Source organism: Vanessa atalanta, chromosome Z, assembly GCF_905147765.1.
Source record: "Vanessa atalanta chromosome Z, ilVanAtal1.2, whole genome shotgun sequence".
Classification (NCBI taxonomy): Eukaryota; Metazoa; Arthropoda; class Insecta; order Lepidoptera; family Nymphalidae; genus Vanessa; species Vanessa atalanta.
In genome coordinates this window covers 11,558,009-11,702,187 of record NC_061902.1, presented here as the reverse complement: position 1 = coordinate 11,702,187, position 144,179 = coordinate 11,558,009, and the positions used below count along the sequence as shown (strand labels likewise).

The window sequence follows — 144,179 nt, the reverse complement described above, 5'->3', positions numbered from 1 at the left end:
ATGTTTTCCGTTTATTTAAATCGAAATAAATTTTATGGATTGAAAATGTCTTACTATCTTTGAGTATAACTATCAATGCTTCCGGTGCCGGACCAGAACAAAATAGAACAGCCCAGGTAATAGAAGTGGAATCGAAATATTGTCCACCTCGCTTTTTTATACAAAAAATGTTCGTAATTAATTTACTTAGCTTTGTGCCCGTCTGGATAAGTACCACCCACTCATCATATATTCTACAGCCAAACAGCAATACGAAGTATTGTTGTGTTTCGATGTTGAAGGGCACAAAGGACTATACATCTTAGTGGCCGAGGTTTGTGGGACAGTGGTGACAGATCAAACGGTGGCCCATTTGCCAGTACCTACCTAAATGTAACAAAACCAAACCTATGTCATTCATCATAGTTATAGATCATAGTAATTCATATTAATATAACTCCTAGACGCGAGATTATATTAAACGCTGGTTAAGGATGTCATTTAAAAAATAAAAACGTAGGAGACAAAGAATTGATAAAATAACTTAAATTATAATCTAAACTAATATTATAAATGTGAAAGCAACTCTGTCTGTCTGTTGCTCTTTCACGATCAAACCAATAAACCGATTTTGATGATTTTTTTATAAAACAAGCTTGTATTCCTAAAACGTGAGTAATGCCACGGACGTCGACACGTTTTATATGTTGAAAAAAAATCTTCAGTACTTTTAATAAGTAATTGTAACGTATATTTCCATCAAATATTTAATAGGAGAATAAAAATTATAATCCAATACTCAGACATTCGCTAGCGATAAGAACGGGTTAGTGCTCAGCGGCTCGAGTTAGCTCAGATTCAGTATTGACCTTCAGAGGAAAGCGAAACCAGTGGAGGTCAACGAGGCAGTCGGACGCGTTCGCTTTCGTACCAACGCAACGCACGCTGTATGATAATCACTAAACTTCACTATTCAACTAACTCCAATTACTTTACGAAATGTAACTACGTAATATTACCTATATAAACATTTTAGGTATATTATATGATTAATTAATTTTAAATCATTAATTAGTATGTTTCGTATATTTTATATATAAGTGGATATTTATATGTCTGATTTATATTAATCGTTTTCGACTCTGTTTAATGTTTATGACCCGCCATGAAAGTTTTGCAAATGGAAAGTCTTTATACTATACAGTTTGTTGTAACTCGCCGCGAGATGGCGCTGTAGCACACCAACTTCTGTCCCGATCAACGCAAGACACTGCTCAGATTTGCTGGTACAAGTATAATTGTTATTACTAATTCGTTTTGTTACATAATTTCTACTGCGACTAGTTCGTTTCTTAGCCTATTTATTTCATAATGACCGGTTTTTTTTTATAATTACTTTAAAAAAATATATCAAACCGTAATCGATATCGATACTTAAATTAATTCAATAAATGGTTATATTATTAAATATTTAGAATATTGCCTTTTATTATAAGTCATAATTTTATTTTATGTTTGCATTTTCAAATAAAACAAGTCCGTGACAGTTAATAGCCCGTAATAGGCATACTCTTATCTGCAATAGGATTGGAGTTTCTTCCACCAGGATGCTTTAAAGCGATTTATAATCTAACAAAGATATCAAGTATGTGGTGTAAATTGAAATTATTTCAGACTCGTTACATATAGTCTTAAAAAGTTATAAAACAGATATGTAATTTAAAATCAATAAAGATTAATATCGTCTTATAAATCTTAATCAACACTCACTTTGATTAATATAAATTAGGAGATCATTTTTGCTTGGTAACACATCTGTTAAATACCCCCAATTTAGGAGGACTTTACTCCTTTCGAAAGGTTTTGGAAGTAGTTCCACCATACTACTTCAACATGGTTGTTTGGCTGATTTAATCTAAAATCTGTAGATTTCCTCAGTATATGTAATGTACTTCCATCATCGTTGAGCACGAAATTAATTATTAACATTAATTGCTTATGAAAACACATTTGAACTAATAATATACGCTTTTATAATAATGAGTAATATGTTATATGAGTTTTAATAAAAAACGATTAATATTTACGGGCATTGTATATTATGTTACTGTAAAAGCTCGAACTAAGGTAAATTTTAAGATTTTCCAGTAAAACCTAAGGTTTACCGACATGAGCTGGTAAATGTAAGTATTTATTATAATGGGGTGATTTTTCGGACTTTTACCATTCCAACCTAACCTAATCTAACATGTAAATCCTAAGATTTACCAAGTGAATAATGGCAATTCAATCCCTAAGTTTTATGGACATTTACCATTCGTAATAGGTAAATTTTAGGTTTTCCTGGAATGTCTTAAGATTTACCGTAGTTCGGGCTTTTACAGTAACAATTATATTAGACCTTATACTAGCTGTCAATACATCTTACGGGTGAAATTAAGGTATCTTGTTACGTTTAAACTATATTATATAATTTAAAAAAAAATATAATATGCTTTGTAAAATCTTACGGATAAGGACACACGATCAGACAAAAAATAAATATTTAAATCTTGAATTGTTACAAAGAGTCATATATCTTTTATTAACCGCGTGCGTTTCGAAATTATACGTTTTGCACGATTGCTAAAAAAACGAAATAACAAAATTGACGTATTTATTGAGTTAGTGTGCATTTTCTCGATTTAATAGATGTTCACGTTATCTGGGTCAATTATAGACATTATATTTATTATTTAGTCATTGTGTCCAGTGATTGTTCCTGGAAGTGTTTGAGTGTATGTGAAAAAACAGCTGAAAATTGCAGAGTATGCAAATATTTATTATCAACTCTCAATAATTATTAAAACTACTAAAATCTCCCTTGTGTTCTTATCCACACACCTAGCACAATATTTTTATATCGTCGACGGAAAATAATAATATTATTGTATAATAAAAATATATAAATAATGTTGTATGTTAATTGTGGAATGAGGAACATATTGTGAGGAAGGTCTTGAGCATGATCGTGGATGGATATAGAGGAAGGGGACGACGAATGAAAAGATGGATGGATTGTGTGTAAGATGATATGGCTGGAAATAATGTTAGTTTTGAGATGACGTCAGATAGAGAAGTATGGAAGAAGACATGCTGCGCCTAGTAAATTGGGATAAGGGCAGGAGGATGATCGTGAATTGTGTTATAATAAAATGTAAAATTACAGATTTCTAATAAAAATTATTTCTAAAGTAAATATTACGTATTATTTATACATAATTATATTTTCTTATAATGATAATATGTCCTAAGTGTAAATACTCTTTTAATAATAGCGTATATTATATTATGTAAGTTAAAAGTACTTACTACTTGTACTTGATTACTTAGTAGTACTTGATTTATATATACGAGTATACCTACAGGATAAATGTGCTTTAAATACTTGGAAAGTATTTCAAGCACATTTATCTTAGTCTTATTTTTTATATTATCTGTAAATTAGGGAATTAACACATTTTGTACTCGAAATTCACATTTATCTCACAAGCTGTATTCTCGCATTTAAGTCTACTCACATTGGTTATATATTTTGATTTTATCTTTTATGAAAATGGTGAAGGAATCTGTACTTTAGTTTATTTATTAGTATCGTAAAGATTAATACTTACGTCTGTACCTTATTTCTATTTCTAATAATTCCTGGTTCATCGCAAATCTTCTAAATCACCAACACGCCTCAGTGGATAACTTGTTTAAAATTTCAGGTCAGTATATAATAATGAAACCTATTTTTGTATTTTAGAATTACGTTTATTACGATTTAAAATATTATTCACTAGCAATCCACCCCTACTTCGCACGGGTGCAATTTATGCGGTACGGGTTTCACTCGCAAGTAACATACACAACAGGTTACAAACAGTTTAAAATTAGATATGGTTCATTTGTTCTGGAGGTTATTCCTTACAAACAACCAAACTATACTTCTTCATAGTATTATTATATGTATAAGAAAAAGGTATTAATCGTCTCCCTCGCTATAAATATGTTTATATGTAATGTTTACTAAATAAGAATTGAAGTAGTTATCTGTGACCGGGAGTTATGTCATCGAATTGTAAGTAGATCACACAAAATATATTCTAAGAAACTGATTAAGAATCTGTTTAATTAACTTTGTTAATTTTAAATCATAATGTTTAGAATTTGGCTTAGCTGTCTAATAAATTGCGAAAGAACGTTTTTGAATTGGTCAAAATGCTATCAGTTTCAGATAATAATCGTTACAAATAATAATAAAAAATGTTTTTAATATAGTGTTTGTAAATGTTAAATTATGCTTATTGTAGTAATTGATGTATTTAAAATACATAAAATGTTAAATGTAATATAAATCTAAATTGTTCATAAAATTGTGATATGCCGTTGATGTCTTTTGTTGGCACTGATGTTATTGATCGAACAAGTTGATGTATCAAACTTAGTTGTTATACCTGAACGAAATAAGTATTTGCCTTTAACTTTGAAATAAGTATTAAATGAGTTAATGCCAGTAATTACAATATTAGGTAAACAATTTCCTGACACTCTTTAAGAGTTCGCCAATTCGAAATTTGAATTTTATGTAAAAAAAAGGAATTATTTACTATGTAATTTAATAAATATGTTTTGGGGCATTTGTAAATTGCAATTTGCTTTGTTAATAATCAATTTCTAATGAATATTCTCACCTAAAAATTATTTTATTTCTATTTCAGAATTTTCTAAACAACCAAATACCTTACCATGTACATACGTGTATAAACACTTGTAATACTTACACTAGTTTCCGAAGCAACTGATATAATCAATCAACCTCGCTTGCAATTATGACCAATTGAGGAGTAAAAATTTGATTACTTAAAAGTTTTAATTATATGTTTACCTCTCTATGATTTTGACAATCTATTACTTTTTTATACATATTTGTTATTATGAGCTTTCTCGTTCTGACTCTAGTCTTACTTATAAATTATTGAATGTAGGTGTAGGTCCAGTCCAATGCAGTCCGTCGTGTCGGCTAATTTAACACAAAAGGTAGGGCATAGCAAGAAATTCGCAATCAGCAGCTGAGGATTGAAGTTGAAATAAAACAACATTTTTTTTTACATTAAATTTATATTTACTGACAGACCTGTCACAGGTGACGTGCTACAGCAATAGAGCAATGAAAATATTAGTACAATATTTGTAAAAGGAATTCATAACTTGGCCCAATCGTACATACTAATATATTTATTTAGGACAATTGAGCTGAAATTTTGCCAAGTAATATATAATAAAAATTAGTTATAAATATTTTCATCTATAATCATATTAAACATTATTTATTTGGCAAAACCTGAGAATAAATAAAACATCGCATAGCTGTTATTTAGTTTAGGTATACGACATTTCCATACGTTAAAATGTCACGTCGCCGATGATGCGAAACGCAAACGAATCTTACACATTCTCGCATATGGAAATATCAACGCATAGCATAAAACATCAACCGTTCGCTGTGGCGGTGTGACAGATCTGCCACCTATCACTAGAATAAACTATCGAGACTTAACTCTACTATGATTCTAGACAAAGACCAAGTAATCTCAAGTACAATTCGTCGTAGCTTGCTTTGCTACAAAATCTAAACTTATATTCAATAAATATTCAGAGGAATCACGTTAAATGCATCAACTTTCACCGGTGACGTCACTTGGCCTTCATCTAGCAACAGTTAAATTTCGCACTACGCTTATAGTAAACAAATATAAGTAAAACCAATGAAAACGCACGCTGTCAACGTTTCTGCTACAAATGCGTTCAACTTACAAGGGAATAATATTTAAATGAAAACAACATCTTATAGTATTTATCCTCTCAATTTTACTCAATCGAATGTAACAGAAATCATCTGGTAACTGATAATTAAATTAAAACATTATACACAAACATAATCACTGAATCTTACAATTTATCGTCCTTATGTACTATTTTTATAAACTTGAAATCACTACGAACTTATGTCAAAATAAACGTATCGATGGATACAATAATAGAATATGATAAATAACAAATTTACCGTTTAGTATTTACATTAGTTACATCTAACCGACACTACTAGTGCGTGTTTTAAACAGTACAAGAAAGACAAATATGTCTGCTAAAATATATCTGAATCGAGCGTCGGGCCGCCAAGCAACGGGGCCGCCTGCGGTAAATAAAGAAGTTTTTGCTACTTATACATGAAGGCAAGATGAGGTATTCGTTTAGTCGGCGAGGCCCGTCGACCGCGGCCCGCGCCCTCACAACACTCTAAACACTATTACTCGTTATCTGAGGTAGTTAAGTTCCTTATCATGTCATCGTTACAATTATTGCTATGATGAAAATATTTCTGTTATACAAAAATCTTCCCAACAGTCTAGTAAAATTTCAACATATTTTATCTATTATGATATAACGGTTAAATGTTATTCATTTACTTTTATATAATTATATATAATTTATTATTTGTTTTTCGGTACGCAGGCATTCCTAGCCAATAACCTCATGTTTTAATATGTTCCTGTTACTTATGCTTTATTATGAAAATTTGTGTATAAAATCGTAAATAGTTCGTTATCTCCCGCCATCAAATTGTAAAACTGTTAATGAAGTAATTGGCTATTGAGTGCGTACGTTTTGCGACAAGAAGTCTAATATTGTACATAGAAAAAATCCACATTATTAGTAAACTATACTTATTACATTTGTAAATATTATAATAAAGGATGAATCACGTATTCTATTAAAGATATATTCAATTATATTTTGTTCTGAATTTAACGAGACAATTTAATTTATTTCATTTATTTATTTGTATATATAGTCACTGATGAGGTAGATGAGCATTGTTAGTGTAATTTTATTTGTATAAAAATATTTCTGCAATATAATCAACAGTCAAATACAAACATTATCAAAATTAAGTCGATACAATGTTCATATTGCACTTTATTTTCAATGATTATTCGGTACTAATGAGTATACTACAGAATATAGCTTCGAGATGAGCTTTCCAAAATATTCAACTTGTTATTCGGAATGACTTACAGTTCATGTACCAAGTGTAACTGAGAACTACTCGTTTTAATTATTACGTTTTCGTCACACATGTCACTGCACGGAACAACAATTACTTGACCGAACAGATTAATAAATAACAAGAAAAATGTTTTGAATAGCCGGTGCATTAGGACCGTCTTTTCGATCTAGTAAATCCATCGACCTTTTTTATATATTATGTACAAAGTATTCAATGATGTATCCCTTATTTTTCATTCAGTACCTAAGTCAATTAATAATAATAAACATGATATTTTATTTATTATTATACAAAAACATTTACATTAGTATTAAAATTATTGCTAGAGAATTTAATTATTAGGCTAAAAATCATTAAAGTTAAATTGTTTCGCAACAGACAGTTGGCGGAGTTAATTTGGCAACGTTCAGGAAGACTACTTACCTAACACTAACGAAACAGGAATGTTTAAACTAAATTCGTTCAAATAATATATTGGTAACTTAAATTGGACATAAATTATGATTAATTTTTAAGAAAAATTCCGAATTTCGTCAACTACCTAACAGTTAAAACAAATGTCAACAGACAAAATAATAAAAATAGGAAGCACCGGGAAAACGTTAATATAAGTAATAACCAATAGGATAATTTATACCTAAAACAAAAACGACAATAATAACACCTAATCAAGCTGTGTTGTGGGAACTACCGCGCGTCGAAACAACCGCAGTCGAAGACGACTAACGAAATGCAAACGAAATGGCACATTATAAGACCTTTTACAACAACTTCACTTTTTAAAAACAATTATATAGTTGCTATGAACTCCCTTCGAGATCCTATGTCATTAACATTTATCTACATGTTAATTAAGTACATGTCATCATTTGATCAAGATACGTCAAAATATTTTTGTGTCAATTAAAAAACTAATTCGATTTCTTGTAATTAGACTAAAACATATGCAACAAGATATTGTTTGAAATTAAACAAATTAATAAAAATAATTTCCACGGTACTTAGGTAAATAAAGGTCTGGCATTGAGTCCCAAATTAAATTATTTACAATAAAACATATTCTAATTAATTCTCCACGACGATGCGCATTCATCAAAAACATTAACAATTATTATTAAAACGTAGTATTTTTCAACTAAAACCGTCTATGGTCCATAATTTACAATTAAAAGATATGTACTGATTAAATGTCGAAAATGACAACCATTCAAATCACCTAATGTAAGAATCACCTGATATTTTTTATCTAACTAACACTACTATATAATAGTAATTCATATGTTAAATGATATGGATCGGTCTATAAATTATTGCGGAATATCATTCCGACGTCGTGTAATTACATGTTTAGCGCCCAGACACCCAGACATGTAAAGTCACCTTGCACCGAATACAAGGTTAGATTGAATGAACAACAAAAAAAAACAGCTGGCGAACAAAATGCATGCGTCGGAGTCGATCCGCGGCTATGTTGAAAGGACAAACAGATCTATAACATAGTATTATGTTTAAATGTTATTAACTATATAAATATAATTTAATTGTCATTACAAGACTTTTTTCTTTTGAAAATGATATGTGTGAAAAAATTGTAACTAACGTATTGACCAAAATGACCTAATATATATATTTTGGAAGTCGTTTATGTAGAAGGTGACGTCGAAGAGATCGACGATGATGACGATCGCAAGTTCTTTTTCATATGTGTATCAAAATGTTTAACCATATGATCTTTTCTTATAAATCCTTTACCGCAATGATCGCAGGCAAAGGGTTTGCAACCAGAATGCAAGCACATATGTCGACGTAGATCTGTCTTGTGGTTAAAAGATTTTGGACATTCATTACATTTAAAGGGCTTATTGTCTGCGTGTTTTAAGTAGTGGCCTTCATACGAAACGTCATCCGAAAATCGTTTGCCACACCGGTCACATTTAAAAGGCTTAGCACCTGAATGGAACGTTTTATTATGCTGCGTAAGATAACACGCTTTATTGAATAATTTGTCACATTCAAAACATTTATGAACTGTCGCAGGTGCGGCCTTTTTTAACTGATTCCTTTCAGTGAGCGGTGTACTTGGCACCGTGGAAGTAATTGAAGGCGAGCCATGGCTTTCGTTCTCGGCCTTAGCACTTTCTGGGCTTGCTGGAGACTTCATTTGAGCTCCATAATTTTCTTTATTAGCATAATCCATAATATCTTCTATTTTTAAAATCTGAAGCTCGCTAGAGTCTGTCCTTAAGACGTCATCCTCTCGTTTGATAGTTTTACCTCCTACCGCATAGCCATATGGATATGCTTTTATATTATCTGTATTATAACTAAGAACATTTTCCTTATTAGTTTTTGGTGAAAAACTATAATCATAATCTAAAGTTTGACCGCCCATATCAATACCATTGTACTGTATCGGCGAATGGACTGGATCGACAATAATGTAACCGGCGGTAGATTCGTCGGTAACAACTTGACCCCCCACGTTAGGTGATGTAATATAGTTAGAAACATAAACGCTAAAGCTCTGCGTTTGGAGCTGCGAAAAACTCGGCAAGCGTCCGCTAGCAGGCTGATTCGACGTTTCTTGTTCCATAACCTCGACTTCTTCTGGTGCGGATTCACCAAAAGTAGCCGGATTGGCTATAGGCAGATTGTTGATAGCCATATCCATAACGTGGGGGGCCATCCCGTTTGGGTAACTCGGTGCTATAGTCTGCTGAAAATTCTGACCCAAATATAATGGGGTGTGCGTGGGGTCCGGAACCGAAGGCCCCAAAGGATCCGTAGACCTCGGGCTGTATGGATTGACACCCAAATGGCTGAACGGTGGTAGCGTGTGTGCCGTAAGTGCTGGCGTACTCTGAGTTAGAACTGGCGTTGAAATATTGCTGGTTGACACTGATAGCAGGCCCCTCATATGGTGATTTTGTGAAACAGAGGGACCTGCTTCCCCGTTTGGGGGATTCACGCCAGTAGACATTGTAGGCCCTTTTGAGGCTTGAGGATTATCATTTGGATTCCCTATACCCGGCGGTTGACTGCCTATGTTTATGGGATGTGAACCGACTTGATGCTGTAAAGGGTGATTAGCTAAAGGATTATTACTGAAATTATTATCTAAATTACCCTGTTGAAGATGTGTATATGGTGACTTGGACTGCATGGCGAGTACACGATGCGAACGCTCGAAGTTCTGCGATGTGTAAGGCGATTGTAAAGCGCCTTCATCTACACTTCGACTGTCATCAGATGGGATAGGACTTTGAGTGTTCGAATCAACACTCTGTTGTTGAGCGCGATTTTGTAATGAGTCACGACTTGGATGATGGTGGCTTGAAATTGGCATTGTTGCAGGATCTGGTTGCCCCGATGATCTTACCGCATTTTTATGAAGTGTAGTATTATAATGCCTTTTTAAATGACCCGAACTAGTAAACCATTTGTTACAGGCTGTACAGTTATATGTTTTCGGCCTTCTTGCTTCATTTGATTTCCAATTTGCACCTTTTCCCCCAATAGATGGAAGAGATGATGAAGTAGGATTAGCAGGTTGTGTACTAGTTATTTGAGGCGCTGAAGGTGAATCATATGGTCGATAAGGCGGTTTCATGTCAGAATTAGTTGAAGCAACATTTCCTGAATAATCAGATAACGGTGGCATCTGCACACCTGGATAAATTTTTTGTTCCACATGCATAAAAGGTTTTTGTTCATGATGTACTAAAAATTTTTCTTGTGCGTAACCAAACTTTTGATCAGGGTGAAACATTTTTCCTTCTGCAGTATAAACCTTTTGTTGTTCCGCAAACATTTTCTGGTCTTTAAACAAAGATACATCTCCATTGAGCTGCGGGTTATTATACAGCTTTTGAGTTTCCCATGGCATCATTGGTACAGTTCTTGTATTAACCTCACGAACTTGTGAATGTGTCTCTTCATAGGGCGTATTCTGTTGATCTCCTTCATTTCCTTGATATACAACTTTCTGTGAGTCTAAGTCAAGTATATCTGACGACTCTTCATGTTCTTCTTTAACTTTCACAGTATCATTTTGATAACCAGAATTATTATATGACTTTCCAGAAAATTGTTGAAAAGGCATGGGTGCTGAAACAGGAGCAGCACTCGTACCTGCGTGCGCCGAATTGCAATGTTCATTAAGCTGGACAGCAGAATCACAAACAAAGCCGCACTTGTCACATTGGTTGGGTGACGGTGACGGTGTTGGTTGATTTAGTGGTTGACCATATAGTGGACTCGACGATGACACTTGTGACACGCGGTCTTGCATATTATAAGGATGGAAACGATTTGGCTTATGATAATCTTGGTTATATTGAGATTGCTCCCAGTTAATTTGTTCTGTGTGTTGATTTTGTGAAAAATTAGCATGAGAAAAGTTATTACCGAATTGTGCTCCCGGGGAAAAGTTCGTTTGATCCGGGTTTTGATATGGTGATGGAGCACTGTGATAGCTTTGTGGTGTAGCCGGATGCGGAAATTGAACTGTTGTTTCTGGTGTTGCCCGGTGTTGAAACTCCGGGCTTGGTTTAGTGATCATGCTGTCGCTGGAGTCGGCTGGAGCCGACACTGTCGTTTCGTTCTTTATTTTTGTACCGTTATTATTCTCCGAATCATTTTGTGTGTTCTGCGTGCCCCACTTTACGTACAAATTCTCTTTATGATATTGTAAATGCACTTCTAGAGAGTCCACGGTATCCAAATATAGGTCGCAGACCTTACAATGATAATCTCTCGACGGTAAAGTCGACGAAACGGCGTTGTTGTTAGCCATCTAAACCATTAATCTAAGGGAGAGCTCCGTCTCCTCCAACGAAAAAAAAATAAAAATACGACACTCCCCTTCTCGACGAACATGTAGTCGAGGCTGCATGAATCAGGCGCTACAGGTTAAAGTCATGGTCGCGATCGCGTTATCTCCCAGGCGAGTTAACTTATACTAGGGCAGTGTTCTCAAAGAAAGTTTTACGCGGCATTGCAGCGCGCGGGCGGGCGGCGCGGCCACGTGCGCGGTGTAAACACTCCAACGATGAGAAATATTGCCAAAACAAACTTCGAGTTAACGTCCGAAACCACAATATGCTTGAATTATACGTCGCACAGATTGTCTATTTATAATAATAAATATTTTACGTTTCAAGTCCGTAATAACTTATCACAAAACCATCAAGTCTTAGAAACAAAGTTTATTCAACTATAATCACAGCAAGAATTATTTAATTTGTAGTTTGGCACTTGTTTATAACGCGGAAAAGTGATGTGTTGTTATAGTTTATAATGAGGCGGCACGGACGCGACGCGGGTCAGCCGCCGGGTACGGACGCTGTGAACGTATACTAGCAACTGACAGCCTTCCCGAAGTCGCCTTCGGGGGCATGACTTCAATAACAATTCGCAACGTCGTCCCCCACCGAGGCGTAAGTGCGAGCGAGAGCGTCGTGCGGTGATGAAGTTATCGCTTCTTCGTCCTTTTGTGTATCCTGAGTAGAAGCGAGACGGTGTATAAAGAGGGGAGGCGGGTGCGCGCGGGAAGGGCCCGGTCCTACGCTTTCTCAAAATTGAAATGCCCGGTCGAAATGTCCGGTGATGCTGCGTCCTGCGTCCGAGTAGGATAGCGATAGCACCCACCCTTACAATGCGGGACGCTTTAGCTCTGCGACTAAATTTTCTAAATTTCAAATCTTATTTTATAATATAATTGTAAGAAAGTATCAATTTAAAATTGTTAAGTTAAATAAAATAATAAAATGTATTGTGTTGTAATCAGAACAACATTTAATTCTTCTAAAATAAAACATAAAATGCAATAAAGGCTTGTCATATATTTAAGTCGAACACGATATGCGACTTGCGAGTAATTTTAAAATGTTATTTCCTTGTAGATATAAAGTCAATGACCGAAATAGAATAAAAGTTATTAACACAACAACAAATAAAAGATAAACGAGTTTCAAGGTTTTAAATTTAAAACTAATATATTTTACATTAATTTATTGTAAAATATACGTTAGTCCTTTTACCAGATAGATCCGGTCTCAATAGTAACCTATTTTATACTGTAATTGAAATAATAGTATTTACTGTTTGAATTTCAAAATACGCAGGGCTACGGATATTTTGCATCGACGAGTAAGCGGACGGGGAAGACGAACGGAAGCGTCCATTTCTTCATTATTCGAATGTATTTTTTGCATAAAATAGAATTATAACGTTACCAAATATTTTCGCATTTGAAATTCATTTTAGTAAAATTCTAAAACGTTTTAAACATAGAAACCATTGGTCAGGACCATGCAAACTATGAGGGGTGTCGACATCGATTTTCTCGGACTATGCCGATCGTTTCACATCCTCCCCTACCATTCTACACTCGGACTCTTCCTACCCTCTATACACATTATAGATGACGGACCTCCGCTTCATTTAAATAGTTCAATTTATAAAGCGCTTTTTAAAAGGAAACATCGTCATCATTATTATATTAGACGGCAGGAAGTAATTTATTTTAACACAGAATATATACTTTATAATATATATTTTGTTTGTTAAATCATATAATCATCTATGTATTCATATTATAATAAATGTTTTAGGTTATATTAAGGTTCGGATATCATAAAAATATCATAAACTGAAAATATACCTTATGTCTTACGAAATAAAAGTTACTATTTACAAATAAATCAGTCAACCTAACCGGGCCAAACGAATCTTTCATAGCCTTTTATTATGAGTCGAGGCAGTATACGAACTGACAAAACAAAGTTGTATCCCGAGAAGTTCTCCGACGAACCCTCACTTTAGACTTGCATATGCCTTTCTTAACTCTTTTAATTAAAACTTGTTTGTTAGACAAATTTTTAAATTAAATATAACAAAATTTTACTAACAAAATTATGAATTTAATACATTTGACACTTGTTTTTATTTTCGTACTATATAAATATTAGTATAAAAAACAATAAATTCAAAATATCGAATAGTATTAAAGAATATATTTAAAATCTGTATTAAATTTAAATCTTTGTAATCTTCAAATCCAAAAATACATTCCATTAGTGAGTAGAGGCGCTTATGAACAGTTGGTGAAAAAGATTATAAAAATACATTTTATTATATGTACGTCTAATCTTTTAATCTATAATAATTTTCATCTGAAACAATCAGCTTATTCGGTTCTACACTAATTATTGAAGATAAGACTCGATTTTATGATTCTTTTAAAATAATATGAACATATTTTTTTAAATAGTAACACAATGGAAAACAAAGCATTAGCGAAGCTTATCTGTCCGAGGAAGAAAGCAATAAAATTTACACCGATAATACTAACATACAATGTTTCTTATCTATCTCATTGTCAACTCCATCAGTTTATGGCGTTAGACTATAGATAGTTCGTTCATTATAGTTTCAGCGCAATGAACAAATAGATATACAATACTGTTAAGCAGAAGTTGTAAAGTATCGATAGAAGTTACCACGATAATCCTTTTCGTTTAAATGAGTCGTATTTTCTGAGCCGATATGGCCTAGTGGTTTGAACGCGTACATCTTAACCCATGATTGCAGCTTCAAACCCCGACAAGCACCACTGAATTGTCATGTGCTTAATTTTTGTATATAATTCATCTCGTACTCGGAGGTGAAGGAAAACATCTTGAAGAAACCTACATGTGTCTACTTTCAACGAAATGCGGCCACTTGTGAATTCACCAGTCCGCATTGGAACAGCGTGGTGGGATATGCTCCTAACCTTCTGGTTAAAGGGAGAGGAGGCCTTAGCCCATCTGTGGGAAATTTACAGGCTGTTCGTCAAACTTATATAATTTTAAATATTTTGCTTGTTTTTATTTTGTAATCGCTTATGGATCGATTTATAAATTAAATAAATATGTATTTATTTTCCGTATATCAATTATATCCGATATATCATTAAAATAATAAAATCAAACTCGGAAGATCCTTTATCATGTCAAGATGTCCTTCCATAAAACGACGCATTACAACAATGTTATTACTGTTTAAGAGATACTAAAAAACATAACATTGAGATAGTATGGTTCAATTATATATTACGGCTTAAATTATAATTTTTGATTAGTGAAACTGTTTTTGCAAGATATAAAGTTATTTTTGTTTTATTTAGAGAGGAAACTATGTATATATATTTTTTTTAATAATATGCTAAGAAATATTAATACGTATATGGAATATGCAGATCGAGATACAAAGAGAGAGAGAGAGAAACGTCTTCGAATTGAAGTCTCAGGATCTCAAAACTTTTATAAAAAAACGACTTTCATCTATACCATAACAATAATAATTGTCCAAATATTGCTAAGATTAAAAATCTATAAAACGATAAATGATGTTATTTAATATAAGCTTGTTACTGTCCCGCTGCTTGACTACGACCGCCTCTCCTTCCTCACGATATTTTCATGTTCCGCCGACCATAAGATAATTAATGTTCCACAATTAAGCACATTAAATTTCAGTAATAGACTTAGGATCTAACCCGCAAGCATCGATTGCAATTCATATATTCTTACTTCTGGGTTATAGAAGATCCCAGATCATTTATAAAGTACCCACAACTTCACAATACACATACTTTTTTCATTTCAAATATGACATTACAAATACAAATAATTTTGTTAATCGTAATTCAATTATAATACAGCCTCCTTGGTCAAATTCGAGCAATGTTCTTGTTGTTTGAAAACACGCGTTAAATTTCTCGAATAATGTAACTCTAAATTTATCTAAAACGCCGACTTAGATATTATTATTAAGACTATTAAGCAATTTTGAAAGCAGACATCTCATTATAAATTAACATAGACACATTGCTCATTGCTTATGAACTTTCCGGAACGATAAACCTCATATATTGAAAGTAAAACAAGTTTAAAAAGATGTGGTCGTAATTAATAGCAACATGTATGTATGTGTGTAAGATATGTTGCATGCACTAACATATGACGCGGTATTGCAACAAATAGCCGACAGTTTTGAACACTAATTAGATTCAGTCTCCGATTTGACTTTAGTGTTGAGGTCACATTGATGGAACAAATTCTAAGAACGCTCCCGTTCAGTATAACACGAATTGACCAGACGTGTTATTATTTAGTGATTACTAATCGCTATTTATATTAAGACCTTAAAAGCGTTGACCGCTAAAAATATTTATTGAACTCCACCGAGATCTTTGATTTTTTTTTCTCTTTTTTGTTCAATGTAGGAAGGCAGTCTAGCAAATGGGCCACCTGGTGGTAAGTGCTATATTGACTATTCCTTACAGTCAATGTGCTTGCAGCCTTGGGAACTAAGATGTTGTGGATAGGAAGACAACAGTACTAAGTACTGCTGTTTGACGCTAGACTGTATGATGAGTGCATGGTATCTACCAGGCGGTATTGCACAAAACCCTACTGCAAAGTGCTTAACGTCTTAAAATCGTTGATTGCTATAATATTTTATGAACACCATCAAGAAGTTAAAATCAGGTACTAGAAAAATTAAATTAAGTAAACATATGTGCCATTTTCATTTTTAAGTTCTTAAAGACGTCGCCGAATTTAATGATGTCTATTGTCTATAAATCTTCTTCATTGGTTGGTGTCTAATAAAAAATATTAAAAAATATTTTGAAATCTTTAACTTCTTTGAAATCTTTTTAGTTTAATTTTATTTTCGAAATTTAAAATTATGTGCCGTGCCAATTTTATGTCGAATGCTTTTTTATATTGCTATAGAAGTTTATAGAAGTTGATGACGAAACGACATCTAGTGACGGATTACAACAATACAACATATATTTGCCAATTTTCATGAATAACGGTCGCGTAGGTTGGAATCCAATAATTTCAAACAGAAAAACTAACATCTATAGAAGGAATGAATATATTTTTCGAATTAAAATGGGGTTGTAAAAATCAACTCCGTATCATGAGAAACGAAACGCTCTTAGAAATATAAAATTGCGACGTTGTCAAATTTACTAGAGTGCACCAAAAAAATGCAGCTAGCAACATCGCACTGCCTCCTACACCACTCACACAAGTGCACTAGCAGGTGTGATATTATAAAGAAACTCACACAGACACAATTCTTGCACCCCTAGAGATCTTTTCCTAGAAATGCTTTCCCACACAGACACATCTGTGTCAGTGTGCAATTATCTTTTAAAAAAATACTAGCTCGGCCACCCGGCCACCGAAAATATCGTCTACGATCGACATTTGCGTGCAATTTATTAAGTTTAAAATTATCAAGTTTTACTTAGTTATGAAAAAAATGTATTTTGATACAACTTCCAAATTTAATAACAGATTTTATATATAATATTTGTATAATATAACAAAGGAAATTAGTATTTAAATAATAACAAAATGATTAATCATATTATACCTATATTGATATCATCAATCATAGCGTTGCATTCACAAAAATATTGATTTAGCCTTGAGCGGTTTCTGTTAAAATCAAATTTATTTATAAAATTAAATTTGTAATCAAAAATAATTGCTCATATATGTACACAAAAACCGAATGTTAAAAATGTTATTATTAATTTAAATTGATTATTTATAATGATAGGTTAATTTAAATATTGACAATAATATTTTCTTGAGAAAACATATATAGAAAGAAACGATAATAAAGTTTGAAATAAAAACCATTTATAAATCGTCCTCGAAAAATTCGACGTAATATTAGTTGAAAGATTCACACAAGTATCAAGGGATGGGGTGCAAAGGAATGCAGCGTAGGTAAAAAACGATTTACAGTTAGCCGCGGGGGTGGCTGTTTACAACCGGTTTCTGAACCTCGAAGCACTGACATTTTAACCAATATTGTTATTTCCAACATTTTAAAAGGTGTATATAACCATTTGATTATTATTAGATTATGTTTTTTTATTGAGATTCAGAGACGGTGTTTAGAAAGGTTAACAAATTTTGACAGTATATTTTGTAAGATTATCAGTAAAAAAAATTAATAAAAAATTTAAAAGATGTATTTTATTCTATTTTAATCTGCATATAACTTTAACAGTTTCAAATATATAAGGAAAAATCGAACACAGAAATAGTATAATTTACAGTTAACTTTAGTGGAAAGGTAAATTATGTCAAACAAATCCATTTGTGGCATTGCTAATCACAGTAAATTACATAATGTACATACTTATTTGCTGAAGTTTTTTAAGTTTTTCTAAGTTGATCGACTTCAATTATCTTAGGAAAAGAAAATTGCAAAACTCATTTTTAAGCGTCGTTACAAGACGTTAGAAGAATTCTCAGTATAATATTGTGAAATACTCTCGAAGTATTAATATTTAAAAATCGTTTTTAGAATAAAATAATAAAAATGTTCATCTTATTTGTTGATAAGTTTTTGAAATGTATTCAAAAATATAAACAGTAATAATTTTGCTTATTAGTATTTAGTAGTACTGCGCTTTTATAGTTTTAGTAACGAAGGCCAAAACAGATTCTGTTCTTCAATCTAAAAAAAACCTATGGAAGACGAAATTTTTAGGCCACATTTCTAACGCTGACGCATTAGATGCTGCCATCTTTCTCAGTAGGTTATATATGTATGACGATGTGCAAGCGGAGTGTTGAGAGATGTTTCTTAGGAATACGATAAAGTTATACGAGCATGTCGCGACTCTACTAGCGTAGGTAAGTAAAAATACCTTACAGCGGCAAATATACATAAAAAAATGATTACACGAGCGTCAAGTTAGCATCTTAACCGTTAGGATGTCAGAAATATACTTCAGTTCTTTTGGCACCCAGCATAGTTGCGTACAGTTCCTAATAAGTTATAAAAATAGTTTCGTCGATTAACATATGAAAATCGCATCTTGATAAATCATATACTTACTTCGCAAATATATTTTATCTCATCGGATTTCGAGTCAAGATAATTTCGATTCGAGTCATCCACTTTGACTATAAAATAATCAAAATCTATTGACTTCTATGTTCTTAATAAGTTTTAAAGCATTTTCCAAAAAGCTTTGGTGACTAGCATTTATTATTGTATTTTTTTTTTTAATTTAGTATTTTGTGTGATAGTATCGGAAATTGAAAGATGCTTGCCTATCATTATGTGTTTTGCCTCAGCTAATGGTTTCAAATTATAACTAGCATCTCTCCCTGCAAAGATTCGAACAGTTCTGGTCTCTAGCACCTTTTGGTTTTTATTCAATCAATTTATTAATGTGAAAAAAATCTTGTGTAAAAATTATATCTAATATTTTTGTACGTGACCTACATGACTGCATTTTTTGTCAAACTAATTTTTAACATAAATTTCAATCTGATACTTTGACCTTGGATATATATCTTTAGCAGACGTTTGATCGGTGTGTATTATTTATATTACATTTGAAATAAAAATGTTTATGTGAATTATTGCAAGCTTATCATTATCAAACTGTCTGTTTTTACTCGACTTATAATAGATAGATAAAAACTTTGTACTTAAGATATATGTAATTTATATTTAAAAAAAAAAAGTTAATTTAAGTATTACATATGGATATTTTAAATGTAATATTATTGTTTCATAAATTAATATACTTAAACGATAACATCAGTTAAATATTAAAATAACTTTTCGGGTTATTTTAAAAGATACTTTAAACAGATATTTAGTCGTATAGAAATATAAATAATACAAAAAGTATCGCGCTAAGCTACCCCCCTCCTGCTGTATCCGGTCCGACTGTTACCTACTCATTACTAACATATTTTACCTCCCGTTTTATCGTTTTTTCTTCTTATTTCAAACACCTTTTAATATCTTCGCTGCTTTTGAACCCAATTATAATCTTAAACGTTAAGTTAGAAATATCGATGATACTAAAATAACAACAATATATTTATAATGATATGTATTAATAGAATATTACGTGATTTTTTTCTCTACCCAATTACGTACTTACTTATATAATAATATTTAGGTACTTAATTTATAACTGTTCTTTTTTTAAATTAAATGTACTATTTAAAGCGATCCATTCGAAGACCTTAATTGGATTAGTGTTTCCAGTGCGAATTTCCGGGATATAATATTACAAGCTGAATTTTGTATTTATACTATCAATAGAGATAGGCCCAGTGGTTAGAACGCGTGCATCTTAACCGAAGATTGCGAGTTTAAGCCCAGGCATTCACCATTAAATTTTAATGGCATTTTTTTATTCTCGTGCTCGGCGGTTAAGGAGAAATTCTGGAGGGAACCTGCATGTGTCTAATTTCAATGAAAAAATGTCATTTGTATCCACCAATCCTCATTGGAGGAGCGTTGTTGAATAAGCTCCGTTCCTCCTCCTCACAGGGAGAAGAGGCCTTAGCCAAGCAGTGGTGTATTTACAGGATGTTACCTTGTTTATTTTATTTTTTTTACTATCACTAAAATTAAGTGTATTCCCTCTCACTACATACAAAATACCAGTAAAGGTTATAATCGCTTATGACAAAAAGAGTACTCATTAATGATCCTTTTAAAGATACACCTAGAAAATAATAGTTTGTAGAATAGAAATGTAGATGTACAAAACCATGATTAAAATATATTTCCATCGCGTCAACACATTGATTTATTTTAAAATTAAAAATAGAACTCCACGTCACATGATTTGTATGAATTATTGAAAAAAAATCTTTCTCAACATTCAAATCGTATCGCTTGCAATTTGTTTACGCGTCGTTATTTATTAACCTATTAACATAGTTTGTATGTGATACATTTTGTGTCTTGCTTTTGAAGTAAATCATTAATTTTAAGAAGCACAATGATTGGTCATTTCGATTTCTATTTGAAATATTTGGATATGATTTGTGATATTTGACTTTAAATTCCTTCAGTTATAGGTTTACATCCATAGTACGTTTACTATAAATAAGAAAACGAAGTATTTTTAAAATGATATGTTAGTATTGAGCGTTACTTTTAACAAAAAATATTCTTATATAATGGAACTGAAGAGTTTTTTTTTGTTTTGAAAGCAACTATCTCTGGAACTACCGGTCTCGCTGGATTTGAAAAAAATATTTTTGTGATAGACACCCTAATTCTTGAGGAATTATAAGCTATTTAAAAACACGCTTTAGCAAAAGAGTGAAGCACGAACGCTTAGCGCGGATCAACCAAGCGGATCAGATTTTTGTCTTTTTATTTAAAGTTACGCATGTTTAATTTCTGTTTATATTTTAAATATTTTCGTTGCATATTATTTATACAACAAATTATGCTCATATGGAAATAAAAAATCAGTAGAAGAACAATTTACAAGATTATATTAATGAGACAGAATAAGGTTTGGAAACATTTTACTTTTAAATACGATATGTGTTAAATTTGAACCGATCTCCCTGCGGGCGGACGGTCATCAATTTGGCGAAGGGGGAGCAAGCCGGGCGAGCTCAGCCTCGACTAACCCCTTATTTTACATTTCACACTCCGGGAAAATCGTTAGAGAAATCTGCGTAACGTGCATGTCCGAGACATACGCACACAAACTCACGCACTGTAGGCGCGCGTCCGAGCCACCCCTGCCCATCCTCGACTATATCGACCAAACTTCAAGAAATCCTCTTACCTATACGCACATGTGTACATGTAAATCGAAATTAGATACGGACGCGTCCACGTGAAATTTAAATTTTGTGATGCCAGAAATGTTAACTTTGTATTTGTATTATAAATTTGAATATGGCCATTCCTTAATCGCATTGGTGACTTGGTCACTCCGACGACGTCTTGTACGTACATAAATTCGCCGATATTTTGTTTTCAAGAATCTTTCAAATAATATAAATATTGTTTTGTTGAAATATTACTGTTTACTTATTAAACTAACATTTCACTCACGGGTAGCAATGATAACATTTATCTATGTGATTGCATTACAGCAAAACGTGAACTAAGGCGATCAGTTGAAATATATTGCCTTGGGACGGCGTTCCGAATGGTCACATACAATATTACCGTACAATGTCACTATGCAAATGTATGTAGGAAGGCTTTGTGCGTACACACTTACGAACGCGGGGCGACGGGAGTCTTCTCCACATAATCCGAGCTTCCCCCGTAGGCCTCGCGCCTGCCGGCTCTTGCCAAAGATGGTCTACGCATGTGAGTGTACACACGCGGCATTTTCTCTTGAAGCTCGCCACTGGCTTTTAAAGAGGGTGGCAGGCGGCTGAGGAAGGTGGGAGCGGGCGAGCCGTTACGAACGGGTGACCACGGTGGGTGGCGTGCGGACGGCCAAGCGGACCTACGTGCGTCTCCTTGCTCCGGCGGAGCACCGTGCTACCTTCGACGAGCACATCGCAAGTCTACAGCACACCAGTCATGTCATCGCTGTGGCGTGCAACAGGTACTTGGCATCTTACTTAGTTAACAAGCGGATCATCTTTGATCCTTTGATCTTCCAACGATTAGGCAATATGTAACATTCACTGTGCAGAAGTAATCAATTAAATAGAGGCTCAGTAATTATATACATTTTTTATTATTTACATTCTATATTTGTAGAGAAAGGCACTGAACAGTAGGCATCTGCGAAGAGTCAGACGGGTTCCATTTAAATGAGTGTACTCAACGCCCTCGCCAAATGGTAATCCTCTGTTCCCGAAATACCTGTAATAGATGTTAATTAGAGCTCTGCCCCGTACGATGCTGAGAAAAAATAATTTAAACAGGTCGTAATTAGAGATGTTTACATAACTGTAAAACAAATATTTTCTCAATTCTTAATATTTTTTTCCGGCAGAGGGTCGGGTTTAAGCATATTTATTTTTCTCAAAGCTAGAGGAAAAATCTAAAATTACATCTAAAAGGCGAGTACTGTGCCTTGCAAAGAGAGAGAGAGAGAGAGAGAGAAAATACCGGATATTATATAGATAGGGCAGTGATGTGTTAGGTAGGAGTGAATTTTTCAGAGTTTATATTTAGTTGCACATGTAACCACTACCTTCACTTTAAGAGTTACTGGGTCAAGATAATGAAATTATAATTAGCGTTCATATAGTAACTACATATGTATATGGATTGCTATGTTAAAATTGAACAGGGCCATGACGATGGGAGGCTACGGCTCGTTTGAATCGAACGCACGTCCGGGCTCTCCACCCTTAGGGTGTGTAGTGGACTTTTCGCTCAGCTTGATATATATTTTCCATTTCTCCCGATGTAGGCAACTGCGGCTGTCGGTTCCGGAAAGCGGTGGAGTTGCGTCCGAATTTACATGCGTCGTCCGGACGCCCCCTTGATTGTCAACGCTTCGCAAGAATCCCATCTACGATCTGCGTATCAGCAACGCAATCAAAATTAATTAAATTTGTGGTAATGCTATTCAGCTCAAAGATACATGGTTATTTATTATAAATTATAACAGTTCATTTATTTCCTTATTATAATTAATAATATCACCCATAAAATAAAAGGTGATTGGGTCAAATTTTAAACAAATAGGAATGTAAATTCTATTCTACATTAATTCAATCCAAAAATGTGTTATTTGAATATATATTACAAACAACAATTAATAATATATAAAAATATGTATATATTATAAATTGTTTTCAATAACAGTAAGCAAAGGACTTTAATGTTTCGTTCAATACTCCATTCTAAAACTCAAACTCTCAAATACTCCTAAAGACTAGAAGGATTCCTACTTATTTACGAATAAAGCTAATTTCATAATTGCAATGAAATAAGACGAAGCTGGCTGTTTTCTGTTCTGTAATCAATACCTACTTTTATATTATATATACATATATATTATTATTTATTAATTAATATTCGTACGATTTAATTAAAAGTATTACCCTTTTTTGTTTAATTATTACCTTCATTCAATTACATGGTAAGATCCGTATTATCAATGAAATATATTTGCCATAAATATGACATGAAATACAATAATATTCGCCAAATCAGAAATCGATCAACAAATGTTTTACGACGCTGCTGCTGTCTAGCACACTATAAATGCGTCACCTACTTGTTCCAAGAACAAAATACGACCTTCCCTTACATTCATAGAACTCTTAGACCACATTTTATTGTACAGATATTATAGCTTAAGCAAAAATATTTAATTTTCTAGTACTAACGTGCTCTGTAATAATATAATTTGTAATATTTTAAAATTAGAAATAATTATAATCATTTAATTTTAATATTATTTCAATAATATAAAATGTCGTTTTTCGTGTAGTTTATGTCGAATTGTAATGCGATTTTTATCGTTATTTACGTATCTTCTTCAAAAAGTTACTTTAATTAGATATATTTTAATATATAATGTTCAAAAATTCTGAATAAAAAGCAAACTATAAATAGAAACAATGAGCACTTAAAATGATTAGATTATATTAAGACACACAAAATGTATGTATTATATGGATAGTGATTAATTTATTCGACCGTAACGGGTTATAACAGATACTTCTACTATAAGAACCTATGTTGCGAACTGAATCCAGTGCTCGAGGGTTCACGTTAATGCGGTAAACAAAACATTAATATTTGAAAATCATATATTCCTTTCAGATAATAATGACCGTACATGGACTTTGATTTAATTTGAAATTTATAATAAATAAAATCTTGAAATAAAACTAGTTTTTAACGGATTTAATCGCGTATATTAATTATTTTGTTCGTGGTCACGAACACTGCAAAGTGCTCGAAACGTCGGGATGTTAAAATAAAATAATTAATATACGCGATTAAATCCGTTAAAAACTAGTTTTATTTCAATGTGTAATAATCGCGAAAATCTAAGACAACATTAAATAAAATCTTACCTTTGCTTGCGAAATATTACATTTATTAAAAAAATACTTACTAATACAATGCATACATACTTTATAGCATTAGGCGAAAACATAGCCTTCATTGAAGAAGCGCAACAGAATTTAAATGCAAAATATTAGCTATGGCGTAAAATATATCATTTAGAATTTAAAATATAAGATAAATTAACTAAAAATAAATAAGATCAGCAAATTATTTTAACATTCATTGGTTTTAAACGATAGAAATAACGAAATGATTAAATAGATTACTATATTTTTACAAGTGACAGAAAACGTAGGAAGTTAATTTAAATAAATATCGGTAACTAAAACATTTCGACGTCCAATGTATGAGTAAATTTCGAAGCGTTCCTTTCTCAACCTGTTCCATTTCCTATGTCTGCATAATAGATAAGTTTATATACGCACATATGTAAATAAGTACTCTATAGCACATAGTATAGGGACCGATATATAGTTTAAAGCTATACTTATACATTCACTTGACAATACTAGCCTCCCCCATACCAGGATATTTTACTTTCTCTGGACGAGGCCCCTTAGGCGCGTTGAACACCACCCGGTAAGGAGAGCCACCCACCTCCCTATCGCTTCCTCGGACCCACCTCACGCATAGTACACACCATACAGAGAGAACTAATTCTGCCAACCTCCATAAACTCATACGTGTATATATAGACTTATTTAAATACGCAATTTGGAACGAACCTCTACTTAAACAAGGAGGCCCGTACAAAGCTCAAATCAATTTAGCATGGATTTTAGTCCGGGTGATTAAAGCCAGATTAATTTACAATTATATAAATTAAGATTGATATTTCAGTTAAAACGGCATGGCTATGTTTCATGTAAATAGTTTTTACTACTTTTTTATTTGTCTTCAAAAACGTATCTTGATTTTCATAATTAATTCTTCAAATGATATTTACTATGAAATCGCGTTAAATGTTTAGAAATAACAAAGTGGGTATTTTAAAACGTTAAGACTCTGCCTTTCTATAACAGAGAGTTTGAAAAAATATATTTGGTAAGTTGATAGTCTTGGATAACTAAAAATGTAGCAATACTGTATGCAACCGAAAGGTTGTCTCTAATATATTGGGCAATTACTATTTTTATGTACACAAACTATCCACAAGTAAAACCGTATCGTGGTCACGAACGATTCTATTAGTAAATGTATTCAGAACAGATCAAAAATTAATTTAAAAAATTAAAATGACTAAAAGATGGACGGATACTCTTTTTGCGTTGGTTATCTGATATATTCAACAGATATGCATACATACTATAACTTGCTTAAAATGTCAAATATTTTGCCGAATAAACTTCCATTGAATTGGTTGATTTTATCGATTTAGCTTGTCTGGTATTTTATAATAATAATCTTATTATATCAGGCAAGCATATTTTCTTATTCCTCCGAATTTGTATGATGGAAATATATTGCTGTAAACTTATTTGTTGTTGTATTTGGGACCTAATATGAGAATTGCCTAAGATGATCTGATTGATTATTTGATAACATTACAAATTGAGAGTACCTATCGTAGAATATAGGAAACGCGTTTCCTTACAGGAAGCTGACTCCGTTCAAAATTTTTAAATCACAATGCAAGCATATTAGAAGAAGCAAGCAGACCAAAGCACGGGTGCAAATGGTATTTAAGAAATATGACATGAGCTTTATGTGAACCAGAGTTAATTAGAAACGCTCCAGCCACTAATGCCTCGCGATATGATTCCTTAATAAGCTCCACTTTTTTATGTGGATAATAACGAATATTTACACGGATATTTGATTTTTTTCTTGAACTGATTGTTTTTTGGTTAAATTACGAAATTATATGAGGCGATAACAGGACAGTAGAGGTATCGAGAGACGTGTTAACACAGTTTCTAATTTAGTAATTAGTGAGTATTCCTTTAGTTAAGATGACAATATAAAAAAGGACACGTTTTTCTAGTAAATTATTTTTTTAGATTAAAATACTTTGAGTTTACTCATGACCTAAACAAATATATTATCGTAATATTATAGCTTTAAGATCTATAAAAATATATGCAGTAAACCACAATGGTTACAAGATATTTGAAGGATTAAGATAATAGCAAATATAAAAGTTACCATCACCAGGGAGTGCATGATACACCAGTCCCAAATTTGTAAGTTAACATTAAGTTTGTTCTTTTTAAATACCCTCTGTTTTAAAATGAGTAAATAGAATACCAACGAATACTTATCGCAAAATCGTGGCAGGCGATTTCTGTCAAGCTGTACCTACTGTGCCAATTATTTTATGTTTTACCGCACGCTACGCAATTTTTTTTTGTATATCTCGAAAAATAAAAGTTTAATTTGCAAGTATAACATAAATATTTATATTCTACAAATATCTGTCTATATGAATTAGCAGTTTCGTTGAATACACATTGGAGATTTTACACAATTATGTATTTAAATACAATTTAGAATAAAATATAGAGCAGTTATTGCAATGGTCGAGAAGACGGTAGCAGCCAGCAAAATTGCAGCCAATATTTATCAGTATAGTGCCTGTCAATAAATGGTAAACCGTCACAAAGTCCAGAGGACTTCGCAACCACATGAAGACCGAGCATCCTAAAACTTACTTACCGTGTAACTACAGACCAAACATACATGTCACACAAACATCGTATCTTAATACCCAAGGTTGGAGGCACATTGGCGATGTAGGGATGGTTAATGTTTCTTATTATTTTATAAGATTTTATTTTGTTTGCTAATCTATTTGTTCCTACGGCGTTCCAGTTCGCCTGTTTCCTAAAATTCTATCTTCTTCAAAATTTACTTCGTTTACTAAATCCGATTGAAATTCAGTCTTTATCATTTCAAATTTTTGATTCGTTAACGGTTAGAAACTATTTTTGTCATTTCCTTGCGTTGTCTTTATGAGCACCTTCCCTTTTTCATCTTTTTTGTTTTGCAAGTAGATCTTCCATTATTTTGATGTAATTACTTACAGTTCTTCAGCATCCAAGATAAGCTTATCTTGCGCTGCAGCTCCCTGTTTTCACTGTCTTTAAACATGTTCACTAGTTTTAGTTAATCATGGGAATACATTATTAGCTAAAATGCTATTTATTATATATATATTCATCTGTCTACTATAAATTATTCTTATTACACCGCAACACTTTGGACCAAATAAAATAATATACCTCTTCTTTCCATAACTAACTTTCTGAAACATACCTTTTCCTATCAACTCTTCATTAATATCCGCTAAAATTTGAGGAGGGGCCCACGTGTCGATATGAAAAATGTGAAAGTGTAACAAATAAACAAACTGACATTCGCATTTATAATATGAGGTAGGATATTACATCGTGCGTAGTGCGAGTATCTAAATCTATATTTTACTAGACAAGATTAAAGGCACACCGGTGTAAAAATACACACGGATTTGATAAATTTTATCCTACTGAAATCAGCGGTTATGCGTGCCATGATAATGCCAATATGATTTTAGTAGTTTGTTAGAAAATATTTAAAAAAAAATCTATTGAAACGTTGAGATTGTATATTTATGACACGGCTGTAGACAGATCGATGGTGTTAACTATAAATAAATTCAATTCAATATGATTGAATCATAATAATTCTCATCTATCGTATCATTCGCACAAATAAACATACATAAGATGCTATGACGTCAATGGTATCATTAAAACGTGAAAAGAAACACACTTTCAGTTTATTTATGTACTATGTGTATTGAATGATTGAAAATATTGATTTATTACTTCTAAAAAAATAGCAAAACTCGTAACTAAATTTTGCTTTGAATTAAAAGTAACACTCTGTTGAGTCGATTAACAACTACGCTTTATATAATTTTAGGGTTATAATAAAAGACGTCTGAGAGAAGAAAGATTTAATAAATAGATATATTAATTTTAATCTAAAACAGTATCAGAACTAGATCAATATTAAATTAAATTTAAGGAATTACAAATTGACTACACAGAATAATTATATGACATCATATCTTTGAGCCAAACATTTATAATAATTGTAATTTTTATCTGACATACGATAATTGTCTGAAACATTTAGGATTAGGGTGCTATTATTTAGTGACAATAGGTTTCACGACGGGTGGCCAAAGAGTACATTGAAATATTACTAAGCTGGCCTTAGATACCATTAATGACACCGAGAGCAAGTTTAGATATAAGCTAAATGATATGTTGCACGCAACATTGTAATAGTTCTCAAACTATTTGTGATGTAAGTTTTTTTATAATAAATATTTCATAAGTAACTCAGTAACGTCCAGTCTGAAGTTTTTTTTTCGTATTTTTTCTAAGAAAGCGAACGCTTCCTGTGCATAGGTTAAAGGGCCATCATACGACGAGTTCTTCACATAAAGTGGGGCACAAAATACAACCGTTCGACGTAGCAACACATTTGATTTTCTTCAATTATGAATTTATTTTTATAACATTAACAAAATTTACAACACCAGAATACAATATTTACAATATTTTAAATTCCAATTGCAAATTTATTGATAAATGATATACAAATCTAGGGATACAATTGATAATTGTCTACCGTCGTTTTTATCAAATGTATCGCTGCGTAAATGGCTTACTCAAATCAATAGCACCCTTTATTAAATTATAATAAGATATTATAAAGCTAACTAAATAGTTATTGATACTTACAAAAAATAATTACAGATTATTAAATTACTTAAGTATTTTTAATCTCATAGAACATTTATGCACCATAGATTTTATATGTGATTAATTATATTAAAATGTAAAATTTCAAAGAGGCGTTAGAAGCATGTGGGGAGGCGAATTCTTCTCTAACTACGTGTTAAGGGAAAATGTGTACCATATTAAGAAGTAGAAGGTATAAGGTAAAGTTAAAGTAGCACGTTTACAATATATGAGACTATAAATACCGTATAATAGATGTGACAAATGAGAACAAATAATCGAAGCCGTTGCTTTAGTCAAGTTTAAAAATAATCTAGAACTAGTGTGGTGCTATAGAACCGTTTCTTGAAACCGATTGAAGTATACGTTGTAGTAAAGAGCATTAAGTTAGTTCACTACCGCTTAATATACTGGAAGACCGTAAAGAAACCTAAAAAAATAAAAAATGTAAAATATTTATGTATTAGTTTCATTTATTTTGCTCGAAGTTTTCAAGTTTATTGTATTTCTAATTCAAGAATTTTATTGAGTATAATACATCGTTGCATAGATTTAAAGTAATTTATATTTACGGACTCAAGAAAAGATGCAAGTCGTTCGCAACAGGGGTGTGCGACGTTGCCGCTTCGACCGAGAATAGGACCTGTGCAGTGTGCGCCACAGTTGTCATGCCGGACAGTTTACACTCCCTATTATTATTTAACTCAACAATGGGAATTTTGAAAGATTATTTTTAGAATAAGCTAAAACATTTGTAAACAATTAATGAAAGTTGTAAGGAGAATTGATTAGGTACATTGTTTTTTAATTTAAAATGTTAAATACTAGTTTACTTAAATATAACATTGAGACATATTATAAATACGCAAATGATTTTTGATTTTTTTTTATTTTGAATAAGAACACTAATGTCTTTAACATCGAGAAGGAAGTACTTATCAAACACGAAAGTCGTAGTCGGAAGATTAAATTCCATAAAATTTTTCGAACATCTAACAATCGATATGCGTTTAAAATTATCTATTAAAAATATTTCTCTCTTTTACATTACAACACTGATGTGAATTTAGTAGGTTTATTGCAGAAGTTTCGAAAGTATTTAACATTCAACGCCATTTTAATTCTAACAACCAAATAATCATTGCGATTAATCTGGTAGCCGCGTACATAAAATAATGTGTTTTAATTTATATTTATCTATTCTCTTTGCAAGAGCACTTCAACTACATCCATTAACAATTACAGTCTCTGAATCCTTTTGTACTACTCGTATTTGCACAAATAAATCAATCGAATCGCACCAATAGTGATGCTACGAAGATTTATGTGATGAAGTTCTATCATCACTAAAATTACACAGATCAAAGTACTAAATCACATTATACATTGAAATAGCATTTATTGCTTTGTCTTTAGAATTTGTCATATAAATAATGAACACCTAACGTAGCGTCCACAATCACTTAGACTCATCTATATAAATCCCTATCACGTTTTCGGCTTTCTTCAGCCCGTAGGTGGGGTGCCACCAGATCAAATACGATTATATATTCGCGCCGTGTCAAGTCAACTTCAATCCGGACGAAACTACATTTTGGAGAAGGTCAAGTTTTCAGAATAGGTAGTTTCCACAAAAAATCATATTGACTTAATAGGCTGGTTGTTATTATTATTGCAAATAATGCGAATAGAGCCCTTGTGATATAATTCCAATACGTATATTATCTTAAGCACCAGGAGGTAAGTGCCCAAAGTCAATTTTAAACCTTAGGGAGACTAAGGCGACAAGTTTCTAAAACCGTGAAGTTTCTAGAACATTCTTTAAAGTATAACTAATCATTTTGTTATTCAAGAGTAATACAATCCACATCAATCAATGTTATACATACTGTTAGAATTTATAGTGATTATTCTACTTAAGAATTCTTTTCGTTATTAAGTATATTATATCGTAAATAAAACAGACAAATATAGACCTTATATTTAAATCGAAGAATGGCATTTATTTAACGATTATTACCATAAAAAGTAAATTTGTAAAATATTAATCCTAATTTCAAGATTGTTACCGTTATAAATCCTATTGTAATGCGGTATTTGCTATCTCAGCAGTCACCTGTTAAAAATTCTAATGTATCGTACGGGCAAAATATTTTTAAACATTGACAATATTCGAACTGGTAACACGGTATCATAAGTCCCATATTTAGTCAACGAATCCACGGTGGATACTTGTCGTTGGTGCGATTACATTACTCGGTTTAATACGAACAAAATAGGCATCGAGTTCTTAACATGTATAAATATTACAAAAAATTCGTAGATTTGTTGAATTTAATCGCTATATGGCCATTACTTATGTAAAAAAATAGTATCAATCAACAAATTTTTTTACAATAATATAATATGATATATTTCTAGATTTTACGCTTAAATTAACTATCATAGTTATTTACTATAAAACGTATCCTTTTAACTTTTAATCTTCAATTACTTCGGCTCATTTGAGAAGTATTTAAGTATCCCGATTACCCAAAAGTTAGCGTTGCAATTGCCACAGAACTACTAAAGTAAATGAAATTTATTTTAAATATAATTAAATGAATACAAACATTGTTATTGTGCGAGGGAAAATTGTGCTTTTAATTAAAATGTTAATAAAATGAGAAACATTAATGTTATAAACCATTAATTATACATATATAGACCTACAAATATTTGATAAAAACAATGATTGCGAAAAATACATATAAATAAACAAAAATGGTTCATTACTTTTTCAAAAACAAATAAAAGTTTTTAATAATACTGTTAAAATATGAAAATAAATATATTATTGGAATATATTCAATTAAAAATAAAATTATTAAATGAAACGTATCCGCTAAAATACGTTCCTAAAATAAAAAAAACAAAAAGATTCTCTAAAAAAAATTACATAAAATCTCAAAAAACGCATTAAATTAAGATCAGGACTAAACTTAATAGTCAAATTAAAAAAAAAAAATGAAATAATGAGTAATGTTTGAGTCGACAAGTTGCAACGTAAGCATGAATCGAATTACATATATTGTAACGGTGTCTTTTATTCTAATAATTCATATCAATAATATTCAATCTGATCATAATGTAGGTATCTACTAATTATATATAACCACGTACGTAGAAACTAATTGTATCCTGAGAATATCTACAGAAACAACACGATATCTAGGTGAACACCTAATTTTTAGAATTGATTTACCTCGGCAGAACTGCGATACTGTAGCGATATAAGTAAGTCTTATATTACATTTGACTAATTTATGTAAATGTTAATAATAACCTAATCGATTAAAATGTTGTGATACTCTATGATATTATACGTTTCATAAGTTGTAATCAACCACTTGGTTGCATAATAAGGCATGGGCTTTTGGAGTATGGACTTGTATTCTAATGAGACTATTAATAATACACAATTTAACAATTCTTTATATACTACAGATAATCACTTATAATTAATTTTATATTTCATTTAGTCTTTGTGTTTTCATACTTTACTTTTACTGCAAACCACTGTCACCTGCGTGACTCGATGAACTTGTCCATCTGTACCGACTAAGCTTCCGATCTGCATGATTGTCGACTCCTAATTATTAGCAAATATACACTAACCATAATATATTATATATAATTTCCACAAACCGTTTTAAATAAAATAAAGTAATTGAATAATACTTAGATTGACTCGACTATAATTAAGTTTAGAACATTTTTTATTAAAAACTAAACCTTAATAATATCAGGGAAATTCATAACTATGTCGCCAAAATTGGTTTTATTAAAAAATATATCTGCTTGTTGCGTATAACGTTGGCGTTGTGCAAATTAAATCGACCGACCTGACAATTTTAATACCTAAACAAGACATTCGAGGTACCCATGAACAAACTAGAGCTGCAAAATACTTACTATCAAGAATAAACAATATAATGACGAATTTAATTAACCTTTTTATCAACCTGAATTTACACCGGAATTAAAAAAGAAACAATTTAAACAGATTAATATATAATATATTTCATCTGTGAAAATAATGAATCATTTTTGGAAGCAGCGCCATCTCTTGGCGTAGTCAAGGTACGACGTCCATATTACAATATTATGTAAATGAAAATTATTTAAGTATACGGTGTATTTTAAAATATTTTTCTTGATTTAGGAAGACACATTATTCGAATAGTCGAGATGGCGTCGAATATGTAAGACTAGTGGGTACTCGGGACAAAAGGAGTCTTACTAGGAAGGCACCGAATTCTATATTGAATTCGTAAAAATGTATAAGTCATGAGTATAGTGGTCAAAAAGGGCTCAATGACACATTGTCAAGATATCCAAATGGAATTGCAGTAATATGCACATCAGGCTTACCGAAATCAGTCGCATTTGAATAATCTCTGAACAGACTGACTGTATGTTATTTTGTATACAAATCTTCGCTCTCGCCATATACCATAACGTGTATATTGATAAATTAATATTCCTGCGTCTACATAATAAACCTAGCTACACATATATGTATCTTAATTATAAAATGACGGTTTTTAGAATTAATTATTAAAGTCACTAACATATTTATTGTATATTAATATGATAATCCGTTCCAAGTAAAGGCTAAATCAGATCTTTGTTATATGTTTATACATAGATATAATCTAATATAAATATTTCATTACAAGCCACATCGAAGAAATTATGTATGATTTAGAATAATTTAATTTTGATAATTATCAGTATTTGATATACATGTAGCTGTTTAATTTTTTTTTTACATTTTTTTTAATTCTTTTTTTTCATATAAAATTACTTGATGTATATAAATAATAACATCAAAAAAAGCAACCATTCCAGTAGTTGCCGGAAATAAAAAAAAATATAAATAATAATAATAATAATAATTGTACAAACAATTATACATATATGTGATATATGAAGGATTTATTTCGATGTGTAATTTGTTTGAGATAATTGGGCTCAACTCGAATCTCTTCCTAGACATGTCATGTCACCTTAACTCTAAAATTGATGTGATGCTTCCAACGAAGTTAACTTCACAGCCCTGTCCCAAGTGCTACGTTCCATTTATATTGGGAAGAATATTGTACGAATACCATTCTGCCCTTATATGAATAAGTTATTATTAGTTATGTCCAGTACACGCGGACGCAAAAATCCGCTCAACAACTCTTAATTATAAATATTATATTCATTAATAACTTACATACGGCGATTTAGGAATAACGCAAAAGCAAGCATTTATTTTAAACTAAAGCATAAATTCATAGGATCCCATGAAATTATCAATGCAATGGACTTAATCAATTATAAGTCTAATAAGCGAATAAAACACGTTTGCTCATTCAATTATTTTCACGTCTGTGTAGACACTAAACATATTATAATCCCCAAAAAATATAGAATACAATACTGTAAGCTTATACCCTAATAAAGCCCTGGCGAAGAGCTGCTTTTGCGTAAGTCCAAATCACTGAACTCTGCGTCGTAACGTAGAGTCACAACGGCACGTTAAATAGATAAGATATGGATAGAAGGCTGTATAAAAAGAAAGTGGAAGAATTCAACAAGAGCTAAGCAACGGGACAATCTATAGATTTCTCGTGCAATAGCGCTTTGCAGCGCGCACTAGCTCTTATAAGCATTATACAAGTGTGATAATATACAAATTAGGTTTCTAAATTGGATATAGATAAGTGGTTCTTGAACGCTTGCTGTAGCCGATTAGTATCTGAGGTATCACTGAGACTGAGGGTCACACTGCAACAGCCGAACAATAGACGGGTCGCTCTTAGCACCCTCGATAAACTCTTCGAGAGACAGCTTGCCGTCTTTGTTCCGGTCCATCTGACGGAATATTTTATCCGTTCGCTTCTCGGGCGTCGATTCGTCTTCGGGCATTTTCATGACAGAGCCGACCATCTTGTAAATTGCCTAGAATTATTAAATTATTCCATTAAAAAATAGTTTTTTCGACTGGTCAACATATATCTATATCCTAATAAATAGAAGAAAATATATATAAGTGATCTTACGGTAACAATTTCCAGCATCTCTTGTCGCGAAATGTACCCGTTTCCATCGAGGTCGTACATCGAGAAGGCCCATTTCAATTTCTGTTCGAGTTTACCGCGAGATGTGACGCTGAGAGCGCAAAGAAACTCCCGGAAATCTATAGTACCATCGCCATTAGCATCAAATGTCCGAAACACGTGTTCTGCAAACTGTACAAAAAAACAAAGTCAAATACAAATTCTTTATTCCGGTACAAGTAGTATTATCATTAAATCTTTGCCTTTCAAATCGGATCTTCTTTAATTGTGTCTCTTCAGTAAATTCATAATAAAAGCGTTTAAAGTTTAGTATGTAAAATAACCTATAAGTTAATAAGGTATTATAGCTATAGATCCCTTAAAACGATGCGTTTAACTTGTGTTTAAGTTACGATAATAGGCTGTTCCGTTCGAACTTAGCTATGAGACCGGTCGGGATCGAAATAACCACTTCCGCTTAGGCGGTACTTCCTGCTACATTATAGGAACAATGTTTTTTTTTTGTTTGATTATCATACCTTACTAGCATCTCCATAGGGGAAAAAATTCCCATATATTTTTTTAAACTCCTCTACTGATAAATGTCCACTTGGACAATCCTTTAAAAATCCTTTATACCATTCTTGTATCTCGGCATCTTCAATCACATAAATAATAATATTATAATTAGTTATATTTGTATTATAATTTAATTTGTGTCAACCGTTGATTATGAATAAATGAATACCTGAAAATTCAGTGTTTTGCTTCAGATCCTCTAAGACTTCAGGTTTAAGTTTGCTGTTTTGTTTACCCATTTTTCTTTTATATTTACCACTTAGATTGAAGAAGTCTCAATAATTTACACAGCCGTTCTATCTCTTAGTTAGTCAATTGTTGTTCCCTAAAATACGAATAAATCATGTAAAAAATATATTTAAATAAACAACAAACCATTCAAGTAGACATCAAACGACAATAATAAAATCAAAAACGGTATTCTTGATCAAGTACAATTTATATTTAGTCTGACGCTACAACGTCCACCAGACTCAGATGAAATGATATATATCACTCAAGCAACTCAAAACAGTAACACAGACACCAACATTTAAGGAAATGACGTTACCTCTTCTTCGCGTATGGAAAATTAAATTAACGATGACACTAATGGGTGAATTTACAAAATAACGAGACAAATTAAGAAGTTGTTTTTTTTTTGTAATTTGTATATTATACATGAATAGGCAAAACGTGAATCATTAAAATATGTATTCTTAGAAATACAACATAGAATTCATAGGGACAGTGGTTATTTTCCATCTATATAAGTGCCTATCTATTATTCTAATGACGCTGGTACGACAAGGTTGCTTTTGTAAGATACACTGCAAAATTGATACGTTTGTAAATGAGTGCACGTGACATGCACAATAAATGTTTAAAAAATCTTACTCAGACTTGCGAGATATATCATAAATAAGAATACTGAGCGCCTAAGTTTTTGTCAAGACTATATAATATCTTTACTAAACGCATATGCAATAGTTTCATGCTTGAGTACAAAATATAAATGCGTAATAATGTACATTTGCTCATTGTTAACGTTACTTAATTTTCATAGAATTACTTATAAAAAAAACAGTCCTACTTGTTTTTTATACAATCTTAGCTGTCACCTAATAACATATTTATATTCATAATTGATTTGGTTTATTGAATACGATATGATACTAACATAGTAATATTTACAGAATATTTAAAAAAATATATTTTAAATCGATTATAGAAACGATAAAATAACAATTCGTTACATCGAGTAGAAGCTATTTCCGAATTGTTATCAATTATAAGGAAATGTTATTTTAAGGTGACAGCAAGTCTCGCGTGTAGTTTAATAAACTGCACTTTTTTTTTACAAATGTGTCGCATGAATACTATTAAATCATATTATGAGCATGCAAATTATACAATAAATTACTGAATTACATTGCGCTACGTGCCAGCGGCACAGTACTCGACAAAATTGATATTTGAATAATAGAAAATACTAAGACTATTATCGAATGCAACTACGTAAGTACATATCTTAAATGTTATATAATTAATTAATCTATTACACGAACTACGAGGATAATAGGTCAATAAAGTGAAATGCGTCCGCGAAGGAAGTGAAGAGTTGAATTGTTTTAAATTAAAGAAAGTAATAACATCTCGGGCAATTTACAACCCGATAGACAAAACAATAAGGAATGTACTTTTCTGGTACAATTTTTAGTGACATTTTAGAAATAAAAATTACAAATTGACTTACAACTGAATACACGAGGAACAGATAAATTACAATTAAACAAAAAATATATCTTACAAATATTGTTCCGTATTAAAAAAATAATAACATTTCAGCTGAATATAAATACCTACAACAAAAAAAAACATGATTCTTAACATTAACTTAATCCTAAAACAAATAAAAATATATAATTAAACCTAATGCCATTGTGTGCAAAATAACTTAAACATAACTCCAGAAAGAGCTGCTTCACGCAAAAACTAAAAATTACACAATTATTCTTAACTAATTATTCTATAATGACAAAGACCACAGAGTATATAATTGAAAATTAACAAAGGGGTTTACATAATTACAATTTATTTGGCATATAAACTTTAACAAGAGCATTTAACAAAACAAACATACGATATACATTAATTTAAGCAGCGCAATATTTGACAAAAATAAATTATGACTAAATAATATTTGCTTTGATTTAAAAAAATACAAAACAAATTAATTTGACTAAAATTTTACTTCACATGAGCGTCGTATACTGAATAAATATTGCAATCATATGTTTAATTATTTTTAAATTAATTCTTATTAATAGTTTTAGATCAAGGTTTTTCTAAATAAATAAAAACAAAAGAAATCTTAAATATCAACTCAATTACTCTGTAAAACTGAATTTATTATAATATAATTCAAGGTCAAATACAGTACTGCTAAATCCTCAGAACACAAGGGCATAGTAGAATATGTATTTGTCGTAGTCCAAAGAGCCAAAATGGTAAACTATATGAACTGCAATATCTTATATTTGAACCAATTTCGAAGTTAAAAATCATAGGCAGATCTACGAGAAATTAAGTGTAGTCATTTACTACGTCATGTTATCATTAAAAAATGGTTTAATGCCAGTTCTAATTAAGTCAAATCTGAGGAACAAATTATTACAGACATAAAACAATTAGATAACCTTATAAGCATATTAGGAATAAACATTTGAGCCAAGATTATAAGTATAGACACAAAAGTTATTTGTGTTTTAAATTGAAATAGAGTTGTGCATTAGCTTTTAATAGAGAAATCTAGTAAAACCTTTTTTTTAATTTATTAATATTATATATTTATTATAATGAAAAGAGAAATAAAACGTTATACGGGAGCTTGGGTCGCGATGCTGATTTTATAGTGTATTTATTATGATCCAAAAAGGATACATTTTTAAAGTTTTTAATTTGAAAATAGTACTAGTTTTAAATTTAATTTACTCCTAAAAATATTAATTGTCCGTTTCAATTTTTAAGTTACATTTATTTTAATATCATTTAAATACCGAATTAATGCATCGTTAATATGGTTTTCACTTACATTAACGATATTAAGATTTACAAAGATTAGTTTGTTTAAAATATGAGTTTATGAATTATAGATGAAACCGATATACAAAAAGGAAAGGATAAAAACTTACGTCAACAAAACTCATGGAATGTAATCTTAGGCAAGAAAAACATTTTCTTTTTAGTTTTCAGTGCATACATTATACATATCGGACAATATTGATCAAAATCATGTTATATTCAAATATTAAAAATGTCTACAAACTTTTTAAACATTTTATATATTTATTACAAAATTACGATTTATCTAATACTTTACTAGCACCCAAACCTGTTTAATACAATATTTCCCTATTACATGTATTTTAGTCGATATTTATTATTATGTTTTTTAATTGTGCGGAAAGATATCATAGCTATTCTTTATTATATTCCAATAATCGTGCACTGAAAACTAATAACCATTTAAATACAACAAAACCATAATTCGCGACCCCATCAAACAATATGGCATATTTAAAAAATAATTACAGCTTTTTCATAAATTTTAATTACTCTACCGTCTAATAAATATACAATCTAAAAGATATGGGGACTAGGATACACTAGAAATTTTGTTCCTTAACTACAATTTGGAAGGAGACTTGTGCATGAATTTGGCGTTATTTTTATCCGAAACAATTTAACATAGCCGATATCGCTTGGAACGAAGCAAATAGTCGAAACAAAAACAAGAGAAGAGAGTAAAAACCTATTATATCAGGAACTAGAAGGCACAGTAGAGGAATGTAATATCGAAGAATATAAAATTAAAGAGCGACTGAAACCATTACCTAGAAGTCTATATGTTTAAGCTCAAGTCGAACGATGTCAGAATTAAATAGTCAAAAACCATCGAGGACAGCTAATACTAGAATGTCAGTTTTAAACTGAGAGGATAAGATGACTTTCCCTGTCTATGTGAATAAGGAGATATAACACCAGATTTGAAATATGTGACACCAATGTTCGACATTAGATCGATAAATACTTATTAATATGCATATAATAAAACTTACATATAATTCGACTTAACTTCCACAGAAGCGATCAGATTGTGTGTATCGATGCGTGTTCGGTATGCGTTAGGTTCTGCGGTTGAATTTATCAATCTGATCTTCTCTGTTCGATCACCACTATACTAATTGTTGCCTTAATAATGTAAGATTGACATTTGTTTATACTTGTGCAGCACATTAATTAACCATTGATAAATTTAAAGTTCGATGAGAGGATAGTTTGAGAACGATTGCCTATTAAGTGTATGGTTCGGACATAATACTTTATATTAGGGGGACGTCCAACGGCGACATTAAAAGAAAAATTTAAAATAACGATTCCACAGATCATCCTCATTGTGTGAATTTAAATGTATACATCAAAGTTGGGCGTGTCTATATTGACGCAAACAATACTATCGGCTTTTGATAAACAAGATCGGATCGTGCTGGTTTTAGAATTGAGATTTAGGTTGATCGAATGCAATAGCCGCAGATCAAACGTATCGCGGGCTATAATACATTTCAGTTTAATACGACTAGCGACATTATAGACGTGCTTGTCAGCGTTTTATATTTAGATCAAATCTTTACTATGGTGCAGTTCGCACCGGAGGAGACGAAACGAATCTGGTGAATTAAATATAAGGGTATCCATCAATCATATTCAATATCAAAGTCTTAATGAGCCTTTCAACTATTAAAAATTAAAGTGGTAAAATATAAAAAAATAACGCCGTCGGTTCATATTGAGGTATACAAGGGAGAGAATGGTTATGAATTGATAAGAAGTAACGCCTTAAGGCGCAAGCATTTTGGAAAGCTCCTCGTCTTGGAGACAACCCTTGAGGAACTCCTCCTGGGTGAGTTGACCGTCGTTGTTCTCATCCATCTTCGCGAAGATATTCTTAGCGCGCTCTTCAGCCGAATCAGCTGGCCTGTTACTTGAACAAGCTCCCAACATATCGTAAATAGCCTGTAATAAGTTAAATACATAGTCAAAAAAAAAACTAAAATTATTTCGATTAATAACATTGTTATAATATCTTCTGCCTTACTTGAACGATTTTTGTCATCTCCTGAATATCAATCACCCCGTTTCCATCAACATCGTACATACGGAAAGCCCATTTCAGCTTCTCCTCGGGAGTTCCACTGGAGGTCACGTGGATCGCTTGTAGGAATTCCTAAAACAAACATTAATTCTCGATACACAGCAACATCCCAGCAACCAATAAACAAGGGCGGTCGACTGTTTTGTACATATTACATAAATCAGATAACTCATAGAAATAACAATTTTAATTAAAATGGTAATGTCGTAACATCGCAACATCAATATTTATTTATACAATTCGCAACTGCATGCACGAACAGAATTATAAACACAGCAAATAGTAAACATTCGCATAATTCGCGCGATGGATTATATTGGTTTTAGTCGCTTGTTTGTTACCTTAAAATCTATATATCCGTTCTTGTCCATGTCGAATGTCCGGAATACGTGATCACAGAATTCGACAGCGTTACCAGATGGGAAAAACATCTTATACATGTCGACAAATTTAGCCGGGGTCAGCCTTCCGTTAGGACAATCTTGCTGTGAACGCACAATATTCAAACATTAAAGCATCATTTGAATTCAAAATAAACGACCTATCAGTACGCTTGCATGAGCGTACAGCTGGCGCCGTCGCTCTTACTTACCTTGAATCCTTTATACCATTCCTTGATGGTAGTCTCGTCGTACGACGTGTGCGTCTTGAGGAAGTCCATATCCTCTTTAGTGAGTTTATCTTTGCTCACGAAGCAACCCATCTTGATTTCTAGAACAAAATATTAATACATTAAACAATATGAACAAATATCTTCTCGATTTGAATTTTTATAACAGAAATCATCAACAAAGGTGAACACTTTTATCGAGTAAATCTTATTGTTACTGACTTAAAGCAACACTTCTTATACAAAGTTAATATAAGTAGAATAAACAAAGACGTCAGTCATGAAGTTAGTCTCTATAGATCTAGGAACGTATTATGTTTTTCTCGACTGGCATAAATAGCGAGTGTGGTCTGATACGATACATCTCAATCAGGAACTTAACGAGAAAACCGTAGACAGTAACAGACAAAACAGTAGGAACAAAATATTTTTAAAACTTCTTGTTTATGATATTTCATGTATTTAATTTTAGAAATAATTCGTGTAGACGTGTTATTATACAAACGCACAGTTAATAATTAACTTTTCTATGCCTAACTAACTAACCAATCGATAGTGGCAGCATTTATTGGGTGATTATATTAACTAATTTTACTGTGGCATTCTTTTACAATTTTAGTTTATTAACAAATACCAAAAGACTATTTTCTATGTTCACGTATTATAATTTAATTGCTTTGTACTAATGAGGTAATTGTCGCCGAAAATCCTATGCAGATAGAATAAACGAAAACCGGTGACAGCACATTGTACAAGACTGTTTGGGAAGGTACCACTCACTCATCAGATACTCTTCCGCCAACCAGGCAGTTTGAAAGGTGAGTGAGTGTAATTAAAGGCAAAGGGACATAACATCTTACGCCCTAAGGTTGGTGGCGCATTAGCAATGTAAGAAATGGTTAATATTTCTAAGATAAGTGGTGACCAGGTATCACCAGGTGCCTATTTGTTCGTCTGCCTACCTATATATTTATAGACCATAAGAAAAAACCATGATGGCGGCACTCTACCGCTTTTTACTTTATTTCATAGATTTAAAATTACAGGAAAACGTATTTATATTACGCACACATAAAAACTATTTTTAATTTATTTTTAACGGTCCCGTCATGCAATCAATCTTTATTTACGAACACCACCGAATGGAATATCGTACAAAAGGCCTTTTGAAAAGCAATCAAAAATACGTAGGTATTTGAAGTATTCCGTTTATGCGACATCGTTTTTGCAAATTTTTTATGTAATGTTTGTTATTATAATATTATTTAAATTTAACGTTTGAGCAATATTGAGAATGTAACTGCGCGTGAATTGTTAATTCTATAATTTTCCAATGGTTCAAAGTTTAAATGATCTCCTGGGAATTGTTACATTTCCCGGGTGATAGACTAAACTTCGATACAATACAATATGGCGACCCGACCTACTTTATAAGTTATTAACAAGCCGAGTTCTATTATAATTTATCACGTGGTTAGCCGTTAATGCGTTTACAGATAGTACAATAAAAACCATTTAAAAATAAAGGCTAGGTGCAAACATAGTTTTTTTTTATATGATACTGGTAAAACCAGGCAACGCTGTGACGCCTGTGTATATTTACCAACACTCATGGCGATCCGTTGATCGGTATAAAAGTTGATGTATGTATTAGTTTGCAGCTCCATCTAGCAGCGAATAATAACAAAATATAAGTATAAAAATCTCCTCCATTAAATAATACATGTTTTAGTAACTTACCCGGTTCATTCTTCATTTAAACTTCTTAGAGAGATTATAAAAGTAATAAGACTTTTATTTACTCGTCGGATTTATTGGCCTATACAGCGACGATTTTAATAAAAGGCATTGATATGAATCCTACAAAAGCATAGGGCGTGGAAATGTCACGGACTTAACGACGATAAAGATAAGCGAAGCGCGCACCCTCGTGGCGCTCGTCACAGGTACCGAAGGCGTGCTTCTAATACATATTTCGATAATGATAAATCGTAAAGCTAAAATATGAAACTGAATTATAAAGGAAATTGTAGGTATCGTTGGGGCTTTTAACTAGTATTATAGAAGGCGCATGGCTTATATCAGATACCTGATACTAAACAGTGATCTATGGCGATAAATTGTCACAAGCTTTGGATATTTGATTACTCTTTCTTTTATAAGTGATAAAAGCCACAAGACAACCCATCAAAGTCTCCTATTGTGTCTCGGCAGAAGAGAGGAGTTGAACGAGTTCATATATCCAAGGACAAGTGACCAAACGGGGCAAATACATTCTTTCAGATCGTTTTCAACACAACTATTTACAATATGAGTCGAAATGGCCCAGGGGGTAAAACGCATGGAACTCAAACGATGATTGCGGGTTCATACCTCAAGCACCACTGAATATCCCTGTGCTTAATGTGTGTGTGTGTGTGTCTTATTTGTGTAATAATTTTAAATTTTCGGCGGTTAAAGAAAACATTGTTAGGAAACCTTACATGTCTATCCATTAATTCGCATTGGAGCAGGTGGAATAAGCTCCAAAACCTTCGCAGTGGTAGAGGAGGTCTTAGCCCAGTGGAACATTTGCGGCTGTTACTTTTATTTACAATATACTAAACACTACTAATAATGTATAAAGGATTTTGCTGTCAAACTGCATTTCTATTACATTATTGTAGTATTTGTACGTATAAGACAGCTCACGGACCATAAAACAATAATAGATTACCATTATTAGCGAGTTGCAGATAAGGAACCGTGATTGGGTGGAAATTTCATTTCAAACGCAGATTGTATTGTATGAAAAGTTATCATTCGATGATCCGTTGGTGACAAAAAAGATGTCTTATTAAATGGGTAAGTAGGGGTTGAATCTCAACGCGAATCAACTTAATATTTAACTTAAATATTAACGATTACGATTCAGTTATTAGACAATACAATATGTCCCTGCGTTTTAAATCTGTAATATCTTCGAAAATATTCATTTAAATTAAATGCTGTAAAGGGCCATATTGATCTATATTAAATTCACAATGTATTTAATACTTAATTGGATAAAAATAAATGCTGTATTGCTTAAAATCGCTTCAAAAATAAGCCATTATTAATCGTAAAAAGTAAAGGATAAAAAGTGGTTATTGTGGGTTATCCCTAAGAGATAGACCATATACCAATCGCGGACTTTTTTGACCTTTTTAAGATGAACACTACATATATGTAATAAGATATACATTATTTATTCTCGTAGGGTTCGGCCAGCGTTTGCAATGTAAGCGCAATAAATGTGTTTATTTACGACATCACTTGAGAAACCTCTAAAATTATCAGTGTTTCTCTACTATATTGTGCATGTATTATACACAAAAACCTTCCTCTTGAATAAATCATTAATTTAAAAAAAAACCGCATTAAAATCCGTTGTGTAATTTTAAAGATCTAAGCATACATAGGGACAGCCTTTGTACTTTGTACTATGAAATGATCAAGACTTTAAAAAATAATTTTCATTAAAATATATTGATTACCTTATAAAAAACAATACAACATATTTATATATATATTTTTTTTTATTTAAGTAATTGTATGTTCATTTTTGCGAAATATTTCAATTTCAAAGAATCCCTTATTTTTACTATTAGATATTTTTGATAATAAGATCAATCCCACCCCACAATAAATCTACATAGAATAGGAATATGCCCCCTTAATTAATTTTTATTTTAGTAGGTACCAAAGTAGTATTTAGACTAACCGCTGGTCTAAGACGTACAAGTCAAACTGTATTTGTAGGTATATAATTATGCAATATACATACTTGTATTTTCTCCATAACATTTTCATAAAATAAAATATGTAGTTGTATAGGTAGGATTAATATTTAACAATGTAAGCTTTTAGCGATCTGACACGTAACATTATTCAAGCACGGAAGGGCATGTAGATTGCATGAACGTAAAAATGTACGTATATATGTATAGTATGTGGGGACTGATATGAATTTTCGTTTCAATATCAACATTATATTTCGTTGTCAGATAAGTAGGAACAGTTTCATTTATTTCTTTATAACTCTGAATATAAAAAGTAGTAGTAGAAAGCTAAAGCGGAGGAGGGCTTTAAGAAAGTTTGGATTCACATGTGGAAATTTTCTGTGTTGTGTTGTTTCCTCGCAATTATTTTCTTCAACGCCGAGCCTGAGATGAATCATATATTACAAAAGTAAGTATATAAAAGTTCAATCACGCTTGCCCGGGCTTGAATCCACATCTTTAGCTATCTTACACATGTTATAGCTATTTATTAAGCAAAACAATTAATAATACGAACAGACAACTTCTTCCCAGGCTCCCAGAATTTGAATGGAGTGAGTGTGTATAGCCGAGATAGCCAAGTGGTTAGAACGCGTGCATCTTAACCGATGATTTCGGGTTCAAGCGCAGGCAAGCACCACTGAATTTTCATGTGCTTTATTTGTGTTTATAATTCATCTCGTGCTCGGCGGTGAAGGAAAACATCGTGAGGAAACCAGCTTGTGTCTTATTTCAACGAAATTCTGCCACATGTGTATTCCACTAACCCGCATTGGAGCAGCGTGGTGGAATATGCGCCAAATTTTCTCCTCAAAGATAAATTTACAGGCTGTTAATGTAATGTAAGCCCATATTGTTTCAATAGAAATCTGCAACGCCGGGCTTGTAGGTGCGTCGCCAGCCTTTAAGAAATGTGTCGGCTTATTTCTTGATGGTTCCCTAGTCGTATCGGTGGTTGTTTATGCAGTAAATAAATACTTAATAATAATAAGTACTTACTAATGTTAATATAAACTTTGACAATAAATTGAACTTGAGAATTGCGAGAATGAAATTCTAACGACCTTACCTATAAATGTTGTTTCGCAGGTGTTCAGTCAGATAATGATTTTCTTCCAAAGAGCCCTTGAGGTTTATGCACAAAATATTTTTACAACTTTTATATGAATTTAACATGACGTTAAGCAACATTTGACGGTATATTTCTCCTCACGGCTCCGGATACAAGCTATTGTGAATCGCTCGTCCGTTTTTGATGTCAATTAATTTCACGTCATTTAGAACGGCTTTTGCTTAACATATTAATGAACGGATAGGAATAATTTAATTTTACGTAAATAATTCCTATGTTTAATTTTACAAACAATAAATTCTAATAGGTACAAACATTACCATAAATTAGAAAAAAACACGGCCAGAAAATTTTCTCTATTCTTTACTCAGTTCTTCTTTTTATTCTATTCCATCTTCTTTATTTTATTTCCTAACAATTGTATAACGCAAAATTACAATAATATTTAAACAAAAAGCTACAGATTTTTCTGGTCGCAGATATTCCTACGCGTATCAATCATACTAGTATATACCTACATTAAAAATTTTTATTGTATACAAGTGCCAAAGGACTTAATCCGAAATAAATATCATACATAACTTGTCGCATTAAATAAATGTAAGTAGTAGTATTATTTGCATTTCGTGTCATTAGAATGTGCAGCGAGTATAGGTATATTTGATCTTGGAATGTTACTTTGTGCCAATATTTGCCACAAAGAGTAAGTAATAGGTTGTCTCTCAAAAGCAGTAAATCCAACGATTTCAAACAGTAAATGCGAAAACTAACGTACATGAAAATAAATTAAAAACGAAATATTTAATTACTTACACAATATATTCAATTTTATTTCGATGCTCCCATATTTTACATAAAAAAATATTAAGAAAAATAATGGTTTTAAATATGTAATATTTAAAACCATTTTTTAAATAATTACAACTTGAAGCAGTATGAAAGGAAATTCGATAAATTTACATCCGACTACCGGTAAAGGTGCGAAAATAGCAACATCACGACACCTTTATAACGTTGCACTTTTACCCTAAATGCCACTCACACACTCAGCGCCTCTCCACATTAAATTAAATATTATTTTAATTAAATAAACATAACGAATATAATCTATTTGTATTCTTCCGTTTTCTTTACTGTTGTCACGCACACTAAGACATCTTGTTAGCGTCTCTCACTCATACTAAAGCACGTCTATAATAATTCATCACCGTGGAGGGGCGCACCTTCGTGAGTGAATAGATCTATAATAAATATTTAAAAATCTATGTTTCGAAGTAATCAGTTCAAGCCTATATCGTTTTGTATGCATGTTCTTTGATAGCTTCGCCGATTGATATACCTGAATCTTTTTTTTTCAATTTGGAAAATATATAGTTAATGTCGATTTTAGTCAAAAGCAGACTAGACAGAAAAGTCTGCTACAACCTAAACAGTGACTACAAAAATATCTGATTGGGTATTGTTAGTATTTAAATTTTATTTGTCAGTTTATAGTTTAACTATATGCAAGAAATTATTTAGTTCGTTTTTTTTTTTTTATTAAATCCATTTTATTACTCTTTACTCCACTCTTTTTTAAGGACATTTTTCGGAACTTAATTCTTATGGTAGATATATTATTCTATTTATATTTTAGACATTCCAGGATATCAACCAAGATACTTTGATTTCCTACACAGCGTAGCACGAGATTTATATTATTAAAAAAAACACATGAAATATCTATAGTTCCTATTATAATAAAATATACTAAAAACAATTCGAAGCATTTTTTATTTATTGCACAAGTTTTTTTCAAAGACGTAGACATGGCAACACGTACGCATATTAAATACGTCACAAAACAAATGAAGCGTGAATGGTTTATTTTCAGACGTTATTTTTGACGCCATAGGATCAATAGCTAAGGTGATTTATACATATAATATTCAAACGTTGAGTTGCGATTCACCGAAATAGTTTAACGAGAAATCGGAGGGCACGACTACTATTAAAATCGAATAGGCGATACGTCAGCGAAGGAAAACGTGCCACTGCATATTAAATCAAACATTTGCATTTAATATTTTGAGGAAAGACGCTTTCCAACGTTTCCCAACACATTTCAACTTAATTTATATCTCGCATAATGTTAATCAACCACATTTCCATAACAAATAAAACATTATCAAACTGTTCATATTAAGGATGAATTAATTTCCTTCTCTATGTTCTAAAATTTTAAAATATTCGAATAAACCTTATAATAAAAAACTTGACTGGAGTAGTAAAGTAACGGCAGGCAAGCAATCTCATCAAATATCATTCCCCTTTATTTCACCTTGAATCGCTATAAAACAATAGAGCTGCAGTTAATGCTTTCACTTTTTTCAGTTTAATTTCTATTTCATATTATTATGCAATAGACCTTCTGTATTGACAGTTGATACACGTACATATGTACGTTGACGGCTACCATTTTAAGTTAGAGGTCGGTCATACTTAATAATGCTAGTCACGTCTGCTTCAGTTGGCTCTACAGCTTCATGAATATCTGTTATTATGACGCAATTAACGGGCATTTGAGCATGATGTCGCGACATTTTTAGTTTAAGCCGAGCGCCTTTCTGTTACTTTTACCTATACATAATTTGGAAGATAAAATACAAACTATTTAATGAGTAGACGAGATATTCTACAGATGTATTTTATTTCACATTAAAACACTGGATTAAATGTATTTTGTCCTAATACTGTTGTTACTTTTTGTTTGAACCTGTTCCATTCGTTTGCTCGAAGTGCCGGCGATCATTAGAGTAATTATTCAGTTCGTTAACAAAGCTCTCCAAATTCTCTTGACAGTATTATGGTAATACAATATGAAAGCTTCTACCTATAACTCTCAGAGCTTGCTTGGTTTTTATTTCTTCCATTTTTTAAATAAACTTAGTTACATGAAATAAAATTTCCTGTAAATGTTTCACGTATTTGAAAATAAAAACGAGTCGACTGGTTCAACGCTGTCGTAATTTATTCAACGCCCTCACTCAACATTACTATACGTCAATACTGCAAAACGCTTTGTATTTTAGAATTCTGTGCCAAAAAGGGTAAAAAACAGCCCTCATGAATAGACTTTGTTATATATCTGTCTGAACACATTCATTTTTCTCCAAATCTTGACGTTAAAATTTGGCACAGTTGTAAACTCGGTCGTCCGCATCTAATTCTCGGTTCAAAATTTCAACTTATTATTCATGTGCCAATATATTTTAAATCTAAAGTAGTAAAATGTTTATGCTGCATTTTCCATGCACTCCCAGTTTAAATAAAGATTTTATCTAAGTTTTAAAGCATTGGCGAAGGAAAAGATTTAACTATTAGGAATTTAATATTCTTAAACGGGAAATAAACGTCATCACAAATGTAATCTCTGCAGTAATTATATTACAAAGTCCTGTGCCATAGGTTTTGCTTTTACTTGTGATTTTTTTACATGTAGTTTGTGTAAAAAATTTATTACTATGGTTTCGATGAAACCTAACTTCTGTCAAAAGTTATATTTCAGACACTAACTAACTGTAACTTAAAAAGTACGACTTGTACAAATACTTTTGCCCGAGGACGAAGAGAAGTTACTTTAATTCAGTTAACTGATTTGAATAAACTCAAGTTAAAGATTTTTTTATATTTTTTATACAGTATAATGTAAGATATTTTAAAATGGTGAATAGCTAGTATATTATAATCATATATGTTCCCGTCACCAACACTATATTGCTAAAATGTTCACTTCGAACAGTTAATGTTTAGAAATAGGGCTTATACCAAAGGTGTTAATGTTTTAATGATAATGAAAGTCTCTACATACACTGTAGATAATAGTCACTAAGATATAATCATAATATTTTTCAAACTTCATCACATCACTAACCTTTCCTGCTCAATATTGTGCAGTAAAAGCAATATACATTCAATAGCTATTACATTTTGCAGGCAATTTCTTGGATGTCATCGAATGTAGTAAAGAATTATTATGTTAGGTATCCTTTACCTTTAAAGTAATAATTAAATCTTCGAGAAACGAATGTACAACGTTTACAGCAGATTATGAATTTAATATTTAATAAGTTATATACCAAAGAGATGTCGAAGGTATAAAATCTGTGTGCATAAAATTCCCTATAAATTGTTCCACATAATCTATAAAGTAAAATGTTTAGTAAAGTTTGTTAGCACGAGATACATGCATGTATTTGCCCTAGTTACGTGAAAAATATTCTACCGATGTCACCTATGATGGAGACACGAATGAGACTGCTTCATTGAAAATAATATAGATTTCAATGATGGATTTGTTAGCAATTGCCACTCTTATTAACCTAGCTCATCAGAACCGCTCCGTTTAACCAAATTATTGTATTATCATTTGAATTACTTGCAAGTTTAAAATAGGTTAAAATCGACTAGACTTGTTTACATACTAACTTCGTTAGCTATAAGTGAAGCTAATATAAATAAATTATGTCAGAAGTTATGTGGGTGTTAAGCGTGGTTTATCAGCCCACAACATCCAGGTTTCGCCACCCGGATTTTTCTCATCTACTTTAATGCATTTATTATAGTAAAAAAACTGCTAAGCTGAATTTAATATAAACCTAATCAAGTGTTTACGTATTACGTGTTTCGTAACCCAGATTTGTTGTATATGTGAAATGTAATTTTTTTTAAAAAATCCTTAGCTGTCAAAAGGTCTGTATCGGTACTGGTATTGTAAAAATTGCAATTTTATAATGTCTCCAATAAAATACCTGTCTGTAAAATTAACCACTGCTGGGCTATTTGAGGCGTAAATTAACGGTGATATTATCAGTTGAGCAGAAAAGAGATTGTAAGCGGAGTGAAGTAGACAGTTGCAGTGAGGTGAGGTGAGGTGAGGTGAGGAGAGGAGAGGGGTTACAACCGTTGTTAGAATATATTTTAAATGTGATCTTGTTAGCGAAGGTGACAGTTAAATAAATAAAATGACACAAATAAAATAATGAGTAATTTAATTGTTTTGAATTATTACTATTAAGGTTTTAGTATTTAACAGTTAAGTTCTGAGCCTACTTATGAATGTTGCAGAGTTTTCTAACGATGTTTTCTTCCATTTCCATCGAGCCCGCGACTGGTCATAAATGTAGCACATAAAATGTCAGTGGTGCCTACACGTATTCGAGCCCAACAATCTCCGGTTCTGATTCACGTGACCTTGAATTTGATGAACCTTCGGTTTATCTTTGCTGTATATTTCTTATGCAAAACGAAATAAAATATTTCTAAATTTTATTAGATAGGTACATATAAAAATTTATATGTTCAGGAACTAAGGTATACGATTTTGTTTGTGTACGTCATGCGGATGCCCTGTCGATAAATGGCAATAGGAGGAGAATATTCTAGGGTTGAATACAAAAGAGAAAAGAAAAGAGGTTTTTATTAAACTTTTAAACGAACGCATAAAAAAGGCGGCGAGCATGCGATAATATGTATTAGCCCTAGGTTATTTATTAGATTGGCTATGTGGGGAGATGGCCTCACACGGCATTCTATTGTTATTGAATTAGGTATACATAATAATAAAAATATGTTATGAGATAAAATTTTACCCATTATTATATACGAGCCTAAAAATACAAAATGCTGTATGCGTTGCTTAATAACTCATATTTTATCACAGATACTGTGCACGTGATCTACACTGTACTTATTACAGTGCACAATTGTGAGCGCATGCACATGCATTCTCCACTCACTTACTCTCATAATCCGATCACGATGGCAGGTCCGACACGAACGAAAACAGTTCAGGCGCAGAACCAAGTTGTTACTCTTGTCGTTAGAAAACCAAAAACTTTTCATTGACCTGACTACGAATATCGCCCTTGTCTAGTCAACATTAAAAACCACATGCTGATGTGGTTTCTTTAATACTTACAACTAGATTTTCGCGAGCAAATGACTAAAGTGGTAGGCAATTATCCTAAACGAATCTAATGTAAGAGTTAAAAAACAATTCTTGTTGCAGAATATGTTTAACGTTCCCTCTTAATGCAGTAGTTACGAGGGTAGGCGCACGTTTTCATGCTTCTAGTGCACTTAAGCACGGAGTTTTCTAGTTAATTGTCAGGGCATATAACCCAATAGCTATGCATAAATAAGTCAATTATAAGATGTTTACTCCTAGAGCAGTATTGCCATTTACGGGTATTATACATTTAAATGTACATATTTAATCGATTAAATAAAGGCCTTTTATAATTAAATTGTTATGAATCATCATACATTATATTCTAATCTGTTTTCAGCTATCTTCTTCTAAATCACTCAAAGGATTTGATTCCGTTTTCACTAATAAATAGCGGTCTACAAGGAAGGATTGTATCACAATTATAGCCACTTGAACTGTATCATATAAAGGTAATTTAAATTGATATTTGAAGCGAACTTTACGAATTGTTTTGTATCGTTGGTGGAATAAGGCCTTTAACCTTAAGCCTTTCGATGAGATATAAAGATTATTCTAGTACGCTACTTCAATCATTCCAGCAGAGTCTTCTACGACTCGCCCACTGACGCCTGGTGACGCTGCTACTATCTCCAAGAGTTATTGTCAATTAAAAAAAAATGCTTCAAATCGTGTTACGTAATACATGGAATAGATTTCTTCGAAACTGAATTATAAACATAAATTGAACTCATGAAAATTCAGTGATGCTTTTCTGATTTTAACACCCCATTTTTTAAATTTGTGTTTCAGAACCACTGGAACATTTCATTAAACATCAAAAATCGACTTGAATTATATAATAAATCAATTTCTATGAATGTAAAATTCTACTACTTATATAGGTACAACAAAGTCATACGATGCATGGCGAAGTTAACATAAAGAAACTTTTCTTTATATGTACTATTCTGCTAAATCGATAAAGTACCTAGTTTTAATTATTCATTTTTTTAATCAGAAATCATTGTAGATTCATTGCACGTATGATACATTTTTGAATTTATATGAACATTAATAAGCAAACTTTTGAATGCTACAGTTCACATTAATTTAGTTTAAAATCAAATTGATAAATATAATACGAATAGATGTAGAAAAAAATGGGTTTATATATCGCTAATATATCATAATGTGACGTGTTCTTGACCTATTCCTGCCACGGCGATATTCTCAAGAGAGACCATCCAGTTGCTCAGGACGTATTATAGTGCACAAATTTGTGCAAGTATACTCTTATAATTCGATGGGACGGAGAATTCGAATCGTCCGCAAATAAAATACGCGCAGAACTAACCCGCCTTATGAGGCATGAAAGTGTAAGCAGTACCAACTTTTAAATTTCGAGCTGCTACTGAGAATTTTTCGACGGAAAAAATTGGGAATTTTAGTCCGGAGCTCGAAATCAGCAGCATTTTATACTAGCCAGTAGATCAATGATGCCGTTGTTATCATAATACTTGAATTAACTGTATTGTTCTAGACCATCATCATAGTGATAAGACTCGAACAATAGAGTTAATTTATTAAATTATTATATTATATAGCTACTGTAAATGTTATTACCAATATGGTCAAACCACAAATGTCATCGACAAATCACTTTGTTCTCCATATAACAATGAAGCTTCGAACAGTCAAAGACGACACAGAATTGTCGATGCCAACGTGACAAAGGCTGGAAGTGTGGTAACAATGATAGCTTGAACACAAAGAGAAAATCAATCACGTTACTAAAAACTGCAAACAACAGATGAAGCAGATAGATTTTGTTAATTTCTTGAGATTTATTTAAATAAAATGTGTTTGTTCCGTGACAAAAATTCTGATTATATTAAAATTAAACGAAACATTCGTTCGGTCGGTTTAGCGCCATTTGTCATGTATTTTTATTTTACTTTGGATATTAAATTTGTTCTATGCTTTATTGCGACTGCAGAAACATTAAATATGTAATTGTTATTTCATTTTATATTTAGGTACGTCAGTCGAAGACTTTCATATCTTTTCAATAATGTGGCTCAATTAGTCTCATCGTGTTTGCCACGAAGAAATTTGATATATTTAATAACCAATTAAGTTCATCTAAAATAACTATCGTATAAAACGACTTAAAAATTTAAACAAATTGTAAGAATTTCTAGAGATGTTCTTACAATTGACATATTTTGTTCAATAAGATAACATTTGAGTATATATATATATATATATAGAATTTCAGATGAATACAATCTGAATTTCTATACATATACTTTGATTATTCATCTTCATAATAACGCGAATATTAAAAGACAATATTATTTTTTTTAAATAATTTGAGATTTATATTTTTCTATATACTAAGCAAGATTTATTAAAACAATACCAGTGCACCTTGAAAATCTATCAAATCAGAAAAAGGTGTTACTTTAAAATCATTGCACTTTTCTAGAGAGACCCGTAAAAGCGAAGTGACCCTTATTTACTTTAACGTAGTGTGGGATTAAGGACGACTGCCTCGAGTTGAGCCGCAGGTAATTACACGTACTAACACTGTGACACCGACACGACTGAGATACGTAAGCTGCACTTTAGCAATCCAATTTTAGTCGGCACACCCACACCGTGGCAGTTAAATTTCAAATACGTTAAAGATAATTACGAAATGCCATTCATGGTTTCGAAATGAATTCAATACAAGAATTTGAAGCCTCCGTATGCCAATGAATACATCTACTGTTTTATCTATCAACATATTTGATCTTAAAGCTGGGTATTCGAAAATTAAACGAAAATAACTAACGAATTTACAACTGACGTCGAATTTCGACAATTTCATTTTAGTTTTACTTTTTCGATAAAATTTCACTAGCTACCTCGCAGTTGGTCCATTTCATTAAAAGTTGTACAAAATTCACACAAATGAACGTAAAATATTTACATTTCGAAATTAATATATGTAATCTTTATGTGACGTTAATGCCTTTTTATTTTTAATGCAATATATTTAAAATAATATGTCTCTCAAAATAAAATTCACGCTTAAAACCATGATTTTATTAGCTGACATACTGTCCAACCTAATATAAAGACAACCTAATGTTAAGAAACTCTCTTAAACTCAGAAGAATTTGGCACCCACTATTCCATAGAAAGCACGTCAAACTATTCGTCCATTATATCTTCCAAGTCGTTTTAGATAGTCATTGGCTATATATTTTTTAATAAAAATTTAGGAATATTTTTATACACCAAGGCAATATTTAGCTAGGAACCCTTTTCGACAAGAGACATAAGATACACTTTTTGTATAAAAAGGTACAAAGAGTGAGATAACGTTATATGTACAAAGTTGTACTTAAGACTCAATAACGCGATCACGTGCAAAGTTAACATATCCTAATCGATGATCTGCTTTTGATTTAAAAGTGTGGATATGTAAGCATTTCACACACCATAGAAACGATACTTAATAAAAAAAATGGTTTTTCTTTTTGTCGTGATGCATTTACGTTTCATTGGCTTCCAAATTAAAACGATAATCAAGAAATTTCACTACAAAAATTACAGTGTCGTAGATACTAAATTATTTATTCTTGCAATTTATTAATTGAGCATAGATTGTATTCATTTAAAATACGCAATAGATATATAGAATAAGTAGTTTCAACGTTCAAACAATATCTTAAAATAATATATTTTAAAACGAAAGTAATTATTCTTGTTCGGTGCAATATTTCGATACTTTTAGGCGATCTGCAAGAGAATCTCATGCAATATCGGCAATTTCTGTTTCAAACATTCCCTGGCGATCGATCTCACAGACGCAAAGACGAAGTGGTTTTCGTTCTTTTTTTGTAACTGATTCAAAGGAGTTTCTGAGTACTTCCTTGTTATTTTCTATTCCCAGGAGCATTTGTGAAGAAAAGGAATTTTCTTTTAGGTAATATTTACGTAAAACACGTACTACTATTTATATACTATCTTTTAAACGCTGCAATTTCAGTTTATTGATAATGAATTACATTACCATTATACCATTTGATTACAATTACACATTATAATATCATCAATATTCTGTTTGTCTGTAAAACACGACTATAATACACGGATTTAGGACAAATTTTGACTTTTACGTATGACGAATAAACATATTTATAAGTTATTTGTTGTGTCTTTGGCATATCCAAGTATCAATCGCAAATCAGAAAACATTTACAATTATAGCATGTCAAAGTGAATTAATTCAGTAATTATTAGCTTGACTACTTAGTTATAAGTTTACGAACAATGAATTATAAAACGTTATAGTATAGAAAAACAAGCTTTTTAATTGCACTTTAATTGAGCAACTAGAACACCCACTTTCTCAATATAAAAACAAAAGATACACCTCGGAAAGTTATTTTCTATATAAATTTCCACAAACTCCTTGAAGCTTTCATATTATCTAGAAAAAAAAAGCACAAATAATTTTAAAAGAGGGTTTAATCTGATATTAAACTGCAGTGTAGAAAGCTAATTATCTCCAATAACAATATTTGTTATAAAGCTAATTATATTTTCAGAGTCAATAAATACAATAAGCTGACGATATTAATAATTTCTCCTTCCAATTACGATCAGGTACGTATAAAAATTGTTACTTAAAAATTCGATAACAATGAAATATTTGAAAATTGTATTCAATGTAGAAAATATTAAATTGTTTTGTTTCTAAAACATTAATATAGTACTAGTATTTATGCGACTACCAATAATTTAAAGATTCGGCGAGAGATATGGCGCAGTGTTTAGTAACACTGACTCGACACCTAAGATCACATGTATATTAATTTACATATCACATGTAGATCACATGTATATTTCGATTTACAAACTGTCATTTCATATCTTCAGATTTAGAACGTTTTTTTTTTTAAATTTTGTTATATAAATCAAACTCTAAATAGATGAATTAAACTCAGAACGAAGTCTTACCGACGTACTTATTTAATATAATTGAATATTATATACCTAATAAAGAGTTAATAGTACACTACTTTTATATAGGTACCGAGGTTACGACGCTACGTTAATAAATGTCGTAATTAAGGGTTCCAGTGAACACAGTTTAGCGTTGTCGTCGTGGAGAAGCATAATTTTCTATTTAAACAATAGAAAAATAAACAGTTTTTAAAATTGATTTAGTAAGTTGCGATTATTACGGGATCTTAAATACAATTAAGTAGTTTATCGTAGTAAAATGTTCTTCTTTACTTTTTTATTTATCTTTAAGTATATTGTCTTCGTTACAAGTACGGTAATTAAAGTAATATTTTATGTGTTCAATATGCTGTATAAATAAATTCGTCGTCGTCGTTGAATATTTCAATGCCCGAGCGCAGATCATGTACGAAGCAAATGTAATTTGGTCAACAAAAATTTTTCAAATATAGCAAATTCTCGGTCGAGGGAAATGTTGAAGTAATACGAATTTTATTATACAATAAACCGTAAACCACATTGGAAATTCAATAACATCATGCAGCATACATTCTAATGGTATTGGTTGAATAAATATATTTTAACGTGAAATATCTGAATATTAAAATGTTATCTGTAGGCCAAGCATGAGATACTATGGAATTCGCATAGCAAAGGTATCTAGTTCATCATATGACAACGGAGTATGACGGTACGTACCACGAAGATTACTCTGCGACTTGCATCTCGCAAGTTCGACATGATTAAGTTAGTGACGTCATCCTGATACATAGAGACGGGCCCACGTGAGTAAAATAAACGACTTATTGAATGAATGATACGTTCGGAATTAAACCGAAGATTGCAAAAAATTTTGTTCTGCTTTACGATGCCGTTCAGTTCCGCATAATGAACTGTCGAAGATTTAAAATTTTTGTAAAACCTGGGGTTTTTACCTTACCTCTAACCAATAATTTTATTTTTTCTCCTGCCTTAATTTTCTATCTTTTGATAAATTTTCACCTACGCATCTTTCCTCTTTAAAAATCAAGGTTTTTTTAAGAGTTCACTTAAAAAACAAACCCGTCTCATCAGCGTTCCATATTTGGCTATCGGTAACATCTTCAGTCAATTTTGGGAAAACTGTTTTAAGCCTGTTGTCTCAGTCACTTTGCGATATACAATCGGCTTCGAAATCGGTATATCGCGCTTTCCGAAATGCATTTTTCCAAATAGTCTGGCTAATTGAGCAACCTTTTATTGCAGCACACGATCGTTCAAAGTTTAGATCGATAAAGTACATTTTCGCTTATTTGAGCTCTGGACCACATTGGAAGGGCATTTTCGACATCTTCATGCACCGGCTTGCGGTTTTTCTTAATTTTTAAGGACTTTGATTCAAAGCATTCTAATATTTTATCACGACTTTCCACATCGTAGATATTGTTGAGTTTGAAAGTTTGTATTATTTGCACAAATCAGCAATGTTTTCAGTGTTTTTCAATTTTGATATGATTTCTGATTTTTCTTTAACAGTGAATGTGCGTCTAGCAGCAATGCTTATTCAAAAGTTTATTTTACCCTGTTGCTACTCAGAATATCATTTTGAAACTGACCCATAATTTGAAATCCGAAACGTACACGCTTACCTACCAACCTTAACTGATATCTGTTAACAAAAGGTAAAGGTCTCCACAGTTGCTGACCATCAGTGTGGACGTAAACAAAAGATTAAATGAAAGATCTGCATGGGATTTCTAGGAATTTGTTACAATTGATTCATTAAAAACAGTCGCTACACCCGAACTCGGCGTTACAAAGTCGCTATAGCCATATGAATCTGTACTAAAGTATGCATTAGATTCAAGGGACTTAGATTTAACGTCGCTGTAGCTAAATTATCGCTACAACCAAGGTCGTAATAAATGAAATTCACTGTATTTGAAAATGGTACTTTTTTATCGAGAAAATGTTTAATGTTTGACAGTTATTGGTTTAATGTCAATTAGCGACAGTGAAATTGTATCCCTTATTAGGAAATTTTATCCCTTATTTATGATTTTATTTCCTGTATTTAAGCGTGAAAACCAGCAATTTACAATGTTTTAAAATAGTTTATTTTTATGGTAGTTTTAATATTTAATTAAATTAACTTTATTCCCGTGTTCTTGACAATGTGTAATGCAATTTATAATAATTGAAAATGTTGTCTGATCATTTAATGCTCCACGAAGTCGCCATTCATCCTAATGAAATAGAAGAAATGTGAAAATACTAGATTTGTGTGCCGTGAACGAGAACAAACTACTACTAGGCCACTATCAACATAATCGCTTATCATTTTTTTTGTATCACATTTTTGTCATAAACATAAAAAATCGGCTATATTTATTATAATCATCATCATATAAATAAATGGATATCTAAAATTTCATGATCACAGATAAGTTAACAAAATGTTTATATATTTTATATGATTTCGTTGATATTCCCAAAACATTTTATACTATTTATATTAACCCTGTATGGTGGATTCAAACTGTTGAAACGTATTCCAAATCTTATAGTAGATTACAATTATAAAGAATTAATATCCAAATTTTATTTGCAATCCGAAAGGCGTTAAAATCATTAGACACCAATAGTACCTAGGTCTTTTTAATCTCACACAGATTAGTGTCGATCTCGATAAGAATACTTTTTCCCTTGTCTTTCGTGCTAGTGGCACTAAATGAACTCATCTGTGTATCACAAATGCTATAGGAAATTTTATCCTCAGCAAGTTGTGCCTATGTAGCGAACATAATCGCTGAATGGACAAGTCGAATAAGTACGTAATACGTTATTAAAAATATATCATATCATTTGTTATTTGATAATGCCAAAATTATATGTTAAATATGGGCCACAAACCGCAAAAGGTTTCGTTTCCAAGCACGATACTCTTAAATAATTTTAACTTTATTTTTTATTTTTGATTAACATCCCCTTTATTTGTCGAAAATCCATGGCCATTAGTCGGCCGTAAGATAAAGATTTCAGAATAAATTTCTTACTGTCGTAATCAAATAACAGATGAGGCTATATTTCTTATACCGTATCTTAAGACTAAATTATTTAGCATCAGAAATTAATGAGTTATGTAAAATAAAAATAATCGGTTATAGAGAAGCTGTTTATGATTATAAGTTATGAAATGTTTCTGCGACTGTTTTAATAATTTAATAGCAAGAAGGCTGCAGCTTTATTTCAAATAATTCGAACGTGTAATTTGACTATATATTATGGAGAAGCTTTTGTGAACGTAAAGTAACTAACGTGTTGACCAGGGTACAATACCATCAGCAGAGCCAGATTCAGAGGTGAGAATCCGGGATGCCTCTATAATGTAAATTTAAATTTACGAAATAACACCACAATTCCTACGAGGAAACTAATATAGTAAAATAGAAATAAATTCCTGTATTTTTCTATTTCTTGAGATCTAAGATCTGATTGTTTTTTTCCAAAATATATAATATTATTATTGTAAAACTTTTTATAAACTCTACCTGGGGTATGAAACTGAATATCTCAGAATCTGCGGCGTTAAGTAATTATTCTATCCGACTCTGTAAATATACTCGATAATATTTAATCTGTATTTGTCGAACTTGTTATTGTATGCTAGGTTGCAAACTATAAAAAGATTTTAATATAAATCCGTTAATTGATTATTGGCATATGTGTATTAAATCTTCAATCGTAAAGTACATAGATGTGGTAGATTACAATGATTTAATAATTTTATAGCGCGTAACTATCTATCCATTAAGAAAGCTATTATAGTGTTATTATTATGCGTAGATTTAGATTTTTTTTCTAGTCCGTTAGCATACTTATATTAAGAAAATTTAGCTTGTTACGTACATAAATTTACGGTTTATATTACAAACAGCACATAAAGCGTATTTGTTCAACTGATTATCTACTTAAATAAGCAATGTTGTTTAGCTTTTACTATTCCGACGAATTAACCAATAGATTTTCATCAAATTGAAGTCGGTGTTCCATCGGCCTTCCGCTTAAATTACTAATTTCAATTTCCACATGAGCCATCTTATTAGGCCATCAGTGATTATTAATTAAGTAGGTAAAATATACTATGTATCATAAAGAGTATCTTCATCATAAACATTGTTAAAAGTTTAAAAATATTAGTAAATTATTTAATTATTCCTTTTGAGTAAACAATTCACTTTTGTCTTTACTAGAACAATATAAAGGTCGAAACTTCAGATTAAATTCAAATGTATTAAGGTAAACACAAGCGTTAATCCATGTAACTTGTTAAACAAGAAACTTAAATTTATGGTCGGCAAGAGAAAATGTAAATGTTTATAATTAAAATTTACATATATAATGTTCTGAATTTAAATACAATACTTTATAACTCTCGTTATTCAGACGTAATATAAAACATATTTATTTAAGAATAAAGTTATATTAACATTAAGCCTTTTTAGGTTTATATGTATGTTTGTACTGGCGTGGCATACTTAGAATTCTATCATAGAAGGTTTTGGAAGGTATAAGCTGGATTAGAATGCATCTGCTACATCAACAGCTTACTTGACGTATACTTATACATATATACACGTAAAATTAATATCAAAGTGGTAGCTGAGTACGAAATAGATAGATATAATAAAAGAGTTTTATATAAATGATTAGTGCCGTTACTCATCAATAACGTTTAATAATGACATTTAAAACGTGAAATGAATTAAATTTACAAACAATGATAACTTTTGCAACGGCAATCGTTTAAAACTCTCGATTACAAACGCTTCTGGATTACAGTTTTTAAAAATAAACAAGTTTTAATAATTGACCTGTCAGAACCATTGGCACGCTGAATTTTCGTTGAAACAATTTGTTTATCCAGAAAGACTCGTCTACTAATAAAATTCTAACACTGACTTACTGCAAAAATCACCGGGTATGAATTAATTAAAAGTATTTAAAAAAAATCATCCCTTTAGTTTAATTTTTTATTGAGGGACCTAGAAGAAGAAAACTACATTAAATTTTGTATGGAAATACTTCAAAAGAATATAAAAAATATTTAAATACCTTTTGTTTAGATATAAATTTCAGATGCATCAGCGTTATTGAAAAGCAAACCCTGAAGAAGATGGATTCTGATATAAATTAAAAAAAAATCATCTTTATCATATAACGTTAGAAAAATGAAAAGTTTTGTTTCGGCTTCTGTTTATGAATCAATTGTATAAATGGTTTTGAGAATATTGGAACTGAGTACCCTAGAGGTACTGAGATACATGAGATACGTCAATCGACAAAATTAGTTAAAACAAACTAGCGATTCTCGTATAAATATGACAATTCAATGTCATTTTCAACTATTAGTAATCATGACAATAGGCAGAGAAAAGTTTTATCCTGATAAAGTAGGACCTATCAGAGGAATATATAATTCCGAGCGAGTCTCGGTCCGTGTACGTATCACATCACACACACACATTAAACGATAACTGGTAAAAACTTTGTAAACTGAATATTTTTATATTTTTTTAAAACTTTTATGAATGAGGGTGTGGTCGATTGAATTGAAGTTAGAAAATTTCTATTTACGTCAATCATAACGCTTATTTTAGACAAAGAGAAATATTTTTTAAAACCATAGGGAAATTTATTTTAATTTCGACTAGTAAAAGGGATAAATTAACGTGAATGATGTAAATAAGATTTGGACAAATGTGACACCATGAAAATCAGGCCTCTAATGAAAAACGACTTACACGACTCTTTCATAAACCGAAGTGATTATATCATGAATTTATCTCATAAAATGATTACTAAATCTTCGGATTCACTTTTCGTTGTGTTACTAACATCATATTAAAATATCTTGAACGCTTTGCGCAACGGAAAGTAGCAAACTTTTGCTTGTTATAACTTCGATTTTGATGTGTACGTTATATCTTTTCTGTTATACGACCACTTTATCAAGCTATAAAACTCAAATATTGATTAGTTGTCCATCTATTAAATACAGTATTCGATACACGCCGTAGAAAATCAGGATAAATTACATAGAATAACCTCAAGATATAGAATTAAATTGCTTTAACTTTTATTAAAAGAGTTTTTAATAATACAGCTTATTATAAGGATAACCTGTCTTAAAGTTACTGTTATAAGAATTAATGTAATTTTTATTATTTTACATTTACTCCATAAATATGTCAATTTTATTTTGAGACTACCTTTGTTCCTTTACTGCTCGAAAACATGGCACGGAGTTCGATTAAAATTTCATCAGGGACCTAGTTTTTACATAGAAACGTCAACTGCATGGTTTCAAAACATGCTTTAAAAAAGAATCTGGTAAAACAATTTTAATTTATATAAGATGGAATTTGATTATCTATTATACTTAACGCTTTGCTAATTCTTCTATTAACTCACTAGCTGTGAATAAAAATCAACGTTTTGCAAAAACACGAAACGATTACGAGAGATTACTATAATATAAAACATCAGTTAAAAAAGACCTATGGTTGAATAATACATGTATTTTTTAAATATATATGTAAATGGTAACAAATGTACCATATTTTGGCTAGAATAAAGAGGATGCAAGTAATTCGAACCCTAAATATAGGATGCTGGTATCCACGGTCTTATGTGACTTCTGCAACTTTAGTTACATGTATTATTGATCGATCTACCGGCAGAAGATATTGAATTTTTTTTACGTTACGACTTATATATAAATATGTAGGAATCGTACAGGTTAGTAATGAAGATATGGTCGGAAGGTACTCGTTGGGCTTGTGTTTTTCGGCCGTGGCGAACTACTTATGCGACGATATCATAAAAGATGCTTAATCTGATTACCAGATTGGACCATTCGATCGATATTATGGATCTATTTGGGAACGCGACAACTTTCTATCTGAGAAGAGTTTTACCAAAACATGAGGAGTAACGGACGGGTTTGTTGATTTGTGCAGAGCACGCCCATCACAGTGTACCGAATATACCCAGTTTTCCCGAGGGAATGGCTTATCCTTTGTAATAAAGTCTTTTTTTTAGACTTTTTACTCCGCTTGCATAAAACACAAATCTCATAGCAAATATTACATGCATTCAGTCTATTAAATAATTTATACATTTATTTAACGTACCAGTAAATACTGGCATGAATTCAAGTAATCTCTTAAGTTAAATCATTTGAATTGTTTCAATTTGAATCTATATATTCACATAAAAATAGGATTTCTTATAAATTAACTTCATAAATTTAATTTCTGACACCTCTTTATTTTTAATATAAAGACGAACTAAGGGTGCAACGAGTGTATTCAGTCAGTTTCTTAACCGAATATCGCGGGTTTATATCCGGACAATCAATATTGTGGTCTTAATTTATGTTTATATTTCTTTTAATGCTCTGCGATGAAGGAAACATCTTGAAACTAAAATATCCCGTAGGTTACAAGTGCCCTATGAAAATAGGCCTGTATTGAAGCCTGGGAAGAGATGTTCGTCCAGCCATGGGACTCACGATTTGTGACTTTGCTTTTATTGGAACTACAAATGATTAAACGAGACAAAAAACTACAAATGATTAAATAACTCTTCTATAATTAAAGTTCATAAAATATATTATTATGGTATATATTATTTTGAAAGAAGATAAATATTATTGAACGTTTTATTCCGGCAACAGAATTCGATATCGCTTGAATGTTTTGTTGTAATCGACCAAGGTTTACATATTCATGATAATCAGCATCACCAAACATAAATTATCTTTTTAATTGATATATTACATAGTAATGTTTATTTATTACTATGTACAAGTACAAAGTGTCTTGTTAAAATTTAATGAGTGTAATAATAATACACATATAACAAATCGGGAGAAAGCTTGAACGAAACAGTATTAGGGGGTAAGCGCTATAACTATATACTCCTTAATCTATTTGAAATATTTTTTAAATAAGGTACTCCGCTAAGCGTTGTAGACAGCTTGTATATTGCTCAATAATTATGATAAATCTATTATAAATTATTTAATGTTCACAATTTGTCCGTATAATATTTGTCCTTTGAAATAGTAAAGGCCGCCATTATAATTATGGAAGCTTAACTGGCAAGCCAATTCATCAATTAAATTTTCTGTAATTGATTTTGGTCACAGTGTCATTTCAATATTAATTTTCGCGGAACCACATAATTATGAGAACAGGCTTTAACGAGAACAATAACATTTTCAGAATCAATATATATTAATAGATGTGGTTATCCGCAACTACTGTTGTGACATATTATATTACGTCATAATGATTTGTTGAAATATGAAGAAGCCTGCAATTATCATGTACAAATCTAAAGTTTAATTATACATATTTGTAATGTAAAATTATTACACCTATAAATAAATGTATTTGATGTATTCTCGAATTGATTATTCAATACATTAATAAAAGAAAATTAATATATATTAAATTTCCGTGAAGACAAGAATTAACATGTTGTTGCGAACATCTTCATGAAGTTTTTTTTTTTTATGGTAGGTTGGCGTACAAGCCCATGGGCCACCTGGTGGTAAGTGGTCACCACCGCCTATAGACAATGGCGCTGTAAGAAATATTAACCATTGATTACATCGCCAATGCGCCACTAATCTTGGGAAGTAAGATGTTATGTTCCTTGTGCCTATAGTTACAGTGGCTCATTCACCCTTTAAACCAGAACACAACAATAATGAGTACTGGTGTTTGGCGATAGAATATCTGATGAGTGGGTGGTGCCTACCCAGACGGGCTTGCACAAAGCCCTACCAAGCGCTATGTATAAAACATTAAGCAAAATAGAAGCAATGTTTGATTTTTCCGCATCCAAATCAATGCTCAAAGAGAAAAGTATCAATTAATCTTTTTTAAAGTACATTTCAAATAAAAAAATATATTATTCACTACAAACTTTCGCCCACGGCTTCGCTTGCATGTAAATAAATGAGTAATCTACTTAAAGTAGAAAATGAAACAAAAGTTGACAAAACGTGAAGAGACTGACCTAAAAAGCAAGAGTATCTAAAGAAAATAATTTGTTTTTCTCTTGTAATGTAGTGTGGCTAGGAAATATTACGAAGCTAAAACGACTTTAAAATTTTACAATCTTTGACTGCAGCAAATGTTTTATTACAATAAACTTTAACTCATGTTAATTGTATTAATTTTTACTTAGCTGTAGGCAATAGTTACTATAACAAAAGTTGAATTACAAAGGCGTGGTATGACAAATTAATCTTTTGTCTTTTGTTAAACAATACCCTGACGATTTGTTATAAGTAAAACTGCTAAAATCGTGTATTTTATTTAACATGTACAATATAACGGAAAAAAAAATGTAACGGAAGTGTTTAAATATTATTTAATGTAAATTTTGTTCTTATAATTATTAAATCACATCATAAGATGGCATTAATTTCATTTAGTCATGCGCAGTAAATAAAATATCAATAGATCCATCAACCTATAAAAATACGCTTAATATTATATTTTAAAATTGACTTAGGTTAGAATATGAATGTGCCAGAAATTATTGCTATCAGTGTTTCAATTGCAAAAGCTCTTATAGAAAACCTCTAAATTCACCATCGAATAAAACCGATCCACAAATACCTAGATGATTCCTTGCGGTTTACGATATCACATTCTAACTTTAGCTTCATAAACCAGATGGCTTGCTAACACTCGATACAAGTATTTAGAAACACTTAACACATTTGAAGAAACAAATATCATGAAAACGCTCATATATAAATGAATATTAAAATAAAATAAAAACAATAATACACAAAACATCATTAAAAAAATTCGCTGGATTAGCTTTTAAACGCTGACAACTTTGAAGTACGATTAGAAAGTTGTAATTGGTAAAATTAAGCACTTACCTAAGTTTCGCTGCTTAGGATCGGTTTAAAACTTGAGTACAGCTTACAACAGCTCCCACGTAAACTTGCAAGTGCGTGTACCGCGTTATCAATTAGCTCAAGCGAACTTAGTCTCGCGAACAAAATAGGTATATATACGCCGCGTAAACAGTGCAGCAAGGCCGGCGCCGACGGCGACCGCTAGGCGAATATCCCGAGAGAACGTCGTGCTCGAGCGGCCACACGAAATGCTCAGATCGATACCGGTGCTGCCGCGCTCCCTTTTGAGTGGTTCACTAAATGGGACCGGACAAACGTCTGCTTGCTCGCTAAACGGCTATAGAGACTTATCGAAACCTATTATAATGACATACTTTTAACCGATAATGTCGCAGATATTATATAAAAAGAAGAAATTACTATATTATTCCATATTTCATTTAAAATTGCAAAGGAGTAGCATGGATCGTGTGGAGCATGCGCAGTTCGCGGTAGGCGCGGCGGTGGGAGGCGGAGGAGGAGGTGACGCTGACGGCGTGTGAGGAACAAAGCGAAGGTCCGCCGCACCACCGTCGACGACGAAGACCGCAGCCAAGCCGTACCTTACGCGAGACTTTACCACTAGCAAGAACACGCAATACCATCGATCATCAACACGCATAGGCCGCGACCCCAACAATATAACGTACTGCTAACCTGTTTCTGATTTGTAATATTACTTTAACATCGATTGAAAATTTAAACAATGTATTTTAAGTTTTCGACTTTATGAGGATAAAATAAATATAATACGGTTATTTCTAAAACCTAAATGACATACGAAAGTACATATAAAAAAATATTATGAATATTTAAATACAATTATAATAAACATTACACAATGAATAAATCAGCAGCAGTCTATATTATAACAGACGAGCTGATCTTGAAGTATAGGTTTATTAGTCGTACTCACGATCTACACAATAGGTTCATTAGCGTCAATCGGAAAAACAGAAAGCATACGGTATTTTACATAATTGATACACTTGGAAAAGGTCAATATAAGTATGTCCTGTTGATGCCACTCCGTAACGAACACGAACTAAAAATGTCTCTTCTATTATAATTTAAAACCAGATTTTTTTAATAGTTTCTTCGAATAATTGTATGTTCAAAAGAATAAAAGCCTTTAAAATCTTGACAAAAAAAATCGCCTTTATCGACGTTCTTTGCAGAAAGATATAACTTCTATTCCGTGAGCGATTCTATACAATGGAAAAAAGAATTTTTAATGGGAGAGCTGAGCGGAGTGAAAAGAGTTAATAATGTTTCATACATACACATAGTTATATATTCGTATTAATGAAATATAGTTCACAGCGAACGAAAAAAGTGATTCTAGTAACGGAACCCGAATCTGTTGAATATATTATATATTTTGAGTATGAAAACTTTTCATCTCAAACACTCATTGTATAAATCTGCTGGCAATTATATTTAAGAGTGCTTCGAATATTATAAAATACGGGGTAATTATTGATAGAGCTTGAATAAACATCGCCGCAGTGAGTTTCTACTCAATGGATTTTAATTCTGATGTGTTAGATTTTCTTCAAACTTTAATTACGTTCAACAAATATTAATTAATTTATTATAAAAACGATTCCATTTTATTACAATATTAAGTACAATATACTAAAACTTAAGGTTACATTTTTGTTTTTTTTTTTAAATAATTTATATAGAGATAGGATTTTTCGCAACTTTTTATATATAGATCGGATTTTGAAAATTGTACACAATATAATATGATAGAGACATTTCTGAAATGACTTCCGGTATTTCCCGAGCTGCCGTTTGGACGATTGCGACGATTTACCAATCACTGATATTATATTTCCAGAACTTATTTCGCCCACCTGAACTCTATATCTGGAATTTGCTATAATAACTTGCTAACGGAAATAACATATGTATTGACAACGAATCGTTTTTATTATTTTAATAATATTTTCATTATAAAATAAATAATATTTTCATTATTAAATGAATGACAATATTATTAAAATAATTAAAAAAATATAATAAACCGTAGGAGACTAGACGCAGGCTGCTAACTCTGAGATGTTAGTAAAATTTACCAATAACTAATAAATCTTCCAATAACTTTTACTAACCTGAGCCGGGCTTTTGGATATAGGATCTCAAAATCGCAATACGTTTATTCTACTAAACGAAAAAGAGTAAACTCTTACATTATAGCGTAGGGACTTAGTTTTCCGGATTATTGAATTGGACAGATTGTAAGTAACAATTTTTTGGTGTGTGTGTGTGTGTGTGTGGTGTTTCTTTCATATCAATAGAGAATCACCATACCACAACGATAACCTTTAGAAAAGGTTTATTTCATTTAATTTTTTTTTCGTTTTTTATTTATAAAACTGGTAGGTTGTACAAATGGAAAAATACACAAGAAAAATTAGCACTTTCGTTAAAATATTAATATACTTACTATATTAATATTTTAACGGGCAGCATCGGCTTATTCATAAAGCAATCCTTTCTAATATAATAAAAATACAGCAGTATTATATTGTAACAGATAAGTACAGAGCAAGTGTGGACATCTGCCCACTTGTTCTGTACTTATCTTAGTATACTACAAACGCGACGCCCAATCTACGTTTTAGAATTTTATTATAATTTATAAAAGGACTTGTTCAGGTTGCTTTTGTTTATTAGCTACCTGATGATACTTTTTCCCTTTGGTTTATTTAAAGGTTTTAGGGGCAAATAAAAAAATAACTCTGGTCAATTCTCTAACCTTAAAAAACTTAAACATTTTACTGTACTGTACTACTGTATTATTCATATTACCTATATCTGTGTGCTTCTAGTTTTTGGAATCGAAAGAAATAATATGTTTTTTTATCTTTACCTTCGACTATGCGAAGTATTAATAAATTTATTTCATACTAAAATTTCTTATAGGTTTTATCAAACATCAAGGCGAATAAGAAATTGAAATGTAGACTAAAGCCTTAAAAGCAATATACAAATTTTGATATCATTCAATTTATGACTTATTCAGCGTTAACTTCAAACGTATGTAATAAAAAAAATTGCAGCTGTATTACATTATCGGTATTGTAATGCATTTTATATTTATAAAATAAATTCCATTCATTTATAAAAAAGACAAAAAAAATACTGAAAATACGGTATCCAAAGTACCCGATACGAGTTTTTTGTCATTAGCGTCGAATACTCCCTTTAGCTTATTAAAATGTTAAAACTGAAGACAATCCGCACCAAATTTATGTAAGTACCTACTTGCTTTATTATATATATAATGAAAATTCATCTTGAAAGTTACTTTAAAGCTTTTTTAGTTTACGTTATTTAATTCCACCTATATAAAAAGATTTTTTCATTATTAACAATATTTTTTCTTAATGCATCTTTTTTTATATATAGTTATTGTATAGTTACCTATTCCTTAGACATTCTATATTCATTGTAAACTTGGATTAATCTTCTGATGTAATATTCTGTATTCAACAGAACCTTGTGTATTGAATAAATTGATTAACTACTAAGACTGTCGTTTATAGGAAGTATTCCAACTGATACTTGTATACAAACAAGGGCTAACATCGTGCGAAGCTTTGAATAGCGTATCGGGGTAAATTTCTCGAGATATCGATTTGGTCTGAATCGCAGTAAGTCTGCCTTACCGGCTTAAGTCTAAGGTCGGTCATGTATAATATCTATTCAAGATATTCGAAACGAACCATTACAGTATTTTTCAAAACTTAACACATATTAATGCGATTAAGTATGTATACGCATCATAAAACACAAAAAGAATTAAGCGTTATATATAAATCAATTCAGTTAAGTTCGTTGAATTTCGTATTCAAGCCAAACAAATATATATATATATACGTATCGGAGGATATGTATTGAAAATATTTTCTTTAATCATAAATTGTTTCTATTCTTGCTTATATTTTAATAATTAGGATATTTATTTTTATGAATACCTCTAAGAGTACTATGAAAGCAACTAATAAATAAATAGAGCAGTTAAAATCTATGCAGCCAGCCAGATGGGCAGATGAACATTATTAAATTAAACAGGATTAGTTATTGGTTATGGAATTCTAAATGTGATGTCGAGTGTAACGGCTATATACGACAGAAATATCTTCAATATTAAAAATAATGTGTATTTTAATAATTCAGCTGAACTATTTGCTTACAGTGAAAGTAGTAAATATAAGCAGTTACTATATCACATAAAAACTTGTTAGGAATCCACAAATTGATTTATGACAGTCCTTAACGAGCGCCAACTGACTTTCTGCTAAAGATATGTGACAACTTCGTTAAGGTTAAAGATGTATTTTATATTATGCATATTATAGGCTTTTCATATTCATTTCAACGTAAAATTAACCAACCTAATCAATAGTTTCCAAAGAATGAATGCCTGCATAGATTTCAAAAATGAACATCAAAAAATACATAGATAAATGTAGTTTCCAAGCTCTTCACGAAGAGCAATTTGTAACTATTTTCATATGGATATCCATGTAAAAGTTGATCGTTACTATTCGAAAAATAAGGTGAAGTTAAAGTTATAAAATTCGATACAGGTTAAGCAACGCTTCTATAACGCGTTAGGTTATTAGTTAATTGAGATAACTTTCGGAAACGGTTCGAAAACTTATTAGTAACGTAAAGTACGTACTGCTGCATTTTGCTTTATTAAATAAAAATCAAACCTATGATATAAACAATGTATGTATCTTATTTTACTCTGAACGTTTTCAGTTACAAAGGTTTTACAGAGGCATATTGAAGAGTAATTAAAAATATATGCATCAATTGCAAGGTACGTAAATTGAAACTTTATTGCTAATGAACGCCGTCAAATGAAAATTGGCACGGTACACAATATTTACAAAAATGCATAATTGTAAACGTTTCGTATATCAAATTAATTGTTTAAACACAAATAAATGGTATTTCAATAATAGCGGGACCTAGATTCATTTCACTTTGAATAATATCAAAATAAAAAGACATTTCAAACGAAAGCTTCTCGCAATCGCATTAATCAATAGTCGACCTAAAGACTCGGTGTTCGTAATAAAATATTAAACGTATGCGACATGCAAATTCTAGAATTATTTTATTCAAAGTATATATTTAATACCAAAGAGTTGTAGCATGACAAGGTGCCATAATAATGACCAAGTCACCGCGGTAAACATATTATAACGAGAATTTTTTTAACTAAACTCGTTAACTAAAACTTATTTTTGGAATATCACTATTATCAATTTTTATCGACTACAACGCAGCCTGGGATTTTTTTTTATTATATACGTAGTCATATGGGACACCTGATGATTAGTGGTCACCACACATAGTCGCTGTCAGAAATGATAACCTTTCCTGTACAAATCAAATGCGGCACCAACATTATCTTCGCAAAGTTCTACCACCGAGTATTTTCACCACCATTGTGTTTTACCATCTCGAGTCAAGTGTTTATTGTTGAAATTATGGACGATTGGTTGCAAAATATATCTATAAAGTTAAAACATTTTGAACTAATTATAGCAAGACTACAGGCTGAGATTAATAATAATAGTAGTGAGGGCTCGTCAACGCAAACTAGCTCGTTTCAAAGGAAAGAACAAAACATGATAACTTAAGCATTACATTTCAATTTGATACAGAATAAGCTGCCGTTTTTACTATTTGATTATATGTATGTTATCATCATATGAGAGTCATCTTTTCCGGGATTAAATTATCCCTGGGTATAACTTGTTATAAATGTACCTACATTTAAATGGTTCAAATTGTTTCCGTGTGATGCGTACACACATCTGCATGAGAGATGCATTTGTATGAGATATACTTTGTTTTTTTTTGTTTCTGAGTCAATGCTATGAATTAACGACGTATATTTTATTTAAACAGACCAGACAGTTTTAATTACCAATTATTATTAGTATAGTTTATATATTTCATGAAATCGGACATCGATTAAAAAGTATTTATAATTAATGAATTGATGTGGATAAAAGCTATCAATTCCATTATAAAATATCGAAACATCTATTAGCATTTAATTTTCAAATATATAATTACTTGAAGCGAGGGTACAATGACAAAATAAATATAAAATAGGAATGCGAAATAACAAATAAGCTATATTAATATTAAAAAGGAACGAAAGCCTAGACAAGATCACCACAGCGTTTTACTACTCAACAAGATGAGCACTTACAAAATTAATGCAAGTAAAATTGCAAAGGAAACTCAAGGAAATATTTATTCTATGATTTCGGTCAAACGGAATTTGAATTGTTAGTTGGATAAATAATAATAGTTCAAGGTAAGATAAATTCTTTTTTCAACAAAATTTACTTGATAAAGGATCACATATCTATACTCAAAGTTCAAATACTGCACTCATAGTAGGCCTAAATTTTATTAGAAAACTTAAGGCCAATATTTTTCTGGATTCTGTATAGTTGCCAAAAATTACAAATATAAAAGATTTATTTTAATTGGTATATAATTTAAAATTATTCAAATCAAAACTACAACGAAATATGTCCCCAAGCAAGTTGTTATCACTTCAATAATCTTGCCATTATATTCTCATACATAAAAGAGAAACGACCTGAATAGTTTCTAGCACATAGCGATCGTTTCTGGGGAACATGTCGTACTATTTATGTATATACTACATTTTGTTTGTCATTGAAGTACAATTAGAGCAAAAATATATAAGTAAATACGGTTTTATGTAGGAAACATGTAGGCATTGAAATAAAATAAACAAACGAAACCATGTATGTTAAAAAACTTGTAGATTTTTATCAAAACAAATCGCAATCGGTTTGCAGAAATGCATTTAATAAAAATAAAGTACACAAATAAAACAAAAAAGTCAAATATTGTCAATTCTCATTTGATGTAACGCTGGACAGGTGAAATGAAATGCCGAAATTTCGCATGAATAGTCAAAGCTTAAAACTTGTACAAACATCAAACTATATTTAGCAGTTAAATATTATGAACAGTTTTCCCGTGAAATTTGTCGTAAAGAGGTATTAATATTAGTTATATTTATACAAATGTGAACAAGCACCATAAGCTGTTTCAAACTGATGTAATTATGTTCTAGAACTTAATTAATATCATTTCATCTAGATTTTAGTAAACAGAACTACTTCGTATTAAATGAAATATAAATTTGGAACTATGAAGTAAAATATGTTTCATTACATAAGTTTTAATATTTTGAATATAAATCACATGTAAGATTTTACAATATATATTAAGCAGGCATAATTGTCATCAATGTATTCTACTCATATATTTTTTACTCGAATGTTTGTTTTAAATATCAAGGTATCATCAACGCAAGGAGGAAACAGATGTTTTCCAAGGTTCTATAACCCTGGGTGCACTTTCCTTCCTTAAGATCTCGTAAAATGTTTAGTATTCTCTGAACTCTAGATTATATTTATCACAAATAAGTTTAAATCATGTTAATATATTAGATACACCTAATCCAGGAAACCAAATAACTTAAAAAAAAACATGATTCGTTTTATATTATAAGATCTGTTTTTAATAAGGCTAATTTAAAAAAAATTGGTTATCGCAATTTTGTTATCTATGGAGAATTAGTACGGTTTTTAAAAAATTTAAGCAGGTTCATTTTTTTTTATATATATCATAGTGTACTTTATTCAACTAAATTCTTGCAAGCACTTTTGAAACGTCACTTTACATTAAATTTAAAGCTGGCGACGGTTCGGAATGGATTCTACCGAGAATAACCGGCAAGTCTGTAGTTACTCTTTTCCGTTAATCAGTTAAATAGATTTTAAAATACTAATTGAATTATTATTTATTCTGTATCATCACGGAATTCTACGTATACCTACTCCACACTTTTTAATCATCTATTGGCTTGATTTTGCGGAGACGGAACCCTGGTTTTACAAGTTATTCTTTAATTCTCGTAATTATAAAATAAACAAAATTATTAATGATATACATAATATTACTGTTAATATAATGTGATACATTGTAAAAAAAACATCCCGAAGAGAAGCTCGAGCTCTGAGACTATAAATAGCCATGACAGTTCTTTATTGGTGAATGAAAATAGTTTATATGTCTGCAGCATTATCCCAAAGTAATATACCAAAGGAGATGATACTATGAAAATATACTAATCGGGCAGTATCAATGTCAGGTAGCTGTCTAGCCTGTCCAATCGCGTATGTTGCCGAGCTGAGTCTACCTACAAAGGATGACTATTATGACGATGATATGATATTACTAATGTATTATCCTATTTATATTGTACAAAAATAAAAGCTCATGCTACTAAGTTCAGACACTGTTTATCATTGTTTATTTTTAGGGTTCGAAATAATAAAAATTAATTGTAAGTGTTCATATAAATTAGATCTTACGTACGTTTATTTAGAAATTAATTACTGTTTGGATTATAACGGATCCTGATCTGAGAAGAGAAAAGAAAATATTAATTTGACAAAGTTATTTTCTCGGCATTAAAACAAACTTGTTATCATTGTTGCTATTCGCAGAAAGTTTTCTTAGCGAGTGTTTGAGGTCATATTTTTATTAAATACCAGCTGCTCCACGCGATTCAATTCTACATCCTTATTATGCAGGTCCCAAGCTACTTCCTATGTTATTATTATGATTTACGTATATTTAAATTTAAACTTAACTTGGTTTTCTACAATATATTTTTACAAATAACTGTTAACAGTACAACAAAAAAAAAAGACACTTGAATTATTATTGCAAAAAATAAACTTAAATCACGAGTCGTCGTAATCAATGATTCGAGCTTATTAAAAAATTGGTTGTGTAACAAAATTGTAAATGCAGACACGTCCAAATTCACCATGTTTAAGTACGATAAAACACGTACCGACCTCGCCAAGCCGAAAATCAATATTCAATGCTAAATATTTCCAGCCATGATTTCTTTTAACTTAGCTATTTCTGTTTGAAGATGACATTTGAAACAACTTTAATCCATTTTACGTTACGTACTCACAAATAAAAAGTAGAAATTGTTTTTTAAAATCATTCTTATTATTAAATTAAACTGTGCAATTTTAGTTTTGCGTTTGGAAATAAATAAATTACATAATCTATGAAAAAGCATATAACATACGAGCTTTATTTTGATTTTATATATTTTACACTTAATTATCAGTTCTCTTAAGTGGTAGTTTATTATGATAATATTAACATTATAAAGACTTATATAGCAGCTCAAAGAGAAAAAAAATTCAGTAGATATGTTAAGTATGAGTCACGGGGAAGACCAAACTATGATCGATAATATTTAATTGCCAACGATAGCTGACCTATTACTGACCGATGACTAGATGTAGATGTCGACCCACTACAATGTTATATCCATTCAATAAAAGCACAAAAGACCGATGAGCCGGACGTATCACTTGCTAAAGATCGTAACCGTTGCTCGAGAACTAGAAGAAATTCTATTTATTCTGTTACTTTGACTAGCATAAGCTTTTATTAAATAAGCTATTTAAATAATCCCGTCCGTCAGAGAGAGAATAATTGAAAAGATTAGTATTCATTGAAACCATAATCCATTGCGACAAATCTATTTCTTTCGTTGGCAGAAGGAAGAATAGTAGGTAACATTACATCTTTTTCTATATAAGGTGCAATTGAATTAATTGTCCTGTCGTAGAATCACTTTATCTTCCACTGAAGGCATAATTACGGAGTGCGACAGAATACGGAGGCAGATTAGCAAATAAATTCAATTTGTATTACAGACTACACATTACTCTCAAATCTTATTTGCCTGACTCTGTAAAAAGGACGGTTTCGTATTCGAGTCTTTTTTAAAATCAACTTACCAGTAAACATACGTAATTAGCTGTTATAGTATAAGGTATTGTGGTTAACTAGCTGCTAACCTGGCATGCGTTGCATAGCCTTTTTTCATAAACAATTACCCCGCACGACTCTTTCACCACATATTGAGCGTCACGCAAACGTCAACTACAACTATACAAGTGTAAACTATATGAGACCAACGGTCAAAAGTTTTAAAACGTATAAGAAAGACAAACTGTGTGGTAGTGCATAAAGATGCAAGCCCGTAGGCGTCAGCTCCTCATTATATAGTCTACCGCTAAACATCAATACTAAGTACTGTTATGTTCCGGTTTGAAGGGTGAGTGAGCCATTGCAACTACAGGCACTAAGGTTGGCGGATTTAGGAATGGAATTATTTCTTATAGCGCTAATATTTATGGGCACTGTGTGACTATTTACAATTAGGTGGTCCACGTAACTCTTTTTTTTTACTTTCTTGTCGTTCTGTAATTTTGTTTGTAAACTATTATCAGATACGATTTGAAATTTAATACATTATTTGTCACAACAAATGTTTTTATATAAAAAAAAAAACAAATAAAACCATATGGGTGTGTGTATGTGTGTCAACTCTCATGGTGGTTGGCCATCGTCGAAGTCGCAAATTATAGTTCATCTTTTTATATAAGAGTACAGCGAATCAGAATATGTATCCAATTTTTTTAAAACATAAATGGGTAGAAGAATCACTTCATTAAGTCAATCGGTATGTTATGTATTTCAAAGGGCAATATCAATTATTCCGAACAAACGCTCATTTATTACAGAATATGATATTTCAAGACATCAAAAGGTTAATTAATCATTCAATTCAGCCAGCAAAATTATTAACGCTTTTTTTGTAGAAACCAAGTGTAAATCTAGATTATTTCATAAGATTAGCCATAGATTTTTTTTGCGCTTATGTCTCTGGGCAATGGTGACACTTACCATCAGGTAGCCTGTTTGTCCACCCGCCTACTTATACTATAATAAATTTCCATAAAATTTCATCAAAGCGAATGATATATGACACGATTACTTACCGCCTATCTACAGAGAGGCATAATAATTCATTATGCACCGATTTCTTAAAACGATCACATTGTGTGTTAAATGTAGAACTATCAGTGAATAATTGATATTGCCATTTGAAATCTATATTAGACCGATTGGCCTAGTGAATCGATCCAGCTATCCACTTGTATTTTACAGAAATAGGATGAATATTTTTGTTGATTGAATTTAATATTATAAATTGCGCATCAGCTCCTCAAAAATATCATATTATCTGTAAAATTTTGAATTAGTGGTAAATAAATAATGGCTTTTAAGTATTTTTCTACCGTCTGTGTAGGTTACCTCCCACTTATCGGATATTCTACCGCCAATCAGCAATACTCAGTATTGTTGTGTTCTGGTTTGAAGAGTATGTGAGCCAGTGTAACTACAGGTACAAGGGACAACATTTTAGTTCCCAAGGTTTATTTTGCTTACAGCCGAATGTTAATTGGCGGTGGTAACCACATACCATGAGTTAGCCCATTTAACCCAACCGCCTACCTATTTCATAACAATGCATAAATATGCCGCCAACAAAATGATCTAGGAGTTCGTGCCCATTCTTTAATTTTCATAGAGGACTAGCAAAACACAACGGACGTTGTCTTATCTACGTATTCCAATTTTCATGGCGATCGGCTTATCGGTAAGAAGTTAAAGTGCCACATCGCCATCTAGTGGCGTTTTACAATAAAATGAATGGTATAAAAAACTTCACCATGTAAATATTCTTATATCTACCAATCTACTTGGCGTTTTGTCAAAAAATGTGGCAGTTTATGCATATCATGGAACAAATATAGGTAATCATATTATTTTTAATAAATAATAATACAATTACATAAATGGATTAAACAAGAGTTACTACTTAGTTTCTTGGTGGTTCAGATTTTAACTTTGATTTGGAATTGAATTAAAATCTAACGTAAACTAGCGTTACGATAATTTCTACTAACTTCATGAGATTAGTAAAAAAAATCCATTATAAGATAACAACAGAATATAAAAAGTAAAATCGTTTGCAACCGATAATCATAGTATGACGTGTTACAGGGAAACCATTGACAATTCAAATTATATATTTTTTACTGTCACATTCTATAACTTATGAGAGAAAAAACTATCTATATCATCTTTTTAATATAAGTAGGCGAGAGAGAGATGGACAAACTAAAGATATCTTTTCACAGTTTTTCTAAGACATAGAGGTTCTGATTTGTAATATTTGTGATGTGTTGTTAAACATTTTAAATTATATTTTTCATGTATAAAGACTTGCACTATCGATTTCACGAGGCAAGTACATTTATTATTCAGAGAAATAATGTATTCATAGTATAAGACTACGTTATAACGATTATTTTCCTTCTAACGGTTTGTATTTATGCAAAGTAAAACATACGATAAAAAATAAATAAATTCTGTAATAAGTCTTTGTAATACTAAGACAATTATGTTACTTGAATGCAATTTCACGCGAAACACTTTGAATTCTAAATAACTGCATTAGTCTTAACACAAAACAGGAACAAGAGAAAATGGAAGGTTCACTGTGATACCTTTTATTTTCTGCTTGTTACTCGAGAATTAAAACAAACATAAAACAAAACAAGAAACAGCATTATGTTAATTATATATAACAAAAAAAATATTTTGATGAAATATCATTAATAGATAAAAGATTAAAGTTATACATAGTTAACTTACAACAATAATTATATCGAGGTACTGTGAACAATCCTAACTGTTGAAAATGCGAAACTGCATTTGATTATTACTATTTGTTTGTTACGGTTTCACTTCTTAACTTGTCTTCTTCAATCGATCACCATGAAATTTCGCATACTCATCAGAGATATAGTAAAGGAAATAGAGAAACCTAAATTCCGTATAGATATAAGATAATAAATATAAACCAAATTTCGTATATTCATTCCGATTAAATTCGGTGAGCATATTTTCCTATTTATCTAACCCTAAACAATGTTACATAAAATATAGCTATGACGCTAGTAAAAGTGTTAACTAGTGCTTTATAGATAGTATAGGGATCGATGGGCGACCGTGGCTTGCATAGCCACGGTCTAATCGGTCGTTAATATAATAAATAATATTAACGATCTGTATATTTACCACTGCTGGGCTAAGCCCTCGTCTCCCTTTACGGAGAAGGTTAGGAACATATCCCATTACGCTGCTCCAATGCGACTTAGTAGATTCACATGTGGTAGAATTTCGTTGTAATTAGACATGCAAGTTTCCTCACGATGTTTTCCTTCACCACCGAGTTCGAGATGAATTATAAACACAAATTAAGTACATGAAAATTCTTACTTGCATGAGTTTGAACCCGCAATCATCGGTTAAGATGTACGCGTTCTAAACACTGGGCTATCTTGGCTTGTGGCTATGTATCCAATGATAATAATTATTTTAAGCGATATTATCCATTCATTGTATAGTCATTTGGTGGTAGGGCTTTGTGCAAGCCCGTCTGGGTAGGTACAACCCACTCATCAGATATTCTACCGCCAAACAACAGTGCTCAGTATTGTTATGTTTCGATTTGAAGGATGAGTGAGCCAGTGAGACTACAGGCACAAGATACATAACATCTTAGTTCCCATGATGGTGGCGCATTGGCGATGAAAGGAATGGTTAATATTTCTTACAGCGCCATTGTCATGGGCGATGGTGACCACTTGCATCATCAGATGGACCATTTGCTCGTCCGCCAACTTATATCATTGAAAAAAAGTAAATGTACCACTCACCTTAAAATTAATTAATATGATCATTGTTGCCTTAATTACAATGCGACAATCGCCCTCTATTTTGCAACAAGGTTATTGAAAGTTCTAACTTCGACACAATAACTATTTAGTATTCTATACCCTCACTGAACCTTAACACACCTGTATCTGCTTTATTTTAAGAATTTATTTAGAACGGCATTACAGAGAGTAAACATTACATTATAGACCGGGTAAGATCACATATAAGAGTGCAGACACTATTTCAAAGTAATACCGAAGACAATCTTAATTATTTAAAATTCTATAATTGGCTTTTTAACAAACATATTAATATTTTACATTTGTTTTATGTTCGATAAAAACTTTCAAATAGTAAAATGGATGTATCTACCAAATTTCCAAGTACTGCGATATAAAAATATATATTTGCAGCTGGTAAAAATATTAAAAACTTCGTTTTTCTTTTCTTTTTTGTGGCTTTCATTTGTGCCAAAAGGGCACAGATTATTTCGCCAATGTCACGTGCGATGGAGAAGAGACGATGGAGATTGATCGGTACGGTCAAGATTACTTTTGAAGGCTCAAATTAATTTTGAAGGCAAAATAGTAGAAGACTGATTGTAAACCCATAACCAAAAACCACACAATAATAAATATTTATATAGATAAAAAAATAATTGCTTAACGAACTCTTCTTACTTTAGCCCTTCTTATAGACATTTGTCAAATTGTTTTTGATATATAATAGACTATATCCATTTAAACTGTAATAATTATTGTAACAAAATAACCTTTTATATACGTAATTGATTTCCTTTGAAATGGCTAGTTGAAAGCTAATCAAAATTATTATTATCAATCAATGTATGATACAATTAGAGCTGAAGACAATTATGTAATTCTAAGTAGTAAAGATAGAAGTGGTCTATAAGTCTGTGCACAGAAGCAAATATAATAAAACTAAATCATAAAAATGAATCAACGCGAATAAGAATAGTAATTTTATCACTAGTCGAGAGTAAAAGAGAATTAAATTTTCCTACACTTTTTACGCCGATGGAAAAGCTTGAGTTATCATTATGTAACTGATAAAAAATAGAAACTAAAATGCTTGCTTCTACGTCCAAAAATAACTCAATCTGCTTTAACAGTCTTTTTACGAGCTTAAGATCCGAAAATATAAAATAATCGAAAACTTGTTGCAAAGCGATTTGACTCATTTATTTACAGTTCAAATGTCCGGAAAATGAGGAATAAAGACAATAATGATAATTAAACAAAGGTGTGTTGCTTTTGCAAGACAAAGCACCAATTCACATAAATAAATTGTGATGTTTACTTTAGATAACTATGCCTTCCAATCTTTAGTCAAGATTTATTTTTCCGTGATGACTTTTATTTGTTTCCAAATTAATAAAATAAATTATGGGAATAACTTTTTCTGAAGATAGTAAAGTAAAGATTTTCTTTGACGGGTTAATATAAAAAGTAATTATCCCGATCTACTAATTGAAACAAGCTACAGCTAAAAATTATATTGAAAAGTGAAAAATACTCTCGTTATTTTATTTTATTCTATTAACAACCTTTTCAATCAGTAGGATTTCGTTTTTCCCCTGAATGTCCAGTAATTATTGTAAGTTATGAAATCCAGGGATATAAAAAATATTGCAAAAGCTTGCACTATTCGTTTATAAAATTGTAAGTATTAATCTGTGAATGAATAGCTCCTATAGATTTCAAATAAATGAATATTAAAAATTCTTTTTTAAAACAAGGTTTTATATACCCGTTAAGGAATTCCTTTGTCTAAAAGCAATCCTGGATGTTGAATCAGGTCATGCTTACCATAAAAATATATTGTCATGATGAATCAATATGAAGTTAAAAAATCAAGATCAAAATTATTCATTGTAAAAATGTAACAATTAGATATAAAAACTACCATTTATTAGCTATTTATGAAGTTATCTGTGAACACTAACAGTTTATCATTAAATAATACATTCTCACACAAATCTTTTAAATAAGAATACTAAAAATATATAAATTAAGAATAATAAGGGTTAACTGAGTTACTAAAAGAAAATTGTAATCTAATAAATATATATTTTACATAATTTTCATAATTCCATTAAAATGTTTCAATCCTTCGATGGACAGACAGCTAGTGTTAATTCGAAGGATAACAAACTATCTCGCGACTACTCTAGAAATAACAGAAACCTGTCAATATTACAGGATAAGATAAAATATTATTTTCAACGATAGATGATGTCAACAAAACATTTCACCTTTTAAGTGTTTCATGATTTTACTTCATTGCAGGGTGTTATAATTATTGACAGTTTTGACATGTTTAAGCATTTATTTTGAAGTTTTGAAGATAATTTGATCTGTACGCTCCAATGCTGGTAAGGTATGCTGGAAACAACGATATTTCCCTTTACAGCCGAGAACGAGAATTATAAACACACATGCAAATTCAGTGTTGCTTGCCTGAGTTTGAACCCGCAATCATTGTCTGAGATGCAGGCCCTTTAATCTCTGGGTCATTTAGAAAACAAGTTTAAATTCAAACTTTAATTCCACTGCTTAGTACTATCTCCCAAGTTCTGAAGTCAGCAGATGAGAAATTTAGAGCTGAAATTGAGCGGTATTTCAGTAAAAGAATTATTAAAGATATAAGTGACTTCAATATTTGAGTTTATATGGCGAGAAATTAAAATGAATTCTATGGGTAACTAATTGTATTAACTTTTTCTAATACATACATAGATAGTTTTTTTTTTGTAAATACATTCAGACAGGCACTATAAATCAGTAATGACATTCCATGTTACACAATTCTACTAAAGACCTGAACGTTAGATAACTTTCGAAAATTTTCATTTGGATTACAGAGTCATATTCACGATTGGTAAATTAAAATACGAGATACATACTCTATCCAGATGATCCATCAGGATGTACGTTTCGACATATCTAGGAATTTTGTACAATACAATTTTCCACCAGTCACCAGCATCGCAGCACAATTTTTTTTATATAAAATGACTAATAACAGATAGTAAATCCACGTACATATATGGATGGGTGTGATATAGGAAATACATATGTATATCCATATCCTACATACGTATAGTATTCGTTTTAATATTTATGTGTCGGTTGAAACCTTTGATTATAACCTACAAATTATGTTCGTTTGTTATAGATATGAACAATGTAATCGAATAATATTACCGAGTATGGTGTTAGCATAATATCTTAATACGCTTATTGTAAGTAGAGATTATATTTAAAACATATATATATATATATTCATCGTTTGATATATAATTTTAGTTAGTTGATTTTCATAGGTATATAGAAGTTTTGTGAATGGCACGGTTGCTACAAATCTATTTTCTATTCTATTATAAAGCTGAAAAGTATATTTGAATGCGGTAATCTCAGAACCTACTGGTCTGATTAGATAATGCTTTTTTGCGTCTAGTTCGTTAATTGAGACCACATAAAACCAGATACGAGGAATTCAATAGCGTACATCGTGGGTGAAACGGGAGCAACTAGATGAAATATATAGTTGGAACTACAATTTTTTCGTAACTTGTATTGCCCATAATTGTAACTTTGCTTTAATGACTGGCTTTCACATAAATACAAGATTTGATATCGATTTCCATATTATTTGCATAAAAATTATTGCGTATTGCGTATACAAATTTTTATGTCGAATTTAACCCTCTTAGGTGGCGGATTCTCAAAAATGCTTTAACATATGTTGCTCTCATTAAACACAAACTCATTAACTGTAACCTAAATACCGATATAAAAAAATAAAGTATTTCGATACAAGTTTTCATTTTCCATTCAACCTAGGAGATGAATTTGAACGCAATAAATATTTGTGGTTAAAAAAATGCAATATCCAATCGATCTCTACAAACTATGGTGAACTAAATCAATGAACTTTAAGGTATAGATGAAACTGTAACCAAAATCAATTCTGGGACATTTGCAGCTCTGTAGCCCACGTTCAGGTTATTTATTATATAGTATTTTGTTTAAAACAAAATAATGTATATACATTATATTAATGGTATTAGTTTTACCGATACATTAATACAATTATTTTTGAAATTTTCGCTATCTACACATTTTTTTAAAATAATTACTAGCTGTTATCTGTCAGCGTCACTACGAAAACTTAATGAAATTATGTAAAACTCAATAAAAAATGTCACGACGACCTAGTTCATGACATAATTGAGTTTTCTACTAAATGTCATTAGTATCTGAAATGATCGGGAACGATTTAGGAAGATCCGCCTCAAAACTATATTCCTTGGTACCTTAACAAGGATGAATCAGTAGTTAGAATATGGTAATCGAAGATTACAGGATTCAAACCCAGACAAGCAATTCTTCATCTCGTAATAGACGATGAAGAGTTGCATTGTAATGAAAACAGAATATCGAAATAAATTATAACTTTACTACACCAACCTGCATTGAAGCAGCATAGCGGGTTTGCCCCAAACCTCAAGAGGAAAAGTCAGCCCAGCAAGAATTTATTTCCCATGAATATTTACAAGACTTTTACTTCATAATTTTCTCTTTTATATCTGAATTTAATTATAACAATTTGATTCAAATATTCGGTACACAGACACATCATTGTCACGCACCGATGAAAGGGGCAATGGTGTGGCAATCGCATTAAATAAGTTTGATATTTGCCTATAAACTGATTAAAATATCCATATTTTAAAACCTTTCTTATAGCACTACGTGGGCACTGACATTTTTTTATTTAAATTTACAATTATCTTTATAGAATTTGAGCGGGTAAAACAAGAAATTAATAGCGTGTTATTTTTTAACCAATGAGATAATTTTAATATTTGCTACCTAGTATTTTATTTATTTATTAAGGACCATCAGCAGTCACTACACTTACACATATTATACATAATAGTGTGCGACTCTTTAAGACAGCCACAACATGCATTTTTAGGTACAATACACAGGTATATTTTTTACTAAAATAATTTTATAATACTAAAATACGAGAGATTAACTGCTAACTAGATTAAATAAAGCAATAAATATTATAATTAACAAGTTCAGTAATATAATTGATCACGTTAACAACATACAACAAAATAAAATAAATTCAATAAAAAATGAAGAGACTTAGTTAATAGTAATAAGTTAATAACTTAAAAATTTGTATTAATTAATAAATTGAATATTAAATTTAATAATAATAATAACTTTAAATACATTTTTCATTGATATCTTAAACTAACATGCTTACAATAATTTGTTTTGTAATTAAAATTCTAAAATTAATTCCATAACAATTTTTCTGTATTTATTTATGGAATACCCGAAAATGTCAAGTGACTGAGTATTTATTAAAAGTTCTACCCAATCTTACAAGAGGTGTATTTTGTCCTAGTTTAGTTTTCGATGGTCTAATGTAAAATACCCTTATTGGATATGTGGATATACTTTCCTATGCACATTAAAATTAATTCTCTTAAGAATTTGAGGGCAGTCGATTCTATGTCTGACAATTTTGTACAATAACAAAAGATCCAAGAGGACTCTACGACTTGAAAGGCTATACATGTTATAAAGTTTCGTTCGTTAATTACTGTCTTCTACAGTACCGCCTATATGGTCTCATATATCTTCTTATATAATTCTTTCTTCTGTATAATTCTTAAGTAGCGGGAGTCTTCCCGCTACTTAAGAATTATACAGTTTTGATATATTCATTATTGATCATTTGACCTGAAAATCAAAGGTATGTAAAGCTAACATAGTTTTGTCTATAGTTTTGCTCGTTGCTCCGGGTCAGTTAGCATACTTGAGTATAGTGCATCTCTTTCTACACAAGAAGCTTGTTGGTCGATTACACGCAAAAGCAATATAATGCGTCTTCAGTACAACAGTGCATTCCTGATACAAATGCCTCGATTCTGCAAAGGCACGTGTAAATTGCTTTTATTCTATCAACCGATAAAATAAATGAGGTGCAAATCCCTGCTGTCTATAATATTCTCATCAATCTAGTCTAAGGTTCAAATATGTCATTTCTACCGATTTAAATACAGAAGATTATACCAGATGATTTCATCCGTTGAGTTGTAAGTGACAGCAAGGATAGTATTCCGTAATAAACTTTTTATGAAACTAACATTTCCAGGAATCTTTTCGTTATAACGTAAGCGAGTGTATTGAAAGCCAGATGATTTGGGGACACTTCTATCTCATCTATATTTCGATTGAGTATGGTAACAATGCAGTGACCTGGCAAGAATTCGTAAGTACCTAAAGTGTCCGTCTTACTGTATACATTGTTACCGTATGTATTACTTATTTAAAATATTCATAAAATTTTATTATTCGAAGTGGAATTTAGGTGATAAAATTTGTTTTCAGAAAAAAACGATACAGAAGATAATTCTGTCACCAACGTGTACATTTTAGAAATTTTCTTAAATTCTTAATACTTGGAAACTGAATATGAACACCTATTTAGGACACGATTACTATCATTGCTTATCAAATTTCTATTTTTATACCTTCATTCCTTTTTTGTTGTGTTTTTATTTGTAGATTAAGTTACTACTTAGTTAAAAAAATATTTTTTATTTATGTTTGTTTTATTTTTTATACTTTTATAATTGTGCCGTGTCCTAAATAAACATTTATTTCTTTCATAATAATACGACCACCGAGATTCAATGATTTAAGTTGCGTTTTAAAAATTTCTTAGGTCAAATCTGTGGCGAGTCTTGGCTTTTGCACCATGATAATGCGCCTTCTATCATACTGTATTGATTGCTTGTGACTGGTTGGCCAAAAACTTGACCCATATATCTAATTTCTGGCTATTCAATAAAAAAAAGACTTATTCGGGGTGTTTATGATGCAGATTGAATTGTCGCATAAACTGAAGATCATTTAGGAAATCGAGTTTAACAACAGTTTTTTTCCAACTTTCGATTGGAGATGCACGTAAATTAATTAAGAATGATTTATTATTAATATATAATACATTGAATATAAAAATATAAGAACATTTTAAAGGTTCATTTGAACGGTTCTCGGTTAAGGAAATTCAAAGAATATATATTTTTAAGTAGATCATTATTGGTCTTCAATAAAAATTTGGAAGAAAACGTAAATGTAAATTCCTATGGAAAATTTGAAAAAAATAGTTAACTGAAAATGCGTACTAAATATAATAAGTACTTCTTTTCAGAGAACAACAACAAGATTAATTAGCCTAGTGGTTACTGTAGTTGCCTACTTGTGTGGGGTATTTAATATCAAGTGTATTTTAATTTTATTCGAGTTGTTTTTTTTTAATTATTTAATAAATTACAATTAAATTATAGTCAGCATTAATGGTATGGCAAATATGGCAATTCAATTTTAAATCTATCTATCGATTTAGATTAACATTTGGCACACAATTTTGGCATAGGTGGACAAAAAAACCGTTAAAATTTTTTTTTTTTTGGCTAATTGTCATGCTTTCGTAAATGTTTTCTTTTTCCTTCTTTTTACTGTTTATCTCCAGTAATTACTATTTGATGAATACAATAAATTTTCAAGTTTTTTTTATATCTTGATGATACGAGACTCTTTTTCACACGAGACCTACACACACTAAACCGTTTTTTATTTTCTAACTTCCAACTATAAAAACATTCAATTTTTACCAGAAAGAAATAATATTAAAATTTATATTATGATACTAAATTAAAATAATCACTTGTCATGGAAATTCTAAAGAAACAGAACTAAGACTACTGATGTCTTTAAGAATTCGAATGTGAATCCGATGTTGGAAGATAAATTAAAGCAACGTTTTAATCATAACGTTAAATATCAAAAGTCAAACTGTGAAGTAGAATTTCTAGAAATACGCATTTCAAACGTAGTCAATTATGCACGTTAATGGTATGAAGTTCTGGCAGATATCTAATACGTAAGGCAAAGTCAAGGAAATCCGTAAGCGGATGGCAAAGTTCTTAGATGTGTAATAGAGCTCGCTAATATGTTCGTTAATCCATACTTGGATGAGTTTGCATATTCAACAATTAATTGCTTGTGCTGAAAATAGCGAAAATAAGTATAATTGCATTCGAGACGCCTCAATTTAACGAACGAAAAAATTAACGAAGTCTGATTAATTTAGCACGAGGTACTTAATATTAATTGCTTAGTTGTGAAATTAATCATACAATATTGTAAGACTACAAATAGCAGTCGGGATATGGCTTAGTTCTTCTCTAACGATTTTCCAATAGCCTGAGGCGCTGAGGGGAACAACTGCCAGAAATTTAATTTAATCTGTATAATTGAACATAATCCTATATTCTCCTAATCGATTTTTAGCCAAAGCATCCGACACTAAAACCTAGCCAACTTCTCAGCAGACGATATACTGCAAAAGTTTGGCTCAGATGCATTCCTATTCTCCAACTCTTACGATTGGACACCAATTTAACGTGAACGAAAAATTTGCTGGACCAACTTTGAGCTGCTAGTTCTTCTCAACAGAAATTTAAATAACTTTTATCAGCTTGGCCTGGAGATGGAACCCAGGTACCACTGTGTCTACGTGTGCGTGAGATGATTAATGTAAGAAAAAAGACGGTATTTTTTTTATAAGATTATATTTGATGTACGCCTATAATTTAACGTGCAGGCGCCTTCACCTTCGAATCACTGGTCACTGCTTAAAGATAAGTATCCCAGTAGTTATGTCACGATTAAAACGATTTATTTTTCTAAAAGGGCGTCAATCGTTGATTCAGTATAAAAAATATCATATAATTGCAAAAAGAATTTTGCTCGGATCTGATCTGGATTAGAAAGCGTCCTTTAGCTTCTAATTAACGATTTCGATACTTACCTTTAAAAATAAAGCACTAATAATACTCATTTTTATCCCTAATTTTAGTCACTTAAGGGTGAATTTTAAAATACCGATTTCCATATTTCAAACTATAATTGAATAATAACAAAATTCTATTTCCACTAACTTCCTAATTTTAGGCATAAGCCTAAAATTTGACGAGTTAATGAAAAGCACCTAAAAAAATTAAAATAAAACTAGAGGACATCAAAATTGTCTTCAGAAAATAATGAAACTAGTTTTCTTCTCTATATCTATACCATCAAAAACTACAGCCCGTAACCAAAGCAATTTTACTCTAAAATTTATGTTCCAATTTTAGAAAGGTATTATTCACACTCCATATTATTTGTTTGTGTACATAGCTGTATTAAGATATAGTCGATAGATAAATCTTTCTTTTCCCTTTTTTCAGAAGATCATAAGTTTTAAAATCAACTTCATATGGTGCCGACAAGCACGGCAACTGAAAGTTCTTGAGGTATGGGCAGAACTACAGAATACTGAATTTGCTTCTTAGTTTTTTTTTTATATTAGTCAGCAAAAGTCATCATAATAATTTGGTAGTTCCATTGAAATCACCGTAATGTTGAACCGGAAGTTTATTTTTTTTTTACCCTTAAACTACTGACTCAATTCTTCTAAGTAAATCGAACTCACTTGGTGAGAGCACTTATGCAAGCGCTGGGGGCTTCTGCTGATTCGCAATAGTGTTTCTTCGTGACGAATTATCCACACATTAAAGAAAAGTGTTATGGTGAAGTAGAGTAATCTCTCGAACTCGAAGTCACATACAAACCATTTTATCACGTTCAAGTACTTCGTACCTACTTACGTTTATAACGACAGTCGATCACGTTTACTAAATATTTAAATACACAATATATACCAAAATAAATATCGAAATGTCTAAAACACAACAAGTATTTTTTTTGTTCTACACTTTGTTTCACTTTTTCAGTATCTATTGTGTTGTTTTCAGTATATATAAATGTATACGAACCATTATTCGATTAAATTAGGTAAAATTTCTACGACCTTCTATATAATTCTTTGGTATATTTTTGCAATTGATTTCTTCTGTTAATTCTTGCCAGCTCACATCGCAGCTAACAGCTTAAAACTGGCTAAACTTTAAAACTGAAATAATCCTACCATCTTTTTTTAAATTCATTTAAGACTGTTATCAACTTATATTCTTGAAACAACAATAATATTATTTTTACTACATCATTTAAAGCAATATCTGAAAATCTACGTTCAAAAAAAAGTTTTTAAGAAAATAAACCAACTTTGTGTAGTATGTAACGCCATCATGAATCACAACCAATGCAATGAACTGTAATAAAAAGTGTCTGCAAATAGACTTCTATCGTTGGAAAAAAACATTCCTTATTTAAATTAGATAGACTAAAGAAATACATATACACATTGGTATTTTTATATTTTAACAAATAAAACTAGCCCAATTTTGTTCCTATACAATGGAATTCACAAAACATGTCACTATTATTTTTATAGCCAACTTTCGCTTCGCAAAAATATTTAGTATACCAAATGTATACGCAAAGACTTAATCCTTGATATATAATTAAGATTAGGTTACAAACATGTATGTTTGGGGCATACAATTGATAGATTATATGTCGCCAAACACTTCCACTGCTCTTATTATCTTTGGATTGATTTTGTAATTTTACTTATCATAATTTTTATATCATACATTTTTTCTGATTTATATGAACACCACGGACAAAAACATTGAACCATTTCAATTTGAACCAGAGATTATATAACTTAATTAGTAAAAAAATATATTTTTTTAAATTATGTAACAAAAGTTAGTCTGAGGAGTTGGCAACGGCTTTAACTTTAATTCAATTATAGTTTTTTATCCTGGTGTTGAGTTTTTAGCAAAATGCTATCCAGATTGCTTTTTAGATATGGAAAAATTATATACTAACTTACGATGAAAGTGCTCACTGCCCGTTTCCCGACAAAACTGCTTACGCAAAGCGACAGGCATAAGTTATAACAAGCGACTAGATATCACAGAACCAGGACAAGCAATTCTGTAAGCGAGTTATTCGAATTCCACTGACAGATAACCATCTAGACCGAGATATAAAAGATGATTAGATGTATTTATATATTTTACATCTTTTAAATAACCATTATTTAAAGTGATGCCATGATTTACTTATTCGGTATTGGTAAAAGTCGTCTACCAATCCTCAAAAGGAAGTTCTCTCACATAATATTTGTCATAAATACCTAATTGCAGTATTCCCCTATATACAGTTAAGTTAATTTAAATAATGCCAATACCACTACAGTATCATTGGAAGAAAGATGTTCAGATCTTATTGAGAAAATTAGTCCAAATCACCATAGTAACTGATTTATTAGATAAGTACATATGTCCTAGTTCTGTCCTGAAAGAGAAACCAATAATGAGAAAAGTCGTCATTAGCTTGACCTTTATTTGGGATCGACGCATTGTCACGAGTATAACATTATTTGGATACCATACGAGTGGTTAAGGTGCCTAAATTCTCTATAGTGTTCATGGTTTCTACAAAAATAATTTTAGACGGCGTTAACGGCACGAGCGTAGAGATTCTACGAATTCTGACGAAAGTGAAAGAAGAGTAACATCGTTTAGAATTGTCCAGTATTTACTTTCCAAAATGTAATAATTTCAAATGTTCTCTGTTGAAGTTGGCTCATAAAAGCACTTTTCATTCGTAACGTGTCAGCAGAATTAAATTTAAAGCAACCACTGGTTCGCAAGTAGATTCTAGCGAGAAGAAGTGGTCAGAAACTAGTATTTACTCTTTTCAACTATTTTAATTACAAAGAATGTCAGTAAAGTATAATTAAAAATGTCAATAAAATACAAAATGTATGTATATCTCGCTTAGAAATCAACGAAAACTAAGGCCACCATTTTTTATCTTTAATCGTGTATTGAGTAATATTATTATCAATGTGCCTTTTTTATCAATCTTTTTTTTTAACTTAGGTTGTTAAATGGTTTAATAGACAAGTTAAAAATAACTTTGGAATCTTTTATAAGCATCAGTAGCGCAATAGTTTATGGGCCCGCCCCCCTAGCGATGTAAAAAGTCGCAGGATCCGATCCCTTGTACCTTAAAAGGAGTACTTAAATAAGAATATTATTAATTCCTTATTTAATTTGTGGCATTCTAGGACTTTTAAAAAAACTTATTAATGAAACGAATACTTTTGAAGGATGTATTAAGATAATTACTTTACCTTTCATTCTTAATTTTTTACCAAATGTTGTATATCCTAATCAGAAACTATTTAAACATTGATACGCGTCACAAACTCGTTGTTTGTTTATACTTATATTATTTTTTTGATTTGCTTCAAATCAATAAAACATTCGTAGCCCTAAAATGTTTAAATCTTATCTTCCATTAGAACTCCACCCAGGATTATATTCATTTCAGTAGTCGATGGTGAGTACTTAGTTTATACGTTTCACTTACTACTAGCGACACCTGGTGGATTAAGCGAGAACATCGTTAACACATATTCTTGTTAACAGTTTCTATGTCGTACGATAGTTGGCGCTAGTAGCTGAGTATGAATTTAATACGTCACGATACGTCAATATTCACGAATGCAAGACGTCACTTCAAAATATTGTCGAAAAAAACTAAAAAAAAAATTCGACTTTTTCGAAAATTGATTTAAAAAAAAAATTATTTGTACAGTATTTACATTCAACAGTACATATCAAATTTCAAGTAAATTAAGTTACCTTATTGCAGACTTAAAAATATAAATAGTTAATGTTTTATCTTTTTGCTTTGAAATTTGAAACCTTTGTAAAATATTTCCCTTTTGTGCCGTTAAAAAACAGCCATTAGTGCAGTTCCGTTTTGTTTCTCTCTGTAATTACTTTATAGAATTCTAAGAAAATTTTATTCGACGTATTCAACTTAGTAATTACTTGATGTGAGTATTTACCTAGACCGTATCCAACAAACTACTTTTTATACAGCCAAGTAATACGTCATGTTATTGATATTATGGTACGGACGAGTTTATAAATACATGAAGACATTTAATATTTATATATCTATGAACTCTACTTTATCCCTTACATTATTCTGGAGAAACTTGCTTCGCAAAAAAAATACTTTTTTTACGAATATATATTTATATTAATAGATAAAAAAAATATTATGCAAATATACTACTGTACACGTATGTGATTGACGTGGACTTTTCTGTAGGCCTTTTTAATAACAACAATTTTTAGTACAATGTACCTTAATCCTAAAATCCTATCCTAAGGTTGTTTAGCCAGCGTGAGCAATATAAACTTATACAACAACAGATTTTTTGGATAAAATGCCACCATTCGAAAACTTTGTCCGAAATATTAACAAATGTCAAGCTGCCCGTGCCGACTTCGTCCGGGTGAAATAAGAATTTTATTAACTTCCCGATCCACGGTCCAGCCTAAACCATCAAATTTCATCCATATCGTTCCAACCGTTTAGAATTCATATGTAGGTACATATTTATTCTGTACGTGTGTACAGAAAATATATATTCATAAAAAAAAATATATACACAATATATTGTATATAGCTCTTTCTATTAATGAAACCGCATCGAAATCCGTTGTGTTTGAAAGAAGGCGGATAAACGGAGAAGCAGTTGTTACACAGAAAGCGACTTTGTATCGTAGTATTTATAAATTTTAAGTATCAATTATAAATTAATTTATTGATAAGAACCGTCTTTTAAAGAAAGCCCCCTCTATTTTGCATATATTGAGAAATAATGAAAAAAAAATATATCGTAAAAGTAACCAAAAGTCATATATATAGATTTTATGTGGATCTATTAAAGTTAATGTCGTACACTTAAGATAAAAGATGTATAAATACTGTGCCGACGACGACAGTGCTTCAACGGACAAGTTGAGCGTTTAAATAGCAAGTATTTTTATCGATTGCCACAGGTTAAAAATAGTACATCGCACATGTGTTGACAAAGCTTAAGACAAATGAAATGAAAATAAAAGAGTTTTCAATGCGGGAGATGTCTAGACATCACATATAATGTCATTGTGTCGATTAGTGTTGTTTTCGTAGTGATTTGACAGAAAGATATATACATTTAAACGGAAATATATAAATAAAAACTTAAAATAGCCACGATAATTTTAGTTTTATCAGTGTGCCAAAATATTTACGCTAATATAAAAGGTATAGGTTGAATTTAATAGTTGCCACTGTTAAAATAGCCAAAATAAATTTCTATAGGACGTGTCGCTCTTAAACGCTCATAAAAATAATAATCCCAGAAACATGTATACAATTCAAAATTGAGTACTTATGAACTTAGATCTCTATATGGATGGATATAATCCACCAACCCGCATTGGAGCAGCGTGGTGGAATATGCTCCTAACCTTCTCCTCAAAGGGAGAGAGAGCCATAGCCCAACCGTGGAAAATTTACAGGCTGTTACTATGAGCTTAGATTTACGTTTTTTTCTAATGAATACATGTGATGATAATATGTATTTATATTGTTTTTTATAATTGCATTAAATACGTAATTATTTCACCATGAAATTCGAGAGGAATGACGTAGGGTGCGTATTGTTTAACGATTTAAAATAAATACAATTATATATTTTCAACATCATCTTTCTTGATAGAAAATTCAAAAACTTTTAGGAGCCCAATCTAGGAATCGAACTCACAACCATGGGATTTGCAGCTTTATAAGTTAGCCCCTAGAGTTTAATTCAGGTACTTTAATACAGCTATCTCAAACAAAATCAAAAATTGTGCCATTAACTTGCGCCCTCCGGAAGTCGCCTCGATAGTTACTTTACATTCTATCGCAATTAGTAGCGCCGTAAAAGTATTATTTTTATTTAAAAATATGTATTTGAAAATTGTTACAGGATTTAGTTAAGGATCACCCATGTACCCACTGTACAAAAAAAAGCAATTAATTGTTAAATTCACTACAAAAGAAGTTTGTAGATAATTTATTGGAGCGCATTAAAATATTATTTTGATCAAAACAAAACTACCGGAAGTAGTGTGCTACTTAAATAAAGTAATAAATAATGTACATGGACTTTTTTGGAGATTACGATAACGCTAATTTATTAACTAGTACCTACGTATTTGTAAAATTCGCAAAATCGTTAGGTTGAAAAAAATTATCCACCTATAGCAAAATGGTTGTGTATCGTGACCTATTTAAATGTGATGAACTGATGATATCTCTTAATGAGATGTCATTACACGAAGTGAGTAAGCATGTAGCAATAGGTTAGATCCAAGTATGGATAATTGAATTAATTAAAAACTTAACAATATACTATTTTACTGTTCAATTAATACCACTTTATAGTAATTTAACCTATTTACACATATTTAAAATTTTATGTCTAAGAAGATTGCGCTTTCATTCTCTAGCGCTTATTAAATCTAATAAAATCGGAATAAAACCTTTATTATTATGTAAATAAACAAAGATAATCGACTTAAATAAATCGTTTTTCACATATACTTGAGATTATCTGCGTTTACAGAGTGAAATTTAAAAGCAGCCTTCCATTGTGTTTCACTTACACAAAACTACACATAAAATACTAGATATGTTCACGAATTTTATAAATATAGGAGCAGCAGTAAGTAGACAGATAAAGAAAGACATTTCTGTAGAACTGTTTAAAAGGAGTAATCAATGTATGGGACATTTTTATCATATAACTTTTAACAATTTACGCGGTGCACGCCATACAATTTCACAGAAAGCGCGACATTTTCAGACTTAATCAACACATATATTCGCTATATAACATTTGATTATTTGCAACAAATATATATTACATATGTATCAGCAATTCGTCTATTATAGATATCTTTAGAAGCGAATAATTATTAATTATTATTAATACAATGAGCTACAGGATCGCAAATAAGATGAACGGATTTAATTGGAATCGGTACAAATATAAAGTAGTAAATTGTATCTGAAGTAGATTAATTAAATTCTAGTGACACATAATATTCAACTGTCTCAAACAATATTTGATATAAATCAACATATCACACGCATATATGAAATGTATAACTTTAAAAAAGTACAGTCAATACCGTTTATTAATTATTATAGGAACTGTTGTTAATAGTAATACGAATTTTAATAATATAATCTATATATATAAAAGCGAAATATCAGTCACTGATTAATCAAGATATCTCAGAAAATATAACACCTACAAACTTGAAATTTGGCAGGTAGCTTCCTTATAGGATTTTACATAACGCTACGGGGATAAAACGAGGGTGTGTTTTATAAATATCGCGTGGGTAAAGCCGCAGTTTTAGCTAGTCTATGTATACATACCATATTATATATATAAATGAATGTACATATGTATAACCTAGTAAGAATATATAAGGAACGTATTTTATCAGTCAAATAAATAGAAAATCAATATTTGGTTCACCAAACTAATCAAATTTATTTCTATTACGTCAATAATTAGGAGCATATGTAATAGTTCTTATTTAAATAGCAGAAATAAATAAACGAATAGTGAAGAGACTTTTTTAAAAACAAGCTTTTATTTAAATGATAATAAATAAAAAAGGAGACAATCGAATTCGAAGTAAATCAAACCCCATCGTTTTAGTTACATCACAAATTTTATCTGTTATATAAGCAAGCCCAACATGATATAACATGCAACATTCTACGAACTGCAATGGCGAGACTAAATTTTGCGGATAATTGTAGACATTTGGACTAAACAATATGAACACCATCCATTACGCCAGACGTTTAGAAGCTTGGAACAATGGAATGCGCATACGAAATTTTATGTCTGTTCTGTTAACCATTAAGGAGTTCGCTCGTCGGGAGCCAACCCTCAGCGTAGCAGTCATGTCATGTCATGTTCAGGGCAATCGGAGAATGGGAAATCGTATAACTTACAAGATGTACAGACACTGAGACAGGTGAAACTACGAAAAGCTTTTAAAAAGCTCATTGCGAGCTTTATATTTACTTGTTTTATGATTATTCATTTATAGTATACGTTTTGTAATGTTGTCTTAGATTTTCGCGATTATTACACATTGAAATAAAACTAGTTTTTAACGGATTTAATCGCGTATATTAATTATTTTAACATCCCGACGTTTCGAGCACTTTGCAGTGTTCGTGGTCACGGGCAGACTAAGGGTCTTCTTTTTAATTCGAACAGACAAATGTCACCTTAGTCTGCCCGTGACCACGAACACTGCAAAGTGCTCGAAACGTCGGGATGTTAAAATAATTAATATACGCGATTAAATCCGTTAAAAACTAGTTTTATTTCAAGTATACGTTTTGTATAATACGTGAATTATAGTTTTAAAAAATCAAGGCATTTTCAGTTTGCAATTCAAGATATATTTTGTACATAGTTTTATTTTACCGAAAAAATATACGAGGCCTCATTCTATACTGAATTTATGTTTTAAAACTGACTAGGCATTTATAATTATGGACGCGTGCATACATTCGACTTCTACTTTATTTCAGTATAACAAAACAAATCCATTAAATTAAATATTAATTATTTTTCATATTTTTCACTGAGACCTCGCACAGCGTACATTTTTATTAATTTCGGAATATGTACTCTTTCAATACGTAGCCATCGGGTACATTTCATAAGTGGTTTTACTGTTTTATCAACGATTTTCTTCATCGTAATGAAATGCTGTTTTAAACATGTAGATGTGCTCACAACCATATCATAATCGTTTCAGCGTTTCGCGTGATGCTCGAACAAACATACAATTAACGGTTGTATAATAGCGCAGATATTTGTAAGGAAGGCCTAGAACAATAAGAACGGAAGCTACTACATCCCCGGAGTTAATTAATAAGCGAGACTCATTTTTCAAATAAAACTTTAGAGAAAAGATAATGAAGCCGTTTTGTTTTCAGATTAATTAGGTAAATGCTTAGCAGTTGTAATATTAAGATGTATGTTCATTAAGTAAGCTTACTGTGATATAATGAATGTACAAAACACATACGCGTATACATTCAGCTATACATTTTATGGACCAATAAAAAGTCAAAAAAGTAATAAAAAAACAAGACAGCGACTAAATAAATAATTAAATATAAACATAAGACATATGCACGAAACGGCCGAGACGGACTCTTGGATAGGACATGTAGACCTTACTCTGCTTAATACATAATATGTTTTTATTATAAATCGCGCTCGGCGGTGAAGGAAAATATCTTCTCGTATCAAATGTTAATCTGCCAAATGTGTATCGAGAGACCAAGTGATCGAATAAAAAACAATTATCCTTTTTAAAAGTGGAGATTTTTGACCACGGACTTTTATCGGCAGCATTAACTGTTACATTACTATAAGAAAAATCCTATGTTGCTTATTTACGAAACAAAAAAAAATAATCAATTACCAATAGCTTACTGGTATCGATATAAAATACGATGACATAAGGCATTATTATTTACATCCCCTGTCTTTTTGCCAAATTAACGTTAGTGAACTTTACATTTGGCACACGAGCTTGTCTGCGCTGTTACGTTAAATATATTCGGCGTCATAATCGAGTCACAGTAGCTCAACGTCTCAACTAGCTGGCACAAATCCAGACCAAACGCAACATTATCTACTGATAATTACAATAGAAAACTAGATGTCACCAACGCAATGATACTTACTTTATGACTAGCACATAACTCATAACTAGCATACCCAATTTTCCAAAAAAGGGTTAGAGATATCGCTGTATAATTACTTGGTGATTTCCCAAATATTTGTTACCTCCTAGATAAATACTACAATACTAGGGTACCCGTGGGAGTAAATACTCTACTCTACGCAAAGGATAGCAGCTAAGTACAGCTGCTATTTTGACAAGTCACCAAAAACATACCAAAATTAATGCGTTGATGATAATTGTAATTGTCATTTTAATTATATAATCGTTAGATACCTAAGCATCAAACGACTATATTATTAACTCGATATAGGTCGCATCTAAATACGATCGACGCCATATTCTAAAATTCGAAAAACAATCATCATAAGTAGTAGTGGAGAGTAGGCTCATTCCAAATACCGCGTTTACACCTACTTGATTTGATAACTCATGGAATCAAATTAGACTTAATACCAATGGTACTTTTGTTCTTTTAATATTTCTTTTTTAATTACATTTCTCAGATTTTTTCATAGTGTATGTATCCCACGTAAAAAGTTAGTCCCAAGTCTACCCTCAATGCAGCTGCCTTTTTTTATTAATAAAACAACATCTAACGCCTCACAGTTGGCCGATCCTTTTTTTATTCCCGTTAATTTCTTCTATTATATGTTTGAGGTTTTTATTAAGTGTTTTTAAATTGCACTAGTTATAGTTTGTTAAAATTACTTATAAACCAAACATCAGCATATCTTCGCTTGATTCGGAGATCTCCGTCTTCCTCGAAAGACGTAAGCCATACTGACTTGACTATATGTTTCTTTATATGTTTATGATACCTTATAGTTATGATTTATGGTATAGTGATCCAGCGGACCCTGCTCCACTCTCAATCACAGAGTACTCAGCTTCGGCGAGAGTTATGTCACGTTGATGAATGCATATTTGAGGCTGTGCTCTAGGATGGTCATCGCTGAGAGTCCCACCGATCGGCTAATGAATTCGCCGATTGCGTTATCACCAGCATTCGTGTAATAGACACAGGTTTCTTCGAATTCCACCTTCAGAACTTTTCGTTGCCGTGCCGATAGGTCTGTATGATCTCTTTACGTGTGGCTGATTGAACCTTGCAGATAACCGTCACTAGAGCCCGGAACTCTATGCATGAATTCACTGCATGATCTCGGGGTTGACGCCATTCTCATCTTTGATGGTATAACTTGACCATTGTCGGCCCTTGTTATATTATTGTTGATTCTCAGGAATATCCTCATTTACTGCACTTGTTGGTCCGATGAGTGGAGTGATTGCGACACCTTTTTCTTCAGATAGGCCTAATCGTTCCCACGGATCTTTGAGTCTTGGGCCGTTTTATCAAGCAGCCGTAATGGACGGCTACGTCGCCCTTTTCAGAGCCGTCTCTCATGGCGTCTATGCTTATCGTGCGTAGTGATAGGCGAGGAAGACCACGGAGGCATCCCTTCGTGGTTTAGCTATATTGTATTAGCTGCTGAGAAGATCGAGTGAGGACCTCGAATCGCTCAAGATGTTGGCAAAGCGCTGTATCGATTTCCTCGCCATATTTATTGCTTAATGAAGCGCATATAATTCCGATGGGAAGATTATGCGGTTCTAAAAGGAACGTTAGTTAAACTCCAACAAAATACTGGCCATGAGTTTCATTCAAAGCCAAGTTGACTTTGTGACTCTCTTTCTGAGACTTGAGACCTTTCTTCTTCGGCGTTTTTTTACCTGTTATATTTCTATTGGAATCGCACGAACTTTTGGAACCGAAAACTAAAACCAAATACACGCTAATTTTAGTCATATGCAAATAACGGTTGACTTTTAATATGATTTTTTTTTTCTTTGGTAATAATTCATTCGTGATGACAGAGTTCGTGCGCCCAAAGCGATCGTCATCTTCTAAGGACTGTCGATAATCAGATGATAATCCAGATTCCCCGTATTCTTTTTACAAGGTGTTTTACAATTTTAGGCGTGATTGCTAATTTTTTTATGCAATCTAATCCTTATTATTGTACAAAATACCATATTGGTAAAAGTATTGAGTAAAAGCTTAATAAAGTGAGGTACATCGATAGTAATGTTTCTTAACTGAAATTCTTAAAACCTTATTTTATTACAAGGAAAAATATATGATACTTTTCTGATTGGAAATTTAAAGTTTTTCTTTTTCCTATTAAATAGAAACAGAGATTTAAATTGCATTTCAAGAGTTGACCAAGCCGTTTTAAATGAGACATTATACGCCGATAGCACCAAAATTAACCTACTAAAACAAACATCTTTGAGGTTAGTACAGAGACAAAAGTCTAATTAATATTTATACTTTTTTATTTCGTTTTTAATTACTTTGAGAGAAAAATTAACCGAATTAAATTAATCGACTTCTAAAATTATTAAAACTGCTTTTCGATATACTCCATACTGTATACTAACTCTAAACGTCACTTGGACACTAAACAAGCCACATGTTGTAGGCAATGTTGTGATTCATTTCACTGTCACCTAAATTATTGGCACGGCTCTAAGAACATAAAGTGACGCATTGTGCGACGTAATAGGAGCAAAAAGTAGACATCGTAGCAACGTGAGAAACATATTCATAATTAAACTGAATACGTACACGACATGTATTTTTAAAATATTATATAACAAATCTAAGAGAGACTTTTCTAAGACTTTTCTACGAGAGACGATTCAGAAATGAGTAATAAATTTACTTTTACATAGATTTTAACCATTCACTTTTCTCTATGGATAACTAAAATTTAGAAAAAAAATAATATGGTTTTTTAACTTATATACAGCGTTAAAATAGAATTTTCTTATAATTCAATATAGTTTTTCTTATATGAGCGATATAATACGTACGAAAGTAAAGAATGGAACCCGTGCGCTTTTGTGTAGCTCTGGCAAAACTAAAACATGTAGGTATAAAACACAATGTGTGTTTTTAGTGTGTAAAAATAATATTAAAAATATGTCTAAAAAAAAGTTTAGACCTATAGAGAAACAATGAAATTAATCACTTCTAAGTTTAAATAAACAGGAAAAATAACAATAGCCTCTGCAGAACGTTTTTCGTCACGTTTCGTTAAGAGCGGGTTGTAACGCAAAATTGCTAATCTTTGACTTGATTTTGCATGGCTAAATCCAGTTCAAAGTTAAAAGTAATATAATGGTCCTGTACTTTTAAATTTCTTTTTTTTTATGCTCGTTATGCTATAGGTTATTGAGACAAAAACTGGACAATTAATTACATTTACATTTAGTCTAGGGCTGGCATTAGATATTTTCTGTAAAATCCGTTCGTTTTATTTTTATATGATAAAAATTTTGGACGAATAGCCACATACGGTAACATTATATATTTGTTTCTTAAAAAAGTCGTTACGGCACGGTTTTGACGAGAGGTCTGTCGAAAAATTATCATATTACAATTAAAAGAACTACCCTATTTTTATGAAACCTATTAGTAATGAAATATTTTACCAGATTTATTTATAAAATATCGACAAATTAAGAAGATTGAAGAAAAAATAACAGTAATGATGGCGTTTACGGAACGTGTGGGAAAAACGGCTTTAAGTGGGCTTTCTAAATCAAAAAACAAAATACTTTAGATATTGGGTTGTTTTTTATAAAATATGCCTGAAGCGTTATGAATTGTTAGTGCTAGTAGGACTCCCTGTGATGGCTACAGTTAAATACGTGACTTGAACTTAAATAATTATATTATAATATATTAAGCAATACATATAACATTATTCAAATAATAATAATATAGGTTCTAGTCATCATAATACGTAATGAATTACAGATTATTATGTATTATTATTAAATTACAGGTCTGTTTAATTACGAAAGCGCGCCCCTCTAAGCTGTGTTATCTGCGAACATTATTTTGACTAACGATCGTGCTTACAAGATGTTTGTGTTTTAGAGATGGGTAATTTGTAAAAAAATTATTACAGCAATTATTTTAAAATTAGATTTTATTTTTAAATATAAATGCTAGTAAATTGCAAGCAGAAATAGAAATAAATAATGGAAGCAAAATCTAAAGACCAGTTAGGCTTATGCCTATTTACTTGCACTTAATACAAAACGCTACTATCTGCCACTTTCGGTTATCAAGCTTAAGGAAAAGTAAAGACTTACAGTAACATGATATACAGCTATACAGCTCTTATCGTCATAAGTCATACTTTTATATGCAGTGTTTGTATTATGTACTTATGTCATTTTGCAGTCGTTTCATATTTTAATGGAAATACATAATTTTAACATATCCTAAGACAAATAAAAACATAGATTTTGTTTAGTAAAATTAATATATTTCTCATAATTATAATATTATATAGAAACGAAGTATACGCGCCAACCGAAATGGAGTAGAGGACGGCGGAGAATGCCATAAGAGATCGTTATAGCGTTTGCCGATATGGAATACGTGTCTGTCAAACCACCAAGCGCGGAAACAAATTTTTCATAAAAAAACAGTGCCTAATGTAGATAAATGTCACCTTCTTCAGTATGTAATATGCATAAATATTAATTAAATTTATTCTACGATTGGAAAAACACATTTTGTCTGTTTTACCATATTTTAACCTATCTAAGTTACAAAAACATGACCGTTTTAACATAAATGCTTTCGAGCCGATCATGATAGAGCAACGCATGTTTTATGGAGATGGTTTACTCAATATGGAGCAGAATCATTACGTAATAAAGAAACCTAGCTTTTCAAATACTCCTCTGTATGCGTCTAAAAGGTCTCGAGGCTGGAGCAAAACTTGCTGACCAGATGAATTTGGAAAAGGTAAATTGCTTTAGATAATCGCGAAGGTATTTCTTTATAAACTGTTGTAATTTTTTGATATACATAAAGAGCGGTATTTTCTGGTTCGTCCAAAATTAATGATTCAAGTGTGATGGATTTCAAAAATTTCTTAATGATGCTATTATTGCAATCGTTCATAATACAATAACTAATCAAGGTTATCACTAAACGATGAAATTATTTAGTTTTATTCTTGATTAATTTTTAATAGAACAATTTTATTTTAAGAAATAGGTTGACGAAATATATTATCTTCTAGATCACAGTTGCGTTCTCCAGTTCCGGTGGTGCCAAACGTGTTTCAAGGTTATTCTGATACTATTCTCTCGAAAATACGGTGAATCACGAGAATTGTTAAATTAGAAATAATTCAAACTCGAAACATATGATAATGGCGGACAAACTGATGTCATTCTCAGTTGCGTATAGACCAATGTGTACCACTTGTTATATGACATCACACTTGAATTATTTTTAGAGTGAGCTAGCTCGTTTGTTTAGATCTTATTTATAATTAATTTGTAACCTTTTTATGAACGTAGTAAATTTATTTTTTATGGATGTACATGATTCCCATTAAGTATAAGAAATGCCATAAACTTAGAGAAGTCGATATTTGATTAAACGTTAACTTGAAAATATAGGTTTATTGTATTTTATATAATAACAACTTAACGTTATGCATTTATAACTCGTTCTGAACGTGAACCATTTAGGTTTACCTTTATATCGGAAATTATAACAAAGGTCAAACGCGCTAAAGTCACGCGATCAGCCTGAGAAGATATGTAAAAGTACGTTTATATGGTAAGGTAAGCGAACCAACTGTTAATATTAAAAAATATTTCTAGAAGTAAAGAAAATGCTCTATCACCGGGAAAAAGCTTTGTGCTTTCCTCTCGAAGTAAGCTAAAAAATATTTGTACATTAAATGTTTTCTTCTATATCAAAACCAGCATTAGAAATATCAGTGGGAATAAGTGAAAATAAGCATGATGAAAGTTTTCTAAGTGTCTCTATATGTACCTATATCTCTTACTATGATATTATATACGTTTAATTTTAAGCATTACTCCTTATTATATTACCATTCACTTGAAACTTTTTCTTATATTGTTAAATCTGTATCTTCAAAGACATGTCGCCGGTGCCGTTGGTGTATTATAACCTTATATTATCTTTACTTGAGTATGCTTTCATGTTTTTTTTACAAAAAACCATCAAATTTTCAATATTAGGAATTAAAAGAAAATTAATATTAACTATTGTTGCATTACTATGAGTCTGCCTTCGAAGTCATTGATACCCGACGACATCTTCATTGAATCGGAATGTGTCCTTGAATGAGTGTTATTTGTCTTCGTAGGATTCTGAATTCATTAGCCGGTCTGGATGGTATTTGGCCAATCTATTCATAATCTTGTCACCTCTAAAAATTCAGAGTTTTTTTTTTGATAAACTAAACTAAATGTAATTATTCGAAATAAAAAAAAATGTTTAGAAAAATACTTTTATTATCCTCATATAAAATCTACTCAAGTAGCAACGCTGTATACAAAGGAACCATAAATGAATGTACCGTTTGTTTCTCACCTACATTGCCAAGTAATGCTCAATGTGGAACTAGAAAGATATTTGTATCAATGATAAATTAAATTAGTGACAGCAATTTATTTTTAATTATTACGCATTTAACAAATGCACGAAGCAATTAACGATTTGTTATCGTATTTAATAACATGATGTAATTTAAGTAATATACGTATTCGACTAAAATATACCTCTTATAAAAAAAATGATTTCAGCTCCAACTTTAGCATATATATTATATACTTGTTTGTGAGCAAAATATGGTGGTAGCTTATTAAACAGATAAGATAAGTTCCTGATATGAAAAGCTTCATGTTTGTGAAGATAAACATGCATTTAGACACAAAATACTATGGTTAGTACCTTTCGTTTAACAAATGTATAAATCAGGTGAAATAATATTAAAAGCAAAATAGACATATTTGATTTATTAAAATTCGACATAACTATTTAAAAAAAACGCCTTACAGACACAAGTGCTTGTTCATTTTAAATCCTTGAAAAATTGTATTACACTTGTGCGTTGCATTATAAATCATTTGGATTCCATGGGGTTGTTCAAAAACCGTTACTAACTAATGGCACAAGATCATTTAAAATATTTTGTAACTTAACTAATTCGTTTAACTTCTTACTACATGAAATACTGATCAGGACAGTTAGGTTAGGTCAGTTAATACAAGGGTTCCTCAGAGTCTGTCTTGGTCCACTTCATCTTCTTATTTATATAAATGACGTCCCTAATCTCTTAGGTGGCGAAGCAGTATTGAAGATTAACATGCTATTAAATATTTTTTTTAAATGTATAGATTCACAGCGTGAATCTATACATTTAAAAAAAATATTTAATAGACGATACCAATACGATATTTCTCAGTGTCATCGTTGATGATAAAATCGTATTACGCCCAATATCAATAGATTTTAAAATAGACTCAGCTTTCAATTATAAATATGTATTTGAAATACTTGATAATGTTATGAATGTCCGTAACACTAAAGACATTTCAGCTTTCACATATACTCTCTTACTTAAAAATCTTTAAGTGGTGTTTGCTAAGATATATATATATCTTAGCAAACAAACAAAAAACCTGTTCCTGTCAGGTCTGCGTATTTTTTTCCAGAAGTCGTGGCAGAAAAGTTGGATACTAAATAAATGTAGCGCTTTTATAAAGAATAAAGACATTGAGGTGAATACAATTGGGCATAACAATGCCTACATCTATAAGACATAATACAGGTACAATAAGAGTAAATAATCTAGACTAGAATTATTTCTGTTTTCGAAAAATATACGAACTAAAAATTGATTATAGTTGAATATGTTTATCCAATAGTTAGCCAATGAACTGTATGCATTGAAATGTGTCTTAAATTGATTTGTAAATAATTATCTGATACGACTCGCGCGTCGCTCATTGTACATTGATGGTAGTATGCCAGAAACCTTCACGCAAATGTCAACAACAACTGTACAAAGTTTCAACTCAATTGGACAAATGCTATCGGAATGTATAGGAGACCAAAAAGAACCAATATATTTTTTATTAATATTGCTCTTAAACCTAAGCTAATATTTTTTTAACATAAAACAAATTAATAATTAAATGTATAACTTGGGATAATTTGTCTCTTTCCAAGAAGATAAGATTTCACAGGTACCTAAAAAAGTAATAAGCCTTAAATTATAGTCAACATGTTACCCATACCTATTGATGAGAGTGTAAGACAAGCGGTATATACTTTGGTACACTAGGCACGATGTTTGATATAAGTGTCCCAGTAGGTCTACTTTTAAGTGAAAAGTAAACCATTATATTTTAATTGACAGCATAAAGAATACCTGTAAACAAATAGTGACTACAGAACAAATCCATCTTCTATTTGTTTCAAGGAGATTAAATCCAGAGAGCTTAGAATTATAGGTCAGTCTAATCACTTATCTATTCTTTTGAAAAGTTGGATACGGAGAAAAGCACAACTTATATTGGTACTTTGTTGGAAAATATGCAAAATTGGTTAACAAGAGACCAATAAGGAGTGACCAACAGACAACTATTGAGGCGCAACCCTAATAAACAGAACAAACATTATGCATTGGGATACTAGAGATGGAATATCATTGAGGATGCCAGCTATGTAAATGTGAAGATGACAGCTATCAAACCTTATGACCATTCTGGACTAGGGTGATCAAGTTCAAGTGAACCAGTTGAAAAAAGCAAAACAAAAAAAATACCTACTATGAAAATGAAATCTCAAAAAACCTTTTACCATACAAATATTAGAACCTTCAACAATAGGAAGCTAACAGATTTATGTGTAAAATATTTTAAAAAATATTACTTTCGGCTCCAAACTGCATTCTTAATATTGATACTTTCTTATAAAAATCCATTCTTAAAATGTATGACATTATAGGGTTATTAATTTTTAAAAGTTATTCTTGAATAACTTACACTTTCTACTAGCTTATACTCTAATAAATTACAAGAAAACTAAACCAGAGTTCACAGATAAATATTTCAAAAATACAAGTCGTTATTTTTCTGAAGCAGTACTTGCTTTAAATATCATACCATTTCTAGACATATAGTTTAAAAAATTAAAGAACCAACGACTAATTTAACTTTTGAGTGTTTTATATATATATATATCTTTGTTTTACATTCCTTATAAACCATAAAAAATACAGGTTACAAATGAATGATATGAACAGATGTATGGACTATTTCATGATGTTTATGATTTTTTTATAAATTTGTTTGCCTATTATTTTTGTTTGGCTACTTATAATCATAAATAATATACATGCATAAGCTCTACAATTATGCATGTATCTCATTCCACTTCTATACTATCTAGAAACGTACATGTAGTTTTAGCTGTCAAACAGTTGTTTAAAGTTAGCAGTTAATCTTCTCCTAAAACAGATAGCGCTTTTATCACTTTAGTTTTATACTCATATGTTCTTCTCGGCTTTGATAATGTTTTAACACTAGGGGATATGTTTTTATTACTAAATCTCCTTCATTAAAATCTCGATTATATACTCTTTTGAAAATATGTCAGAATTGATGTAAGAGATATGGTTAAAGCAGAACTTCACAATATGCTTAGCATTTGTGGAGTGAAATATGAAAAGAATTATAGGCTAAAGATGTGTAAACAAAAAGTCACTGGAAAAAATATTAACTCACCTGTTTCTCCATGCTCTTTTCCAGGAACTTCTTCGTCTTGTAAATTACTTAATACTCTCGTGGATTAAACTAATCACAGTCAATGCGCACACTTACAATTTTATTACATAAACAACTCAGTATAACCTTACTTATTTGCTATTTTAAATTTATAAGAACATTTTATTCGTATTTAACTTAAAACTAACGTTTTCTCAGTAAATATATTAGAACAATCAACTAAAAATTAAAAGCATTTAATATACAATATTATACGTCTTGACAAAATAGGTACTCAGTAAACAAATGACAATGTAATAGATGATTATTATGGAAAAACAGTGGACAATTTATTTAATTACAGAATATAAGCAACTCAATCTAATACGATTTCTTATTTTGATTTTAAAAAGGTATATAATTTTTTCACCTACATTGCGCAAAATTCACATTTCACATTTAAACTTCCTTAATTCACTTATTGATTGGATTAAGTCTTATCCTAAGTGCATGTCTTTTAATTTAAAATTCAGAATTGACAACTAATTATCTACCACTGCATTTTGTAGAAACCTACGCCATATTTGCAGAGTGATTCAGTGTTACCATATAGTAAAATATAAGAATAACATTATTTACTCTGTGCTATGGCTTCATTAAACATTAAAATAAACTCTTAATATACAGTATTTAATAATTAATGCAGGTATGAGGAAATATCACCTTGATACCTATATACCATCATCGATAATACCTATATAAAATACAAAAAAATACCTTTGTAGTACATAAAACATAAAAAATAGTGTTCTGTATAATATGTTCAATGTATCCAATTAAATAAAAAATAAAAAGTTAAATAAATTCTACAGAAAAAATAGCAAAACCAAAATACTTATAGCATCAGTATCTTCATTAAGTATTTTTTTATCAATAACACCTTACAACATTTTCTTTCACAATTAACTTCTTTGGCTTTATACAAAGTACCGCCAAACAGCAATAAATAGTAACTGTTGATTTACGGTTTGAAGAATGAATGATCCAGTGTTACTACAGGCGTTGAGACATTGGCGATTTAAGTAAAGATTAATATTTTTTACAGCGCCAATGTCTATGGGCGGTGGTCACCACCTACCAATAGGTGGCCAATATTCTTGTCTGTTTATATGAAATGTAAAAAAAGCTTATAAGCCATTTCATTTCCATAATTGCCAAGTTAATTTGTTCTTCTTTGGGCAAGATTATTTAATAAAATTCTTTAAATAAGTTTAGCTTTGCCAAATAACAAATGTAAATTAGACGTTATGAAAACTTTTATTAAGAAGACCTATCCCTCGAAAAAGATTATATAAGTAGATGATAAAAAATGTAAAGTTAATATTCGTTGATTTTCATCTAGGATAAATAATAATTCAATTTTATTTAATTACGTACTTTAACTTGAATGTTAAACTTAATGTGTCGGAAAACCATATACACATACTATGTTTGTTACCAGTTCTTTATGGTAGAATCTACAATTTAAATCAGAGGTAACTAATTTAATGATTCAAAATGGCTCCCAAAACCTACTTGAATGAAATATAAACCGATTTGATTAGATTTGTCACACTGTATGAGACCCCAAGGAAAATTAATTGCAGGAATCGCAGGGCTGCAAACCATACGATCTGTTTAATTTAATAAAGTTATGGATTATTTCGCATTATCGTCTATTTTTGACTTAGACTTGACTTAGCTGAGGACCCCTTGAATCCACGGGGCCCTGGGCTGAACCCCAAAAAGCCATATGGTTTTTCCAGACTTGCTAAATATTACTGCTTGGCGGCAGAATATATGATGAGTGGATGCTAATAACCAATATGTCACTAGGTGGCATGAATACTCAAATAAATTTTAAAGACTTCTGACGTATAATATTAGTTGGGTATAACGAGATTAAAATTTGCGAAAAACGTTTCATGGAACATGAGTACTAAGAAAGATTTTTTTCAAAATTTTATGGAAATTACTTATTGCTGATGTTAGCTATATAAAATTGGTTTTTATGTATTATAATATTAATGAACTAAAAATGCATGGTAAAGTTTATTTTGTAAGTTTTTTTTATAGTAAATTTTAAAACGAAAATTCTGTGTTATTTTATTCTTCTTTAAAAATATTAGTATAGTTTTTTGAAAATTCATTTACTAAGAAGGATCTGAATCTGAGGATAATAATTTTGCATAGATGTTCGCCTTTTCTCATTGTTTGATTCTGAAAATCGGTATTTAGGTTAACAAGTATCAGAGCAGTCATTTCAGACCTTTTGCAAATAAATTTCATAATGGGGTAAAATAGAAGTTATGTTTTATTAATCAATCATGTAAATGAATAACTTTTTGCCAAAAAACTTTGACACTTGAGAAAAATCGGTCCGTTTATATATAACGTTTCCGATGAGATAATTCACTGGGTTTATGAGCTTGTTTCGCGAATATTTTTAAATATCCATAAAGAAATATAGGATACTGAAGCTTTTTTTGTTAAATTTAACAACAAGATAATTTATTTCTTTATTTTTAAGATAGAATTATATTAATATTAAGATGCCTACATTTGTGTCACTGGCATTGATATAATTGGTTCCCCAATTTAAAAAATTAAGTAATGGAGTAACAGTACTATCCTATTAATCTGAACAGTTGTGAAATAGCATTGAAATTATGAGAATACAATCTAATTATCAGTATTTTTCTTGGTTTCTAATATTCATTATTTATATGATAATAAAATCTTCCATCAAAACATTTACTTGGCAACACTCAAGCACAACTGACAGAGTAGTAATCCGCAATCAATAAAAGCTTACTTTTCGGCATAATGTGGCAGTCTGTGACAGTGATTTAGTCTTCAAACTTCATTATATATACAAACATTAACAATTTTGATAGAACTTACTATCAAATTAGGACTTTTTTGTTCTTCTCGTATTTTATACATATTTTTATTTATTTATAATTTTCTTAGATTGTTATATTACCTAAGAAAAAATGGGTAAATCATTTTGTTAAATTTGCCATTTTGTAGGGCTCTATATCCAAATATAATATGCTTTTCTTGTTTTAGATCACATAGTTGATGATCAAGGGAGCTTGAGGGATTTTCTTAAAGAGGCAGAGCTTATGCAGTATTTCGAGTTATTCAGGTAAATAAAACTTTTTTACTTCATTTAGCGAATGTAATTTTGATTAGTTTAGCGAAATTTCTGTGTCCTATATTCGCAGCGCATGTACTGAATTATTGATTCGTAATAATGCAAGTCTATATGCAATTTGCTTTTGACTGAGAATTGAGAATCATAATAAAAATATCAAAAATAATTCATAAAGCTTTGTGAATAAAATGTGTTTCATTTTTGTTTTACTTGAATTAGCTTGCGATGCTTACAGCGATATAAAAACTGGTATTATTACTTCTATAATAAAAAAATAATGCCAAATGGTAATATTTACGAAAATTATAATAACTAATGTATCATATTAATAGTAGAATATTGCCTATTAATTGTTGTTAATAATAATGCTGTACTTATTACATATTTTCTTTTGATGCATAATTGCATTAATACAATTTTGCTTAAAACTTATTCACATACAAACAAATTTATTCTTTTGTTTCATATTATCTTGTAAAATAATATATATTATTTTATAGTTTTTATTTCAGTACAAGTCAAGTATTTGATAAAAATGTTGTATGATTAAATCAAAATACATAGTGTAATTTCAAGAATAGAAGTCATTATAATGTAAACAAACATGTGCACCTATAATAGTCTTGCAAAATTTTTTATCTTAAGTAATTGTACCATACATATATATTGCTCTATAATAGCATGGTGATGTGGAATAAATGTATTATATAGTTAACAGCACTAAATGAAAATGAAATATCCCAGGTGTAAAATTATTTGAAATGGGTATTTATAACAGTAATGTAGCGGTCGAGCACCAAGCTTTGGTTATATATTATATATACAATTACAAGTACTTTGTATACTTTTATATAAATCAAAGTTTCATTGTAATCAACATTTGTAAAAAATTCTAATGGAAACATATTGTGTACAATAGAGAGCCTGAAAGCTGACATAAAGATACAACATTATTATAGCAATAAATAATTTGCTGTATATATTATTGAAATTATAATAATATTGGTTTATCAATCATTTCTTAAAGCTAGATTCTCAGATGATCTGTTACCTTATAATTTTTACAAATACTTTTATCTGAATATTAGTTTATGTTTATAGACAATTATACATTGCTGATATTATATTGCGAGAAAGTTTACATGTGTAAGCACATATAAAAAATATCATATTACATATGTATAATTTTTGTTATAAGAATCTTACTTAGATTTAATATATTTAAAACAGTTTTTATGAAATTTATATTTTTTGGTATAATTTTACTGTGCCTTTATGCAAATATATTTTGCTCAGTGAAGTATGTATAGTAGATTATAAATACACATATCATGAACGTTGAAACTTGGTTATGTACAGAGATAAAATATGTGTTACAAAAGACTGCCTTATCGTTTATCACATCTTCATCAGTAGAGGACTTGAAGTTGAATAAAGCAATTTCAATTGAATAAATACTTGAAATAAATTCAACTATATTATATTATTTCTGAATAAAATATTTAAATAAATAATGTCAGTAATTAATAAAAATATATATGAACATACTATTGCTAGTAGGTAAATAAATAAAAAAAAAAAATCAAATAAAATCCAATACCAATAAAAGTATCAAGTATAATGTAAATGTTCATAGAGCAAGATAAAAACTTTTACTTGACTTTTAAAGGTAATGGGTTGACCCTGTCTCACCGTTAATTGGTAACGAGTTGTGTGAAGATACTGTATTGACAATAACAATGATTAAAATATCCTACTAATGGTATTCCGAAGTAATAGCAGAATTTATTATTATTTTTGTATTACACATTAGCTACAGTTAGCATTAATTTAAAAAATAATTTTATTTAAGAAAATCATAAAAAATATCATGGTATACATTGACCATGTTAGGCAAACATTTCATTCAAGAAGAGGTTATTTCTATTAATTATATATACAGATTATAAATATCTGGAAAAATAAATTGGGGCTAGGGTGAATTATCTACTTATTTAGATTTAGAAGTTAATTAAGAACGATTCTTAACTAACTTCTAAATGAGATAAAGAAGTCATCTCGAAAAAAATATTTGTATTGAAAAAATATTTAGGAAATGTACTTGAAATCTGTTGACATAACAATGAAAATTATAATTATATATTATATGGCTTAAAAAAACAAATATCATATAACCACCCAGTAGATGTGGAAGTAAATGTCTGTTGCTTTATTTGATTGGCTTATAAGACTCAAAAACGGTTAAACTGAGATTGATATGGTATGGAATAGATTGAAACAAAGTGCAATGATAACTTTTAAAAATAAATGTTTCGGTAATCACTTAATTACCGAAACATTATTCATATTATTCGAAGTATCGACGCTTCAAACTGTATCCTTCAAAGGATTCCACCACGCTGCTCCTGCGTGATTTGCTAGATGCATATGTGGCGGATATTCATTTGCCATAAGTAGATTTCCTCACGTTTTTTCACTTCACCGGTAAGCACGGTAATTTATCAATAAGAAAATGTATTGATGTTTGCCTAGGTTTGAACCCGCAATCTTCGGTAAAGATTTACGTATTCTAATCACTGTTCAGCTCGGCTCAGATGTAATTAGCAAACATCTGTGAAGTCCAAAAATTATGAATGCGTCGGTAAGTGGACAAAAGGAATTCCAAATCGCTGTGATTAATAACAAATATTTTATTCATTAAAGTCAGTTTTTTACACCAATAGTGGTTACATTATGAATCAGATTTGTAATATTTGCCTATGCCTCTTCCTTTTATTAGACCGAAGGCAGTTTCTAATTCTACTGTAATGGTTAAGTAATGGTTGAATTGTTACATCGGTCACACCAGAGACAACTGGTTTTTCTAATCGTAGAATCGAACCAGCGCATAGATAATAGCTGAGTGAGGCTGGAACAAAAGTTTTGAGCACACTGATACTCTAGTATACTTGTTAATATTTTTTTTATATATCAATCAGGGCAATGGTACATACCACTTATGACTTTTGTTACCGTATATATATTTTTAAATTAAATATTTAACTATAAATATGAAGTAACATTATACGTAATATTAACATACATACACAGTCTCGGCTATATTTTAAGTTTTTTTTTTTCAAATCAATTTTTAAAATAATATTTCTGAAACTAATAAAAAAAGCTATAAAAAGCTAAGATGAACTCACTTTAACTCATACAGTACACATTTACCTTCTTCCTTTTAAGCTGAATTAAGGTTTCTTTCTCCAATTAATAAAACGGTTTTTATTTATTTTCGAAAATCTCAAAGTAACGTTATAGTCAATTCAAACCACGAAGACGGAAAGTTCAACCAAAGAGTTTGTATTTTATTTGTTCTATTATTTAATATTTATCAATTGCATTTAGATTTTTTTTCAAAATGCGGTTTAAGGTTAAACAAATATGAGAAAAAGATAAGAAATATGGAGCAATAGTCGATTTTGAATAATGTAGCTTACCATTACTTGCTTCGGAAAAATGTTGACGTTTCCCAAATAACATTGGAAGGAAGTTTTAAAAACACAAATAAACGATTTAATTTAAAAAAAATAAACTCAGAAATTCGACGACCTTGTATGTGGGTAGGCCAGGCCTTCGCCGGATTTAAATCCAATCGGTAACATATGTACATAAATGGATATACATTCGATGTCGTGCAAAAATCATTGCAAATTATATTATATTATAATAAAAAAATATTTATATATACATATGTACAAATGTAAAATATTTGTATATATTTTTTAAAGAAAATATTATTTTACAATAATTTTAAGGTAGGTACTTAATTTTCTTAATATATTATCCAATATTTTCTACATTCAAGGATATGCTACATGCTAAAATGTAGTACTATAATTATCCTTAAACTCTGCAGAGTTTTAGAAACTCTCGAGCGGGTTTTAATTAATAATAAAATAATAATACATAATGAATATTGCACATAATATAATAAATACAATCATATGAATTCGATAATATGGTATCGAGCATACTTCCAGTTGTCTATGATATTTTTCTGTCTATTAATACTCTTGGCGTAGCAATATAACTTAATATATATTATATAGCATCTTACATGGCATACTTGCACAATAATAATTGGAGAAAACAGTGGGGCGCGTCATCGTTGATTAAACTATCCGTATTTGACGTATCATTTAATTTTGAGAGTCGCGGTAGTAAACAATGAAACAAAGTAGCATTTAACGTAACACCAATCTATAAATGTCCTTTAAAGTGTAGAACAATGTAATAATTTTCATTCATATCTCCCTTGATTCCAATTTCCCTAGATGAGTATAATTAAATGGAGTACTACTATGTCGTGATAATTATGTCAGGTTTTTAGATTTTGTACCCCTAACCACTTAGAATACGTGCGGTCCGATTCCATTTTGAATAACAATCAATTTCACCGCAACATTTGGATCTTGAAATAAATACAAACAAAGAACTTTTTAGAGAGCCCAATTGTTCTCGATATCGATTGCAGTAAATCAGACAATAGACTGCATCGGACGGAGAGGCATACGATCCCCGCAACAGCCTGTAACGTGAAATTGCCGTAATTTTGTATAATAATACAAAGATACCGAATGCCAATATGCGTAATCATATGAATCGAAGGTATTATAGAAATATCGTAATAATAGTTCATTGTGAATATATAAATGGCATTAATTCTCATTTTAATGTAATTGATAAATATCCCAAACCGAGATGGCCTAGTGGTTAAAACGCTTATTCGAAAATTTAAGTGCGGGTTCAAACCCAGTCAAGAACAACTGAATTTTCATGTGCTTAATTTGTGAAGGATAAGGAGTAAGCAAACCTGCATATCTCTAATTTCTATGAAATTCTGTCACATGTGTATCCACCAACACGCTTTGGAGTAGCGTGGTGGAATATGCTCCAAAATCTTCTCCTAAAAGGGAGAGGAGGCCTTAGCCCAGCAGTAGGAAGTTTACAGGCTATTAAAGTTGATAAGTATTCAAATGAATTTACCCTAATACATTTTTTTTTACTTTGAACCGATTGCAACGAAACGTTAAAAAAGTACGCTACTCGAATATCCGAGGAATAATTCAGCGCAAATAATATTACCCTATTCGTTTATATATAGTTTTTTTTTTCGTATTTTTTTTTGTGGTGAGTCTCAATCACAAATTAATGTTTTCTAAGATAACAACTATATTAATATGTACACACAATCAAATACTTGAGATTAGGGAGAGTTTTCCTCAAACTAGTTATGCTACGTCTATCTAAATGTCCTGATTTTTATATTTATACCGGTAAAATAAGGATTTATTTCTCGTGTTATTTTTTAACAATGAGATAGAAACATTCGTAAACCAATCTATACATCCGTACTGCCCGAATTCATCGTACAGCTTCATTTAATATTCAAACCACTCGTGATATACTTATTTATGTAGCCACATGCGTAAAGATCGGAAAATAAAAATAAAAAAAATATTTTTGATTACGATTGTTCTTGTATATGGGTCTGAGGTTTCAGACAGACAAATAAAATCGAATAAGAATACACTTATTTAATTTTAAGACAATATTTTAGTCATAACTGCACACAACTAAAATATTTATTACTTAACTATATATAAAACAAAAACTGTTTGATTTGGATATTTTTTTACGGACATTAATATACAAAATACAAGACGTGTTAAATATAACTGATTAAGTATAAATAATAATATTATTTTTATTGTTATAACTATTTTAAGGTTTTGTTTAAATATGTTATTATTTATTATTATCTTTGAAGTATTTAAAACAATATATTTGTCTTTGTTATCACCACTATGAAATATAGACAGACTTTGATTGAAACTACCATTACTTTTTATTTTATTTATTGGAAAGGCCGTGTACGATAGACGTCGTGATACTAATACCTAATACACGCTTTGCAATTATACCTGTCTCTGGGCGAAGACTAGAGCGAAGCGAGCATTAGCTCTAGGTGCTAGGTGACGAGACGTGGTAAAATACGAATGAAAATTTCAAACAAAACATAATATTCATCATTATGGTCATTGAAGACTACCTGTCTTCAATGACCAGGGCCTTGTAGATTAATTTTTACATAAAGTGATAAGGAGACAGGACATAGCCCACACGATTGTAGGGATCGAGGCTCTGACTGGGGCGCCAATATGATATGGCGCCTACAGAGGGCACCGAGAGACAATGGTACTCTAGTCGGGACAATATAAATACCATATATCCTGGTTATATCAACCCTAATTAATAAAGGCTGGCATTGATTCCATAAAATTTGTAGTTGTACTATATCAATTTAAATAATTTCCTATTGTTGCAGAGATATATTAAAAGTTAGTAAGTTGTCACAGTTAAAATTTGTCGCACTTGAAGATTTAGCACAAATTGGGCTCTCTAAGCCTGAACAAAGAAGGTATAAGAAAATCTACTCGAAATACTTTCCAAACGCTTATAAAGTGATGCTACGGAAAATTCTTAATGTAAATAAAAAAACAGAACCGGTTAGTATTCATATATATATAATATAACACAATAATGCGGTTAATATTTATGATAGCATGTGTATATAATGTTAAATAAAAAATGTTCTGTATTAATATTTTAGCCGAGACATGACCTAGGTTTAATACCGAGCGAATATCAATCGATAACAGATATTAATGTAAAAGTTCCTACAAAACACATAATATCCATCGAGGATATTACTATCAATAAAGAACTAGGTATGGGCCAATTTGGTGTTGTACAACAAGGGACATGGACAACAGGAAATCAAAGGGTGAATATTTTGTTTGTAAAAGAAAAACCGAGTATCTGTGTTTTATATCCGAATAAACAAAAAAATTATTTATTTATCAAAATGTTAATTCACAGCTACAAGTGGCAATCAAATGCTTGGGAAATGAGCGAATGACTTCGAATTCAACAGAATTTTTAAAGGAAGCCGCCGTAATGCATAGTATAGAACATCCTAACATTGTACGGTTGTATGGTGTGGTTCTACATTTAGATTCATTGATGTTGGTAGGTTGATTGATTGGTTCTAAGTTCTACTTCTATATATAAGTTTAAAATAATGTGTCTTGATTTGTAATATTTTTAATCTTCAGTGTTATAATTCAAAGAGAGTATCAAAAGAGTTTATTTATGATATTATGTAGGTAACAGAGCTCGCACCGTTGCGGTCGCTTCTAGAATGTCTGCGTGAGGTCACTCTCAGAAGTAACTTCTCGGTAGCAGTTCTTTGCGAGTTCGCTGAACAGATCTGTGATGGAATGACTTATTTGGAGAATAAAAGACTGATACATAGGTAAATATAGTTGTGATACGATGTGAAAATGACAAATAAAATTTTTTGCTATTAAGATATGCTATCAAAGAAAAGTTTTTGTATTGTCATTAATATTTCAGGGACTTGGCAGCGAGGAATATTTTAGTTTTTAGCAAGGACAGGGTAAAAATCTCAGATTTTGGATTATCGCGGGCATTGGGCGTAGGCAAAGATTACTATCAGACTAACTACAACGTGAATCTCAAATTACCTGTCGCGTGGTAGGTCTCGTATAATTTAGTTAGTTATGCAACATTCGTATTTATAAATATCTAAAGTATTTGACCGACAATAACTATAATTACTATGGTTTGCTTTTCGAACTCCTGCATAATTTTGGCATCATATTATATTAAGAATGTATTATATATTACACGATATTGATGTGATTGTTATTTTTCTAAAGGTGCGCCCCAGAATGCATTTTGTACTTAAAGTTTACCTCGTCGAGCGATGTTTGGGCATTCGGTGTATGTTTATGGGAAATGTTTACATATGGCTTTCAACCATGGGCTGCATTTTCTGGTCAGCAAATCTTGGAAGCGATTGATGCACCCAATTTTCAGGTAAATTGAATGGGTACTTTTGATTTCTTAAATAATATATTCAATGTCAACTGATAAATTTGTAGTAGGTAGGTAGGTTACCTATTTATACCAATCAAGACTGGCTTGTACAATGCCCTACCACTAAGTAAGTTATTACAATCTCTGTAAAATTGTCAGTAACATTGTGTGAACATATATTTTTGCTTGCAGAGACTAGAGCGTCCGGAATGTTGTCCTGACGCGTATTATTCGTTGATGCTAGAGTGCTGGTCACATGATCCGAATGATCGACCGAAATTCAAAGATTTGGGTCCTAGGTTACCACAGCTCAGACCTGACGAAGTAAGATAATATACTTACACATATTTTAAAGTATTAAAACTTTATTATTTTCTATAACAGTAATATTCATTGCCATTCAAAACACATCTTATACCATAAATTTTAAAATACATAATAATAATTCGTGTAGGTTGAAGTCATAGCTAATTATAAGAAAACAGAAGACGGCAGGCGCAGTAACTTTCTGGAGTACAAAGTCGGGCAGAGGATAACAGTTCTTGGAAAAGAGTAAGATATATAAATTTAATATGTAATCTTTGCATCTGATTTTCTGCATTGTGTTTAACGCCCCTCACCGCTCCACCCTATAACTCCTTTCAGAAATTATACTAAATCAGCTATGTGGTATGGCGTCCTACCTGGCGGAGCCTGCGGCATGTTCGACCCGAATCACACGAAATTATTTATCAGGCATGAGGTGAGAAACATCATATGAAATCATGGGTGAATTGGCTCATACCCATTTCTGCTTTTTCTCCCTTGATACTTAACCGGACTTCGTTGAAATCCTGTTTTTTTTTTACAAATTCATGTGTGTTTCATTGTAGAATTGTGTTTTCAAAGGGTATTTGAATCTATATTACGTATCAAACTCCCTTTTATTGTTATCATATCATCAATTTCTAAAGCCAGTTTAAAAAATGCTTTTTACTGCAATCGAAAGACGTTTGAATTTGATGCTTTTAGTAAATATTCGATCGTAGAGAGCGTTTTTAACGAATTTTCTTTAGAGAGGTTCATTAGCTCCTTCACTGTCACCGCATCCAACTCGTAACTCCACTCGATCCATACGTTCATCGCTATTGCGGTCCGACGTGAAAAGACACACATACACGGGCAAACGCACGATACAACGCAGCATGATATCGAGCCCGCAGGGGGAGGTGAAGCATACCGGTCACGTGGGCCTTGACGGGGCTTACTTTGGTGATCTTTCGTTCCTGGATCCAACAGGATGTGTAAGTATATAATTCAAGCTAAATGTAACAACTAATCAATAGTTAATAAGAATAACTTAATATTTGCATCTGAATATGTTCAAAAATATCAAGTTTTTTATAACTATTAGTAATATATACGAGCAATACTGTGCATAGTATATATATCGTAGTTATGCTTTGATATTTATAATTCAACGAAATCGCGTGATACTAAATTGAAAAGAAACACTTTTCAGATGTGCTCATTTGTTCTCTTTATCTAAGTAGTACCTCTGTATCGAGAATACCGTCGTAATATTCTTACGTGTCGACTACTTTATCAAATTACTTCTAACGACATAATTATGTATTTACTGGTTCGTTAACTTAGAACGTGGGGAGGTCAAAGAATAATAGATGGAGGGTAATTCAATGTTTCGAAGTTGGTTAAGAAGTTATATAAGGCAGCCATCGCAACATGACTCTTGTGATTAGCGACTGAGTCGTGCAAAAGACACATTTAAAGACGACTTCCGCAGTAATTTTTCCTAATAGCATGTTTTATTTTTCGAGCAATTTAGTTTATTATCTTCCCGTGATAATGATACTTTTATATATTTATTCAATAAAATCTCTTCTGAATCTTGAAAAACTGAAACTGTAGTTTAAACGCCCGTTTGCGACGGTACAAATTATATGGTGGAGCTGTGACTTTATTTTGCCATTGCCACATGGACTCCTGTTCTAACTTATCTTATTACAAATATACCCAAGTTTCGGCCCTTGTCTCAATTCGCTTCATGAAAGTATTCTAGCGGTCTTGATAGACGATATTGATTATCGTTGTTCATACACCCAATAATTTCTGAACTCTTTTTTCAAACGATCATCCTAAAACATAAGAGAACAATTTCAATTTTAAAGAATGTATAATTATTCTCCCCATTGTATAAAAAGTTAAGATAACATATCTTCTAAAACTATCGATCAATAACGACAAATAACGACTGTTATACGCTTTGTCAGATTATATTTTTTCTTGATACAGCTTTGCAAACCCGTAATTACCACGATATATTCTGCCACCAAACAGTAGTATTTAGTATTGCTTTGTTCTGGTTTATAAATGATAAGTGAACCAGTGTTACTACAGGTACAAGGGACATACCTCCTAGGTAGTATGGCTCCCTAGGTTGGTGGCGCATTGGCTATGTAAGGAATGGTTTATATTTCTTACCAATGTATATGAGCGGTGGTGACCACTTACCAACAAGTAGCCCATTTGCCCGTCCGCCTACCTATACTATAAAAAAAACGATGTGTTTCTTTATTGTGAAGTTAATATTTTCTTCTTGTGAAGTAAATACATTGCTCAGCTCTATATTTCCATTGTGTCAACTTTGAAAACAATGAATTCTTTATAATGTTAACATATACATGACGCATAATGCCCTGTGCTACTGCAGTTTGAAAAACTTCGGTATTATATGTGTAAAATTAAACTGCGCCATAAAGTTGTTCGTAGAAGTCTATTCAAGCGTTCAAAAACATATTTTGAATTACAATAGATTTCAGGTGATCTTTAAGGTGAACAACAAAATGCAATCGCACTGCTTTAGATGTGCGAATATAACTGCAACTGCGTAGGTTACACAAGTTCTGTTCGCGAATAATACGATTATCTAAAATATGGCATTATGATCGTAAGATGCTTCGTCCGATAATATTGTCTAAGTTTATTTTTATTTCTATTGAATGTAGTAAACAGCTAGGCAGGATGCATTTCCGTTCATAACAAAAGTCATTCATGTAAGGCGATTATGCCGAGGGTGAAATGTCACTCGGGTTTACACTTTATCGAATAGAACAAAGGCTGGACGGCAAAGTTCACTGGCTGGTCAACTGTCTGCTTCAATAAATCATTATAAGCCGTCCTTGGGATACGTTCCTGAAATTTTGTACACATTAATATATATTTTCCTAGCTAATCTTCCCGGCTTCGCGTGTATTACAACGGTCGCGTGTGCTACAGAAAACGTTTATGTAATGCGTATAGCTCTATTAGTTTACGCGGCGCTCGCCATCAAGGCTCCTAGTCGGCATTATTTTTCTGGCAGATTCAACAATTTTCGTCTAGTTTCAGCTAATTTACACAAAACATTTTGATAAATAAATAACCACACCTAATCACACCTAAATCTTACTTTATCGTGAATCTCTTCGTCCATTACTGAAAACCTCATAAAACTCCTTTCGGTAGCTTTTGATTATGTCGGACAAAAAAAAAGAGGCATCGGAGGTTTTTTTTTTTATATTATGTAGTCAAATGATGAGAAATTGATATTTGCATTTATTGCATCAATAATTTTATGCTGAAGGTTACGTCGTTGTATCAGGTAGAAAAAAAGTGTTAAAAATAGGTTCTGGTATATAATAAAGCTCGATTTCCAAGAAAGTATTTATGAAAGAGAAATCATTTCCAAATTCAACATTTATCTCTACTTGGAAAAGATAAAAATATGTATGTGAACGAGAAGATCAAATCACTTTACTTTGATTCTACCGTAATTTGCTAAACATATGCTACGTTCTGGATGAAAAGGCTAAGTGTAATATAATAACTTCAAAATAAGGTTATCAGAGGGCAGCATAATTTGCGATCAAATTTTTACATAAAGGGAAAAGAAAAAGAGTGTCGGCCATTCTAAAACGAATAAGTCAAGGGTTATATGCACTTTCTTTAATGAAGTTGATAAATATTTTTCTAAAAACTTACGGTGCTATTTTTTTATCATGAGTTGAATTGCATAAGATGAAAATGTCTACCCAAAAATTTTCACTTTCAATTTTTTCTATTAAAATGTTGATATTTTTTGTTCTTACATAGCAATGAGTATAAAATTCGAATATCTTAGGTAATGCTTACGTCGGAAAATACGTTCACGATTTACGTTGTAGTGTCGTTCTCAAAAACTGACGTGTCCCATAAATCACATAACATCGCCATTTTACATTTTTATTATGTGCATAGATCACAAAGGAAGCGGCTGTGCGATTTTACTCGAGACGTGACGTTGTGACGTTGCCAAATTTGTGACAACAAACTAGAGCCATTTCTACAGTATGATAAATAAGATATTTTATTTTCAAGTTCAACATACATATACATAGCTTATAGCTATTCGTTACTATTGTTATACATTCAAACATATAGGTACAGGGTGAATTTTCCAAAAAATACCGAGAGAGCCTCTGGATCGATTTTTAATGAAAACTAAAATTGCATCGTTTAAATTTTTATCAGAATTTAGATCATTTGATTTGGCGACATTAATTTAGAGTCTGAAATTTGTGTACTATCCCTTGCCTCAGAAAGCACTTAAATTTGTCGGTTCTGTATCTGAACTTTCTTCGGCCATCGATATTATTATGAGAGCGAGGAGGGGAGTGCGCTTGATGTACGCACTCAATTATGCACTATAACATGACATGCGCAGTTGGCCAGAATCCCTCGTGGATTGCAGCTATGGTTGCAATCGTTCAGGACATAACTTAAGAACGATATACGAATCACATGACCGATTCAATATTAATAAATGTATTGTATTAATAACCTATGAATAATGATATCTTTCACTCTTGACGATTTTATGATAGATTCTTATATTTCCACAGCCACCACGTCAGATCGTGACCCCGTATAAACCATCCGAGGATTTGGAACAAGTTCCGTTAATCAATCCCAATTCGCCATCTCATCTCACTGCCACAACTAGTACTTCTCCGTACCCGCTGCTGAGTTCCGGCAGACAGGCCAAGGCTGAGTGCGATGAAGTCGATCTATCATGTAAGTAACGAAAGAGATAATAAGTTATACGAATGATATTATTTCGTGAACACATTTATTTTCTTATTAAAAAAATATTTATGTTTAATTATGGCTCCACTATGCCTTGATTGTCTTACATATGGCACAATTTTACAATAATCACTAAGAGGTATTCTATTTTAATGAATAAAAATATAAAAATATACATCCACTAGATGGCGACAAGTCCAAGAACTCCAAAAAGCCTCAGAAGCCCCAGAAGCCTCACAAGTCGATCTCCGAACCGACAACGAGTAAAAGTCTTCTCGGCAAGGTAAGGGAGAAGGTAACATTGTTATTATCGTGTCCAGCAACAAACGGTAGATATTATATCATACTATCTGTGATCTGCGGCCTTATGGGTTTAAGGTTGTATCATAGAGTAAATATGTATGTGTAATTTGACTAAAGGTACCTGAAATACTCACTATAATAAAATAATTATTTATATTTGTAATTTTTCACCATCCTCATTCCTCATCAACAATGGACAATCCATTTTTAGTAACTTGCAAATAACTACTTTAAAGTTACATTGGCGTAATAGTGCAAAACCCTGTTATTAAAAATACTAGCTGAAACTGCGGCTTGAACCGTACGTAATTTATAAAACTTTACCTATAGTTTAAAAACCTTCACTCCTATCCGGGACTCAAACTCTCTCAACAACGGTTCAGCGGTGTAAGCGGACGTTCATACTCACATACAGAGTTACGTTATGTGAGTTATATTAGTCTAGATGACACCTAGTCTTGTTGCCTCAAGTGGTGACTGTGGGACTGAAATTTATAGAATCTGTTATCATAGTTCCATTTCATCTTTAAAACGTCAACTGATTATATTTATCGTTTTAAACTTCACGATCATGGCCCTATGTTGTGAATTGCAGGTTAAAAGCGCTACACTTGGCCGCTCGCACAAAAATGAAGACGCAACTTCAAAGAACGATGAAGTTCACGAGTATCATGAAATATCAGATACTGAGACGGTGAGTAGCAATTTATTTCAATTAGCTTAAACCAAGTCCAATAAGTTATATTACTCTCTTTAAAGTTTTCATTAGACAGCATTTTTCAAGGCATGCTGTTTAATGCAAACTTTACAGGATACAACTTTAGGCATTTGCCGCCGTGATCGAAATCGGTAATGCCGACATCATTGTACTTTAGGTTTCCGTCGCTCAAATGAAAAAAAAAAACAGAACCTTATAGGATCATTAGGTTGTCTTTCAAGAATCTTTATCTCGGGAACACGTGGATTTATCGAGTTAAAACGATATACTGAAGTCTCTGGAAGTTGTAAAAAAAATTAAACTCATAAGTATACGTAAAAAAAGATACGGCCATTTGTGCCTCAAAAAATGTATATTTCGACACTCGAGGTAATCAAAATGAATAGGTTTTTTTCCATTGACCTGGAAATTCCATTGAACTACGAAATTTGACAAGTCCGTCTTAAACTATAACTATAGGGTAAAATCTGAAACTAAACATGTGTAATGAAATCATTAAAAGATAGAGTCTATATGCCAGGTCTGGCCGTTCAAGATTTTATTTGAATTATTCGTATCACGTGGAGTATCGTATAAAAGGGCTTCATTGGCACAAGCTTAAACAGATTTTTAATTATTTTCAGTCACTATTCACAAATCTGGATTAAATTTGATATTAAAGTAAATAAAAATAACTATTTGTTATACTATGTCCCTTCATTTTTGTACGGAACCTTCGGTGGGCTAGTTCAATTCGCATTTGTTCGGTTCCTTTATTATTAGGTTTAATATCTAGACTACGATTTTAACTTTGATAGGCGACCAGTATACAATAAAGCACTATTTATAGTGAATAAAACAGAAAAAATACTTTACGCGTATTTTAAGCATAAAACGTTTGACTAATTATTATCAATATAAAATATAATTACAGGATAGTATTGCTGCCGAGATGAAGACAGATGCATTTCCTGAAAGTCCTGCACTACTAGTAAGAATATATTATATATTATAGTATTTTGATGTGTTAATTTAATTAATATTAATGACATTTTATAAAGAAAGGGAATGTTCTAGACACCAAAATACGGAAGCAAAGACAGATCTTTAAATAGTCATTATTTTGTTGGGACTGACTGAAACACTTTTCAACTTTGTCATAAAGTGCTAATATTCCCCTATATACAAAGACAACTTTGTACAAACACCAAAAGATTGATAAAGTATCAGAGTTCAAATTATTGTTATTAGGAGTGTTCATTAATGTATTAACATTCAAATTAGCTTAAATAAATAAACTAGTAAATTAGATAAGAATTTTAAAAAAATCTACCCTATATTGAACAACTACAAGTACTAAAAGTATACTTGGCCTTGGGACGCTTGTCCCAATTTAATAAAATGCATCCTGTAGGGATTAGTTCATGTAAGTCACATATATACATATAGATATAGAACAACAAGCAGACACTATACATATCATAACCAAGACTTGTAAAAACATCTTAATTATAACGTATATCCTATAAACAATGGGTTCTATTTAACAATCCTCTCTCTAACCTCGCTCTATGACAAAATAAAAAATATATGGTAAAACAAATTAGCATTTTTTTTTTTTTCATCAAACAAAAAAAAAAAAATGTATGATAATGAGTAATATGCCTTATTTATCAATGATTTTTTTGACACGAGTGTTGAATTTTTTAAAAGGCCAAGTTAATTGTATTTAATGATTAACATTGTTCATACAATACATATACGTACATAATATGAATATACACACTCCTTAGTTCTAAGTATTGTATGTTAATTTATTTGTATTTTTTTATTTATTTTCAGTGTTAAGTATTATTTATATTAATTTGTTTAAGGAATAGGAAGAGTGGATGCCCTGAGAAACAGGTTTTTAAAAAAAAAATAATTCAGGATACTGCAATTGTGAGCTAACGCATAATCTAACAAGAAATTTCATATCATTTTCATTCAATTCTATTCCACATCTTGTCAATATCTATGGGGGAGGTGCAACTTTGCAATCTTCAGCTGTACTAACTTTTACTACGGTCGTATCAAACCATTTTAGACTATGAAGATAAAGTAACAGCACGTAAAGGCAAACCATTGTCTACCAATGTACTCCACTGCGGGTTGGTGGATATGTCAAAATTCCATTTCATTCCACACATGCAGTTTTCCTCACGATGCCTTCATTCACTATCGAGCATGGTACGAATTACAAATAATATAATTGTCACTCCGAAAACCCGTCATCAGTAGTGCTTGCCTGGATTGGAACATATGATCTTTAGTTAGAGTTGACTTATTCCATCATGTAACTCTTTGTCCATCTCGATAATACTTCTGCGTATTATAATTGTAAACTGTTAATTTATTAATGTAAAATATTTTGTTATTTTATAGAAGGGTTGCGGGGACTTCAGTCAGAGCTTGCTGGATGAAATTGATTCGATTTTTCGAAATCTGGATAATACCAAACGAGTGGAAGAAGTGAGTATCGATTTATATATGAGTAAGAATTATTCAAAAAAATATTTAAAACTGAAACAAAATTATGCATGAAAATGTGGATTAATTTAACGTGGATTGTTATTAATTCCACATAGTATCGTGCTATGTTACATTCGAGCACTTGCCATTCTCGTTAAATTATTATTTGCGTATGCAATTTTGTATGACATGACGTATTATATGTTTTAAGATTATTTTATTTAAAAAACTATTTTAACGTGGAAGGCGTGCCTCTCTAAGACCACAGCCTACACAAACTTGTTACTGTGCTATTATATCCGTTAAATATTCCACATTTTTATAATATAATACAATACAAATATATATTTGTTAAGATGATATTCAATAACAACAAAACGATTTCCTTGTGGACTTGTTTATAAGGAAAAAAGTTCATTTTAAAGTTTTTACATTGCAGAGTTCGGACGAAGATTTATCGATATATGGATTCAAACCGTCCCATTATCAATTAGCTTACATTTAATTACACGCATCCAAAAAAGACGATAAAATGTAAACAGCATACCGTTACAATGATTGGCATTAATGGAAGTTATATATCTTTTTCCAAATTTCGTACATTCAGGTTCCTATATATTTTTTGGAGTGCGGGTAAGAGTCGGCTTGAGTGTAATTACAAAATTTAGAAATATTTGCTATACTTTACTCACTATCTAAACGCATTGACAGAGTTATTCGGAAGATGTTAATTTACAATCACGCGCTAAAATGTAGATTAATATTTTCTTGCAAGCTTATTTTTAGTCTTAAATATATATATATGGTATTGCCAGTTTAAATACTTTTACAATATTAAATTTTCGACTTTATTGTATTATATCCGGTAGATTGTATTTTTAATGTAGTTTTTAAATTATATCGTTGGCTTGTTTTGTAGCCAAATGTACGAGTAAAGAGGACTTATATACGTGTATGTATTCATTATAAAATAATATTGATGTTTTATGTTCCAATTTCAAAATTACGTTTTTTTTTTATATAAATGTCTTTAAGGGTCTATAACATTTTATACAAATGTTATTTGTGTATGTTTCTTCTTTGGTAAATTATTTTATGTTATCGTTAGATCGTCAATGTTTACGAATAATTAATGTCTATATATTGGAGTCATTATTTGGTTACTAATTAATCGTCAATATTTTAATTAATATCTAGTAATAAATTTTTATCATTGAATCGCTTTATATAAATATACTCGAAATTTAATATACGAGGTAGTTCATTAGGTAAAAGCAAGTCTGATATAGTAAATATAATCTTATATTCTACTTTGGAACAACCAGCCAAACATTTTCTAGTGCACACTAGGGTTCATTTATAACGATAAAACTTTTAAATATGCATATATCTTGTCCAATTATTATTTATATGAATAATCTATTTACTATCTTTTAGTTTTGATTCAACGATGTCTTTATTTGTCCGCACATATACGCTGAATTCTCTAGAATGTAAAGTAAGAAATATACTAATTATATTAAACATTATTCAAATTTTTCATATTAGAAACATAATTCGTAAATGCATTAAAGAGGTAAGACTTTCAATATTGAAAATGCACCGTACGTGAATATTTTACATTTTGAACACGTTAAGGAGATATAAAATCAATTATTTCTAGTGGGTTAGTAGCATGCTCTTTTGTTTAGTTTGGTATTGTACTAGAACTTTTTGGTTGTACATTTTTTTATGTAATTTACATAGACCTCTTCCATAGTGATAGCAGTCAATTATTTGTAGTATAGTAGAGTTTATATTGTATGTAAAATTTTTTTTTAGTAGACATTTATGTACTTATTTATAATTTTAATTTTCTACGTTGTAGTTTCGTCTCTTTACCTTTGTTATAACTTTGTAATGTACTTCAATAAATTTAAACATTTTTTTTTTCAATTATATACAATTTTTCGTTTTTGTAATCAATTGATAGATAATCAAGCCTTTGTTTAAAACTTTGCTAAACTTTGTTAATTATATTAATACCTTTTTAATCGTCATTGAATTGTATGACTTTCCGCTAAGTTATTCTATCGTAAATAAGGCCTGAGGGTAAAACTGAAACAGTATCGCTTGATACCAAAGAATATTTATAATTAATAATTATCTTCCATTTTCATTTTTTGGAATCATATAATGTTGTTATATTCAATGATAAATAAATAACAATGGGATTGCTTTATAGCCGAAAAGGACATATGTACGTATACATTTTTAAATTATATTGATGTTCTATGTTCAGCAATGAAATGTACAAAGTCCCCGTAGGGCGAAAAGTCACTAAATCACAAAATGACTATATAAATGTTTTATATAATGACATTAAATTATTATAATGATTTATAAATATCATAAAACGTGATAACACTTCCTTCAATTTGCAATATAAAAAAACAGTAATAATCTTACTGCAATATAACTGGGACTCTTCATTTTTATTTTAGAATATAAGAGAATAGATTAATTTGACACTCCGACCACTCAAACCTAAAAGAAAATTAATTAAGATCATCTTTCTCTTTTTAATTACCAAAAGATAAAAGTTTTCACATAACCCAAGACTAACTATAGATAAGTTCTATCGAAATGACTATTGGAGTAAATCCCCTAAGTTAATACGATAAACTTTAATTTTAAACATAATTAAAAAAAAAAACCGTGACACATTTTTTCAATTTCATTTTAACTCTTGCACTTGACTTTTCGGTCTACGAGGGCGATATGTTGTCGTTGCTTAAAAACTGTTCGTGTGTACAATATGTGTTGTATTTGCTAATATCCATCCGCTTCATCTTTAAACATTCCACTTTTTTTTTTTTTTTGTTGCAATCGTTTAATATTGTTATATTGGAAATCAATGATGCATAAATAACAATGAATAACAATCGGCTTGCTCTATAGCCGAAAAGGACATATGTGCGTATACATTTTTGTGTTATATTGATTTTCTATGTTCAGCAATGAAATGTATATATGTTGTCGTAGTTTGAAAGCTGTTAATGTGTGTTGTATTATCCATCTCATTATGAATGTTACTGTTACTTTGAATGTGTTATATAAATATACTATTCATGTTGCGTGGAGTTATTGCTCGGTAACTTGTCATAGTTATTACTTAATGTTATATTTATTATAAATTAAAGAAAAGGTAGGGCAAAAGTATTTTTTAGATCGTGGTCAGTTTGACTTGGTGAGTATAGCAATTTCAAGGAATAGTTTAGTGATACGATAATAATTATAATAACACAGGTCAATGCATTTTGTGATTCATCAGCCATATTACACTCAGCGCACAATAAGTAGTTCCGAATAATTATTGTATCGTCTCGTGTATGTTTTAGTTCCTTTTTTTAACTTAGTTTTTTTCTTGTAATCCTACAAATCATTTTAAATAATAATTAATTAAAATGATTCTTAGGGTGTTATATAAGTCATAACTTATTTTAAAACTCATGAGCTGTAAATTTTATTTAGTTATTGCTATTTGTATAAATATATACGTTTGATTTGATGTTTTATTAATAAGTACGATGTGTCTGTCAGTCATCACTTTTTAATAACATTTCTTTTGTAATCGTTATAAAAATGATTATGCATGTATTACATTTTTATTTGGTGACTTACGCAGTCAATACTATTCATTTTTTTATTTGCTTTTATAAAAGCATGTTTTTATAAATACGTTTTTAATATTTATAGTTTGCACTTTTTTCAATTTGTTTTTTTTTTTGTCAGTGATTTAGCTTTGTGACATCCATGAGTATATTTGCATTAATCACTACATTGTGTATGTATACTTTCAGGTCAGAACTATGCAGAGCGAAGTAGAAGCGGCCCTAAGGTAAATGATTTATTTTTTCTTAAAATATAAACAAAATGACTTATTTGAACGTTAATATTTTGAAAGCCTCGTACAAATATTATAATTGTGAAAGTAAGTCTTGTAAGACGATTTTGACAATTTTTTCTGCGCTACTACTTATAAAAAATCAAGTCACAGGAAGATTATTCTTAAAATAATCAATTATATATTATTATTATAAAAAATCTTTCTTACAGTTTCAGTATTAGATAGGTATATATTCGATTACTATTAATCTAACAATATAATTATAAAATATTAATAAAATAAACAAAAAGTACAGGTCCAAAATTTTTTTTTATTGACTTATTACTTATGGTTAGTTTTTCATTGTTTAGTTTGATCTATTTATAATCTGATATGTTCTTATCACCTTTTACTGAATTAGACGTGACTTGGATTATATACCATTATTATGATTGGTAGATTCGAGGATGTGTGAGCAAGTTTAGTTTAGCAAATTATATGTTCCAATCTTAACAGTGATAGGATTTCGTGCCCCAACTTAGTGAATATTCTAACGTCAATACTGACTTTTTAAGCAAAGCCTCTATGATAAGCTAGTATTTTAATACTTCAATAAAAAAAAACATTGATAATAATTTTCAGAGCTCATAATTTATCGCAAATGGAGAAGAAAAAGGGTTCCAACTCTGGAACGATGAAACCTATGTCAGCACACGATGAGAGGACTCTCAATACGGCTGTTGCTTTAGCCAACGAACTTACGACCAAGTAAGTGAAATCGTCAAATTGAACCTTATTCAAAACAGTAAATAATTTTACTCTGGACAGTTTTTGCGAAAACTATTCGCTACAGAAATGTTATTTGTTTCAGATCAATGAACGATTTGGAGAGCGATTCAAAACCTTTGCAGTCGCCTAACGAACGTTCCAAGTTTCACTTCAAGTTTCCGCTAGTATCGTCTCTTCACCACCATCATCATCACGACTCTGATAAAGATGCGTCCAGTAAGTTGCAAAAATGCCATTTAAATACTGATGATCATAATATTTAAAGGTAGCAGTTTTTGAGGTATACCCAAAAAACAATTCTGCTCTTCTCCTGCAGCAAATCTTTGTACATGTACAACAACATTGTAGATAGGATAAAGTTGCGATACTATAATTAAGGAAATTAAAATACCATTTTAATTTTTAGACAAGGCTGAACGTCGTAACTTCAGTGAAGAGGCCAAGAGCGTGCCAGATATTCAGGTAGGTTAATAAATGAAAATAGTGATTTTTGTAAACTGCAACTAGTTAATATATTCAGTTCCATTGTTATGAAGCTATTTTTTTAATAAACTGATATTATGTGAGACTGTAAACACTATAACTATTAAATTGTTATCCATGTAAGGTTACACAACGGACGCTAGTTCCAATGCATCTTTAAATCAAGTTTATAGACTTTCCAATCGCAGAAAGAGTAAAGAGAAATAAAAATCTTTAATATAACCTTCCGTAGCAAGTTAGCAAGAATTTGAAAAGAATAAGAAAAAGGTAGAAAAGAGTTTGTAGTGCATAATATAACAGATAATCACACGAAATATGTAAATCTATAATGGGTTATGGCTATAGTTTATTATTCAGATTCTACAAGTGATTACGTAACAATTAATAGAGAAACATTACTTAATTCCCAGGCAACTATAACCGAAGAGAGCAAACTAGCCTATACAAGTCTTATCGAGCAACCGACGCCATCTTCTTCCCTGATAACGCAAATAAATCATGATGCAAAGAATCCATCGAAGTCGACCCACAAACCATCAACTATCCCGAAGCCAGCTCCGCGTTCGCAGAATATACCGCAGCAATTTCTTTCGCTGCAAAAACAAATATCGTTCCAAACGAGGTATTTAAAATTTTATTTGCCTATACAATACATTAGCTGAGATGTCCCAGTGGTTTAAAATCGCGACTATTAATCGAAGCAGGACTGATTTTTCAAGTCGACGTGAGGAAATCTCACGGGTCCACTAACAACATTTAAAAAGGGTCAAACAATTACATATGTCTTAGATTTATCACATGATCGACATAAGTTCCAAATCGTTTCGACAATAATCGAATGCGAAGTACCTTAATAGTTGATTATTATATTTCTTGTTAATTAATATGTTTTTTCGTTACAGAAAAGTTGCGACGGAATCAGATGACCCTGAGATTGATGTAAGTGAATTTAGTGAAACAGTACGGTTGTGTTACATGTTTAAATTAGATCTCATTCGTTACTTTAATTATTTCCAGAATGTAAATGCTATTCCATTACCACCGAGAGGATCCAAACCGAAACTGGTCGACAAGCCGAGACATATTAGAAAATATCCATTGCGTTTACCGAACGCGGATACACATGCGATTATCTCTCACAGTATACAAATCGAGGCCAAACCTCAGACGATTATTTACCAAAATACGGTCAGGTGCTCGATTCCGACGATTAAAATCAATGATGAAATAGCAGTGGACAATGTTCCTGTGAATAATGACGGGGCGGGTGTGGATGTTTTCGACGGGCCCGAGAACGTCAAGGTCGATACCAATCCCTTTACCACTATACCAGATGCTGACGCAGAGGTACCCGGACCGAGTTCTAGTAACCCGTTCAAATGTTATCTAGACAACGAAACAAAAGATTCGAATACTGATGATTGTGAAGGAGCCGTGGGCGGTCAAACAGATTTCGAAGAAGAAGTGACTTTGAAAAAAGGTATAATATATTTGCATTTGTCCCTGAATATGTGTTTATGGAAGGTTGACTGGCGGAGAAGGCCTCTAGATGGTGTTATTGTTATATTATTATGGAACAATAAATTTCCTTAAATGAAAAATAATATATTTGTTTGTAATATGTAAGTAATATTTTTATTTTTTTTAGATTACGTGTCGGTTGAAGATCTGCTAGAATTTGCTGATCAGAAGCCATCATCGAGGCAGCGTGGGGTGGAATCCGATGAAGTTAGGATTATGAACAAAGTGCTTAAACAACAGGTTGATCCTTTATTTACAATATATCGTCCATAACCTTTTCCAAATCTAACCGAAGTAAAGATAGATATAAACAAACCTTAGATTTACGTATTTCATGCGATTTGCTAAAAACTCAGCTATTATACATATACATACCTTATTTATAATACAACAGTATTACACTTATCTAATTATATCCACTTTAATTTTATTTCCTAAATTCCAATAACAGTTTAGTCGACGTTTAAAACGCCATTTTTTTTTTTGCAAATCCATAGTGAATATTGAATCAAGTTCTCGACCAAAGCTATCAATATCTATATAGATATCGCGTCAATTTGCTGGCGAATGAGTCTGTTATAACATATGTATAAATCAAGCAAATTATGACTTAAAACTAATGGTATATATATATATATATATATATATATATATAACATTAGTATACCATTATATATACCATATATATATTCATCTCATAGGTAGTTGAAATGGCAGATATGCTATAGACATTAATAGGTATTTTAAGGAATATTAGTCATTCCTCATAACATTAATTCACCAAAGTTGGAACAAAGTATTTAACGCTAAAATATATGATGAGTCGGTGGTATATACACTCACCTCTTTTTAGCATCTATTTACATATAAACCGACTTCTCTAAATTTCAAAGATATATTTGAGGAAAATATCAACTCAATTTCGAAAGTTATACGTAACGTTTTAATGAAATTTTTACTATTATTTAGGTAACACCAGAAGAATGCTTAGATGCAATAGAATTCTGCGATTGGAATATCCACTTGGCGATTAAATTGCTGAGGATAAAGATATCCGTCGGAAATGCAATGAAGGTCTCCTTTGAAGATTGCCGAAGGGAATTGGAAAACGCTGACGGTGACATAGTTAAGGCAGCTGCTGTAATTGTATTATCTAATAAAAATGTAAAAGTTTAATTTTTTTTTTGTTTTATTTTTTTTTTCTCTTTGGTGTCGTAGTCTGTTGTTGTTTAAGGTATATTATAGTTCGTATCTCGAACTCTAACATTTAATACATAAGGTATATAATACATGTATTTATCTCTCTGCTTAATTAGATAGATCAAAGCTGTTAAAGTGCTGTGTACAAATAAACGTATAAAAATGTAAGAATTTTATTTATTCCTAAGTTAATTCCTCATTAAAAAAATTAATTGCAGCTTTGGTGCTACATTATCTATCTATTGGGATTATTTTTATTACAAGTACAAATTATAGTTACATCTAACGGCAAGCCAAAATTTTTATTTAAAAAATCACATCTTTGATAATTATAATGTTCTACTGCAATATAAAAATATTTCAGGAAAAGATAAATTGTCACTGTTGTATTAGAAGCAATATTTTGGTATTTGAGAAAATAGGTTGCTATTATTAATAACGGTAAAAGGTTTTCTTAACCTGATTTTATAAATAATAAAATTAAATAGGTTTTGGCAATGGTACTAACAGCGTACGGGCGTACAGAGAAAAACAATAAACAAGCTTTTTATTTCATGTTTGAAATTAAAAAAGATCCTAAATACGGCGAAGGCGAATCAACATTTCCATGGCAAACATATTTGCAGTGACACTGCGGCTACCTATATCTACATACAAATTGTTAAAATTTCAGCTCGATTAATTGAACTGGTTTGAATTTAGAGAAAAACATGGAAAAATCCTCTCATCTCTCAGCCGAAGGACGTCCACTGCTGGACATAGGCCCCCAAGGATCGCCGATTACGACCGGTCATGTGCAGCCCGCAACCAGCGGCTTTCCGTGACCTTCACCAGGTCATCGGACCACCTTGTGGGGGGGCCTAAATATAATTTTTAAATTTTTACAAGCTGCATACAGAATGGGCACTAAAAAACTATAAAGATAGTATTCAAATAAAACAATATACTCACCGCCATTTACATCGTAGTTGTACCATCGTATGGTAGCTTAAATCGTATTTTTTATTTCAGTGATATATTGGATAAATATTACCTACATTAATAAAATTTGTAAGTTATGCGTGCATGGTCGGCTCTGTCGATACGTAACCGAATTTGTACAGGGTCTTTCCGTATTGATTTTATTAGCGGGTTACGGTCGACTTATTTCAGCTACCTGTTTCGATTTCGTACAGATTCTATGTTTTTAATTGTGATGTATAAACAAAATTGTATGATCTGAAATCACTGCAGCAAATTTCTTCAAGTATCTTAATTTCTCTAAAACATCAATAAAATGAGGGATTAATAAAAAAATTGCTGCCGCTTAGCAAACTGAAATCAAAGGTCAGCTAGACCTTTGGTTTCCGCAATTAACCGCGATTATCTATCATTAAATATATTATTTTATCGTATATAAGTTCGACTAGGTATATTTTCTAACGATATTTGAAAGAAATTGTTTTATAAAATGTACGTCGTAAATGTATGTTGTTGTTAATTTAATTAATTACGTTCAATGTGTTTTTTTTTTTTACATAGGTATATATTTTAATTTTATTTTGCTACAGGCGTTAATATATTAAGGTGTCTTGAAAAATATGCCCGCAAGTGGTTGCAGCGATTTGAATTAATTATTCTCACTCTAGAGTGCAAACTAAACAGAAAATATGTACGCCAGGCTTCGTATTATATAACGACCTACAAGATTTTTAAAAGATAAAAATATTCAATATGAAACAACGTTTTTTTAGTATTTTCAAATTGACAAAACCGATTCTACCTTGTAAGAAGAATTCACCTCAGAAAATATTGGGAACTATCCATATTTAATAATCTGATTGCAACAGATCCATGTTCGGTGAACGCAGAGGATTAATATTAATAATTGATAGTAGGTACTTTAAAATCAACCTGGTTCATTGGTGACGCAGATGAGAGTCTTAAGAGATTTAAGCTTTCGATGAATCAATTTACCACGAAAATTAGGTTTAATTAAAATGTAAGTTACAGAAATGTGCAGTGCAGAAATGTTGGTACAGTAAATCAAGTTATGAAATATAAAAAAATATATGAATTGTCTTTAAACGGATATGCATTACCTATGGTTATAAACACTTTTAAGAATTTAGATTGAAGAATTACATTAATTACATTAGAACGGTAATGGTCATCTCTTTTATATCTTAACAACAATTAGTGCTTCTGTGTGGCGGTAAACTTCTGCCCAACACGGTCCAACTAATAATACAATTATCGAACAAAGCGATCTCACTGCCTGATATCTTAGATAAATAATATATCGTACCGCAACTTTTACGAATTTCTTCTAAGGCATTTATTTAAATAAGTGTTTACAAATTAAAAAGTGTTAACAGAAACTAATTCATTAATTTTGTATAAAACGTTTACAATTATACGATGTTTAATAAATTGAAATTCTATAAACTATTACAATTTTTTTTTTATTTTAAATAAAAGTGACATGTACTGTTGCGTTCGTCTGTAGACGTTTTTGAGATGTACAAATTTTCCATACTTAGGGTAGGGCAATGTGCAAGCATTCCTGAATAGGTATCAGAGATTGGTATCAATTGTTCAAACGCAGAACAGCAATAACTTTTAATCCTGTATTCTGGTTTGATGAAAGAGTGAGTAAGTACAGCACAATGGACGTAATATAGTTTTCATGATTGGCGGCGCATTGGTTTATTATGAAATGATTATTTCTACTATCACTGTTAAAGTCATGAGAAATGATGACCACATACCATGAGAAGGTCATTTAGCCAGTTCATCTTAAGTCGTTACAGTATTTTGTATAAATACTGAAAACAGATATAGAAAAATCTTCTTTATAATGTTATAGTACTGACATAATGAACTACAAGCAAAGATATAATTACTTAAAAATTAAATCAAATTAAACATTGTTTGACTTAAAATAGAGTAATCTACAAGTTGGAATATAAAGGTAATGATTAACAACAATATCGACCGATGTATGATGGCAACCATGTTAGCTACATTTCTCGGCAGAATCGTATATATACTTTCTTTTGTTTGGACAAAGTCCTTTTACATTTGTAACAAATGATGAAATATTAATGTTATAAAACGTTTTTTATAAATAGTATTCCGAATTATAACTATATTTCGCAAGGTATTAGGATAAGTACCTACTAGGATGAAATCAAAGTATCAATGTCTTAAAATTAATAAATAAAAATAAAACTACGTTCAAGAGAAAAACATAATATGTATTTTGTTGCATTTGCATTACAAAAATAATGTTATCAGCGAATCTATGAAATCATTCATAAATTTGAATAAAATCTTGCAGGTATCACATATTATGCTAAAAAAATATATAAAGTTTTAAAATCCAAACGTAAACACAGTGTAACAAAGAAACTAGATTTTGACATACGATGCGATAACCTATATGATATTTATCTTATTTCATTACCATTGCGTACGTACTATTTTATATAAGCTATTCTTGACATATGTAGTTAATGTTGTGTAGTACGTATACCTGAGTATTTGGAACTATTATCTAAATACCCGTAGTTAAATACATCCTAAAGACGCATGCGCGAGTTTTTCGGCCTAGTTCGGATGAGGCTGATACATGTGTGTGTGTGTATATCTGTATGTGTTTGTAGAATGTGTACGATACCTAGTAGGTATTTTTGCTAGTGTGCGTTTGGCACGTAGGAAGCGGCTCTCGACCTAGATACTACGGACGCCGCTTATATAGACATTTTAAATAACGAATAAATTCGTGAGTAGTTTGATGTTGTGAGAATGTTAATATACCCCAAAACTTGGACCACATTTTCTTTGGATAGTAAATATTTTGAAAAGACAAAAGATATATTCGTTGTTGTAGGCAACTGAGACAAAGAACTCACTTGTCAAAACCGCATTACTCAAAACTCGCATTAATTATTTATTAAAATATACTGCTAGGTATTTAATAGAGATTTATATACATTTTGCATTAAATAAATAAATAAAAAATACATTCTTATAAAACACAATAAATTAAACATATAGTAGATGTACAATAAATTCCAAGCATTATCATAAAAAAACATGACGATAATATTGATGTGTATATACTTATGTAGTTCTAGAGCAAAATAATGTAGCGTAGTAAAAAATGGTTATGTGTTATCGCAACAAGCAAGCTAGCATGTATGTATATCTTGCGCTGCGATGGTTTAAATGGGTTACGCAAATGGGACATGAAAATGAGGACGCAACTTATATGTGGGTGGGTCAAATTCAAGTGTCCTACTTTTTAATTGCTTGCAAACAAGCCCTTCGCGTTGAAAGGTCCGAGTATGCTAATACCCTATGTACAGTTATTTTAGCTTATCATCGTCAAACCCAAATATTTACAATTTCGTTATTTCGCTTTAGCAGTTGTATCTCCATGGGAGAGTTTTCTTTTTTTTACAATTATGTGTTTGATAGTTCTTAATTAGGTTGCAAGTATTTTCGAAAGACAATGTATTCATACGATAATATTTAAAACCTTTGTAAAACAAAAGCTTAATGTCATAAACATCGTAAAGAAACCTGTATGTGCCGGATGATATTATGCCTCACACGTATCCAGCAACCCGCATTTGTGCAGCGAGGTGGAATAAGCTCCAAGTCTTTTTATAAGGAGGATTTTTGTCCAGCTTTGGGCCATTTACGCGGTGTGACTGTTGCCTTTTATTTTGTGCCCCACCCAACAAATGGACATTCAAAACGACTTTGCCTATTATCGTTGCAGATCTTTGTACTACTTGCTGCAGGCCCCTCACTTATTATCGCGATAAACATTCATCAATCACTTTGATTTGTAAACTTTCTTTCGTGGCTCTATTTGTCTACACACAATGGAAAATATTTAATATCGGATCGTAATAATTACTTTCTTAGGTCAATATAATTTGATTTACTTTTACATTTTTTCCATTCATCATTATAATATGTGTAAGTTCATCTAATTCTTTATACTTGATAAAGAATATTTGAGTCGAACAGTATTGTAACTGTGAAAATCAATTAATTTCGATCAGTGAAATTATGATATTTTTTGTCTACAATTCTATTTGAAGCTACCTCCAAAATAAAAACACAAGAAACCTACATATTTGTATGAGATTCGTTTCATAAGAAGTAGGCGAAAGTGTAATCTTGTTCTTTTCACTCGCTCTCTATTTAAAATTCATAATAGTTAAGGCGTTTTTGAATTATATAATATGATATTGGTAACTCCTAAACAAATTTTTAGTCATTATCTTAAGATACAGTACATACAAATATTTATATGACAATATCAAACAGACATAGTTTTAATTTTTGAATGCATACGTCACTTGAAAATTAGCTTACATATAATTGCTATAATTTTTTTAGGCTTTTTCTCAAAGCTGATTAACAATTATACCAAACGACTATTTCTATAGAAAGTGAAAATTTTATTTATAATATTTAACAATTCTACGTTAGTCTAAAGGTCTTAAGAGACATGCCTACATTATTATAGAGTTCTAGCTTACCAAAAGACCAATTTAACTAGTTTTACAATACTTAAAGAAATTTAAAGCTGAAATTTTAAAAATCCAGTTCTGCAAGTTACCGTGACGATTTGCATACTGTTATTATAAATATATTCAAGAGAACTGGATATTTAAAGCTATTCATACAAATCCTTGTGTATCACCAATGTTCTATAAAGGCGGCAAAGACGTCAGACGACGCCTCTAAGCGTGATATTCATCTGACAGTGGCCACGTGCACTATTACCTTAATAATAAAATGATTATTACTCTATCAATAGAAAGTACTTCAAAGATTTATGGATTAGAATATATTGCCACCCCGTTGTTCGAAAAAGGTAGCAAATGAGATTACATACGTCATCTAATTGGGAAAAAAAGCCTTGTGGAATCATTAGGGGAAATTAGCGGCAACCAAAGCTGATAGAATTATTTTAGTGTTTCAATAACTAAAAATGTGCATTTCTATAAATGTAGATGAATATTTAAAATAAATAAATGTATTTATAGAATCGTAGATCGATCACCTTATATTTTAAATAAACACATATATAAATATTATTTCTTTGTTCGCAAAGGCACAGATATTACAGTTGATATTAGGTGAAGTTAGTAACAAAAGCAAAGCTTGCTATCCTCGAATATTTCATTTGCAGCGACTGCGATGAAAAAGTGGCCGTGCATTGGGGTTCAGAAGTAGGCCACCTAGTTTCGTTTCCCCACCCCATTACCCCAGGGGGAACCCGTGCCTCTGCGACCTATTTGTTTCCTGCTTTACGTAAGTTCGCCAGAGGTCGGCCTTGGCGCTCGTTCAATATGACTATGATACCCCTTTGTTCTTCTCACAACATTTTTGTATGCAATCATTTAGTTGCTAATAATTTCCTCTTCGTTTATTCTATTCTCAAGCACAAAAGGTTCGGAGTTTAATACATAAT

The 144,179-nt window shown here is 31.0% G+C and overlaps 4 protein-coding genes across 10 annotated transcripts; 1 reads left to right on the top strand and 3 right to left on the bottom strand.

Moving 5' to 3' along the window:
• Window positions 1–8,350: 8,350 nt before the first annotated feature.
• Window positions 8,351–12,303, bottom strand: LOC125076207. Its single transcript, XM_047688257.1, has one exon. The coding sequence runs from the start codon at window positions 11,865–11,867 to the stop codon at window positions 8,715–8,717; it is 3,153 nt and encodes a 1,050-aa protein (XP_047544213.1). The 5' UTR covers window positions 11,868–12,303; the 3' UTR covers window positions 8,351–8,714.
• A 21,483-nt stretch (window positions 12,304–33,786) lies between these two features.
• LOC125075773 (neurocalcin homolog) lies at window positions 33,787–110,655 on the bottom strand. The gene is made up of 5 exons (XM_047687512.1): window positions 110,509–110,655; window positions 36,508–36,663; window positions 36,299–36,417; window positions 35,763–35,951; window positions 33,787–35,661 (listed from the first exon to the last, which is right to left on the bottom strand). Exons 2-5 carry the CDS (start codon window positions 36,575–36,577, stop codon window positions 35,467–35,469), a joined length of 573 nt encoding a protein of 190 aa, XP_047543468.1. The 5' UTR covers window positions 36,578–36,663; window positions 110,509–110,655; the 3' UTR covers window positions 33,787–35,466.
• On the bottom strand, window positions 38,578–110,295 carry LOC125075774 (neuronal calcium sensor 2). Of its 2 annotated transcripts, none has more exons than XM_047687515.1 (5): window positions 110,096–110,295; window positions 42,125–42,243; window positions 41,874–42,017; window positions 41,476–41,604; window positions 38,578–41,393 (listed from the first exon to the last, which is right to left on the bottom strand). In XM_047687515.1, exons 2-5 carry the CDS (start codon window positions 42,233–42,235, stop codon window positions 41,217–41,219), a joined length of 561 nt encoding a protein of 186 aa, XP_047543471.1. In that variant the 5' UTR covers window positions 42,236–42,243; window positions 110,096–110,295; the 3' UTR covers window positions 38,578–41,216. The 2 variants fall into 2 exon arrangements, with proteins under 2 accessions (XP_047543471.1, XP_047543469.1); XM_047687513.1 differs by lacking the exon at window positions 110,096–110,295 and adding an exon at window positions 67,960–68,141.
• A 2,299-nt stretch (window positions 110,656–112,954) lies between the features above and the next one.
• LOC125075822 (activated Cdc42 kinase-like) lies at window positions 112,955–137,676 on the top strand. Of its 6 annotated transcripts, none has more exons than XM_047687602.1 (28): window positions 112,955–113,113; window positions 113,186–113,264; window positions 119,647–119,827; window positions 119,932–120,105; window positions 120,201–120,350; window positions 120,488–120,636; window positions 120,738–120,878; window positions 121,064–121,223; window positions 121,416–121,547; window positions 121,678–121,775; window positions 121,869–121,965; window positions 122,279–122,506; window positions 126,143–126,314; window positions 126,512–126,609; window positions 127,225–127,323; window positions 128,261–128,317; window positions 129,751–129,837; window positions 130,757–130,789; window positions 132,778–132,792; window positions 133,680–133,717; window positions 134,348–134,473; window positions 134,577–134,710; window positions 134,901–134,956; window positions 135,388–135,599; window positions 135,880–135,916; window positions 135,995–136,457; window positions 136,626–136,738; window positions 137,468–137,676. In XM_047687602.1, the coding sequence occupies exons 1-28, from the start codon at window positions 113,110–113,112 to the stop codon at window positions 137,672–137,674; spliced, it is 3,540 nt and encodes a 1,179-aa protein (XP_047543558.1). In that variant the 5' UTR covers window positions 112,955–113,109; the 3' UTR covers window positions 137,675–137,676. The 6 variants fall into 6 exon arrangements, with proteins under 6 accessions (XP_047543558.1, XP_047543557.1, XP_047543560.1 ...); XM_047687601.1 differs by having other exon boundaries at window positions 126,512–126,621; XM_047687604.1 differs by lacking the exon at window positions 122,279–122,506 and having other exon boundaries at window positions 126,512–126,621.
• Window positions 137,677–144,179: the final 6,503 nt, after the last annotated feature.

Bases quoted from the DNA above. Each gene is read 5' to 3' on its own strand.
- LOC125076207 (XM_047688257.1), bottom strand. From the start codon at position 11,867: ATGGCTAACAACAACGCCGTTTCGTCGACTTTACCGTCGAGAGATTAT.
- LOC125075773 (XM_047687512.1), bottom strand. From the start codon at position 36,577: ATGGGTAAACAAAACAGCAAACTTAAACCTGAAGTCTTAGAGGATCTG. The intron at 35,952-36,298 runs GTATGATAATCA...TTTTTTGTACAG, and splicing joins CCTATGGAGATGCTAGTAAG to TTTGCAGAACACGTGTTTCG. The intron at 35,662-35,762 runs GTAAGATCACTT...TAATAATTCTAG, and splicing joins AGATGCTGGAAATTGTTACC to GCAATTTACAAGATGGTCGG.
- LOC125075774 (XM_047687515.1), bottom strand. From the start codon at position 42,235: ATGGGTTGCTTCGTGAGCAAAGATAAACTCACTAAAGAGGATATGGAC. The intron at 41,605-41,873 runs GTAACAAACAAG...TGTTTGTTTTAG, and splicing joins ACGGATATATAGATTTTAAG to GAATTCCTACAAGCGATCCA. The intron at 41,394-41,475 runs GTAAGGCAGAAG...AACTTATTACAG, and splicing joins AGATGACAAAAATCGTTCAA to GCTATTTACGATATGTTGGG.
- LOC125075822 (XM_047687601.1), top strand. The intron at 121,224-121,415 runs GTAAATTGAATG...TTTTGCTTGCAG, and splicing joins TTGATGCACCCAATTTTCAG to AGACTAGAGCGTCCGGAATG. The intron at 136,739-137,467 runs GTTGATCCTTTA...ACTATTATTTAG, and splicing joins ACAAAGTGCTTAAACAACAG to GTAACACCAGAAGAATGCTT.